The sequence below is a fragment of the Alosa sapidissima genome, chromosome 21 (genome assembly GCF_018492685.1).
Source record: "Alosa sapidissima isolate fAloSap1 chromosome 21, fAloSap1.pri, whole genome shotgun sequence".
In the NCBI taxonomy this organism is placed as follows: domain Eukaryota; kingdom Metazoa; phylum Chordata; class Actinopteri; order Clupeiformes; family Clupeidae; genus Alosa; species Alosa sapidissima.
Genome location: NC_055977.1, coordinates 10,761,815 through 10,905,993, shown reverse-complemented (window position 1 = coordinate 10,905,993; position 144,179 = coordinate 10,761,815). Strand labels below are relative to the sequence as shown.

Here is a 144,179-nt window from a genome sequence, read left to right as displayed (position 1 = left end):
AAAAGTCCCATTGGGCGGTATGATAAAGTCACAAAGAAGCCGCGAGCTGGGTCCGGTAGCTCGCTGATAAACAGAACCGGAACATCTTGGACCTAAGGGGAGACCGCAGGCTCGAATCACCAACGACCCGAAATTCGGATTTAAGCGCGCACGATCATGGCTTGGTGCGACGGGAGGTGTACCCTTATTGTGATATGCAGCTTGCAGCTGGTGAGTGTACAGTATGCAGCAGCGAAGGCATTCTTGCAACAATGACAATATACTTGAGGAGTGTTCTGTGAGCCTGTTATTTTTTATCGTTTATGTCATAGGTAAACAGAGTTTTAATTGTAGACCATGTCATCAGTAGTAGGCTATCATGTAGGCCTTACATCAGATGTGAGAATTAACAACAGTGCTCTTTTTTAGGATTCATCTTTTACACAGGCTACTAGGCTCTGACTGGCAGCAGTTTCCATGGAAACAGCTGCACCAATGCAAAGGCTGTGTACAGTGTGACATTTAATTGTGTGGTCTGTCTGTGTGTAGGTGGCTGCACTACAGAGACAGGTCATAGATTTTCTTGGCTACCAGTGGGCCCCTATCCTGGCCAACTTCCTGCACATCATGGCTGTCATACTGGGAATATTTGGCACTGTCCAGTTCCGCTCACGGTACATCATACTGGTGAGATACTGATATTGCGCGCGCGAGCACACACACACACACACACACACACACACACACACACACACACACACATACACACATACATTTACTTGGGTTCACATTCACATGTCAGATTTTTGGAGATGGAATCAATTTATTCTTTATTTTGTAGTCAGGCTACCATATATGTATAAATGCTGAACAAAACAGGCATGCACTGTTTATCCACCTCAACATGCAGACGTCTTGCAACCTGTTGTAAGCAGCAGACATACGGTGAATGTGTTACTCCGTCCAATCGTTGTGCATACCCATGAAAAAAAAACAATCTACACTATGACAGCACAGATAATGAAGTAGAAGAACCTGATCAGAATGTAATCAGACACTTTGTAAAAAAAGCCCGGAGGCAACAAAGCCTATGCAGAGAATGTGTTGGCAAACATGTTTAACTGTTTTAACAGTGAACTATTGTTAGCTTAATGGCAACCAACTAAGTGGGAGGTGTAGTTTATGTTTATGTTTCTTAACAGACACGTTTGTCCAAAGCGCCTTACGACAAAAACAATAAATATTGCATTAGCATTAAAATCAATATAAAGTAAAGTCAAATGAAATGTTAAATTAACATAATATCAATAATGACAATAATAAAAATAGCAAGTCTTCATAATATCCATAAACATAATACAAACAGTAGCCATAAACTTACAAATCATGATATTAATTAGATGCAAGGTAAACGCATGGGAAGAAAGACAGTTATTTCACCTGAGCATTGTGTAAATGCGTAGGGTTCTCCAGGGATGGTACCTGGTTCATAGTGCTGCCTCTTAGGTGTCATTGTATCGTTCAGTCATACTGCTTAACCCAGCAACATATTCCCTATCAGCCTTGTCTTTAACAGGAATTACACAAAGAGAGGATTCAGTGAATCGGTTTCCATCTAAAGACTCTGTCCCCCATGAGGAATTGATTAGTGTTTGGACTGTGCCATTGGAATCATCTGTTTAGTCCTCCTGCTCTGCTCATTAGCCCGACAGTGTAGCGAGTACTTCAGCTGAGATTAGCCGAGTGTTACAGACAGCTTTGTGTAAAAGAGGCCCAGTGCACAGAGCCATCTTGGTTTACCAGAGAATCAAGAGACCCTGGTGTACAAGCTGCATAGTGGGCAGTGCCATCTAGGGGCAACAAAGCTTCTTAGGGTAGTCGCAACCCCTTGCCCCTCAGAAGCTGAGCCGATGAAGCAGAAGGCCGGATTATCAACAAAGCAAGTGTTTGATGTGCATAGAAATAAGGATTTAGATGTGTCTGATGGAGGATTACAACATTGATAGCCTTGATCAGAATTGTGTTGCTCAAATAAGATCAAAAGTAGGATTAGCCTAACGTTACGTTATTCTGATCAGTGTGTTTCAATGAAATGCCCACATTGTAATATATTGATTGGGAATCGCACATGTAGCTCACTTTCCCTTCCTCCATCTTGTCTCTTTCCTCCTCATTGTGCTACGCTGCCAGTATGCGGTGTGGTTGGTTATCTGGGTTGGCTGGAACTCCTTCATCATCTGTTTTTACCTGGAAGTGGGACATCTCTCACAGGTGAGTGTGTTTGCGATGGACTGACTAATGGTCAAGTCGTATGTAAGTTAATGTGCCCAGTGGGGGAAGAGTCTGAGCGGCTAAGCTTTTGGATGCCTTTGCAGAGGTCTTTTGGTCATATACCTTCAGATTCAGAATCTTTAAAGAAGCTCAGGAAATGCATATAATGCTGGACAAGTAAGCATAACTATTGGAAGGGTCAGCCCCAGTAATGGAATTTAGAAGTAAGTGCTGACATAGAATTCAACAGTTTAGTTGACTATTTGCTCTCAGACAGTTTCTCACTTTGTTGTTTCAGGATAGGGAATTCCTGATGACATTCAACACCTCCTTGCATCGCTCCTGGTGGATGGAGCATGGCCCTGGGTGCCTGGTAACAGCTGTTCCTGACTCTCCATTGGCTCCTCAGGATCACCATGTGATAACTATCAGTGGCTGCCTCTTAGATTATCAGTACATAGAGGTGGTCAGTGCTTCCCTGCAGGTCTTCCTAGCTGTGAGTACACATCCCCACAACTGCTAATAACTATTTTGTTGTTATTGTCTATCAGTTTGACTGAACTTTTTTTTTTCTTCTTTTTTTTTTCTTCTTTTCTTCTCACATTCAGCTCTTTGGCTTTGTGTACGCCTGTTATGTGAGTAAAGTATTCCTGGAGGATGAAGACAATGGTGAGTGTCCATTGACAAGCTGATTGAGTGGTGTTGTTGTCTTTTGTTATATGTTAAAGCACGGAACTGAACTGTCCTCTTTCCTTCCCAGTTGATTTCATTGGTGGATTTGACTCCTATGGCTACCGTCCTCCCCAGAAGAATTCACATTTGCAGCTGCAGCCCCTCTACACGTATGAACAGCCTTTCCTTTATCAGTGAAACTAGCATCTGTGTTACCAACACTAGAGCAACCGAAGCTAGTCACTATATTGTGACAACTGTGTACGAACGTATACGTTAGACTATGTCTCTTATCTCTTCTCAGTGGTAAGATTTAAGTATGAACTCGAGTGTAGAGGTGTACGCACATCTATAACGATTCTACAGGTGCTGGATACTAGAAATACCGAGTAAAACAAAAGAAAAAATATCCACACTCTGTCTCTAAAGCTCCCAGTTTAATGGTGGGTTATACACAACGTTTAGACCACTCAGGTCTTTTTTTTAGATGTCATCTGACGAAGACCTGAGGACACCTGACGAAGACCTGAGTGGTCGAAACGTTGTGTATAACCCACCATTAAACTGGGAGCTTTAAAGACAGTGTGCGGATATCTTTTCTTTTGTTTTAAAATGTAAATATGAGCCATCTTTGGTTATCTATATATTCCTGTGACGTTCACAGCAATTATTCATTCCCCTAGACACCTCTTATTTCTTTCAGTTCCTAGCTGTTTTTATGCTAATGCTAATGTCTTTGATATCATCTGAGAGACATTACAGTTTATACCATGGTCTAGGTTGAAAAGGGTGTCGTTCAAAAAGTGATATAATACACCTATAAAATTATTATGACGTTGCTTGACAATGCCTGAGTTAGTCCACTCAGCAGTGACTTATCAACATTCCACAGCGTTGCGATAAATGGTGAAAAAACTAACGATTTTATCTCTAAAACTCATTTAGTATTAATAATTGATTTCATAGTTATTTATTTCGTAAGTTACCATGGTATAAACGGGATAATGCCCTTCGATGCGTCCATTATCAGAAATAAATGGACCGTCCGACGCTATTTTTTTTAAAGCAAGCAATCCCTGATGTCATCTCACCACTCCTTCTCATTTAAATTTCAGTTCTTTTATATACTGCTATAAAGAGTGACAATTTGCTCAAGGTGCATCCCATAGGCCAATGTTGGAGATGTGTAAAATAAAAAGATGAAGAATGTAGGACATAGGGACAAAGAGGGCAGAAGGGAGATAAACATATAGATCATATATAGATACTGTATATGAAAAGATAGATCTGGAGGAATGAAGTGAAGTGGATACATGTATTTCCAGGTGCACATAGAGCACTCTGTTAATATCTATATTAGAATACCATTTCAGGGTTAACAGTATGTACAACTGTCCATCTGCAAAGCAGTCAGCGCTTTGGGCTGTACATGTTTAAATCATAGCTGTCTTACAGTGCATTAAAATGTTGGCATTTTGACAGATGGCAAGTGAAGCATGTCAGTAGGTTGAGGAGCAAGGCAGAGATGAGGGATCGAGGGGCAGATGTACGAAGATAGCATAAATGCCAACTTTTTCTGCTCAAAGTTTTTACTTCGTCAGGTAAACAGCACTCATCACCACTCATACACTTTGTACATTATCTCCTCCTTAGTGTGGTTATCCGAAAAACAGAATCAGATTAGGAGTGAGAATGTGGATGCCATATGGAGATGTATTGTATTGGGTTTTGGTTATGGTAGATGATGATGATGATTTCATAGAGAACGTAAAGGTTCTGCTACAGAGTGGAAGTAAATGAGACAGGACAGCCAGGGTAGATAACAGAACGGAGATGCGGAGAAGTACAGGACAGGAAATGGAAGAGGAGAAAGAGAAAGAGAATGATATTAATTGTGCCCTGCAGCGAGTGAAGACTCAGGACCATATTCTACCTCTAATCAATATGTCAGTGCAGCCTGAGAATGAACAGAGTGCACTGTTGTAGACTGTAGTATCCTCTTTTAAATCCATAAATGTTTGTGTATAGTATACATGTACATGTGGTTTGTACTGTACTGTATGTATGATACCGAATGGTTTGGTTCCAAGTATGTTTTCTTTTACAGGTGACGGTTCATCAGATCCACTGACCATTGATGAGGAAAGAGAGTTGGCACAACACAACTCTTCAGATCGCTGTGAGCCCTGATGTGGGATGAATAAATTAAAATAAACTTTAGTAACTGTGTAACTGTGTTGTTCATACCATATGATACTCCTGCTACAGTACATGATTGATTATGTTGTTCACAATCACAACAGACTCAAGCTTGCCAGTCTACATGTACAGTACTCAAAAGACATTTGGTCTATTGTGCTGCAGTATGCCGTATAAAACCTGATGCCAAAAAGGTTTTCATAAGGTGCTCCTCTGGGTTTGTGAGACTAGTATGGAGAACATTAAAAACGTTTTGATGAAACTTAAAAAAAACTCAAGCAATATAAAAATGTATAAATCATGAGTTGTAATTGTTATAGCTTTCTGGTTGTCAAATGTTACATTTTGGGACAGCCAGAAAATGGACGCATCAAAATGATCCAGCATCAGTTTCACTTTGCTGACTGAGTGAATCACTGTATGTACAGTAGAGACCCATTTTACTGACCACTACTCACACAATAAAACGGGTTAATTTCATCCTAGCTGTTAATAAAAAGTTTTCTCACATATCTAGACTGCGGTCTGCACTGAGGCCTTCCATTATAGAAATCTCATTATCTTGTGTTGTAAAAAGGATTTTTATGTCACTGTTGTCACCATTACATCCATAAAAAACATTAAACCAATGCATTGGTTAACAACTGTAGATTTGTAAGTAACATAATTTATTGTTGTGACCAATGAGCATGTCACATAACACACTAAACACTGTTTTACCCAAACCCTAGTTTGTTTCTTGCCTACAGAAAACGGTCACAGGCCCTTTAGTTGAGCCTATTTTGGGACCTTGGCTTCTGAGAAGCCCAAGGCCTGCAGAGTGGGGGCTCTATGTAGTTGATTTCTATTGCCTCAGTAAAGCAGAGGGGCTTCTGTTTCCCTTATGTAGTCCTCCTTTTAGTAGTCAATTGTCTTGGAGAAAAACGGCAGAGAAGAAATAAATGATCACAAACAAAAATTGGACTTTCTATTCTGTATAAATCCACAACATTGTAACAAATTAAACAAGTTAAACAAAAAATATTCCAGCTTGTATTACAATCAACTCAGTCTGGTTCACTTTATTTGATTAATAGTACATTGTGTTACTTATTGTTTGACTAAGTATCAGTTGTGGTTCTCTTCTGACACTATATGAAGTGACAGAAAAACAGTAAAAGAGTTGGACATACTCAGACACTGAACAAGCCACAAAAGAATGTCTTTATTCACTGAAAATGATGGAAAAGGCAGGACATACAAGGGGTTGGAAACAGAGTCATTGTATCAACCAGAGATCAGACACCTTGTAAATTTAGAATGCCATGTTGGCCAAAGTGAATCTTTACGTCTCTTTAATGGTGATGTGGTAACATAACAGTAACAGCGGACTGAACAGAGGAAGTATGCCCTAGACTGATGAAATATGTCTGAATGCTCTGGCACATGTTGCCACTACATTTTCCTTTTTTTGTCCACTTTAAAGGGACACCAGGCAACGTTTTTGTGTTAATTAATCATTTTCTTAAGTCGGTATATGGTTAAATGATACATTACGGGGCGAATGAAGGCTCTCTCGCCCGCCCCTACTGCCTGTAGGAAGAATATCCCACTTGCAAGTTCGGTGTATCCTACCCGCCGACCGAAGCAGGATCAGTTTACAGCACAGAGGCAGGCTAACGAAACGCTAGAGATTGTTGCAAACGTGTGTATAATGGCAGAGCCGGCGAAGAAGCAGCGAAAACCCTTGACGGAAGATGCAAAGAAAAGGAAAAGAGCTTCAGACCGAGGGGAAGTTTCATAGAGAAAAAGCATCAGGCTTGCCTGGTGTCCCTTTAAGTTTTCATTTCTGATTAAGACAGTTAAGGTCCAAGGACTTCGGTTTCTGTAAAGGACCTTGTTTTAAAAGGCAGACATTGAATGTGCTCTTTGCCTGCCTAAGAAAAGTAATGTTGCATGACAAACCAGCTGTAGAGACATTAGAGAGATGCCAGGGCGAAAAATCTTTTTGGTTTGACAAGATCTGAGACAACTACAAGAGAGCATTCACATGTACCTCAGTTGCTTCAGACAGCTCCTGAGGGTGAAAGCGAGTCGGTGTTCCATATACTGGATAGAAATTGAAGGGAACATGTAAAATATTAATTTAAACTGACATGGCATGGTTTTTAAAGTAAACTCCTACAATAAATACTCTGGACAAACTTTGATACAAAAATACCTGACAGGAGTTTAGGCAACACAGTAAAACATGCTATGTAGGCTATTATTCTCTGAAGTAATTAATCTACATCTATAGATCACTGGGCAGGTTACAATACTGTAACACTTTACATTAAGGACCCCTTGACTAACATGAACTAAATGCAGTAGTTAACATGAATAAAGCATTAACCATAGCAAATAAAATATTACTTGATGTTCCAGGCTTGTTCCAGGAAGTAAAGTGTAATGCATTTGTTAGCAGAAACAACAATGAAATTCTGCATTTAGCATCAAATATGGTCTCTTTACATCGAGGTTAACAGTTTGCTCGTGTTAATTAATGCACTTACTAATATTAGTAATGTGAAGTGTTACCACAATACTCACATTTTGGATAGCTGGCATGTTTAGTGTGATTTGAGGCAGATATATTCTTATATTCAGTTCTGATTAGCCTGTCTAGTTCCTATTTCATATTTGGCTAAAATATCCACACCTATATCCTATACATACGAACATTTCAACTATGTTTGAGCTATATTTTATCTACTGGATTTTTCCACTCTATTGGCTTCCAAAATGTCTGTAAATTGAATATAAGTTGTCACTTTTCAGTTTTAATGTGACATCACCTGGCTGCTACATTAATTTTTTTATTTTATTTTTTTGCTTCTCACTCAAATGCTTTTTTGCATATTTACGGAGTACACTCAATGCTTGTGTATGCAACAGTCATGAACACTGTCAGCATCAAATACTACTGGAACAAGATGCAATAAAATACCTCTGCTCATTAGGTTCTGTAGTCAGTATTATAGTATTTACAATGTCTAGCATTAATTGAGCATGTTCTCCTTCACAGTTATGCATGTTCTGCCAAAGTATAGGTAGCTCTGATCATTGCCATCAGAGTTTCTTAACACTTGTGTGTATCAATTTGAAGAATATAATCCTTTCATGTGGAAATTTACACAAAATCACTGTGCCCAAAGACCACTTACAGGTTGGTAGTTGTTGAAATCTGAAATTTTGAAACTTTTACCTATTGCCACATTACCATGGCAACAACACAGAGTGTACACATACAGTACATGCACCAAACTCATCAGTTTCATTTCAGCAACGACTTTCTACATCTGGAAACCAATGGAGTTTAACCACACTGAGACACACACAAGCACACTGAAAAAATAAACATCCTTACTGTCAGAGCCACACTTAAGTAGTGCATCGTTATACACAAATACTTTTTATGATTTAAGATTAAATAAACTGTCCCTAATGTGTTCCATATTTTCCTCATCTATAATTGGAATGGCAACATCTATATAGCATCACAACTTCACAGTGGTATACAGCATTTGCCCTTAAGAGTTTACATGAGATTAATTTGCCTATTTAATTGGCTCTACCCACTTTTGAGGGTTTTTCAACCTTCTCATTTCAACCGTGTATAAAATGCATATCAGATACATTAGTATTAGTGAATTTCATAAATGCATGTATAATGTACTCCAATACAAATATATCCTTTTAAGTACATCCCCTCATGTAGTGCGTTGCACTATCATCTGATTGCACTTTCATGTGAGATAGCCACTGTGATGACGAACCCACAACTGAAGCAAACACTAATGTTGTGGTTAAAAGGAAAACGTACTACCAGAGATCACAGACAGGAAAAACAGATTGTCGTGCAATGAACCGCGTCTTGATGCGTCATGAAATCTTATGCTGCACAACACTATGAGCTGCATTTTGTATCGTTAAATATAGTTTGTTCTGCTACTCAGACCTGGAGAGTTGGACAGTGTCACAGTAAATGGAACAACTCGTGTCTTCTCTGATGCGTGAGACGTGTTGATTAAAAGCTACATTAATCTACCTGCTGCCTCCATCTTGAAATCTCCGTTTTGGGTATAAAGAAAAAAAACACCTATTAGAATGGTGAGTAAGTCATTCATTCTATGGTTTTTGTTACCTCTTTCCAGTCAGATTTCTTCATCACTGCTTGAGTCACTTGAGTTAAATGCTCAGTAACACACTCTCATAATTGCGTTGAAACTAAACCTATGCATAGCCACTGGTGTTACAGTTTTAAACACAGACTCTTTCTCCTCTCATCTACCCGTAAATTACATGCATTAAAGTAAATTAACATTGTCTAGTTGCACATCAAATCCCAATGTTGTTAAACAAATTATAACATAATGACACTGATAGCAACATCTGTCAACAAAACTGACCTACCATAGCAAGGTTTAACACTACAAAGTCAATAAGATAATATAATACAATACAAATCACACATAAAAACATTTAAAAAGAGAACAGTAAATGTTAGTATAGGGCTCATGGTTGTATCAGATAAATTCATAAGCATTGGTCGCCAATTCAGCTGTGTAATGTGGACCACTAGCAGGGCTTCAGCATTTGTGTTGAATATTATAGGTAATGGTAGTTTTTTTTTTTTTTTGGGAGGGGGGGAGGTGGGCATATATTTCTCAAACACCACACTGCTAAGGCAAGGTAGGGTGCTAGACCCAGGGCAATACACATGTGAGCTGGAGAGATTCAAAAGACTGATTTTTGGAGCACACATTCAAAAAGGCACCACGTTTTGTCCCCTGAAACCACCCTTCTCTTTATAAGTGGGGTTATACGTTTTTGAAAAGGTTACTGGAAAATGAAATGATGTGAATAGAGCCACAGCATACCAATGTGATGTTCTGTTAGGTCAATTAAATGCAGAGTGCATGAATGGAAATGGATGATTCTGAGGGGCTACGACTTAGAAACCCATGCAGCAGACAGTACTGTATGTGAGTGTAAGAAAATGCATCAACAATAATGGAAAGAAATGAGGTACCAATGAGGACACACATTCAGAAATGCACTGAACAGTACTAAACGGAGTAACTAAATGGACTTACACAGATAATTAGTGAAGATAAGAAAGTACAAATGCTCTTAAGCTACTGCCTGCATGGTGCAGAATCCATAAATTATAAAGGAATATCTGGAGCATTACCCTACACACATGTATGCGCTAAATGCACACAGACACATATTGTGCATATGCATACAAACGCACATCTCTATGTGTATGTATATGGTATATATACAATCTTTGTATATATACAATGTTTGTGTGAAGCAGAATTGTATGTAAATGGGTTTGGCTACAAGAGATTTGCCTGGCAGTGTGAGTGATCTCTTCTGTGGTTATTGTGCTGCCACACGAGTTCACTTCTGGGGGTTGCTCTTCATCATTATGGGCTTCCTGTTGACATAAGTGGCCCAGTACGCCAGGTTGAAAACAAAAAAAAGTATTGGGAAGATTATTCTGGAAATTTTGTCAACTTTGCTGACTTGGTTGTAGGATTTGATGCCCCCCTCTGGGACATATTCACCATCCATCCTGGGTAGCCGCAGTGGGGCCACTGTAGGTCCAGGGGGTGTCTGCACTACACTCTGGGCTATGGTGGTCAGACCAGGGTCCTTGGCCACGTTCATTGTGTAGGTGGTCCCCACAATGTTGAATGTGTTGTTCTTCTTAGAGAGGGAGGCTGACTCTCTTCTCTGAAAAGAAGCCATAAACAGGACACTATCAGTAAGATGTCTAAGAGGGTCATTATCCAGATCACATCCATAGGGAGGAATGTCAGAAAAAAAATGTCCATTGCCCTGGAAAAACCTGCAATGCCCTGAAAACACAGGTACTATCTTACAAGAGCCAGCTTAGTAGGGAAACGTTGCCGGGCAAAGCAGCTCGGTATAACACAGCGTTAAATGATCCAATCATATTTGTTCGTGTTTTAACTTCAAGCCTTTGAGCTATCTATTGTTCCCTTAGTTGTTGTGGCCAACCAAGCAAAACGTAACAACTTCACATCGTGTCTAAAGCTGTGATCAAGCTGCGTTTACTTGAGACAGCCTGAAGACAAGTTTCAATAGGCTTTTAAACTTTGCAAAAATAAGCGCCGATAGTTCTTTGCACAGATAAAAACATGCAGTAGCTCTATTTGTTTTGTTTACAATGTTAGTAGATTTTCCTTTTTTTGTTAAGACCATTTATCAGGCAGTTCTTTTTGAAAACTACAAACAGACTGCCTCACATTGACAGAAGATGTATGAAATGTGAATACTTTTTCCTCTTAAGTAGTATTTTGCCTACAGTTTTTTTGTCAAAACAATTGTGGCCTTTTTGGAAAAAAGCATTTTACATCTCTGGTTATGACTGACTAGTCCTAACCAGTTAGCATAATTGTACAGCACATATATACCCAACTTACTTATTAGGCTATTCAACTTTGTACAATGTCTTTCTGGTCCCCTTTCATGCTAAGTACCATCAGTGTAGCAGCAACCTTCGCTTTCACCAGAAAAGCCAACATGGCAAACCAAATTAATTAAATGATTAAATCTTTTTTCATTTGTGTTTCCCCCCCATAATAATGTAGCAAAACCAAAGCTACAAAACTACCAAAAATGTACAGTATTTACAGTTAAGCATAACATGTTAAAAACAATACAATGCAAAAAGGAAAAAACTGAAAAGAAAAACCATCAGTAAAAATCACAAAAAACACAAGGAGTGAATAGAAAATCTGTATTGTGATCACCATATCTAAGAGCACATTAGAGTAAAGGTGTGCAGAGTTGACAGATGGAGGTGGATGGCATGGGTGTAAGTGTGCCAATTGTGTCTAGCACAATTTTGAGTCTCTACAGATGTTCTCTGCGAGTTCCAAAAATAGTTTCTCCGGCTGATTGAAACTCAGAACCATCATAGGCATAGAGTGTCCTTTTAAAACAGTTTGTCTCACAACAGTCCTATGCTGGCCAGCCATCAGGAGGTACAATCCACCCTGCGGAAACTCTGCTGACAGATGGGCAAGGGGTCATTTTAGATGACCCAGAGCTGGCTGAGTCTGATAAAGCTGCAGAGAACAGACAGCGGTGGGTCGGCAGGGTGGTGAAGATCCATCAGACACACGACATGCCATGCCATGATGGGCTCTCTTTGCATTCATCACTTTCTGGTCTAGAACAAAATCCTTTGGCAAAGGCAAAGTGACAAGGCTGCACATCCCTGTGTCATTTCACAGCTAATTTCATAACAATAACATAATAAGCACTGTGTCTGTGATAGGTCACCTCTACCCATGTTGTAGATGTAGTCCTTCACTGTGGCCGGAGCATTTGGCCCAAGCTCCATTAGCAGCCTTCACACGCTTACAGAAACCTGTGACATGTGTTCTACCCTGCATGCTAAATGCAGCAGGCCTGGTAAGGTACGTGACCACCTCCCTGGCGTCTATCTACTTCACAAACAGAGGCTGTCATGGCTGAGCGTGTCCTTGCTGATTATTGCTTGATTTGAATGTAAAGGCATTCACATGCAGGGGGCCTTTAAATTCCTTCAGGTCCGCTTAAAGTGTTCGTAAAGAGTCTGTAACATATCGTCAGCAAGAATCTACATCAGTGTCATTGCAATATTATTAATTAGCCTATTTCCCAGTTGCTGAGTCAGGTTTGCCCACACAAAGAAGTTCCAATATTGACACAAATAATTTGCTACTGTAGAGTTTCCTCTCCATATAATTGGCTCTGCTCACATATAATGTTTTAGTCCAATTCTGGTTCTTTCCTTAGGTTTGATGAGGTCTTGCAGACGTGAGCCAAGTCCAAGTAACAAGGTTTGACTATGCACTGGTTGTTACAGTACCTTTTTCTCCTCACTGTCCTGCGGGTCACTAAAGTTGAGTTGTCTGAGAGTTGCACAGAAATGTTTCTGCTTCACACTACAAGGGAATGGTAGCTGGTATAGGTCAGAGCATCTCCAGAAATCTGTGAGGTTTCTGAATTTCACCAAACCAAATCGCAATATATCACCAAATTTCGGTGCCATAGATCTTTCTTCTCCTTGCTCTTCTGGGCACCATACTGGTTGGTGTTGATGACCAGAGTGTGCAGCACTGATGTAGTACATCTCTAACAGCTAGACAAGCTAAATGGGACCTGTGATCTAGTTACGCAGCACTGAGGTCCTGCTGTCACTTCAGACTGAATGAGGGCTGAGGTGGGTCAACATCTCTCATTAGCAAAGTGTTCCACTTCTCCGCATTATGTGGCACCTTTGATGTTGCACCCCATCTTGGCCTCTTGACACGCTTACTATCTATTAATAAACCACAAGCTCTACTATGGATACACAGTATGCACATGAATCAAAAGGTGGACTAATTGGACATGGCATATGTTAAAATAAAAAAAAAAACAATGCTTATTTCTGAAATGGTTATAAATGCTCAAAGGCTTGCTTCTGGTTTGTAAATAGAGTTTGGCACTCTTCACTTGTAGTCTTGTCAAAGTCAATGAACAATCCATTTGGACAAAACAAGGCTTATTTTAAGAACTGTGTCATCTATCATACGATATTCTAGCTCTCGAAACGTTTGAAATTGGAGGAACGATAGCTGTCAAGACTGAAGCCTACTGTGGCGAAGTGAATCCTATTGGTGGCGAGGCTGCTATACTATACTTTACAATCGGTGCAATTTTCCATGGACCATTATTATCATTATTAGAAATGCCATTAGTGCTGGAATACTTTAACCTTCCAGACCATAGTCTGCTGCAGCTAAATGAATAAATATGATCTGCTTTGTATGATACAATTAAAACTGTCCAGTACAATATGGTGTTAACAATGTCAGCGATTGTGTGCAAATGCAAAACAACGTAGAGTACGTACATTACTTTTGACATGGTCTGTCCCCCGCACCAGACTCTCTACCCTAGGTGGCAGGTCTTTCAGCGCCATGGCCCCTAAGCTCTGGAATTCCCTCCCTCAATCCCTCCGTGACTGTCCCTCCTGTCCTTTCTTCAAAGCTCACCTCAAGACCTTTCTCATCGCAATTTTTAAATTTATTTTTGACTGTCTGACTGTCTGTTTTTGTGTTGTCTTGCTTTGTTTGTGTTGGCTTTGTAAAGTGACCTTGAGTCTAAGAAAGGCGCTATTATATAAATAAAACATATTATTATTATTATTATTATTATGGTCTTTAATGAAAAATACAAAAGTGAAATGTTATGCAGACTTACTCGCATCTCTAAAGCCTCTTTCTTGCCATCCCAGGCCCAGCTGCGCTTGGTGAAGTAATTCACAGTGGCAAACTCGATGAGTGCAGAGAAGACAAAAGCATAACAGACTGCCATGAACCAGTCCATGGCTGTGGCATACGCTACTTTGGGCAGTGAGTTTCTGGCACTGATGCTCAGCGTGGTCATGGTCAACACCGTGGTCACACCTAGGCACAACGTTTGGGGAAAAACCTGTTAGGTTTGAAGGTCATACAAACATTGAGGTTGCTCTGTAATTATTCCTTTGAGGCCACTAGGCTAGTGCATGTGCACAAACGTGAAAAATGTTAGGTATAACCAAAGGGATAATTGCCAGTTCATTACAAATTGTCCTTTGTCAGTTCGTCATTTTTGCAAGGCATTTTTTTTCTTAAACTAGGGGCTTGTATTGTTAAAGGTGACACAGTCGACACTTTAATTAATTTCCTGAAATAACTGCAGAAAAACCCACAGGACACAACTGTCACATTGAAAGTGTCAGCACGCATCTGTGAATGTGTGTATGTGTTAAAGTTTGTATGCGTGTGTTTTGTGTATGCTGGTGTCTGTGTCAATGAAGAGATGATGAGACTCACCAAAAACAGTTCGTGCTGGAACAGACTCCCGGTTGAGCCAGAAAGAGACTTGAGAGAGAATGACCGTCATAATGCATGGGAGGTATGTCTGGATCACAAAATAACCTATTTTCCTTTTCAAATGGAAATGTGCTGTCATGACAACATACTCTCCTGGCAGAGAACAGGAAGAGGAACACTCATAAGTGCATCATATTGAAATGGTCTATAAGAGCATGCCAAATTTAAAATTCAAAATAGAATATCAAAGACCCTAACCTGTCATAATATGTTAGACCTGAAATGCCTCATGAATAAGGTATTCAATAAACATTAAAAAAATACCTGCATACTCCATAAATCACAACTTGGGTCTGTGGTCCTATGTACATTACAGTTCTTCTCACTTTAGTGCATTTCTCAGAAGACAATTGAAATTCTTAACACTACATGTTCAACCACATCATCTAGTTACTTGGACACATAATTGAATTTGTCATTATTTTGCAGCAAATACTTTTGCAAATGCTTGCAAATGACTGTGTACAACTGCCTGCTGTTTACCTTATCATTTAAATGATCAATTGCTTGTGTCATGTTGGTAAAAATGCAACACATTGCAATGCAAAAATGTATACTGGTTCTCTGTTGAACTACAATGCAAACAGTATAGTAAAAATATACTGCAAATATGAATCCTGGCCAATCTCTTACAATCTCTCACTTACAATAATGTATATATTTGCTTTTGGCACATATAAACTAAGCATTTTGAGCAAGTTACACACTTGCATGTAGTTCAGGAAATTCCGTGGAGTCACTCCATTGAGAATTCTCTACTGTATACCCGAAACAGAGGTGTTCAGGCCAATCAAATCGTTTGGGTGGGCTTTATACTAATTGTTGCTAGCAAAGAGGGATGTTTAGATTTCCCTATTGCATCTGCTGTACAAGATATTGACAGCACAATAACTTTAAAAAAATGGACTGAAAACAGGATTGTTTTGGCTGTTATCCCTACAGGATTCACATACAGTCTTACATACACATACATAATATGTCTTGTCTTCACCGTGGGATAGTGAGAAACGTAATTTCGATCTCTTTGTATGTCTTGGCATGTGAAGAAATTGACAATAAAGCAGACTTTGACTTTGATACAGTATTCCGTTGCTCTAATTGGTTAGGTCTATCCAACTGTGTGCACAGGTATTTTCCCCTCTGTATCGGTTGAAACACACCTCATAATGGACTGATGGACTGATACCAGAATAGAGTTCGAGTCTGACTAAGCCAGGTTACCGTGTGGTGCAATTTGTATAAATTGTTTTCACAATTGCACTGAATGTTGAGCAGATTTTAATGATGATGAGTAATTTATCGAAGCAACTGAAAAAAAAAACTATGACAGTTTTGCCACTGGATTGATGAGCTACCTGTGCTGGAGCTGATGATCTCATTCCCAATGACGTGTCCCAGCAGGTCATACTGATTGAGCCTTGAGCCATCTTCTGCCACGGATATGGACATGTCATGGTTCCAGATATAAATCACCTCATCGTTGGTGTAGGCATCTGAAAGCATAGTGAAACAAAGTAAGATAGTTTTGGATTCAATCTAAAAATTTAATTTTTGGGGGCTTTTTATGCCTTTAATTTGATAGGACAGTGGAGAATGACAGGAAGTGAGTGGGAGAGAGAGTCGGGGTGGGATCCAGAAAGGACCATGGGGCCGGAATCGAACCCAGGTCGCCGGCATACGGTGCAGGTGCCCCAGCCAGTTGCGCCACAGCTGGGGCAAAAATACCCTTCTGAACATTTCCCAGAACATCATCAGCTTTTATTAAATCATCGTTTAAATAAATACATATCAGATTTGACTACAAAACAATCAATTGTTTAAACTAACAACTAAAACACTTACCCTTGCAAACACCGCCAACACAACAGCTGGCACTGATCAAACCTATTCAGCATAGTCTTTTTGTAAAAGCTGTTCATACAAACACATACTGTACAAATGAGCTAATGCAAAGTGAGGTCCCTGGACAACAGTGTGTATGTTGTGCAGTAAAATGGCTTTATAGACTAAAACAATAATTCTTGCATGATGCAATGGTTTTAGCCAATCAAAAGCTGAACAGAAACACAGCAGAAACACTGCATACTTTACATGATACAAAAACAGAAACTCACAGCTCCCAAATTTTAGGGGACAGGCATGAGCATCCATGGGGAAGTCTTCCAGGTGCATGGGACACTCTGCATGAATGGTTAATCTGCATTGGAAAAGGAACATGTTATATTTCCATATGTTATAAGCACAATAGAAAGCATATGGATCATTATAACAATCACACCAACAAATACTGTAGAGGAGAATATAAAGCAGTTTGTGATAGCTAAGGCATGTTTTTGATCCCCCACCCCCCAAGCAGGGATATAGTGGTAAAATTAGAGGTAGGCAAACTATGAATTCTGTGATCTCGGTGATGTGGACAGCGCCATGCGGTCAGAAAAAAAAAAAGGCATTCAGAACATGTTTGATGATGGTGGAGGTTATTGTCCAATGTTTATAACAATACCAGTGGTATTAAATGGTTCCTAGAGAGTTGATAAGTGTACATACATATTGTGAATGTGGATAATACAGTGTGATTTTTGAATGTTAAAAGTTGCAATTGGTGAATAGACTATTTTTGAGAGGTGGATGATCTCTAATAAGAGGTAGAATAAACTCTATTTCTGAAATTTCAAAGGAGGATAAACTGTGTTTACTTGCGTTTAGTTTCCACTACATCCCTGCCCCAAAGGGAGTTCTAAACAACTTTGTGAAAAGCAAATATGATAGGCTCACCTCATGGTGTAGAGCAAGGTGCCATTGTCCACCAACCGTAACAATTTATTAGGAGTTGTCATATTGTGGGCCACTGACTTCTTTCCATTGTGGAAGAATGTGTCTGGTGTCCATATTTTACTGGCTAACAGGTTGTTCAGAGGCAGAATCTGCATGGGTCCATCAAATTTTAGTCTATCATCCCTCCAGGTCTGGCGGAAGAAAACATCAATGGTATACTCCTGGAGAAACAGAAGAAGAAAAATGAAGAAGAAGAAAAAGGTCAAGGCCGCAAACATGTCTGCAAGTACACTGTCTAATGCTGACCCTGCTCCCAGACAGCCCACAAGCCATGTTTGGCCTGAAAAGCTATTTTCACTGATGACCAGCCACACCAGCCTCAAGAGAGGTTGTGTGCAATTATAAATCATATCAAATCATATCAATCATATCTGTGCTGCTAACTAAAGAGAGTAACAGAAGCCTAATACTAAACGCCTTACTTACAGTTTTGCACTTCTTTAGTAGTCTACATTTGAAAATGTTAACACTGATCAAATGCCATAAACAGATCTACCGGTAATGTTATTTCCAACTCATAAATGATCCAAAGTGGCCTTTTACATGCTGCCTTGTGCTGTGGCCTTTCATTACATTCCTTATTGTACTCCTATTCTCTCCAACCTGTCCACTTTGCCTTGGATGCAGATTATGTCTCAGTGTGCATTTTTTCTACCCTCCCACGTCTATGGAGTCAATTATCGTTAACTTAATACACTCGCTGTCAACTTATAATGACCATACGAATGACCCGTTTTCCTTAGGCTTTTAAGTAGTCATTGCAAATGTCGTCTACACTGTACTAGGAAAGAGACCGCAAAATAGCTTTTGGATATGGTTCAGTATTACTCATATTTAATTGTCCCTGCAGCACAGAGACATCCATTTAAACTCTGGGACCACTGGGTTGGGTGGGATTGTTGAGGTGAGGGTTGTGCTGACAGCTGTCCCTCAGCTAGGTCAGGCTGACTGGGGCACTTGGTGTCTGTGTGGCTGCCAAGGTGAGCAGACAGCATTAATGACTAGCAATCAACCTCAGGGATGTTCTTGCATGACCCTGCTGTTGCCAAGGAAACGCTCCTGTCCTTGGCTCCCATAATGGGATATGTAAGAAACCCCCCCCATGCACATTTAGTTGCTGCAGCTGTTCCTTTGTTTCTCAGTGCTGAGCAGGAGTACACAACGTCTGTCAGCCACTTCAGCACATTCCAGTCATCCTCTTCACATAAACCAGGGGGACTCTATTGATCTAAATCTTCTGGGATTGCTGAACAGACCCTGCATTGATTGAAGACCGAGCAGCTCCACAGGGATGGCCATTTTTTTTGTGATGTTAACTGAGGCAGTCCCTCTGCCCTCTGTCCTGACAAATCTGAGTAATAGATTATAGGAGAATGAGCATCAGGACACAAGGGTTTACAGCAGGCATCTGCATCTAGTTATTGACCTGTGCATGCTAATTGCTATGAACCAATCAGTGAGGCCCTTAGCATCAACCACTGTCAACCATACAACTGAGTTAAAAAGGGGTCATGCCACAACAAAACGTTATTTCTTGTTGGCTTTGAAATAAGATGTTGATTTGACTAGAGGATGTACCAGGCAAATTGGACTGTTCTCTTCCCTACCTGTAATGGCCATAGAAAGGAAATGGTCAGAACACTGGCAAATTAATCACACCTACTCTCAGTGATTATGCTTCAATAAAAAAACAACCTGTGTGTGTGTTTGGCCTTTAATAATGAGTGTTATTTCTATGTTTTGTAATAGATGCACTAGTACACATTTGTATTGTAGCAAATTCAATTAGCATTGCTACTGCCTACTGGCCATGGATTGCTGGAGAATATGGGTCCAATTGGTAACATGGCACTTACCATGTCTGTGTCTGACACTGGTCCAAAACTGGTAACATAAATGTTGGTGCCCACCTCTGTGACTGTTTCTGTTTTGCCAAAAAAAAAGAATGTAAAAGTTACATCAGATTATAACAGTCTACAGTGAAAGGTCATAGTCTTCTTTGTCATTAAATCCAACATATTCAGGAAAGTGCTATGTACGTAGGCTTTCAAAGGCTCCTTATATTCACATATTCACTGGGAGGCAATTAACGTGGCATCAGTAAGTTTCACCAAAGAGCACATTAGGTATATAGGGGAGTATATAGGGGAGCTGTTCTTTGAATTCTGGTGAGTGGAATTTGTATCCACTATGAGTCTTGCATATATAACCGTTGCATGTGCACTCATATGTTTTATCCTGATTAGTGTATGTATGAATTCATCTGCTTGATTCTGATTCTCTGGTCTCTTCCTTCCCTCTTTTTCTATCGCTACACCCAGCAGACCCCAAGCCGACGGGTGCCCCCTTATGAGCGGTGTCCTGCCCAAGGTTTCGTCCCATTGAAAGGGCTTACACTAGGCGGTTCACTCTGTGTCAAAACGTCTGCCAAATGTTATTGATGATATATAAATCAATACAATATAATTTAATTGATGTGAAAAGACAAGGTTTTTAACCTCCAAGACCAGGTCGAAGTCGGTTGTCATAGCCATCCAGCAGCCTGTCTAAGATCCTGGTAAAAATTGTGATGTTGTCCTTGCTGTCATCGGGAAGGGGTTCTCTATGCCCGGGCACAACTCTGTTTGAGAAATGAGATAGTAATAATGAGTTAGAGATAAAGGATATGGAGGCCAAACAGAGACAGAAATAAGGCTTGTTTACCCTCTGGCCTTACTTAATAATTAGCTTTTTGACTTCACCCACTTTTTTTCTCAAATGCATGTTAGCTCATGCAACAATCCCTTCTGGGGGAATAGCTTCTCCCTCTCTTCCTCAGTGTTCAACGTGTCATATTTTTAGCTGTTCCCCCTCCTTTCCCTGTTAGAGGTCATGATTCTGGAGTTCATATTTTGAATCTCAAGGATTTATGCAAACAGAAAAAGCATGCTTTGCAAGGCCTCTGGCCGGGGGTCCTTCAACAGCCTCACCAGGGACTGCACAATTCGCTTTATACACAGGGATCATGCAGGGATTCTAAATACACATCCCGCACATTTCCTGAGGGAAGCCAGGAGGTAAAATTAGAGGAAGTGGGATAAGTAAGCATACCATGAACTTAAAATGGGTTCTGCATAAGCAAACCGAAATGCTACATTAATCTTAAAATACCCATATATTATTAGCCATTTCGTATAAACAGTGCATTTTCCAATATTGAACATAAACATAGTTTTGAATAATATTGAATTTGATCCAACGCCAGTGCAAGCTCTGGAGCAAAAATTATTAAAATTACTAATACATTTGAGTTCAGTGGATTCAGATGAAGTGTGAAAAATAAGGCTTGTTTTCTTCATTAAAAGTTTGTTGTCCTTTTTGCTTGCTATTTTGCCCACTTTCTCCTGGTAAGCAAACTGTTAATGGGTCTAGTGCATGGCGTACCTGGGGTCTGAGCATACCTAAGACCAATCGCTCCATCGTCTTCATCACATGTGATGTAAGAGCGACAGGTCTGTAGTCATTAAGCTCACTAGGGTGTGGCTTCTTAGGGACAGGGGTAAGACATGATGTCTTCCACAGTGTTGGAACTTGTCCAAGGTGTAGGCTCAAATTGAAGATGTGCTTCACTGGCTCCCCCAGTTCAGCAGCACAGGCCTTGAGTAGCCTTGGACACAGTCTGTCAGGCCCCGCTGCTTTATTGCTGCGCAATTTCTTTAGTTGGACTGTCACTTGATCTGTTGTAATGGTGAGGGGTGTAAGGGGAGGGGAGGGGGGAGGGGTGCATCTAAAGAATCATGTTGTCCTATTAAAGTAAATAATGATGAAATAGGCCCATTTGGTCAGTCAATAAAGCAAGCCAGGCAGCTAAGTGAAGCCTTGAGGAAGCTGACAGACAGGAGCACAGAAGCTGTCAGAATAAGAATACATTGCAATGCTAAATATCCACAGACAGCATTGCACTATGGTTCATTCGTCATAATGAGACTAAAAGGTACAAAGAATCTGTGTTGGAGGATCCAGTGAAAGCTGGCAGAAGCAAACGTACCACAACCCAAATGTCATGACATAAGACGTAAGCTGACTAAGGTACTAGATTGGTATGGGAGGTTGAGGCTTAGTCTGCATTTTTGTCACCCTCCTTATGAATTTCCATTTTTATATGCTATTAGTTATTAAGTGTCTCAGTAATTTGGATGAAAATGTAGTTATACAGGCCCCAGTAACAGTCTGTGTGGGAATGATGTTTGCTTGCTATTTTGTAAATGTTTTCATAGATTTCATTTAATGACTTTAATACATGGCATTACACCCTGATGATATGCAAAAAATAAGCCAATATAAATCAAAATGTCTTACTACCGTTGTTAGGTTGTTAACACAGAGACAGATTACATTTTCCCATTTAACTGCACCATCAATGATTGTAACATCAGGACCATAAACAATAACATGATAATGAGTTAATGAGCAAATACTTGATGTGTCATTACATACTTCAGCAAATGCCTATCCTGGCAAATCCAAATACGATGTGTATAAACTACACAAAACATTTGTCCTGATGTACTGTACGTGCAGTGTGGAAAGTGGCTACAACAACAGAAACGATTGAAAGTTGAGCAAGAGTCCAGTATTGATCAACACACTGCTGTTGAAATATGTAAGGTTTCCATCTTCCAAATCGCTTAAATATCTTTTCAAATATTTTTTGGGAAATCAACGGCCCTATGTTGAATTCGATGTGCTTGAGTAATGGGTGTGGGATGCAGCAGGGAAGTGTACCCTGTAGAGTACGCCCTGTATTAGAGAAATAACTGATTGTGATAGTAGCCTAGTGTATGGAAAGGAAACGAGGAGAGGAACAACTAACAGAAATGTGACCAATAGGGCCAAGGGCGTCGGACTGGGGGTAAAACCAGTACTGATTACTAGGGCCCCAAGGGAAGGTAGGGCCCTTGAAAAGTCTGGAATATTTAAGCAATATAGCATGAGTGAGAGTGGGATTGGTAATGGATATTCCCACAGGTGTTGTTCGGCCATTGCCACAAGGCCTGAGGGCAAGTGGTGCAGGCAACCACAGCTGTGAGAATATTCATTACCAATCCCACTCTCACTCATGCTATATTGCTTTTATTCCACCACAAACTAAATAATCTGAAAACAATGTTTATTTTGACTTTGTTTAGTTCCATTTTCAATAGACGGTGTCTTGGTTGCCACGTAACCAACATTCCTGATCCCTCTCCAATGGGTCTTTGTGGTTTTTCGTGTCTTCGTTGAAAGACATTGTGAAATAAGGACAGCCGTTTTCATCCTGTTTTAAAATGAACGAGTCGGGCTGAAGTGATTGAGCCCTGCCCGAAGTCCGGCATAGGTCCTCTTTAGTTGTTCTAATGGTGGCATAAAATTCCTACAGTTGCCTATTGCGCTGAGATCGGATTTGGCGATGGTTATCAAATTAATGTCTCTCTTCGTTTCAGATAGCCAGGTGTTAAAACAGTTAACGGGCCATGACGTTTGCTTAACAGTGTTGCTTTCGTGCCGGCTCTTTTTGATACAGTCTAGTTCATCTATGCTATAGGGGCGGTGGTAGTGTAGTGGTTAAGGAGCTGGGTTAGCGTGTAGTAGCCTGAAAGTTGTCGGTTCAATTCCCGGCTTCCACCGTTGTGCCCTTGAGCAAGGCACTTAACCCCAAGTTGCTCCGGGGACAATGTGATCCCTTGTAATATAGCTGACATATGTAAGTCACTTTGGTCAAGAAGTGTCTGCTAAATGTAATGTAATGTAATGTAATGTAATCTATGCTGATGGAGGCACACCTGGATGAAGATGCACTCTCCTCCCGCTAGACTGTCTGTTCCTCCTCGTCATCCGACATTTCATATATTAACTCAAAAGTTATTTTAGTGAAATCATTCTCCATTTTTTTCTCCAATTGCCAAGGCTACTTGCTTTTTTTAAATTATGAGAACTTTAATTTAATTTTAATTGAATTAGGCCTACTACACTGTGCAAAGTCTGAGTTGAAATGTCCAGGGCTATTCCAACTCAACAAACGTCTCTCAGCCAATCAGAAACAAATAAATAGTTCCATAGAACCCAATTGTTGTATACATTTTATTATATTTATTATGGGGGCCCATCAGGACTGCCTATGCATAGGGCCCAGGATCTTGTGCTACGCCCCTGAATAGGGCTACCATTCCAAACTGACATACAAACATAAATAAACTTGGAACCACATCATCTTTGATATATTTGAAAGCGAAATTCTGGAAAACAGTATGAGGTTTTTATATGGAGCAGTGGAGATGGATATAGAGGTTTATGGAAGGTAAATAACTCACCCAGTTTGAGTGCTTGGGTCAAGGAGCATCAGAGACAGCCAGACTCCTGGAATGAGTTTGGCGAGAAGGGTTTGCAGCCTGCAAGCCATGCCACTAGGCTTATATGTATTCTGCAAACAGACAAGGACATTTGTATTAGATTATGGATACATTGGGTGCCAGAATGCTCTTCATGTCATTAGCTCATTTAACAGTGAGCGATCATGCGACATCTCAAAAATCATTAGAACAGAAATCAAAACAATTATGTAGTAGAATCAGAATCTAATTGTACTTTGCTGAAACATTTAATTTAAATCAATTCAGCATACGTGCTGCTTGTTTGTTATGATCTGTGTGGTGGATGGATGGAGACGCAAGAGTTTCTCCATATTTAGAGTTCCAAAGTTAACCAATGTTGTATAAAATGCCTTTAAACACTTTGTGGAAATTAACTGAGAGTTCATCCATGACAAAAATACCAAAGTCTCAAGTCCCTCTTACAAAGGGACTGCTACAAAAATACCACCTGAACAATGATTCAAACAAAACATACTTTTACCAACCCTGAAAGTAAAATCAGAGTCTTATTTTTCAGAGTCAATTATGTCTATTCATGTCACTATCAAATATACTCCCTCTTTCCTCGCATCTCGCATTCCTCCCTCAGTTCTCCCCTTTGATCCTCTATTCTCATATCTTTCTGTTCTTACTGTATGTAAACCTGGAGATTTATGTTAATGAGAAAGGAGATGATTTCGAAGAACTCCAGACTGTCAACCAAAGTAATGCGTTCTTTGTGCTTAAAGAAAATAGGCTGTGAATGACAACATAAGAAAAAAATAAGCATTTGTAAAATGTGTCTACTGCAAATACATTTAATATTCAGCTCTGTCAGTTTCCCTTTATCCTTAAATAATGTGTCTAACTTGACCACCTTTGCTTCCTTCTCTAACTCTCATTCCTTTCTCTTTTCATTTTTGCTCCAGCGTGTTTGTCAGGAACTGAATACCTAACTCAGTTTTTTCTCACATATATCAATAGTTAGTTTCATCATGTAACCTCAAATCTGTCATTGGGATGTTGCTAATGATGTTTGTTCTTAACTTACAGAATCAATAAACAAACAAGGCAGGGGTAAAACAGTGAAGCATGAAAACAAACAACAGAGAAAGTCAACAGTGTTGATAATACCAAATGAATCAGAGTTTATCAAAGTAGTAGCTAAAGAAGGACAGTGCAAAGAGGTCTAATTCTTTTTATTTTAAAAGCTAATATAGAGCAGAGTTCAACACAGGATTGTATCAGAGCTCAGGAGTTTGGAGCAGCCTAAAATGAGACACAATTAGGCCAGAGCAGTTAAGAAATAGGTATGATGGAGATTGGTGACATACAAGAGGAGACTCCCGGTGGATGCCTTTGAAGGTTTAAACTTAAGACTTATTATATTGGATAAAGAGTATGAGCAGCCACTGCAATTCATGAGCCTAATCTTTTGGTGTGCAAGAACTATGTTTGAAATCTTAAAGTCCTTTTATATGATATTTTGCAATACACTTTGTTGCAGGTAAGATCTCATGTTTGAATTTACAATTATGCAAAACATACATGTTGTTATGGAGTGTAAAACCAGATTTTCATTGACATCAGTTCATAAAACAAATGTCACAATATGTTTTGGCAGTGTTGAGTGTCAGGAAATTTGTTCTCATCCAAGTGGTTAGTGAGGGAGGAAGCAGAAGAGTAGAGGAATTAACATGAATTTCCATATCATCTGCATAAACATACCGGGTAAGACCATGATGACGAATCATATGACCAAATGAGAATTAACATATGGAGGAGTGGGCCAAGAACAGAACCCTGGGGCACACCTTGGTTGAAAGGAGCAATTACGAATACTGCATGCATAGAAACGTAATGTTGTCTCACTGAAGTATAATGAGAGAGAGCAAATCCAGGCATGTCAGTAACAAGGAAGTGAGTTGTGAGTTCATCGTGGGAGAGTTGAGAGGTGTTGAAGGGAAACCACACTTTAAGTGCTAATAAAGATTGCTAGATTTTAGATTAACTGCATTTGGAATTCAAAACAACTTAAAAAAAGAAGGTAGGGTTGATGTAGATCAGCTGTATTCACTTCTGCATTCGAAGCGTTGTTTTTTTTTAATAAAAGGGCACAGTGCCAAAGGCAAGAGATCTGTTAGTCACAAGAAAAACGACAGCAGATATATCAGAGGGCGTTTTTAGAGTGTGAAGTGGAGGCCGGGTCTGCCTGGCACCATGTTGAGCATGAGTTCTTGATTGATTCTGTAATAATGGATGGAGTTGGGAGAGATAAGTCAGCAATAGAGCTAACAGAGAGCTCAGGGAGTTCAAGATTAATTTTATGGATAGAGAGATAATTTGAAAGATATGGAGCAATGAATCAGAATTTAACCGAATTAGATGCAACAGATGCGGTGGGTTAATGAGACTGTTACAGGAGAAAAGGTGCACTTGGCCTACACCAAACACAACTAGTTGTCATTATGGAAAATATATTTGAAAATTTGGTATCATTGACAGCAGACCTATATTTCCACAGAGAGAAAGTCTAGACCACATAATGGATAGTTGAGCCTGTAGGCCTGAAGGCAAAAGTCATCCTTTTTATGGGTGAGAAAGTTTCCATTGCTCAGAAATAAACCAGTTCCATGACACAGAGAAGGTAACAAGGCTAATTCTGAATTCATTTTGTGAGTATTTTGCAAGGTCTCATCTCTCCTAATATACCATGCATCCAACAAATGGGCTTTTATAACTCATAGCTTACTGTACGTGTCTTACAAATTGTCTTACAAGCTGGTGTCATTACATTGGTATAACCATGGTCATTTAAGATTGATAGAGGACTGTAGCCCCCATTTTGTGTCAAGTGCTGTGTTAACATGACATCATATGATAGCTGGATTACAGGAGCCTATGTTGTCAACTGAATTTAAGATCATGTTCAACATGGACTGTTACTGTATACAGAAAGTGAAATACAATTCAGAGGAATCCTTCCCCACCACAGGATTGTCAACTCTTTTTAACTAGGTCTCGTCGTTGTGCTGTCATCAAGGCTTTGACTAATTTTCTGTCTCAAAAGCAAATTGCTATAGTGAAAGGTGCATCTAGTGAAAGGTGGCACATCCCTTTATCAACAGAGACGTCTGATTCATACAAGGAACAATACAAGGCTTGAAATTCAGCATTGATTAATCTTTTACCACAAAGCAGCCTGTGGTATGAGCTAACTGACTGAATGTTTGGGTATTATTTATAGTATCTCAGCCTCAAAGCAGGGAGATGACTTAGATTGCTCAGAGCTGTGATTAGAGAATTAAGTCCTGTCTATTTCATTTCACTCAGCAGCAAATACAATCTGATTTCATGTTAATGTCTGATGCCTAATTCTACAAATTTCACCACATTTCAATTTTATTTCATATACTGTATTGCGGTTGGAAGGTGACTGTAAAATGTTTAATACATGTCCCCTCATGGCATTCCACCTAATATCGGTATCGTTGGCTGTACCTGTGTTGAACTCGATAACTGGTGCAAAACCAGAAATCATTTCACCGTGATAAAGCACCACTATGTGGCTTTGACCCCCAGAGAGTACAACAGCACTGTTGATCTGATAACCGATACTCCTGGAGATTTGTGCTGTGTGTCTTAGGGAATGATGCAGTCTTGTCTACTAGTCTAACAAAGGTTGCTTTTTCAAGCTGATAAAACAAACCTTGAAGATATGATTGCAGTCAGATTGATGATGATGGAAGTATACCCCAATTTGGTAAAGCAATACAGTATAGTGTCTGAAATGGCTGCCTACATGGTTATCCAATTCTTATTGCGTATTCACTTTGATGTAATCATGTTTTCAATGTAACAGTTTGGGTGGAATGCCTTTATTTGATTATGCATGAGAATCAAGTCGTCTTGGTGCATCATTGGTTTCTGCAAATGTTATCCTTCATAGTTTACTATTAAACATCTGTATTGTTCACCACCACTAGGTTGTTTCACATTGATTGGTTCAATATAAAAGAATAAACTGTGTGAGGTGCAAGTAAGCCTCTGCACAAGGAGGGCAGGCTCAAATCCCCAAATGTCTGTTCTATGTAGTGATCCTGTCTATGCATGCAAATCCTGACGGTCCTGCAAATCTGGTTAACAAATAGTAGCAGTAGTAGATGCAGATGTCATATGTTCTAACTGTGCATTTGGTTCGTGTAAAGTAACAAAAAAGAAAATAGAAAAAAAATAGGTCAGATGATCAACTCGCACATACAAATGGCAGGTGTTTATATTGGCATGGTAGTCCACATTGGTTTAACTTACTATACATAATGAGAATGCTAAGAAGCTGTGAGTTACAGTATATACGTTATATGGGTTATGCTCTATTCTATAATGACCATCCACCTGTGCTCATGTTTACCTGGACAAATGTGATCACTGTAAGAGGATTCACTTCACTTCAAACTGATGCATGATAAACAAATGATCAACCAATAACTTGCCTACTTCCACAATAACAATCTGACTCGATATTAAAACCTCTGTTTTCATTTGACAGCAGTAGGCCTACTTGACTGTCAATTGCTACTGATCAGCACAGGTTTGGTCAACCTCCCCTTCCTTTAATACTAAGAGAACATGTTTTGTTTTTTTGGTTAGTATTGGGGGTTTTGACCCACCCATAGGGGCTCTATATTGCATGCCTACTCTCTCCTTCTGCCAGGCTGTGATCACCATTGCCACATCTGACTGGCTGGATACCTGATTTAGCCTCTCAAAGGATGACAATTACACAGTATACAATGATATACAATGGTATGCTGGAGGAGAGAGTACACATGCAACACAACTGGCGGCGTGGGATTGGAGTAGACATGAGATGGGAAACCTGGAGAACATGGTGAAGGAGATCAGTGAATTTAGTCACCCAAGGATGGATAGTGTGACCCAAATTGTGCAAAATCATTATAGACCCTTTCAAGAGAGTTCCATTATCAGCATCATAGTTGGCCCCACAAGGCTTCCGTTTTTAACATTTTGATATGTTATCTTAATGCAGAGGAAGTAGATTGGGAACCAAATAGAATGTTCAAGCATTGTTTTTGTTTTTATTGTTGAAAGGGTCTATAGTAGCTCTGTGTGTGTCTGTGACCCAATAACCACTTTAAATTACCACTTCAAGTTCAAATCAAGTTTGTTTCTTGGTACTATAGTACCAAGTATTGTAGTACTGTGCAGACACTACGTGCATTTCAAGCATAACTTATTTTACATGCTGATCAATATAATTTTTTATCAATTCTGAATTTGGCCTCTCCCATAATAAGAATCTGTTTGAATATTGATATTCTAGTTATCACATCTTTTGCCTTTCTTCAAAGGTCAGTTAGGTTGCCTGCACAATTTAGCGTGGCATGGGCACACACAGGGGAAATTATCATGGTTTTCCCTTTTCCTTTTTCGATTAGGTTTTCCTTTGCCTTTTAGATTAGATTAGGATTACAAGCACACTTTGATAACACACTGATAAAAGCTAACTACTTTCAGGGTACTTCTCAATTTGGGCTAGCTAATGCCACCCCAAAACCTGTCATTTACTGTCATAGTTCAAATAGGCCTAAGCAAGCCATAGCCATACTGTCAGTGGGCTGCCTGCCCGGTACAATTTGCATGCATTGAGCCTTAATTACGCAACACCTATTAAACATATGTTATACTGTAAGTAGCCTCGATCAAGCATGCGACATTTAAATGGGATTAGATTATTGCATTATTATTTTATTATTAGAATAATTATTATTTTTAGATCAGCCTCTTAGAAGGTGGGCGACTGCAGGACTGTCTGTTTTCCAGCGTTGAATGGGCAGTGACATTACAAGCTATAAATATGAAATAAATAATAAACAATACAAAAAAACGTTTAGCTTGACCACAGTGTTGCAACCAAAGTATGCTTCCAGATAATGAATGCTGCAGTTCAGCGTTGTTCTTAATGAATGTTTCAGACACTGAGACACGATGAGCTAGAACCACGCGTTCACTAGGCTGTGTTCCAAGATGAGTCAGCTGCTATCTGCTTTATTTGGAGCAACAGATAGCTTAATAATGAAAACATCCACAATCACATACGATGAATGCTCCACTGCCTTTTTGAGGGGCAGCATTGTAATTGTTATAGGCGAGAAGCGTACCTAGGGAGCACTGGACTCACAATAGCATTACTAGAATGTAAAACTGAGCAGCCAATCAAGGTTGTAGAATTTATAATCCTTTCCATATTAAACAAATTGAGGACGTAAATATTTACTGCACTACAAGGAAACGTGTCTTAAACATGGTGATTTAAGACACAACAGCTAAACACAGACCTAATTAGATCTGGTACAAGTTGTTTTACAGCAAACGACAGCCATTGTCAAAACGTACTATTCTAGCCTATATCATGAGGGGTCAGTCGCCTGCATGCTGAATGAAAAAACTGTCGAAATAGTAATGCCCTTTCTATGCTACATTTTCATAAAGATATTGCAAAAGGACCGTTACAGAAAAAATATTCGAAAATAAGTTTTCCCCATTTTCAAGGTTATCCACCGATGTGTTGAAAAAATATTTGCTTCCCTGTGACAGTGAATGAACGCAAATTTTCTGCCAAATATAAAACATTACGTTTATTTCAAACCTATACAATACAAGTATCCTACCCAATTATACATGTCGCATTGCCAAGCACATAATATAGAGATAGCGCACTGACAGGTCGGAGACGCATTTCTTTCATTCACTTAAATTCATTCCATGCTCATGTTCGATTACATTCTCTCGGCAAGAAGAACAACGTAGGCTACATGGGGTTTTCAGTCGTTTCCTACACAAACCAATTCATATTGGCGCAGAACATGGTGCCGATTATGGCAATGACAACACTGCATTCTCCGCCAGAGCGGACTGTAAGCATCGATGCACTTTCCCCAGCTGCCATAGCCTCCTCCGAGGAAACCTGTTAAACCCCCAGTGAGCCTAAGCTACATGCGGAAAAACCACTGTAGCCGTCCTGTTGACAACATGACAACATTTTGCATAATATGTTTCAGTCTTCCTCAACACCGAATAGCCAATAATAGCCAACAATATCATTTATGGACTGCTAAATACTAAATCAATGAAATCTCACCAAATCCTTATGCTTCGGTTCTCCTTGGTTTTCCTCTTCAGACTTGAGCTACTTTCTATTTGCAGCAGTCGCCGGATTTTTGATTTAGTCTCTGCTGCTTTACTTAACCGTCTTTATTTTTGCACCGTTTTCCTCATTTTGAGAGGGTTATAGCCAGCAAATCTGAAGTAAGGAGCAGTGGAGGAACGTTGTTATAGTTGAAGCCTGCCCTCTCCAACCTCACCTTCCCTCCCCCGTTGTTCCCGTTTAGTTTGAAAATACCAAGCGTTTCAATATTTTGTGTAGAAAAGTAAGCTTTAAAGACACCGTTACGAATACTGCACGCACAATCAAGTAAACCCTTTCAATGCTTGCCTTCACAGTGGTCCACATACCCTCTCGTCGGTTTGTCTGATTGCATGCCATATGCTTTAATCAATGTTGGTTATCAAAAGGTCCATCAAAATTATTAAGGAAATAATCTAGCCTAGTATTCCCACCCAAAACAAAATGTATAGCCCAATAAATGGACCAAATAGATTGATAATAGTGGTTTGCTGTATATTTTAATGAACTACAATCTAGACAAATACAGTACTCTCTGTGTACAAACATTCTGATTGATTTGGGTGACTGATTTATTCCATGGAACTGTACCCTTTCAGTTGTTCCTGGGGCGGATTAATTGTTATGACCTTACATGTCTGTGCTGAAATGGTAAGCTGGATGCATGTCTGGTCTGAAATTGACTGCTTTTGTTAGACCAACTATAGGCTATTATATATATAGTTGAATTACAAACATGATTCCTTACCACATTATATCTATAGTGTTGTTCCGTATGGAATTCTTACAATACCTTTACTACCTAATTTTGTGAAATGTCCTTATACATTTTCCAAGTTTATTAGGCTACTTTTACATTGCATACTGGTTTTTGTTTTGCCTGGTTTCAAAATTATGTAGATATTGAGGGACAAGGAATAGACCACACAGTTTTTTAGAAACCACATTTAGAGAATTTAAGGATTGCAGAAATAATTGTTCATTCTCCATGTAAATTAGAATGTTGAGATCCAATGAAAAAGCTGTTATGATAAAACATACAGTACTTGATGTGGTGTTAGGTATTTGAGTGGAACAAAGCTTTGTTGACCCCCCTGGATATTTTTGCTTGTTTCTTTTTTAGTGTTCGGTGTCCACATGTAGATTGTAGTGCGCATTCATCAAGATCATGCAGACAGAACTTGATTTGATTGATTGATTGATCCTGCATGACTTGATGACTAAAGAAAAACATCAACAATATTTCTAACTGTTACTGTATTGATTTAAAATATTGACTAGACACTTGTGTCTTTTAAGAATCTTACTGAACTCAAACCAAATCAAAAAGGCATATGTGAGGTTTGTAGACTGCAGAGGTCTGCATGTGCTGACCTCCCTTAAACTCAGTCACCCTAACCCACACCTTGATGTTGGATCACGGGTCTGATGTAATCTGTGTTGTGAGAATCACAACAAAGCCTGGACCTGCGGTGGAGAAGTAAAAGTGAAGCTGCCAGGTGGCATTTCATTCTCCACAGGTGGCATGCTGCTCGTGGTGGGGAGAACCTGCTCGGCTGTGCGCTGTTTTAAGAGACGTGCTGCCCCACCTGGCACTGGGCCTCTTGAGAGACAGGCGGGCTTGCAGCCAAAGGTGTCAGGCGAGGGAAAAGGGCTACAATCCCGTAGTGGGTCTTGTTAGGAACTTCTAATCTGGAAGGTGGCTGGTTGCCAACTTGCCACTATCCATAGTTCCATTTAGTAATAAGTCTTCAGCAAGCGAAATTAAAACAATGTTCATGAAGTATTACCTATAAACACCTTTTTTGGCATGTTTGCACTATCATGACTGTTACTACACCTGGATGATACTTGGCAAGGACACAACAATTTCAATTTCAGCCTCATATGAAAATGTGCAAAAGTGCTGTTTATAAGAAAGCAAGCCTTTACATTTAACATTTCCCCCTTTGCAGCCTCTTATTTAGTTTGCATTCATGTTCTACAAGTGTCATTGCCATTTCTCTCTGTGGAGGAGACTGTGTGCGTTTGTGAGTTCATCTATATGTGTCTGCCACAAACCTGATCTTACATCCATACATTTCTTTTATATTTCTTTGTTTGAAATAGAATATGGGTATCTGTGCATGCCCTACCTGTACCTGTGTGCCGTTGAGCCACTGGCCTTAGTGTTTGACGGCAAGTGTTAAAATGCTTACACCATTTAAAATAACTTAGAGTGTACCTCCATGAAGAAGTGCCTAGTGACATTGGAATTGACCATGTGCACATGCAGGTTACATCACAAATCCAAATCCCTGGAGACAGCACTGTGATTTTTAACTGGATTTTTTTTCTAATGTGAGCTTTACCTTTGAGTAGAGTAAAAGATGTTCAAAGGAAATCGAAGCACCACGTAATATTGTTCTTGATTTGTATACTTCTCTTATAAAAGGAACCACACAACCTCCTTTTTTGACAGCTCTTGAAGTCCAGCAGCAGCATCACTACACAATGGTTTATTTGTATGGGATCAAGTCTTAAGGAGCAAAAGCTTGATGATGCTAATGGTAGGCCCTGGCATTTGTCCGAGATTAGTGTGAAATAAAGTACAATATATTTGTTTCCTATGTGTGCCAAGTAAACATGTTGTTTTCTATATCTAATTAAAGCACCGAGCAGGCACCCAGAACCTTGTCTGTTATTGGAATATTCAAAGTGGTTTCACTCTTGGAGCAGAGGCCCAGCAGAACTGAATAAATGCAAGATGCTCTTCCTTTTTCTGTGAATTTTTAAAAATGATTTCAGAAACAGATGTGGGGAGGATAACCTCATTATTCACAAAGATACACACAAAATGGATATCTTAGTATAAATAAGTCAAATATGAATACATAGAAGACAAAAAAAAACATGCTGTGTTGATCAGCATCATTTGATAAACTCAAAGCAGGGTCAGAGCCAAATCAAAATAGAGGTTTACATTAATTAACACACAAACTCTACATAAGTGGTCTTGTAGTAAAACTAGATAACCATAGTTAGGTGTTAGACACATTGCTTTAGAACAATATTTAGTTGTAATAATAGTATGGAATGACATTTCAATTTAAATCTTTTTATGCTGAATCAGCGATAAGGCTCACAATTTATAGTCCATGCAGAGGTGATAGATATTGATGCAGATGTTCCTTTAAGCACACTCTAGATTCTGAAGACAAAGCCCTGGTTGCTTGGCATAGGATCTTTCCAGTCAGCCAGGGGTGTGTTTCCCAAAACCATGGTTGCAATACAATTTCCCATTGCTAACCAACTAACAGGACAAGGACATCCCTCGTATGTCAGGGGAATATACTAAACTTGAGTTTAGCTGTTCCACCAGCATACATGTATCTAGACCTGTATGTATCAGTGACCTATCGTGGACTAAGAAGGAAATGAAAGAGCCAACACTGAAAATCCCTGTAGGATCACATGGAATTGAATATTGGCCCTTTGAAGTGACACTTTCTCCAGGATCCATGCCTGCCACCTTTAAAATGAACTAAAGAGTGTGGCATCCTGCAGAGTTCCAGTGAGATCAAGTGACACCAATTTATACACACCAAAAAAGGCAGGTGTGTGTTATTTGAAATTCTCTTTTTATTGTAGAAAATATGAACATTCTTTTTTTTCTTGAAGAGGTTTGGTACACCTGAACCATACTATAATAAAACATTTATATTCAGGTAGTTGAAGTAGTTATAGTGTCATCTAGTGGCTATGCTCTGTGCTCTGTATTTTTACACATGCTCCAGTGAAGAACATCTGCCTCCGACTTTAAACCTCAGCTGCATTTTGTGCCCCAGGTGTTCAATGAAATAAACCTTAATAGTCAGGGTTTCATGGAGAATTGAGCAATGACAATTCAAGGTGGTGCACTAATCTAATGCTCTCTTCGTCAGATTCAGCAAATTACTCCCCACAGTCTTTTAGCTAATGGTTCTCTGTGTGCACTTACAAAATGAGAGAATCATAGTGACAAAACCAGTCAATAAACAGGTAGTTTCATAGATCACAGAAGGATCACAGAATTATAGTGGGATCATTTCAGCTAAAATATCTTTTGACCAGTATCACAGGGTGTACAGGCCCAATGTGGTGTAGGCATGCTCAAGATTCCCCAATACAACAGTAAAAACTCAAACTGGTGGTCATGCATTAAGTCTAAGTCATGAGGTCTTGATTAATAGGTCTTGTTTTCATGGGCTCTTGAGTCTTGATGCGTTTGTAGCTTCACATTAACATTTCACAGTTACAGCACTTGACAGAATTGAATCAACTGACCTACATAATATGGCAAACCATATACAGTATACTTGCCTTGCAGTATGATTGGTGACGTAATGTCGCTGTTTTCTATTTTTGTATCAGTTAATTTCCAAGGGGAGCATAACCAGCAGTGGAATTAAACTTTAGTTAGTACATTAAACCCTCATTGAATTCTTTTTGGAAGTACTGTAGACCTCTCTCGTGTCAGCGAAGTGCTGCAGACCCACTTGGGCAAAGCTGCCAAACAGGTAATGACGTCATATCTGGGCTAATCTTCACTCAATTAGCATAAAACTTGATCTTAGCGCTTAACTGGCATCCTGTTTCCATGGCAACTGTGCCCTGCTGGACCGCTTGGCTTCCCTATCGCTGCTTGCACTTCTCTGGTACTTTTAAACCTTTAAATGAAATCCAAAAACGATGACACAAGAGAAGTAAAGGTGTTGAAGTGGTACTTGGTGAAAAGGAAGAAAACACATTAGGGCGGTGGTACTATAGTGGCTAAGGAACTGGGCTAGCATGCTGTGGCCGGAAAAGTTGTGGATTCATTGTGTGGCATGAATGAGACCTACTCTCTATTTCTGCACAGGAGGTCGTACCAAGTGAGTTGAGTACTAAACCCACATCTGTCCTGGTTAAATGACCTGGGGTGCGTTTCCCAAAACCATAGTTGCTAACTTTGTTGGATGCAATACAATTTCCCATTGCCAACCAAGTTGCTAACAGGTTAGCAACAGCAGCAGGGTGTGCTTAATATGCATATTTAGCCTCTGTATTAGGAATGTCTGTTTTTTTTTTTCATTTCTCCTGTAAGGCTTTGAGCATCAGCACTTCTACCAAGAACTAGCCAGATTTGCTAGAGATGAGGTAGCAGAGATGATGCTGGTAGCGGATATGCTGATTTGGAAACCAGTGGAACCAGTGCTCTTAGCCAGTCCATGGCCTCTGTGGTCCATGTGTGCTGTGTGCCCCATTCTCTATCCGTGGAGATTTAACCAATATCTACAACAGGATACTGCATCTGTCCACTCAGCTTACATCAGACAGGGTTACTGGCTCACTGTGGTGCACATCCACGATGCATATTTTCACATTGCAATCCACACAAGTCACAGAAAGTACCTCTGTTTTTTTCTTTCAAGGAAGCAGAAGTACACAGTTCTACCTTTTGATTTATTCCTGGTCCCAGCAGTTTTACCAAGTGCATGGTTGCAGCACTCATTCCACTCTGTCGTCAAAGAAATTGTATCCGGAGTTATTTCAATGACAGTAATATGTGACGATACAGAGGTGGTGCTGGCACATCTCCTTAAGTTAGGCCTGACACTGAATAAGGAGAAGAATTCTGACATGCCATCCACAACAGTAAAGTTGTTATAGAAGATCGGCCTAGGCTACTGCTGATCTACGAAGATGTTCGGCCCTGGAATGACCTGGTTGACGCGCTAAGCTATTGTTATCGTTAAAAAGAGTCGACAAGCGTTGTCCTTGCTTCAAAGTGTAATCCATTTAGGTAAAAACCGCATGGCAAACGCACCTCCACCGTAGAACAGTCAAAAACTTTTTGCCCTTCCGGGTTCAACACATAACCACAACAGTAGGCTTCCTACCTACAGTATATACCTGATGCACCCCCACAGAAACACAGCTCTACCCTGTGCAATAAAAGGAGATGACATGTCAACTGTAGCAACATATTTGGCTGCTACAAAAGTATTTGGGCCAGGTGATGGAGTCCTTTTAGATGAGAGCCTGTTTGACACTTCAGAGGTTGCTGGCATTGATGCACAGTTTGACCAAACCTTTGGGAAAAGCTCAAACTTTGGTAAAGTTGAATACTACTTGGCAGCTTAGGTTGTGTCACCACCTAGAACCACTGTGGTCCACATGAGAATGGAACACTGTGGTCCACATGAGAACGAAACACTGTGGTCCACATGAGAACACTCATGTTAGGGCAGCCGTGGCCTACTGGTTAGCGCTTCAGACTTGTAACCGGAGGGTTGCCGGTTCGAACCCCGACCAGTAGTCACGGCTGAAGTGCCCTTGAGCAAGGCACCTAACCCCTCACTGCTCCCCGAGCACCGCTGTTGTTGCAGGCAGCTCACTGCGCCGGGATTAGTGTGTGCTTCACCTCACTGTGTGTTCATAAGAACGGAACACTGTAGCCCGCATGAGAACAGTGGCTGCACCCGGATATGGCGCAGGCCATCTATGGACATGGACCTGTTTGTGTTCATGGAGGCAACCCGCTGCCGACTGGGATTCAATGATGGGCCCCAAAGAAACAGTGAGGGTGGATGCGCAAGCAAGCAAAAGGCCCCAGGGCCTTCTTCGTCTTCTCTTTTTTTCTTCTTTTACTAGCTGTACGGGCAATATTTATAGAGACTGTGAGCCATCATGCAGCTTGTAGCCCCAGACTGGCCACAAATTATCAATGGCAAATCTGATGACGTTGCTCGTGGGTTCTCCATGGTGTCTATCACTTATACAGGACTCGGTGGGGCAAGCTTGGGACCAGCTTTGACACCTGAAGTCAGGTCTATACAAGCTAAATGTCTGGCCCCTCGGCAGGAACAACCAGGCAGTCGCATCCAGGGTGTGTTAACAATTGCAGGCAGTTAGGTGACCTTCTACTAGGGTACTCTATGCTAGTCAGGCTTATTCACTGGTGCCATCCCAGGCGGCTGGCCCAGTTACAGTTAGGGGCCTGGTGGAGCCTATGTCCACCACAGTCCCGTATTTTTCCCTCCATAGGATCTATGGATTGTGTTAGTGGCACTAGTTGGGACTTTGAGGCCTTTGAGCCTCCAATAGATTGTCCGATATATTTGTAGCTCCTCACCCTTTAAGACCACTTTCCTCCTGGTCATTGCATTGGCAAGTAAACAAGCTTCATGTTTTGTTCAATGCCTGAGACTCAGTTTGGACAGCTCCTCCACCTCTCTCATGCCAACCCTACTTTCTTGCCAAGCGAATTTCCTGTCTTTCATATGAGAGCCATTAACCATCTATTGCTTTCAACACTCAACACTTTAACAAACCCAATCTGTGCATTGTACTGTAGTTACCCAGTCAGTACCCAGCCTTTTAGATGAAGAGACTGGGTTATGGGAGGGGTTAACAAATGGCCAGGTAGTTTCAAAGCAGTGGCTGATCCACTGTGTAGTCCAGATGATTGAGTTTGTCTATGGGGGATGGGATTCCCTTACCTCATCCATTAGGATTGTGGCCCACTCCACCCAGAGTGGCAGCCTCGTTGAGAATATTCAGAGGCACTTCATTGAAGGACACATTTTCAAAAGCAGACTGGGCTTCTACAGTAATATTTGCACATTTTATCGCCTTTGCAGCACTGATACAGGCCACCGAATTATATGTTCTATTAATTCCTAATGAGGACTGGTGACGTACTGTAGACAAGTGAATTGAGTGTGACAAGGAAAAAACTATTTGGGGCAAGTTATGCCAATCAAATTGTTGTCGGTTGTCCTTGATGATTTGACTGAAGTGACCTAATATGTTTGGTAGTTCAATCTCTTAGACCTTCTCCACATGCTACGGCATGGTCACACAGAACAAAGAGAGCATTTCACTGCATGTATCAGTACCATTAATGTGGCCTCTATTGAAGCTGTCTCTATCCTGTAGGTAGGAGGAAAGCATGATAAGACATATCCTTTGAGTTAACTTCTGTTGGTTTTGGAGCAGAGAAGATTTGGTAACACTTGACTAGACAGTATCGAAATGTATGTATGAACACATGACACTGTCATGACACATGAAACCTAACCCTAATCCTAACCTCTAACCCTAATCCTAACCCCAACCCTAACTCTAAACCTAACTCTAATCCTAACCCTAACTTGTTATGACAAAAACCGAATGTCACTTAATAACAGAAGCGTTATGTCATATGTATATTTACATAACAGCCAGATAGCATTACATCCTTGAATTAAATGCATTGTATCTATGGCCATCATGTTCATTGTTCATACATAAAGAAAATTCAATATTGTAGTCCAAAAGCAACTGCAACAAACTTTGCCAATACCGTACTTTTCTCTGTAAGCCTTTATTTGTAAAAATCAGTTGGTTTAATTATAACCTTTTGTACCACGTAATGTTAACACTTTGTATTGGTAGAAAAAAAAACATTTTGCTCAAACACATAGAAAAACTGATTGACACTCTTACATTAATTGGCACTGACAAAAATACAACCTTGTACTTTACAAATGTTTGAATTTATAAAGACAAATTAAACCGAAAACCACATTATATCAAAAAGAATATAACAAGCACAAATGAAAAAACCTGATGAAAACAAATTTCACAGTAGAAAAAAAGATAAATATTACTTTTAGGGCATGGTTTACTGTAAATATAAATATATGTCATTTTGATGGAAAAACAACAGAAGTTACAATTACTAAAATAATACAAGGAATACAGGCAACTAGAAGTGAAATAAAAACCATACTCAGTGATTGAATGTTCAGTTCTTTTTCCCTTACATGTACATTGACTTGCCTTGTTAAGTGAAAGTAAAGATCCTTTGTCTGTCTTCAATTGATCTCAACCTCACTGAGAAATAGGTTTCCTTTTGTATTACTTAGGAAAGTCAACTACTTCACTGAGACAAGTTTTCTTCTGTATTCTTTTACAATAAATCACTTTTACTTCACTTGGACCTAGGTTTCCACTTGTCCACTTCCACTTGTTCTTTCACATGAAAAGTAATCTACATCCTGACATACCAATACCAATGTAAAACATGTATATCAATGACCAACAGTTTAACCCATAGTCTTCATTAAGACTGATGTTATCTCTATGCTACACCTTGCGGAAGGGTTAGTGAACCACAATATTTCCACACGCTTGTCATTTCCATGACAAATGGGATTCATTGCTTTTCTTTTCTCATATTTTTCTCACTGTAATGCTTATTTTTTTTTTATGTCTGTCCATGATGCCTACATTGAGAAGAAACGGTTATCCATTTGTCTCATCTTCAAACTGATGTCAGGTGATACAGAGGTTCAAGATAGAAAAATATCAAAATAAACCTTTTCATGAAGGCATGCAAAACAAAACCAATATCTTAACTTTAGCCACTCGCCCTTTTTTCATAGGTTTTGTTTTCTGAAGGATTCTGGTGCTGCAAAAGCTGTTCATGCCATTATCAGTGATTCTAGCTGCTATTACAAACTGTTTTGTTTGGTTCATGCAGTAAGAAATATAAGTGAAAGATATATATTTACAGTACAATACACATGTAATTACACATATACACAAAAGGCAAGAAAATTCACATTGAAATCAATCATTCAACACATTTTTCACTTCCTACTCCCACATCATAAAACGAATGCTGTCAAGGAGAAACACAGTTAAATGTAAACAAAACCTCTTGCATCATGAAACAAGTTATGCAGGTAGTTAATTTTGCACAGTGTTGACATATGACATATGAATGTAAATTCATATGTGAGAGGACAGAGAAGAGAGATGGTTCTACTGACTGCGAGCTTGAATTCCCATTAAAAGACCACAGCTTTGCCCCTTCCCAAACAGAGCAAAAACAAACAAATAAACAACTCGGTACATATTTATCCACCTATCTTCACGTACATAAATAGAAATATTAATGATACCGACAAAATGGCCAGCTATAGTAAAATTGTTCATCAAAATTCAACCCAAAGAACCACAAAAACAAGGGATGTATGGAAATACAATATTTTTTTTTTGTAATGGCCCGTCCACTAGTGTTGCTAGTCTTTTTTGTAATGGCCTGTCCACTAGTCTGGCCTCCATCAAGACAATAAAGATGATGCTATCATGGCTTCCCTTGTCTGTTTTGGGTAGGAAATGACATGAAACAGAATTTAAACCCTTCTATTCTTGTGCTACCAAAGACTAACGTTACTGCAGATATTCCTGCTATCTAACTCCAAAGAATCCTGACAGTCCAAAAGCACATACCGGTAGTAATACTTTGTTAACCATTGGGACATCTGAGTTTCACATAGCCTCTATTTGAGTATACATGAGTTTCTGTTACAAGACTTTATCTTGTCAATGGGTCAGGGTGTACTGGATCAGAGGTCTTTATCTTTCTATTCACAACATCACAAAATTCCTGTAAACTGATTTTAACAAAGGGATGGGAGAGTGAAGTAATGGATCTAATCTACAAAGATGACATAGTTCAAGTTGTGTAGGACACAGTGGCCGTTCTTAGCATCAATAAACCAAGCCAAATGGGTTGTTGTTTATTCTAACTTTAACTAATCATCTTGGGTGGCAATGGTTGAGTGGCACACATACTGTATGCATCGCGAAGTTGGGCATTCTCTGAAACGATTTAGTTGCAGACTAATGGCCACATGAACTTGACTGACTAAAGCTAAATGGTCACAATGATTCCACCTCACTATTTCGCCACTCTGTAGCCACGATAGGCTACACTCATCAGATAACATGGATGGATAGGATTTTCATGAAAGAACCAAATGAACCTTGTGCCAGACATCATCCAGCAATCCTAATTAAGTAATTAATAAATAATTATGTAAAATATTAACTTAAAGACAGACAGAAAAAATGAGTTGACTGTCATTAGTATCCCCAGTGACTAATTATTTTGCTTATGATGACAATCAAAAGCTGAATTTGACAGGACAATGAAGAATTCCATGAATGTTGGGCTTTACAGTTAATATACAGTGAACACCCAAACAAAACTGCTCTAAATCAGTTGTTCAATAGCCAAATTTGTAAAAGCATATTTTGTGGATGTGCATCTTATCTTTATCTTCCTTTACACGTTTTATGTCTTCACAGTTATGGTCCCCAGATCTTATCTGCAAGGCTACTTTCATGTTTAGGACCATTAGGAGATGTTTTCACAACTTTGTACCAAATTACCTTCAACTCGACAAACGTACATTAATACCAATGACAACACTGAAATGTAATTTTTGTGGGTCTCATCCAGTATAAAAGTTCCTTAAGACTACAACATTCACTTCTTTATTATAACCAACTCTCTGATTTCCTTGATAAAACTTACTTGATATAAGGTGCACACCTCTAGATACACTCTGCAGTTGTTACAAGATTTTTGAAACACAGAGTGATGAGGAAAGATCGCTAGGCAAATTTTTGCTGCACAAGTGTTCCAAATGTCACAGTATGTCCGATTTCAATAAAAGCTTGTATGTCTATTAAGTCCCTACGGGTGTAATTAATTACAGGTTTAATGGTCAGCTCAATCCTTGACAGGAAGTTGTGTTAGTTGGAGGACACAACCACTTAAGTCATATGTGTGTTCAGTCTCAACTAGAGGTTGCACATCTATCCCGTTCATTATTTCAATACACAGTCATCAGTATTCTGCTACATGGATGGGTGTGGCCATGTATATATGAAGGGTATTCATTTATATGACCAAGAGAGTGGACAGCAGTCACACTTATTAACACAGTTCCATACTGGTTTATCTTCTCCAAAAGAAAGAAGCTTAAAAAGAAGCATAAGATGCTTGATAAATTATATAAAAATCTCCCACACATGGAAACATACTTTATATATTGATTTGACGAAGGTTGAATGATCAATTCCCATGAGGTCACTCATTTTGTTTCATCTTAAAGGTGCAGTACGTAGGATTTAGTGCCATCTAGCAGTAAGGTTGCAGATTGCAACCGACTAAATACCTCTCCTTTTTCAAATAGGAGAAGCGACAGTGCCATGGCTATCAGGTGCCATAAAAGCCCAACGCCCTCTCTAGTGCCAGCGTTTTAGTTTGCCTAATCTGTGCTACCGCAGAAAACATGGTGGCACAACATGGCAAACTCTGTGAAAGAAGACCTGCTCCCTATGTAGATGTGAAGTGATAATCCTTAGCTAAAGAGAAAACAATGTTTCATAGTTACATATAAGTGATAATTATAGACAAATGAAAACATAATTAGAAATATTACATTCCATTTTCAGTTAATAGATCACCCTAAATCCTACAAACGGCACCTTCAATATCTTTCTTCAATAATGTTGCAATATGAAACATAATTTTGCTGAAAATAATAACTTTTCAGTTCATGTTAGTTTTCTTTTTACAATGCTAGCAACAATAAGTAGTTCTAAAGTTGCTAATACTCTAATCCTTACTTAACTCTTGATTGTGTAAAATCCACAGCTCACAGAGACTAAAAATTAGACGGACAAAATACTGAAAAAAAGCATTAGTTAGCACATGGGTGTAGCAATGCTGGGCCCAAGAGCCCATTAACACACATGAGACTAGGGGAGTGAGACCTGAGATTCGCTTGGCACTTGGTTTGGCGTGATATAGCGGTGCTCAAGAGCTCCATACCTTGTCCTCTGAAAGTTCCTACTTACACTTTCAGTGGCTAACAATCTCATATTCTGCCCAGATATTATAAGATAGTTCTCTCATGGCACTGCTCTATGAAGCAGGCTACAAGAAATAAAAAAAAAGCCACTCAGATGGGGGCTGTCATAGATGCTGAGATTATCTCTTTCATGAAACAGCAGCAGTCAGATGAATTGAAGATAAAAGTGGTCAGGTGCCAATTACTGGTGAGTTACAAAGTACGGTTGAGGCTGAGAACAAAATACAACACAACAGGCACCACATCAAACATGTATTGTAGGCTTTTTGGTACTTAGTTCATGGCTTATATTGTATGCCTTCTTTTGCCAGGTAAAATCTAGCTTCCTGATTATTCTGCTGTCACTTTTTTGGGACACTATCCACAGAGCAGTGACATCAGGGGAATGGGTGTGTTGCTCATTCTTGTGTGTGAGAGGGTGTCAGAGGGCAAAGTTAAGTGACCTACCACTATCTCTTTCTGAACCTACTGAAAGACAAAGTAAGGACACCTCTCAGTTCCATTTCAGTTTCAGGCACATTTAACAGGGACTCTAACACCACCTAACATTCTTAAGGTATGAAAGTATGTTAAGAGTGTCACATAAAAACAGCATTTGTATTCCCTGTTTTGAACTGCAATATATTTTGATATACCTTATTCATGTTGATTTCAGAATTTCTGGCCAAAGGTCCAAGAAAATCGTTCTTCCACTGCCGTCCTAAATACCAAGTAAACTTCCCTGAACGTTCCAATCACATAAATAAAAACAGACAATACTATAATAGACGATACTGCATCAGGTCGATAGTTTCAGGCTCCAGTGCAGATCACGGCAATACTGGTGCCAATCATGATACCAAAAAGGATACTGAATTACAGAAAACTAAGCTGTGTATGGTTTTTGTAACAAATAGGTTTAAACGAATAAGACATTTAAGGTCTCATTAATGCTACTGAAGGTTTCCATGACACTATTCTTAGCACAAACATTAACGGTTCATGATAGCGTACTCAAATACAGCCAGAGGCACTGGTCCATGAAATTTTCAAAAATCAAAAACTAAATATGAAGAAAATAAATAACGGAAAAATAAAGGAAACGTTTCATCAACAGGCTTGGCGTAACCAGACTTGCTCAATGTTAGTCTATGTCACTTTTTAATTGCAAGGACATTTTGGACCAAATTATAAGTCTTTGAAAAAAAAGCTACCAACCAAACAAACGTCATAGCAAACAATACGTAAACCATATGTCGTTAGCTGTACAGAGTGGGGGAAAATAGATGTAGAGCTCCATGTCTTTTCCATAGGAAATGGGATTGGCTGAGGGCTTGAGGTCTGACTTGACTATTGAAAGGACGGGGGAAAAGATTCTGCAAAAAAACATTTTTTTCTTCTTTTTTTGATTTCATGAGCCACAGTCAGGACTGCAGATTACTGTGAACATTAATAAAAGCCAGCGATACTCTCCAATATGTCCTTTTTGTTTGTTTCAAATATTTTTCTCAAGATCTTTCTTTTCTTTTAGCAAAAATACCATGCAGTCAAAAGTTCTCAGGCTCCTGAAAGGGATTGTATCTTTTTTCAGCTTCATCCCAGAAATAAAAAAAACAAACACTCAAAATGTTTTTTTTTTTTTTTCATAATTATTCTTAAACATTCAAGTCGTTATATTAATAGTAGTTTTACACAAGTCTTTTTGACACACAAATGTGTGTAAATATATATATATAAATATATAGAAATATGCATATACATATGTATCAATGTTTTATGTGTATACACATTTTTCAAATTGTATCAAACCCAATTAAATGTGCTCTCAAAATATCACCCATGTTTCCTGGGATGCATATCAATTCACATAGTACAACCAGTAGATTAGGTTGAAGAATCCAAAGGTGATGGGAAATATTACCCGGGACCACTTATCAATCGTGCTGACATCCGCCAGGTTTGGAATTTTGAGCTTCAGCTTCGATGAGCGCCTGCGTAGTCGACAATTAGCTCGGCTCCGCATGGCTGTACGATCCAGTGAATGGTGACTGTAGCCATCCCTGGATGCCATGGGCTTGCGAAACTGCACACCAGTACTCTCGAAGGACATGACAGAGTTGCGGGAGTCGCCTACATTACTCCCTACATCTGATGGCATCACCTCGTTGTTCATATCAAGAGTGGTGAGAAGAATATTTCCATATGCGTCAACCTTTGAGGAAAGGGGCAAAAAACACTTACAATCTAAGACTAAAATTCATGTTTTGCATGATCAAACACACCAAACAAACCTAGAAATATTTTCATCTCATTAGTAATATCTTGTTCAATCATAAACCTTTACATTAATAGTACAGTAACAGTACATCTTCAAAAAGATATTTTTTTATGTGAAACGGTTAACATAAATGTGTAGCATTGAACAACAAACCATACAGTGATTTATAGCCCAGCTATAAGTCCTTCGAGTACATACCCCAACTTTTCTTTGCTCCTCAATATAGAGATTTCTCCGCTGTGCGTATGACCTGAGGGTGTTGGATTGAAATGGTGCTGAAATAGAATCCTTTGAGAAGAGACAAATTCAGGAGAACATTAAAACCATTAAAAACGAGACAGTCAAGCACATTGTCCTCACTTGTTTATAAAAATAAATCAATGTATGAACATGAAAACATATCTGACGGCCAGCAGTCTGCCAGCATATGCAACTATTAATACAATTTGCCTTTATGGATGAATACATTTATACTGCAGGAGCATATAAATGATGGCCAAATAAGCAATAGGGTATAGACTGAGTTCTGAATTTGATTGTCACAACACCGAAACTACTTCTGGACATCTGGAATCTAGGGCATGTGTGGAAACTAGGAATGCAATCCTGAACATTTTTGATTTTCCTGTGCAGTTACAGTACAAGATAGGGCTTAACTGAATGTATTGCAACTAACATTTAAAACCCCTCATCGGCTTCATCAAGGTCATATCACCCAGCACTAGTATATAAACATGTAAATGTAGAAAAATGTGTATGCAGGGATTCTGTTTCTGTTAGCCGGCATTTACCAGTGTTGCCTGAAAAAAGACTAAATGCCGGGAAAATAGCCTGGTGAGACTGCACTAAGTTATTATGTCAGACTTGCCTATAAGGATTTTGATTATGTAAACAGAATGGACGGAAGATGAAAACCGGACATAAGTAGGGTTTTTATAGACTATAGAATGGTAAGTAAACTTGGCCCCAGGCCCCCATAGCTTAGCAGGGTTACTAACTATCTGGGGGCCTTTTCACGTTTGTGCCAAGGGGCCCAGTCACTCATAATTCGTCCATCTTTAGTACTTTAGTTTCACGTCTATGTTTGTTAAGCAGGACAGTTTGAATATTTGAATACTTTTTAACTTCTCATGACAACAAGCTGCCATTTCAACAAGTCTATGTGCAGACTTAGGTAAAACCATTTTGTGCAGACAAACCATTTTTTCTCAAATAAAATCTTTTGAGATCGACTCCCTGTACTATTAATAATGGCTTGTGAACAGATTGAATTTGTGTGTTAAGTGGAGAATTCTGTCCGATAACAGTATAGTGGCGAGCGCAGCCACACAATAATTGAGATGAACACACATAGTAGTGTCTCGTAAGGATCCTGTTTATGTTGCACAGCATTTATAGTGACATTTTGAGTCTGTAGAGGCACAGTCACAGTCTGCCCCCATAGCATAGCTTTGTTGCCGCCTGATTTTTTTCTTTGTTTTGTTTTGTTTTGTAATCGGCTGGAGTTCTCCTTTAAGACATCACCAATTTATCACTGTCTCAGAATCAGACTTTATTTTGGCATCAATCCCTCGACTGTCCTCAGTTGCGCTCTCAAACAGCAAGCAATGGATCAATCAATGATGGTAAAGTTCTTTGGTTCTCTGCTAGTTGCCTTTTAGTGTCTAGTACATTTCAGCACTTCACATCACTCTTGATTTTGGGTTTGCTTTAGTAAAAAGAAAGTGTGTACACAATAAAGCCAAATATGTCCTCCACAAATGCAATATACAAATAAGAAGTTGGAAAAAAATCAACACATGCACAACATCACTGTTTCTTTTTAAAGAAAATGTTACATTTTGTCAGGCTGAATGCAGCACATTTCAAATGGATTGTTTTGCTACTGAGCTCCCCCTACAGCTGCTGAGTATTTGAAGAGTTTGGTTCCAAAAAATGCTATATCTCAATTTTTAAAAAACATTAAAAAAGTCATAAGTGGAATTTATACTGTCCAGTCCAGACATTTTCAACAGAGATAGAAAGACATTCCTGCTACTGTACATACCTGGTCTCTCATGCGCTTCTCCTCGTAGCGTGGACGCTCATTGTTGGCTTTATTGAACCGCTCATGGATCTTCTTCTGTGTCTGAGGACCCCGGCCAAAGAAGACATAATTCACAAAAGCGTACTCAAGAAGTGCCAGGAATACAAAGACAAAGCAGCCCATGAGGTAGACATCGATGGCTTTCACATATGGGATCTTTGGAAGTGTCTCCCGCAGGTGGGTGTTGATAGTTGTCATGGTGAGCACCGTAGTAACACCTACAGCAGAAAAACAAATGTTGATCCGAGTAGCTTCAAAAGTATTTGGTTTGTTATGGATTGTAAGCTGTTATTCAAAACCATTCCCAAAGGCTAATCCTTTGTTGCACACTCAAACCAGTTTATCACTGCACGCCATCATAACCTTAGAATCACTCTACAGCACTCTACATGTTAGACAAAAACAATGGCAAATGAAACAGGGAAGATACCATAGACCTAATTATAAATGGCCTGAACTCCATTCCTAACCATGTATTTCAGCTGTTCTCTTAAAATAGCTATGCAGTGCACCCTCTAACAATGAATAAGGAGCAAACTATAACAAAGAGAAGGTACTGTATCCATTAGGGTTGGGAATTGCCACAGAGGTGATGATTACAAGACTTGCAATTTGATTTTGTGAAACAGAATTTAGATTTCGTTCTCCCATATATTATGATTTGTATATCTGGTGCAGTAAACCATTCTAGGCTCTGACTTTCTTTTTCAAATTTCACTGTGAGGCAAGAGAAGACCAAAGTAATGCAATGTTGTCAAAGTAATCACATGCACGAAAGTCAAATTGGTGCAAATAAATACATGCTGAGACACCTGGCTACACTGTATCAAATTTTCTCCCACCTTAGTATAAGTATATATACTCTTTTGATCCCGTGAGGGAAATTTGGTCTCTGCATTTATCCCAATCCGTGAAACACACACAGCACACAGTGTACACACAGTGAGGTGAAGCACACACTAATCCCGGCACAGTGAGCTGCCTGCATCAACAGCGGCGCTCGGGGAGCAGTGAGGGGTTAGGTGCCTTGCTCAAGGGCACTTCAGCCGTGCCTACTGGTCGGGGTTTGAACCGGCAACCCTCCGGTTACAAGTGCTAACCAGTAGGCCACGGCTGCCCCGTACCTTAACTGTGTATTGTTCAATTGTACAGGCAAGGATATCACCACACATAAACTTAAGATTTTTAGCAGATGCTTTTGTCCAGTGAGAAGAAGTAGAGAAGGATTGTGTAAAAACAGCATAATACTGTATTTAAATGCCAATATCCTGGAGTTGGATATCCCAAACATGTTTAGTCTTAAAAGTCCTGAAAAGTCGAGTCTTTATCTTTATGAAATTGTTGATATTTGAAAAAAAAAAACATCATAAAGATGGTTTCAGTATTCATTTCGACTGTATTGCAAAATCTTTACATAGACATTTTATGAGGAACATACAAAAGGAGCCATTTTTTTTTTATTATAGATTTCTTGACTGACTCACCAATTTACCTGATTATTCAAAATAGCTCAGTTCCATAATATTTATAGAACAGGATTTGCAACAACAGAGTCAAACAACAGGAAGAATGAATGACATATTGGGATGACGTGCAAAATAAAACAACCAATGAGGAGAGTGCAAGAATTACTGTAGGCTACAATTTACATTTTAGATACAGTAGTATGCCTATCCTATGTGTGTCAGCCTAGGTAAAAACCCATCAATTGTGTGTCTTTTAAGTATATATATTTAGTATATATAGTATATATTTGGGACTTTTTGCCTTAATGCAGTTAGGACAGTTGAGAGTGAGAGGAAACAAGTGGGAGAGAGAAAGCTTAGGAAATGACCACCACCTGAAAACAAACTGGGGTCCCCATGGGCACTTGGACCTGTATCGGGATGTTAAACTGGGGTTCCCATGGGCACTTGGACCTGTATCGGGATGTTAAACTGGGGTTCCCATGGGCACTTGGACCTGTATCGGGATGTTAAACTGAGGTTCCCATGGGCACTTGGACCTGTATCGGGATGTTAAACTGGGGTTCCCATGGGCACTTGGACCTGTATCGGGATGTTAAACTGGGGTTCCCATGGGCACTTGGACCTGTATCAGGATGATACCACCTGCACCACAGCTCCCCTGATTATTCATCTTCTTGATGTGCAATCTTTATCCTAATGGCACTTTACAGTATTAGGACACAAAGGAGACTATACTCTGCAAAGGAGACTATGTTTTCAGTGCAGTAACCCTGGTAACTCCAGAGGAGTGCCAGCTTCAGTTGCATGACAGCAGAAGAAGCACTGATCATGATTTTACGATTTAGTCACTTTTCACAACATAACAGAAACTTGATTTAATCCCAATAACGCAATATATTGCCCATCCCTACTTGCATTTGAATGTTTAATTTAAACAGTTGCGTCATCTCAGTTCTGGGACTGCATGCAGAGACCTTGTGCAGGAACCAGTGATAACCCTAGATTATTTTTAATCCTCCAAAGTGAAAATCTTTAATTCCATGCTGTGGATAAAGTATAAGTGAGAACAAGGCAAGAGGTTACTATAAGACTAAATATAGTCTTGCTAATCTGAGAACCATATTGGCATATACTGTATAGACCCTTTCAACAATAAAAACAAAAATAATGCTTAAACGTTCTATTTGGTTCCCAATCTACTTCCTCTGCATTAAGATAACATATGGAATGTTAAAACGGAAGCCTTGTGGGGCCAACTATGATGCTGATAATGGAACTCTCTTGAAAGGGTCTATAAGACAAAAAAGTGGATGTTGGAAAGATCCAGTCGGTAAGTATCACTGTCTAGATCCAGGTTCCCAAAGAGCAGATCTCAAATTGAGCAAACATGCCCAATGATGGGCTGTGAAGGGGGAGTTTGTGGTAGCACTCATGCTTTATCAAGTCAGTGGGGGCTATGCACTCTCCCTTTACCTGCTCCTCACTGGTCTTGACATCATACAGAGAATTGCATTGTCTGGTAAACCACATCAACAAAGAAGACAAAACATTTATCAATAAAATATGTCTAATTCAATAAAATTCTCAAAAATGCTATTTGACACTATTAAATTCTTTGGCTTATTTTTTTTGCACAGCAGCACAATGTGCTTTAAGAGTTGCTGTTTTGTTACAAGGCAATAGCTTTACTCTAAACTTCCCCTTATATAGACATGGGCAAAGTTGTATTTACTCTACTTAGTACAATTACTATGACATTGTAAAATCACAGTGACTAAAGGAGCGGTACTAAGCACGTTACCTAGGGCCACACGAGCAGCGGACGCATCATAATTGATCCAGAAGGAGACCCAAGAAAGGATGGTAATCAGAATGGAGGGCATGTATGTCTGCAGGATGAAGTAGCCAATGTTCCTCTTGATCCTGAAACTCAGGGAGAGCCGGGGATAAGAACCTAGAAAGACAGAGAAAAGGAAGACAATTTTTAGAGGCAGAACAGGCAGATGTCCAGCCATGTAGCCGAAATCATCGGCTGAGTTGGGGAGTTGGGGTGAATAGTTTAAAGGTTTTGGTGAATAGAGAGAAAATGATAGATAAAGATGATAGGATACAGTTTTATAACACCTATAGTACTTGCAAATTTGCAACCCAAAATCATCTAACACCAGCCAGCTTGTTAGCTTGATAAGCAAGTCTTTTTCATTATCAAGCTTGTCTGTGTCAGACAGGGACATTTGTGGAGAGTCTTTGCAGGGTTGAAAAATGTCTTTCTATTTACACAAAAATTGAGGAAAAGTTTAGAAAATGGGGTTCATAATTTTACATCCTCACACAAACTGCACATTAATAAAATATTGATAACTAATAAGTTAAAATTAATAATGGCAATTTTATTGAAGTCCAAGGTCATTGGAACAAAGGGACTTTATATATACATGATGCTCATGTTATGTATAAAAAAACAACATATTTATTGTGTAAATAAAATACAGAACTGAATACAGAAAACTGTTCTAACTTGATATATGATATGAGATGACCATGGTTATAAAACTGGTTATAAAAGTACCTCCACCATTCTAGGATAAATGATTTTAAAGAATTAGGCCTACATTAAAAACTAACCATCCAAAAACTGATTATATAGACAATGACAAGAGAGTTAAGACTGAGCCATAGGTGGTGAGAGTTCTCATGAGATATTTTGATGAGATAGTGTGAGGGGGATTCAATCCAGCAGAAGATCAGGAAAAGGAGAAGGGGGAAGAGAGCAAATTAGCTAGCGGGTAATGGGTAGCGAAGGGTAATGCAGGCTAGACTCTTGCAAACAAAAAAGGAGAGTGCATTAGCAATAGAATTTGAATTACAAGGAATATATACAGCAGACAAGATGAAATTACAGCTGACGCTGCCAGGTCAAACGTCTCATGATTGACATAATTAAGAAAGAAGATGACCGTCCTTTGTTAATTATTGCCACAGCAGTGGCTCTATCAGAGAAAACAGTGATGCATTTCGGCAAGTGTCCCAAAAATCATGCTGGATGGCTTGATCTACTGTAGCGTAATGAAGTGAAAACACTTCCGAAGGAATCATTCTATTTCTCCATCTAAAGTTACAGAATATGCAGCTGACAAGTCATAAATCGACATTTCCTTTACAGAGTGCTAGCAAATGATCACACCAATAGGATTCACTTAAGAACAGGACATAAGAGGGAAGACAACTCATTCAAACAGTTAACCCTGATGCAATCCCTTTTTCAACAACTTATTCCACAACATGACATGACAACATTTTAGAGCTGAGTGCATATTCCGTGACTCATTTGTCTTAGACAGGAGAGAAAGGACACTGACCCAAAAATTCAGCATTCGGACAGTAATGACATGATTAACAAAATAGGGACCAGGATGAGAGAAGACATAGTGTATGTGTGTGAGAGAGAAAGACAGAGAGAGAGAGAGAGAGAGCGAGAGCGAGAGAGAGAGAGAGAGAGAGAAAGAGAGAGAAAGAGACATATTCGGCGGGGGTTGTTGAAGGACGGAGGGTTGAAATTTCTCTAAGGGAGGGACTTGTGGTCTATGGTGGAGTGAAAATCTCTCAGAAATGTTGCTCTGACTCATCTTTCAATAATCTGACACATCAGACAACGTTGTCATTGCCTGTAGGGATTTGATGTCCTTCCTTTAGTCACTGAAGAACTCTTACTAAAATTATTTCTAAACAATATCTCTAATGTTAAAGACCCCACAGAGGTCATTTAATTCAGATGGTGATGCATTTCAAACTAAAACTAAAAGTTTAGGTAAGAGAAGAAGAGAGAATTAAAGGAACCATATGTAAGAAATGTATTTCAATTAATCATAAAATGGCCCTGATATGTCACTAGACATTAAGAAATCATGTTAATTTCAAATACTTATATCACTGACAACAGTAGTCCGGCCAGGATATTGTCATTTAAAAAGTGAAGTTGCAGCCCTCAACTGATGTTGATGTTGTTATGTTGTGTTTTGGCCTGATGCGCCACCCTGCACCTATCTACTAATCACGAAGTAAGTAGTGTTTCGGCATCCGGGTTTCCAGCTCTGCCAGTCAGGAGGGAGGGGGAGGGGATACACTGCTCTACAGTAATTTGAAAGTGATTGCAGTACCAGTTTTAGCCACAATCTTACATACGGTTCCATACGGTTCCTGAGAAATCTGGTGACTTTTCATATCGCTACCCTTCTCGAGGTCACCGAGTACTGCTGGTACGAAAAAAAAACAAAAAGAGAGTTGCTGCACCCAACAGTTTGAGCTTCCAGGCAGCTACATTGCTACACTCTGGGGCATGTACTGTATGTGAGCCCCCCATGAACATGCCCCCAGAGTGTAGCGCTGTAGCTGCCTGGCAGCTTTAGCTGTTGCTTGATGGTCTTTTGGACCCCCACCATGGACGTCAAGGCAACGCTGCCACCGTCGACTTCAAGGCACCTAACCCTAATCCTTGCCTAACCTTAGTGCCTTCCAGGCTGCCTTGAAGTCGAAGGTGGGAGCCCAAAAGGCCATATAACCTACCGCTTGGCAGCAGCAACTCAAGCTAAGTAAAACCGATTGTTTTTTTGGGGGGGGGGGTTTCATACCGACAGTACTCAGTGACCTTGAGAAATGGAGATCTATGTGAAAAATTGCCGGATTATAAGCAGCGATTTTACTGTATACATAAAAAATATTGTCGAGAGTTATCGAGTGGCAAATTGTTGGATACTGTCTCTCTTTTATATCAAAATTAACACAAGAACATGAGGGTAGTATCATGCCACACAGTCTACAGTAATTTTCTGTGTATTAGCCGCATCGTGTATAAGCCGCAGGACAGTGTTTTATGCAAATTAAAAGAAACAAAACCATATTAATACCATATTAACTGCCCCAGTGTATTAACCTCTTAGCTGAAGAAATTTTGCAAAATCAATGTATAAGTCGCGGCTAATAGCTGGGAAATTACTGTACAGATTAGTTTTGTAGAACACTTCTACAGAACAGAAAACATATAGCCGAATGTGTTATTATGTACAGCATGTATGTATGTCTTTTGTATCATTTGTATGGTACAGTTTCTCAATATGGCTATAGGCTGCCAGACACACTGAATGTGTACCAGCAAACTGAAACTCTTTCTAAATTATATTTATTATTGAAATCAGTGTACTATTATAATTTGAAAGGTTGATGCTCAAAAGACTGAAAAGGAAAGAATTAAAAAATGTAATGGGCTCAAAATGTAATGCCAGGCATGACCAATTGGATAACTCTGCCTTCCCTTAAAAACCCTAAATTGTGATTTTTGTGACATCATTCTACTACACCCTCAGACAGCTTGTCAGACGAACATCCCCACAAAGGTTACTTCTTTAAATAGCCCTGTTAGTCGTCAACTTACAATTAATTACAGGAGATTATGACAACATTAGCATTTGTGCACTTTCAGCTCTACTCTCTCCAAGCTGGCCAAGTTCTGCAGACATTATCCACCAAGCTGTGAACTTACTGCGCTGCTAAAACCTTTTCATATAACCTAATTTAGAAACATATATCCAGTCAATTAAACCAAAGAGGCTGCATTACTGGAAGATGCTGAACAAAATCGCATCTAATGTGACCAAGATAAAAAAGATGAGGTTCTCTAAATAAAATATCTGATCATTACATGGCTATTTCGTTTAAATTAAGAGAGACACTATTAGGATTGGTTTATTAAAACAGGCAGAAATATGATGAACAAGGCTTCATTGCATATCTCACAATGTCATGAACTTGTGTGAGAAACACATTGTACTAAATGATTTGGATGCTCATTACTAAGTGGGGTCAATCAAACTATTGTGATTGTTCACCCGTGATCTATGGACAGTGTGTCTTATTGATTCAGGAAACCAGCCAGCACAACTTACCAGTGGTGAACTTCACCTCTCTGGATACCAGCCGTAATTCTATGATAGAGAACTGTGGGAGCTCTAACTTATCCACCCCTGTTACAGCGGTGTCACCTCCTTGCCAGAAGAACACAATATCATCGGTAGTGTATCCATCTGTAAAATAGCAAAAATACATAGGGAGATAAATAGCCTAGACTGATTTTTACATCTTTCCATAGGATTTTTGAAGAAATCTCCAACGGTTGCACTCTCCTTCATGTTCAGTATTTGTTTAGTAGTAGTATTCTTGTACTCATATACATATACCATTACAAATAAAAAATATTTTCTTGAGACCAAATTCCATAGGTAGCACCAACACAGTACCAACAAATAAAACCTTGGGTTCTTAATGTATTTAATGAAAGCAGAAGAAATTCATTGCAGACAGACTTTTTGCTCTGTGACGGGCTTTGCGTGTCAACGAAATTAGGGCCCTATTCGCTGCTGTGCCAATAGCTCTTTTGTAAATTATTTTTTGGACATGTTGGGCCGCAGTGCTTGTTGATCCAGGCGGACACAATCTAGACAATAATCATATTTATGTATACAGTGGACGGTTCTGAGCACTAACAGAGGAATTATTCTGGAGACTGCATGGGATGTATAACATCCACAAAAATGGTCACACCAAATGCAGCAATAAGATCTTCATATGCCGATGAACGTGAAAGCCCCCCAAAAAGATGCTGCAGTTTAATTTTTGAGTTTGTGAAATTACAATTTGAAAAATGTTAACATCCATAATGCCAATAAAATGTGATGGTATGGTATGATGTGAATGATTACATGAAATTTGAGCATTTGCTATTTTTGGCTGATGAATGTAAATGAGAAAAAATGCACAAAAAAAGAATGTTAACATTCACATCATACAAATGCCAAGGCATTTCACTGGCGTTATGGATGTGACAAAAAGTCCAATTTTCGTGGAATTGACCTGTAACATTTTATCTGTACCATTCTATTTCTAAAAACAAAATGTGAGTAGGCTATTTGGAATGTGACAAATGGGTACAAAATTAAGATTCTCCACCATACCAGTGGTGTTTTTCCTTTTATTATGATATAACTGTTTATAGGATGGGTGATTTACAGCCAACTGTGGCTTTTTTCAGAATAACATTAGTTTGAATGTTCATACGTAAATGTGTATTTCTTGCTGCTGGGTTACAAAAGGGGGTTTCAATATTTCACCAAATATAATATACCGATGTCTCAATAATATCAAAGGCCAGGATGTTTAAACGTACATTGTTTGCAGATCTATGCTCATCAGCTCAATAATCTCAGTATTATACATTCAGGACACTTTCCATGTTCTCAGCAAGCTACTTTATCTGGCACACAAATGCTCAATATATTTTTCTCTAGACTAGTACAGTATAATCAGCCTACTATATGTAAGGGATAATGGACGACATGGCGCTCAGTTCACAGAAAGTAATGCACATTTGAGGTTATTCTACTGCCCGGCATGCTAGCATAAGGGCTGTTACACCTCGTAAGAATTTTAGAATGAAAACAGTCAGAAATGGTCTTAACTGTCACAATACAAAAGTAGGCTAAACAATTGTAGTGCATCTGATACAGTTCCATGGGGTCATAATGTTATGTTTTTTGTCCTTTTAGGCCTTCATAGATGATATTTCACCCATAGATTATATGGACACTCATCACAGTTGTTAAAAGCTATAAATTCACCATTTGAGGTTGTTGGCCAACTTGAATGGCAATGAAATGTCATTGCCACCATGTTGATACAAATAAACATTTCCATCAGTCTTAGTTTCATTTCAGAATGCAAATCAGGAGTTAATCCATCCTCATATATAAACAAATATCTTATTCAACATAAAGCAACTTTTAGGCTTAAAATGTGTAAAAAAAAAACACATTTGTAGTTACTGTTCCTACTACTTGGCGAGTGCAGGGAGAAATACCCCAAGTTACATATTCGTTCATATCAGGAAAACCTGCAAAAAAGATCAAATGTGTAACCTTGTTTATTTGAAATGTTACCCTCTGTATGGGCTTCAGCATGACATTTTTCACAGATTATCGAATTCATACTGTGTAATTTATTAATTTATTCTATGTTTTATCACTAGTTTTATGAGCATTGTAACCTTTCCTGGCTTGTGTCTTACTGTCATCTTAACACCTCTAATATCCCCCCTTTTTAATTTCATTTTATTTGTCAATCTCCCTCCTTGACTTTTTTGTAAGATAGCCTTACCTGTGAAGCACTTTGGGTCAACATTGTTGTTTTAAATGTGCTATATAAATAAAGTGACTTGACTTGACTTGACTTGACTCATCAGCTGGCAATTGCACTGTAGCTTAGCCTACTCTACTGTGTCAGCCACCGTAACTGCACTGCAGTATACTAAAATGACATACCCATGTCTGGGACATTTAATCAAATAAAACCATGATCAAGAATGACTACATGGCCATAAAGGTCATGTATTATGTGTGCAGTTTAATCACTGATGTGATTGACAAAACGCACCTAATGAATTTCAATAGATTCTAATGGATGGTAATCAGGACTGAAAAGGCTGTGTCTTGAACTGAGTCATTACAGATTGGACGAAGATGAGGAGGATGAGGAGGATGAGGAGGATGGGGAGGATGGGGAAGAAGACACAGTGATGTGGAAGCTCATTGTTTTAATACCTGAGGCTACAGATGTAGGAAACTCACAAGAATAGTTAATGTCAAAGAACATCCAATTGTAGTAGTGAGCTCACAGAAAGCATCTGCCACATCTAGGACATTTGATACTAAATAACATGCTTGTGAATATATGTAAAAGCGCTGAAATAGCACTGCTATTGGAATGTCACAAATAATGTGAAACTGTGGGTTTTGTGCATATAAAGTACTCTTCTTTGCACACACCGCGCTCTCCCGTTTGTGCTCTTGTTTCTTTGCTTGTAGGTGCGTGATCCAGGGAACTCACAGAAAATCACAGAATGGTCACACTCCAAAAGAATTTTCTTTCTTGCTTTTAATCCATTTATAAATTACTCTGACATAAATACTTAATTAGTAAGATATTAAATGATACATATATTTATGCATGGACTCTCTATACACATGTGATGGACTTAGCTGCTGGTTCATACTAATTCATTGTTATTTTTAGTTATATCTTATTTGGAACAGATACATTGGCTCTGCCCTGTCAGAAGAATGTCACACCACTTGTGCCAGAGACCTCCTGCTGCTTATCAGCAATAAAAGTGTCTGCCTAAGACACAAACCGCTCCTGGATTAAGTGGTTTCAGATCAGAGTGATTAGAATGGGCTTAGATGGGACTGAATTGATTTGATAAATGCGCCATCCCACTGGGATCAGTTCAGATGAGTTTGGCATGGACAAAGAAGATGAACTTGGACAACTTCATGTTCAATCTCCGAATAAGAGACATGGGCTGTGCAACAGTGCCATAATGCTCTCCCAGATGAATCACTGTCCGGTCCTGCAAGGCCCAAGTGGACATTGCACCTCTGAAACCAGCTCCTCCCATTCTGCCAGAGCGCTGCTGACCAACAAGAATGCTAATTACACTGCCAGCACTGTCCAATATGTCTCTGACACCCACCAGGAATCTTATACTGTCCAGCTTTGCTGCCTGCAGCAAAGCCTCTCCATGCTTTTTGTTATGTCCAGGCAAGAATGTTACAATTGCCCTTTTTTTAAATCTATATATAGTATTTGATGCAAACAGTTTGTTTGGTTCTTATGCTTACCAAAATAAAAACTAAATGTGTTGCTAAATGTGTTCAAATTTCTGTCTAAATTTAAAACAAAAAAAATCTGACATGAGAAAATCTTACACAAGTTTGCTTCCAATGTATGTAAATTACTTTAGAGGCAAAGATGTTGTGTAAAGTTGTTCTAGAATCTGCAATGTATCCTAAAAGATTCTAATAATGGGGCAGATAACCTGAAAAAGTGTGCACCTTGTGATAAAAGCATAACATTTGATACACTTATATAGCCAAAGGCAGTCCAAAAAATGGATATTGAGCCATCATGAATTTTCAATATGGCGGCCATGGCAGCCATTTTTCAAAATGGCCACCAGTGACAACAGTTTTCAGATCAATTTTCATGGCATGGCATATATTATGATGTTGATGATCTAGTTAGTTAAATATATTCACCATACATAATTCTTGGCAGTGTCTACAAGAACAATTGTAGATTGTAGTTTATGTAAGTCATAAAAAATTCAAGTTGGCGGTCATGATTTGCATGAAAATTGCAATAAAGTTGCATATTAGTACGATATTGATGATCTCCGTAAGAATAACCCAGAAGCTTCCTTCATTCCAACGATTCAAGATGACCACACTTTCCTTACAGATGTCAGACACATATTCAAGTAGGGCTAGTTAAATTAGCTAGCTTAGCAACATTTAGTTTGACTAGTTTTTCCTCTCACAATTCTTTTTCCCCCCATGAAGTTTAAATACTGGACAAGTGTAATAACTTCACAAATCCCCCAGTCTGAAAAATTGTGTACACTATTTCATTAAATTCAATTGCTTCCCCATGGAACGATGTGACTTGACTATTGCAATGTGCCTTGTGGTATCCTTTTTCATATGCTTCCCTCTAGGTCGACTTACAAGTAGATAAATAAAACTTCCATCCATATCTACAGATTAAGGAAAACCCATTTTATTGTTTTTATTGATTTCCTGTTCCACATAAGTAGTTAACATACTAAGGCCGTGCTAAGGCCGACTTTGAAATTGTGCATTGATGTTGATAGAAGACGGTTCTTGGTACGACGATATAATACTACAGACAGATGTCTGCTTTCTTGGTTGGTTACTCAACTACGGAATACAGACTTCTGTAACCTTTTCAAAACATATTTTCCACATCATCCCTGTATTATAGCTATCTTCCTTTTTGAAGGGTTAGGGTTTTATTTTCTTCTTTTTTAAAAATAAAAATTAGACAAGAAGTTTCTGATAAGAAGGCACATCTTGTACTCTGTGAGCCTGAAGGAGACTGTTCCAAGATCATTTACTATTTGCCAGAGCATTACACAGAGGTTCCACCCGTAGCTAGTAATGTCATGGTGTCACAGGTCTCAGAAACAAGTATTTGCAGTACAAAATGGCAACACCTACTGTAACCTAACAGCCGGAATATTTAAAATTCACGATGGCTCAATATCTTTTTTTTTTTTTAACTGTCTTTGGCTATAAGTGTACCAAATGTCACGTTTTATCACAAAGTGCACAATGCTTGTGAATGCTCCAGCCAAGCCGCCCCACTATAAGGGCATTTTCAAACCATATACGTTGACTGCTTCGGCCCGAGGGAGGAAATAGAATTGTAGCAATGTTGCATAATGACGTACATAGGTTCAGTTATAAGTCAAAATTTGTATCAGTTGGACAATGAAGTACTCACAGCTTTCAATCTCCAAGGTGCAGTTCTGTTCATCAAGAGGGTATCTCCTTAGATCCATCATACATGCAGCAGTGGTTGTTATTCTGGAGGTAACAAGAAATATATATAATTTAATGTTCATTGTTCAACTGTGACTGTGTGATAAGAATGAAAAGCAAGAGATGTAGTCATTTCTGGTGAAGGGAGAGGCTAAATTAATGAAAGGGAGACACTAGCAAAAGCAACGACTGAAAAAAATGTCTTAATGTGGCAAATGTTCCTATTTATTTGGATATGTCACAGGGACGTGGTGTGGGACAAGACTATGTTAACGGGGAAGCAAAGCTTCCCTTGGCCTCCGAGAAAAAAAACCACTGGTTTGTTAGCTCAAATTTGTGAGTTGAAGTTCGACTGGAACATTGTTTTTTTTTTTAAATACACTGCACCTATTTCTCTTGGATTTTCAGATCCTTTGGTAATACATAACGACTCACCATTTCTCCTATTGCAACTATAATGAAACATCTCTGTTACAGCACAAAGAGCGACCATGTTTGAGTCAACACATAGTCTAGGCAAATGTTTCATCCTGATTTGAGACATTTTTACACAGGATGTTAACAACTGCTTTAGGGTTTGCTGTATATGGAAATACATCCCATGCTACACTGTGTATCTGATTACCGCAGCTTCAGTCAATCTTAAATTTCTTGGCTGTTGGAGAAACACAAACATCTGTTTCTCGCTGACACAGATGCAAGGTCAGCTGCTGTTTGAATTGACAGACCTTTAAAATCTACTTCAACCAGTCAGTTGAATGCATAAACAAGTAGGTGCAATATTCAAATCCCACTGTGGAATGATAAAATCGAGTAGCGGTTTCAGCTGATTGACACCTTGAGACAAAATGAGGATTATTTCTATGTATGATGGTGCAGAGATAAAAAAGAAAATTCTGTCCTTCCTGCACATGAAAATGCTGAAGAGGGAGAAGCTTAACACACAAGTAGATTATTGATTTCTTCAGAGAGCATGATGCATGGTGTACAGTACATGGTACTAAACACTATTCCAACCTGGCTGGCATCAGTGGTCATCACATCTCTGCACAAGGTGGGGGCAGTCATAAGCACTCCCTGAGAGCTATACGTGATGATGCCAAGAGGGCTTGGGAGTGTGCCCCTGAACAAGTTATTATACCATAAACCTATTTTGAATAATGGCAGACAGCCTGGAACCACATAGCCATCATTTAAAGGGGCATAAGTGTAACGAGCCAAGTTTGATCACATGAGACTTGAGACATTGCTGCCAGCAAGCAAGCCTGTCAGGAGTAGTACCAAGCCATAATTGACAAGTGTTCCTGGATTTGTTTCTGCCAATGCATTTGAAATAATTTAAGGTGATCTGAAGTGGCACCTGGGTTGGAAGCAACTGTTATATTTTTTTGCAAGATACATCTTGAACCCTAGTTTAAACTGTATAGATGTGTTTGAAGACCATTGTTTTGAAATAGCACTAAGGCTACATGGACCCATGCTGAGATAGAGCCATTGAATGTATAGCAACATTTGAACCTGTTAGGGGATTGGAACTGAAGGTGAAAAGCCTCACGCTGTACTGCAAGTAAGACACATAAATCAATTTCAGTAAATCCAGAACAGATCTGATGTTCTTTTCGGGATACAAGGTTTCTAAAACTGCCGAGGGTGACTCGGAAACCTTGCACACACTCATATCACGGAATGACCTCCTTGAACCAATTAACCTAAAGGTGGTCACTCCACTGAAGCAGCTATTTTGTCTGTGCCAGAAGCCTTAATGGCAGCCAGAGTTGCAGCTCGGTCCTCACTACTCATCTTGCTTGACTTATTGGCAGCTTTTGACATGGTCAACCACCACATCCTACAATCCATACTCTCAAAACATGGGCATCACAGGGAAAGCACACTGCTAGTTAAAATCCTACCTCACTGGGTGATTGTTCAATGTGTCTTTGCTAGGACAAACATTTGCATCTCACTGCATCACCACAGAGGTGCCCCAAGGCTCAGTGCTGGGGCCCCTTCTCTTTTCCATAGACACATCACTTCCCTGGGCCTGATTATCCGCTTGCACAGCCTCTTAAATCACTGCTATGCAGATGATAACTCTATCTGTCATTCCCACCTGACAACTCCATGGTCTTGGCATGGATCTCGGATTGTCTCTCTGACATAACCACATGGAGGAAGGAACATCATGTCCAATTAAACCTCAGACCGAAACCAAACAAATTATACACAACATCAACATCAAAATTGAACCCTTAAGTCTTGCTCCTACCAAGGTTGCAAGAAAGTTCGGTGTTATGATTGATGACCAGCTGACCTTTTCTGACCATGTCACCTCAGTGACCCATGGCACTTTTCAATTTAGGAAAAATATGGCCGTACCTAATCCAACATGTCACCCACCTAAGACCATGGTTATCTCTTGCCTTAACTACTCTAACACTCTCCTAACAGGCCTTCTGGTGAAACTGCTAGTTTTCAATCAACCAAAAGCGGCACCTGTTATCCCCTTTTTCATTGAGCTCCACTCACTACCCTTAGCTGCCTGCATACAATTCAAATCACTAATGCTTGCCTACAAAGTGATTGCTGGGTCTGCTCCCACTTACTTAAGTGCTCTCATAAAGCCTTATGTTACTTATGCTGTGTTCCACCAAGGAATGTCGTCTGGTACTGCCTCCCCAACACACACGGCAATCCAGACTATTTTTATTTGTTGTTTCCTGGGATCAACCTACCAAGAGCTACAGTAGGAGTGTCCCTCTCTATCTTCAAGAAGCTCTTGAAGACTCGACTCTTTCTGAGAGTACCTCCTGTCCTTACACATCTAACAACCCTAACCCTAACCCTAACCTAACAAGCACTTACCATGCATTACCCTTATCCTCTCCTTTAAAAATCTAAATCTAAAAATCGCTATCTTACACTACTTAAAAAGCATTACGCCACTGACCAAGAAAAACCTGGTCTATAGCAAAAGGCGCATATGAAGCACAGCCGAAGATGCACTGTCACGAAATGTAAGATTATATTATTAGTGCACATCACCAGCCTCAGTCCACAACTGAAAATAGACACACCATGAGACAATTAAAGTGACGAGGAAACAGATTGCAAATGCCAGCATTACAAAATGCAGAATTTAACTGCACTACAGATGCTCCCAAAGACAGCTGACAGGCTAGTAGTGGAAGTCAAAGTGAGTCTTATAGAGTCATGACACATCAGACTGACAAGGTTAAATCAGTAGGGGAACATTGGGTTTTATGTCAACGTTTTCAGATGTTTTCAGATATTTTCTAATTCGCTGTCCACATGATGAAAATGCAAAGCCAATGTTTTCAAATGAATATGATATCGACACAAATCGTTCCATTTCAGGAGCTCAAAAACACCGGAATAGTGTGGACGAGAGGCACATGAAACAAAAGTCTTTCAGATTTAGGGCCCTATCTCAGCGATCTAAAACGCATGGTCACTTGTGAATAGCTTAGGGGTTTGTCCAGTCCACATTGGGGGAGGTTTTGTTATCAAACATTGTCAAACGTCGGATGCCTGGCGCAACTGATTATGTTTCTTAATCAGTCATGGGTGTGTTTTGGGCGTAACATCCTTTAAACCAATGAAAATTATATCTGCCATTCCCTTTAACAGCAAGCAGCACAACTTCAAACAGCGCATCGGAATTTTGATAGTCAGCGGCGCATTTGAAGGAAAATAGGGTCCATAAACAAAAACATGTGGGGTGGATGTGGATGTAGCCTAAATGGGGATGTAATTATTTGCAAATTGCAAAAACGCATTGGGTACATTCAATTTAAAATTGTTAGCATAAGACTGAAATTAGAAAAAAAGAAAGAAAACAAAAAGTTAACTTGATAGACAAGGGATAAGATATGGATATGAGATAGATACAATATGGAGATAAATTGATTATTTTATTGATCCTCAAAGGGAAAAATGTGGCCCTATGAGCTACATTTGATGCCATGCAGACTTGCTAGCCTTTTAACAGGCTACATACATGTTACAGATGTTTCGTAATAGTCTACATTTTTGTGGGTAATGAGGTTTTGCTCACTTATTACCATTAAATTTGAGAGCATCATTATTTTGTATTTCATACCTAAGTATATTGCGTTGCTAAAATGTAACCAGTACATTTCAAATTTACAATTCTTTCCAGAAATCGAACCAGCAAGTAAAACATCCTAGGGGAAAAACCCCATCCCCAACTTACATGTATTGTTATGGCTAGTATAGCTAACTAAATCCTGCATCTTGTGTCAACAATTGCACATACTGTTGTCAATTACTGTAATTATACCCCAAAACACTAGGGCCACCAAATCATGAAAACAAAAATATCCATTTACAATATAATGAGGCTTTAAGGGAATTTCTCCCCTCCTTGCATAGAAAAATAAAATACAATCGTATTTCATATTTATATGTATATATTCGTAAGTATATTCATATTTCTACAATATTATTGAGGGTTAGATTAAAAGCTGCAACAATGACATGACTGCTTGTCAACATGGTAAGTTGAAAATTAGAGCAAATTTAAATGGCAGATGATTGAATAGCTTAAAACGAGCCTACTGAAAACTGTCAATATGTCTAAATTTAAAGATTTGACATCAGATGAATTGATATTTTCATGATTTCTTACCTTAGGCCATATAAAACGGTACCATCTGGATGGAGACGTATCATACGATTCTTTACGGTCACCCCATGGAGAAACGACTTCTTGTCATTGAGGAAATAGGTGTCAGGGAGCCAAAGTTGGTCTGCCACACGGTTATCCAAAGTCAAGTTAAGTTCCATCTCTGTATAGGCAAGTCGCTTATCTCGCCAACTTTGTTGAAAATACATCGTGATGGTATAATCCTGATAGGGAGAAGAAGACATTTTGATTTGACCTAAGAGTACAATTACATAATTTAGAGGCAACATCACAATCAAGCACCTATGCTTTCACAATTAATCACATGAATGATGAAAAAATGCAAGATTGCCAACGTACTTTTGATAATGCACCATCTATTGTACAGCTATATTATTCTTCCAACTACATTATTCATAATACACATACAGATGCACCGATATATCAGCCAACATCGGTATTGACCAATATCGGCCTTGTTGACTGTAAGGCATTCGGCAAATTTATATGACATTTACTGATGGCAGTGGCTGATGTTTTATCTGTTTATCTGTTATGTTGCATCAATTCTGCACTAGGTAAATGTTGCTCTATTCATATTTGAGAATTTGGTCAACTAAGGATTAGTACACAAAGTTTTGCTGCTACTGATGTTAATTGTGCTAACTTGTCAACTCTATGTACAGTGCACCTGACATGTCTTTATTATTCATCTTTCATATGACACACATATTGGCAATGTAGTTTACTTGTCTGCACCATTTTGCAGGGTTATAATGCATTTTTATTTACAAAGACTGAATTGTTGCAGCAAATTACCATAATTACTTCAGTCATAGCCTTCTCAATATATGTTTTGAAAACAAAATGTACTATTTAACATTTTGAATATGTTGTCTTGTGTTTGTTCCATGACGTACCCATTCACAGGTCCCTGATGAACACACTAAGGCATTTAACTTCCATACTTAAAAACAATAAAAAGCTTTGGAATCTGCCTACAGTTTTTTTTTAACTTCACAAGCAATTGTTGAATGTAGCACAGAGTGCAATTTATATGCAACATGGTCAACAAGAACACAATAGACTGAAATGAATGAATGTGTCACTCTAACATCTTTATTGCAATGAATAAATAAAACGCTATTACAATGGAAACATTTGTCAACATGCTTTTAAACTCACCATGTTGACTTCTGAGATTGAGTCAATACTGGCAATATTGATGCTCATTCCTACAACAACCGGAGAACCTGTGGTAAGATAAACAAAGAGATATTCAGTAAAGACACATACTGTACATTTTAAAAAAAAATCTAGTAGGCCGATTTCTGAGATCACGAGGGAAGTCTTGCTGGTGATCTTTAGGAATTAGGCTTGACAGATACTGATGAAATTAGTCCCCAGTCCAGATCCAAACCAGTTATGGAGATGAGCTACCAGACAGGGAGTGTAAAGTAAACAATAGGTAAAAAGTACACATTTTATCCAAGCTGCTAGATCTCTGTTGGAATCTCAGGGGGATTTTTTGGTACATGAATTTGTTTTTTACCTAAATGATGTGATAAAATGGAATCCTGCCCTGGCCATCTGCTCAATTTACATCTGCAGTCTGAGTAACTCTGTAAATCTACTTGGGAGGTGTGTAATCCCTATATGTGAGGCGATCTGGCAAAATGAGTCACAGTGACCCAAAATTCAAAATTGAGATTTTGGTATCAATGGACAGAGGACACAGTAAGCTTTAAAACAATATCCTGGTCAAAGTCACATTACAAATCGTTGTCAAGATATAGAATTTTTGAATTATGGCATCCCACCAACTTTTTCCAATTAAAAAACTGAGAAAATTGAATTTACAGGTTGCAGGCAGGTAGTATTTTTTGGTAGGAATTAAAAAAAAAATTAACTACACGTTTTTGTCTTGACTATAAAAATTAGGGAAATTCATTTTCATATAACACCAAAAAAGAAAAATCAATATCTTCAATCGCTTTTGAAGTAATCGGCCTGTATCTCAAAAAAATAGAATATGCGACTTGTGACTCATTTTGTTAGATTGGGTCACATATTAAATAGGAAAAAGTGAGATACATAAATCTGTGTCATCTGCAGCTATACATGTTACTTTCTATAAAATTATGAGTCAGAGTAAAATGCAGGGGACTAAGGACTGAACCATGTGGGACCCCATTTGAATTTCTAACACAAATGGGGTCTAACTGAAAAATGAAATTTAAGAAGCCAAATGCTAAATAAGCACTACAGTGGGTTACAATCAAACTCTTGGTTGGAAATACATTGCAGAGCATGACAGCTAGACTATAGAGCAAGTGTTAAGTTAATTGCTAGTGGGTGGCAAGAGGAAGGCCACTATGTGGAAAGGCAAATATACACCAGAACAGAACAAAAGCCCAAGTAGAATGTTGAATGATTACACAAGATCCCCAAAACACAGAATATCAGCAAATTAAAGTGTGTCAACAATAATGATACATTTCCTTAATAACATATCATAACTATTTTCTTCTATGATTATATCTCCATATGCCATCTTTCTAAGAGCAATGCTAGCTTGTGGTAGCTCACCACCGCTAACTAGCTCTGTCTTCCATTTCAGCCATTTCACATAGCTTCACTGCAATTTTACAAAATGGATTCAATGAATATTAGTGGCAATGACATGACAACACTTTGAAAAAAATAACTTATTTTTGGGTGTCAACTGACTGCATTTTTTGAGGAATTTCTTGCAGTTTTTTGGACATGAAAAAAGTGCAGTACAATATATATACTGTGCTTTTTTCATGTGCATTTAATGCAGTATTTTGGAGCTACCAACAAACTTTACTTTTGATGTGTTGTTTAAGAGATGCTGCTCATAGGCTGTTTGCTAGAGGAAGGAACATGTCTTTAGAGCTTTTCCTTGCAATAATGGACATGGGCAAACAGTGTTTTTAATGGTACATGGAAATATTACCATTTAGGCTAGTTATCCCTCCAGTACATACAATTTTGTTACTATTCTGGAATGCATTGTGGCGTGTGTCAAAACACTACTTGTTCATCTGACCCAGATGATTACACAATTTAGGGGTTTTACTCGTTGACAAGATTTAGCGCTAGCTGTTGGCAGTGGTTGTTCATCTTTAGATGGTTATCCATATCAGACATGTTCTTATTTTTCTAATGGAACTTAATGATGTGGGAGTCTTAGAGCTATGCTATTAAACCTTTTGAAAGAAAATCTTGTTTGAAGCGCTAATGCTAACAATATGAGAAACCAAAAAAATCAAATACCCTGACCTTCAACACACATAGAAACTACAATGCAGGAGGGCTCAAAGATGAAAGCATGATAAACCTGATATATTGTTCTGCCATTTTTATCCACCACTGCATGAAATGTTTAAGCAGTGTAGATTAGAACATGCCTCTTTTAGTCGTTTCATTAAAAGTCTTTAAAATAAAAAAACAAAAAAAATAAATAATGAAATAAATAGAAACAAACAAAAAAAAAAGACCATTCTTACATTGTGTGCTGAGCTCAACCTTCCTCTGGTAGCTATGTTAAATTGTCCTCTCAGGGACTGGTCTTCTCTTATCTCTTCTTGAGCTGTATCTAGGCTACCCTCCTGTCTCTCTCGGTTGTGTTTGCTTCATCTGTTTTCTCTGTCTTGCAGCTCTCCTTGTTGTCTTACTTGCAACTCAGTTGCTCACTTTGTCTGCCTTCTGTCCTGGTCGGATGTGACTGCATTCATTTAGATTGCACAGCAAAAAATGGCACTGTAACTCTGGGCTATATACCAGCATGTAATGTTAGTCATCAGTCTACGATGCCTCTGTTCCATCAATATATAGCCAAATGTTATATGAACATATATATGAACATACTATTCATCAGAAATAATGGGGGGAGGGGTTAAATCATTAAAATCTAAAGATATAAATGATCTACACCAGCCCATTGTTAGCAAGCAAAATGGCACATCAGGAACAATCATTTTCAAATTCATTATAAAACATAATATAATTAGGAGATTGTTGAAAGTTGAAAAAGGCAGGAAACAGTTGCTCACGATGAGTGCTTTACTTGCAAAGTCTGTAATGTTCTTTTGGCAATGTCTGGCATGCATCTTAACTCAAAGGTAAATTTTAGACAAGTAGCATCTATTTAAATTACATTTTGTTAAAACAATGTTATTGATTAACAAGCTATTTTGTTGGTAAAACACAACTGAGGTTGCTACTAAAATTTTCATGTGGGGCCAGATGTAGTGTGATTTCTAGAAGCAAGGTCTACATTTTGGAACACACACTTAGCTGTCTTTCCGTTAAAAAAGCACTAAAGTAAAAAAGCACCAAATGCTCTGAATGGTTGTCTACAATACACTACCGGTCAAAAGTTACTTACTCACTTAGAAATTTCCATTCCACTCCATTATATACTGTACAGAATATCAGCTGAGATCCGTTGCATTGTTTTTTTTTTTTAATCAGGGCAGCAGTTCTCAGATTACATGCTTACATAATTCAAAAGGGTTTTCGACTGTTGTAGAAAGAAATGGCTGATCTTTAGTGCAATATCTACATTGCCCATTATCAGCAACCATTCATCCAATGTTCCAAAGGCACATTTCTCAAGGCTAATTGAGAAAACATTGGAGAACCCTTTTAGCCTGGCGAGCCAGACCCACATTGAAATGTAGGGTCTGAGCACTCACCGTTCGCAGTGCTCAGTCCGAGGGGCGGGATAATCAGTTGTCTTTCAAATTCCCTCTGCACGCAATAGGACGCAATAGGATATTTGTTTTCAAGTAGCAGGGAATTCAAGCCAAACCGTTGCAACTCTGCCATCAATCATCATTATATTTATTATTCATTATTATTTTATATATTTTATATTCATTATTATTATAGCCCACCAAACGACTCTATACACGATTTCAATGCCTGATTAAATTTCGATTTCTGGAGCTCACAAGCCAACGGAGAGTTGCTAGACTAGCCCTGGCAGCAATTTGCTGCCGCTAGGGGCGCGTCTAGATTTCTAGGCTAGAACCCTTTTGCAATTATGTAAGCATATAATGTAATATGAAAACTGCTGCCCTGATTAAAGAAAACAATGCAACTGATCTCACCTGGTATTCTGTCTATAATGGAGTGGAATGGACATTTCTAATTGACCCCAAACTGTTGACTGGTAGTGTAGATGCAATATATGTATCTGCAAGGCATCTGGTTGACTAGGCAACTGCTGCTTGGTAAATTAACAGTGTCAGAGTAGGTTATGCTACTATAACCTAAAGTGCTGTCTGTGCACAATGAGAAGTAGGACTTCCTTATCAAAGAAGAGAAATGTTATTTCACTTCTAGCACCATTTTTTGGTTGCTGAATGTGTAGCCTATACAATCTATACAGAACTCATATAGTTACTTATTTCGTCACTGTGTACTCTATATATTTAGGGAAAACTTGAGTCTTGAACATTAGTCAAAAGGATTCAAGGATTTTACTCAAAAGGATTGTACATGCAAAGGATAGATTGTGATGATAAATGGCTTTAGTCCCTTAAAGAGCCCTATGGAATGGTTCAATTAGTTTCCATGATGTAAACGACAAACTAACTTAATATTTTCCTATCATTTATACAGTATTATAGCAGCAGTAAGGAGATTTGCAGGACACTGGCAACCTAACTACCAAAGAGACAAACAAAGTCTTATAGACCAACAACAGCACAGTTTAGCTGTAAACATTACTTTCCGACAAAGTATAGCAATGGAATGTTCTAGTAAAAGGTAACTTTTTGAAAAGAGGCTTAAAAAAAAATAAGATCTATCCTCCATCTACAATGCCCATTGACCCATGAACTTTTTGTATCATAGAAACAGGAAAGACGGATAGCACTGGGTCTATTGCTTATATAGACATAAAAAATAGATCCATATTTTCTTGGTCTTAGCTGACAACTGATATTGAAAATCTAAATTTTTGGTCTAATCAGTATATTTTCATTGTCTGTTTGAAATATACTGTACAGTGCATGAAAAGTAGGCTATTCAACTCCCCTGAAAGTCAGCAACCTTTCTCATGGCAGAAGAAGCCAAAATATTCTTAAACAGGCAGGTTTTTATTGCAGACAACATTCTCTAATATGTCCAGGACATTTCCAAAGATAAGTTATTTTTCTCCTAACATTAAAACAAACTCAAAACCTAGTATTTGCAAGTAATCACACCACTGTGCTTTGGAGCTCCAAATTCACAGATGACAGTGATGCCACTTATTTGATGACATCTTATCTTAACTTGCCACTACCCACCAGTGCTTAAAGTAGAGATGTTCTGATCATAAAAATCACTCATGGTCATTTGCAAGGTTGTGGGATAAAACAGGAAATGAAAGGGGGCATAAATGAAAGGTGCTATACAAATAAAGCTTATTATTATTATTATTATTATTATTATTATTATTATTATTATTATTATTATTATTAAATCTAACACCGTTACACCAATGCCTTGAAATAACACCATCCCTGTAGAGATATATGGCAGTGGTAACATCATGTTGAAGGGATACTTTTGATCTGTAGGAAATTCAAAACATTTCAGAATTAATGGGAGAATGAATGGAAAATGTTCTACACAATACCACAGGAGAACCTGTTGTAAAGCGTGTGCTTGGAAGATGGTTTCCCACCCATTAGGACAGTTAATCAAGGCACAAGGCCAAAGCAGCAATGGAATGCTTCAAAATTATTAAACTACATTTTCTTGAATGGCCCAGTCAAAGCCCTAATCAAAATCCTTCAAAAAATCTGTGTACTACAGTCGAGAGGTGCCATTCCACCAACCTATAATTAATATTTCTACCAAAAGGAATGAGGGGGAAAATGCTGCATATCAACATGCAAACCAGATATGGACTCAGTTCAAATGGTATTGCAATAAAACGGTAGAGTATTAATGCTTTTTGGTCATTTTTGTGTACAAATTATATATTGTAGCGTGCAAGGGGGTAGTACACTTCTTTGTGTGTGTGTGATGTAATGAGCTCCCAGAATGCAGTACAAATGTGTTGTGAGGACATAAATGTTTAATTCTCTGTAAGTGTTTTTTGAATGTATCTACCTTTTGTGTCTCATATTAGTGTGTACTTAGCCTGTAAAAATCCAACTCATTCACAAAGTGAATAGAGTCAGGTGACTCTAGATTGGGAAACACTTGCATCGGGACAGGTACTAGCTGTTGCTGCTTTTATTTATCACAATAAGTTTTGGTTTCGTCTTCCCCTCTCGTCACTGATTGGCCTGACATTTTTCTTGTCTGAGGGAAACTGTTATGAACTGTGGTGTTTCAGACTAGATCTCCCTGAAAGGAGATCTAAGTGGGTGGGGTCATGGACGGATTATGAACTTTCGGGCCCCTGGGCCCAGATGTATTAAGGGCCCCCCACTAATTGTCGCATATGTGGGAATGGGGTTTGGGGGTCCTCCCCCAGAATTTTTATTTGTTTGATGTGATTTCCTGTATTCTGGTGCATTTTGGAGATGGCCAATACTACATTCAATCAGATTCATAGCCTACATCCTGATTTGTTGATATTGAGGCAATGATTCCATGCAAAAGCTTGGGCTTCAGGGCCCCCTGACCCCTTGGGCCCCTGGGCCTGGGCCCGGTAGGCCCGTGCAGTAATCCATCCCTGGGTGGGGTCAGGCTAGTGTGTACTACCATTGTCATTCCATACGCTCACTTGTAAAGTGTGCTTTTACAACGTCAAATACCAAATACTATTGTGCAGGCCTACGATTCATGAACAGTAGGACAAACAAATCCTATGGGTGTATGATGTGACCTCTTCAGTTATGTGGTTGTAAACCTGGTGAAAATGCAAAACACTATGTTCATTTCATTTTAATATCACAAATAACAAACAACGCTTATATCTTCACAGTTAAGCATCAGCAAGTTTGAGTATTGTGCAGGTCAGCCTCTAGCACAGATTTCCTGAATTCCCAGTGGACAAAATCAGCAAACCTGTGGTGTTTTAGCTTTAGTCAGTAAAGTCCAAAGAGTCAAACATGCTGCTGATCCAAATATACTCATTCAGAGAAGTAAGCATAAAAGCAATCAATTTTATGTTGACTGATGGATTCTGAGACAAAGTTCTCAACACATTACTGGGTGACCTACCTCCAAAATCTGGTCTTAGGCGGATGTCATATCCCTTTAGCAATTTGTCCACTGTCCTCTTTGCCACAGATATTCCGGTCTTCTCATTGGGACTGGTAGGAGCAGGGAGAGACCGGTTAGTGTGGCCAAGTTAATAATATTTCAGTTTTAAGCACCTGTGAGGGTGGCAGGCTGGAAGTCAGAACACGCCCATTTGATTAAGCATGTATGCATTTGTGGGCTGTAGATTTCCAACATGTCACACAGAGGAACATAAAACACCTTTTGCACATCCATTTAAAAAATATATATTACAGGGGGGAAAAAACATCCCTAGGCAACGCCAGTTTCAGTATGGTGTGTTGGGTAGGAAAATAAGGTCATTTCGTTGATCCTACTGCAGATAGCAGTGACCAATGAGAACATTGAAGAAAATGATTTCAATATAAGCCTCTGCCTTCTAATGTCAGTTCAACAATTCGCACTGGCATGCGCAAACAACGCATGCTCACTGCTTAATATATGTTAGTTTATTAGGACTAAATTGCTTATAGCCTATTGGTTCGCTGGATTTCTCACAGGGGTCCTCACCACCCCTTTGCGATTTCGGTTGCGATCATTTGCAACTGGTTGATCACTGCAATTTAGGCCATTCATGCCTATGTAAACTGTATGTAAATCTATCTACCAGATTAAGGGAGTATTACAAACCTTTCAAATCCGTTTACCGAAGTATTCCCTTATAGGTTAAGTTAAAATGGAAGACACATGTTTTTGTAATCAATCACCAGTCAGCCATCATGATAATTGTCAGTAGGCTACAACTGTATGTTTGGTGACATGGTTTCATCCGTGATTCATGGGCTAACTCAGCTCATATTAATAATTGCCATGAGGGAAAAACAGGTTTAGACAGCCGACTAATAATAATGACCAATAATTCTCCACGTGTGTGCGCGCGCGTGAGCGCCAGTGTGCGAGCAAGCGCGCGCACCCTGTAATTTAGTGTTAACTTATCACTGATCAATCTGTGACACGTTAGACCTCGAGATTCAAATACAAATGTTATACATATGACTATTCACAACCAAACATAGTTTGTTCATACTACACGGTAATGTGTGTGGTTGTAGACATAGGCCTGAATGTGTTCACACACACAGGCTGGTCGAGCGAGAGAGAAAAGGAGAGATGGAGGGAGAGAGAGACCGATTGAGAGAGGCCTGTGTAAGAGCTGACAGAAAACGATGAGACATTTTAGCCTACATTTTTTAGGCAAATATTAGTATGTCAGACATTCCCTATTAATCAGATATGGCAAAATATTCGGGTTCCTTGATTTAGGATTCACAATTCTGATAGGAAACATAAATAGGATCACTTTAACCTCTGAGGATATCATAAATACGTTGGCAATGCCGATAGACGTGCGTATATTTCACTCTCCCTAGCGCGTGCACATCCCCCAACCACATACACACACTGACACACATACACACATAAGCGCACGCACGCGCGCACACACACAGTCTCTATCTCTCTCTCACATACACACACACACACACACACACACGCACAGCTATCCCACGGACACATGTAACTGTGGTATTTTAGATAGGGTAGCCTATCTTTCGTTAATGCTGATGACACATTTGCAAATGCCTTTCCTTCTAGTCTCTAGTCCAGGTGGCAAGACTGTCAAGCTGTTATGTATCTGTTGCTATGGCGTGATGCTTTCTATTATGGTATCTTACCTTTGTGCGAAGCAGACAAAGGACAAAGCTGCCAGAGCAGAAATAATTCCACATAATTTATCTTCTTGAAGACCCAGCATTTCCACAAATCTTTCTATTCAGTTTCTGTAATCCAACCGTGTATGGTACACGTAGAAAAAGAAAAAAGGAATGGAAATAGGGGGGTAGAGAGATGAAAAAATCAATAATTGTAATGAGGCACTGGGCAAAGAACTGATATATATATATACATAGATAGATTTGCTATCTGTCGGTATCTATAGATACATATATGCAGGATGTATTTACAAAGAGGTATGTTTAAATTAGTTGTTGTCCCCAGATGTTTCAATCCTCTTCCAGTCTAAGGATGGCCATGCAAATCCCAGATCCCATGGACTAACACCAGGAGATGAAACATTTTGATTAAAACCAACGCTGGTAATTATCTTCAGCAGGTGAAAGATAAACGCACGTCGAAAACTGAAAAAGTAGACCTAAAGAAACCAGCGCTGTCCCTTTTATGTTGGCTGTTGTAATTTCCCAGTCCAAACCTCCATAAGAATCATAACTCCAACGCTGCTCCTGCGTGGGGATTGCTGTACAATCTAAAACCTATTGTCGACACTAGACGTCGGACACTGAAAAGTCCATTTACAGAAAATGTAAAAATGAGAAATGTGCATATCCCCATTTATTCCATCTGATCGAGTAGATTGTCAGTCTCCCCTGGTGAAGCGAATTGTCTACTGGAAACATGTACATTGGGGAGAAAAATACAGCTGCGATATCTCATCCAGACGTTAGAGCAGCAAATCTTACTTGTTTCTGAGAGAGTGAAAAGAAAGAAAATAACAGAAATAAAACTTAACGAAAACGAAAAATATATTCAGACCGTCAAAAATCCAAGATGTGTGGTTCACAACAACCTAATAAATGTCCAAGATGCATATCGGGAATCCCAACCGTCTTCCAGCCTTGATCTCCCGACTGAATATGTTCCTTTGGTCTTCCTTGAAAGTAGGAGACAGTGTAGGCTACAAATGGTGACACCGTCTGATTCAATTACCAACATGAAAGAAACGTCCACATTAAGACTTAATATACAGTTTAAAACTAGGTTTTCGGTGCTTTAAAAGAATACATGACTGTTGATATCTGAAGGAAACTGGCAGTGTTCATTTCTATTTAGCTTAAAAAAAAGAGGCAAAGAAAAAAATTAAACGCCAAGATATGTGAAACTGGAACCCTTTCACGCGCTGAGGGGATGATCGAAGAGAAATGATGTCTGCAAGAGTCGATTCTCCTCGCAACCCATTAGAATGCTGTGAGAGTGTTCCCATGGATTTCCATGTATTTCTACCACATAGGCTATCTCAACACAGAAGGGTGCGCACAAACACTCAGAGACACATAGACGTAGGCTAAAACACACTGGGAGGAGGGGGTAACAGTAGAATTGTGAATTATAGAGAATTTAAGGTTATGTTTTATATGTGTTCTTCTATGAATGTGTAGCCTACAAATACGAGTAGGCTAGTCTAGTCTACTCCATCCTGCTTTCCTACATACATAGCCTAGGCTATATGAAGGTAAGGAATCACACACGCACACACACACACACACACACATACTCACACACACGCACACACACGCGCACACACACACACACACACACACACACACACACACACACACACACACACATATACATATATATATATATATATATATATATATATATATATATATATATCTGTCAAGATGCTTTGCGCAAAAGATGAGGATTTCCGTGGGGATCTATGTGCCACCTAGTTGCTAGGCAACCTTGGTGAGCAGTGATGCAGAGCAGTAGTGTTTCAAAGGCTACAAGCAAAGGCAAATTTAAAGGGGCCAAGGCATCTAATGCATTCATTGGACTTCAGGAAAACAGATGGCAATATGAGCAAGATTGAGAAGCAAGGGTATTGACTGTTGCCCTGATGGCTGCAAATCATTCTGAGGAAATGCTTAAAATGCGTAAAAGATTTTTCATGCATTTGAATATGATTCTGGTAGAAGCACAAGGAGTGTATCCAAGGACATTTTTGCAATCATGTCACTTCATCGATGTACAGATTTATCAACCAATTGATCAATGCAATACACTTGATCATTTTTAAGCGACACATATTACTCTTGTCTTGTCACTGTATAGGTTATCCATAGGTATAGGCTACAAGCTGACAGAACACATTCTGTGACATAGCTGCTTTGTAAAAGAAGACACATGTTGACTCAGTGCATCTTAAAGGAGAAATCCGGCTGATTTTTACAATACATCTTGATCACTAGACATCACCGAGCACTGTCGATAGGGAAACAACGACCAAATCAGTACTACTGACTGGAGTAGCTGTAGCTAATGGCCAGTACTCCCAGTCAGCTACAATGCTAGGTCTGGGGGCATCATCTAAAAGCGCCTTTTTTGCCTCTGAACAGACTCAAAATGACATTAAAAGGTCTGTGCTGTGCTGTGAAGAAACCATCTAAATTCAAAGTTTGTACTGTCACATTTGCACACTACTCCGTTTGCCTTTTCCTACAACAATTGAATTCCCATGATACTTCAGCGCGAGAATAGGGCTAGCTTTCAGTAACGTGCAAGCTTATAGGCATCATTTGGACCATTTCCATATAGTCATTATATGGTCTTATTATACAGCTCTTCACAATGCTAGTAGAACGCTCCATTGACTTCAATGGGATTTCCCAACGTTCTACGGTAAAATAAATTCATGTAATTACCGCTGCAAACATATAATTACCGCTGTCAATGGCAACGGGTTTTGTGCTGCTGATCATATCACTCCGCAAGTATTCCGGTCACTTCTTGCATTGGAACTTCATTCAAAAGTGAAAGCAGACGGTTGATCAGCTGTGTTCTAAAGAATGTTAGATTAAAGTTCAGCGTGTGTTGCGAACTATTTGTTTCTCAGCAAAAGCCACGACGAAACGGTAACAAATAAGTGTAAAGAGACATATCGTGGAGTTTATTTTTTCATTTTGGCAAGTAGCCGTATAATACGCGGGATAATGTATAGAACGCCGGTCATTATGGGAAAATAAGTCCCTTCAGGGCGAAACAAGAGCTCGCCCTGTCGGGACTTATTTTCCCATAATGACTGGCGTTCTATACATTATCCCTTACATAACCATTACAGTGCTCAATTACTTAGACTGGGGTGGTACTGCACTTTGCATCCATAGAGTCTCAGAGTTTTTGGTTTTTGCTAACTGGATCATGGCAACTTGATCTGCAAGACAATCTTTCTACTTTGTTGCAAAAATTCAAGATAATGCATCCAAAATTAGATTAAAGTAATGTTAGTATGGCAACTGAAATGATATATATATATGTATCTGGACTGTAAAAAATTACAGTTCACGGTGGTGCAAACCTCATATGGGGGAAGTTAGACAAATTCAATGACAACTTTTTAAATCCAAAAGATTTCCAGTCAGTAAAATGATAGCTTTGATTGACAGTAACAAAAGCAGTACTAAGATAACTAATTAGCAAGTTAAGATTACAGTACAACATGATTAAGGAGTCCATGTAAAACTAGCATGAAAAAAAGTTGAAAAAAAGTGTGACATTAACATAGGCCACAGTCTCTTGCATAATTAGATAAAGAGAAATTATTGTAATTATATGAGTATCCCCTTATACTTATGGCCCATATTGAATTTTGCACATCATCAACTTAGGAGGGCATTGCTCCTACATACATTGGCCTATAATCAAATGCCTGACCTCTTTGGAAAGCTGAGACACTGTAGTGTGATGTACTGACACAGAATTACAGAGGCTAGAATATTGTTTTCTCATTCTACCAGATAACAAGCATCTCTGAACTGACTACATTTTAGCCCTCTAGGTCACTTGATATGACTAAGAAACACAACTAAGCCATAGTATCAGGTCTTGTGAAGCTGTGTGCAAAGGTAAATCTATATAGAATGAAAACTACTTACTTTAGACTATTATTTACCGAGGTATGCTCATGCGTTTTGTAAAATGCCCTATGGAAACTCCCCATCGGACCTTTGGTTATCCAAAATGCATCAATCAAATGCTTACTGCATATGAACCCCTTTGTTTAGAATCATAATCTTGGTCTCAAATGTACGACAGAGTATTAGGGCCACACATGAAGAAAACAATATTTTTGCCATGACGAGATTAAACTCGACATGTCGACTTTAAAGTCGCCATGTCGACATTAAACTCGACATTTTGAGAATAAAGTTGAAATGTAATGTCGACTTTAATCTCGACGTGTCGACTTTAAAGTCGCCATGTCGACATTAAACTCAACATTTCGAGAATAAAGGTGAAATATCATGTCGACTTTAATCTCGACGTGTCGACATTAAACTCAACATTTTGAGACTAAAGTTAGTTTGGAGAGAGAACGACCGCTCGGGACGAATGAAAGAGAGGACGAATGAAACATTCCAGTTTTCTTCGAGTGCAACAATGATTAGACATACAAGGCCTACATCATGTGGACAAAACAACATATTAACCTCCGTTGCTCAGCCAAATACTTTCCTGTTAGGTCCTTATCACGGAGTTACAGGCGATAAATGCGATGGTCAAAAGTAGGCCTAAACGTCATTAGCGGTTTATTTATTTAGTAGGTAAGTGTAAGTGCTCTCCCCAATCCTAGACTTTCGCATTGCATGTTTGTTTGTAATGGATGCAAAACAGCCTATTGCTGAATGGAGGGACGAATGAAGCTGTCCTCCCGACCAGGCAACCCCATGTATTCTAAGTAAATGCACACATATTCTGTGTTTATAGCCTCCTATATTTATTGCAGGTGAGACATGGAAAAGCAGTTTTAGAAAAATGAGTTTTGCCATGTTAACCTATGGAGAGTAATGGCTGTGGGTCATGAAGGGCAGTTATTTGGATGTGCGGTGGCCTTACCCACATAAAAAAGAGTGAAATAACATTTTGTACTATAGAAACATCATTAGAAACATGTATTATTCTAGCTATATAAATGGCATAGTGCATGGTATTTCCATAACCGCGAGATACAGCGCATCACAATGATGGCAATGAGTAGCCTAGTTAACAGACAAGCAATCTATCTGAATATCTGCAATCTAGCAATCTATCTATTTGGAGTAGGCCTATTATTCATGTCACATATTGTGTGTTAGTGTAGGCTACATAGCTTAACTGTAGGCTATGTTTAAACTGTAGGCTATTTCGAGTTTAAAGGGACACCAGGCAACGTTTTTGTGTTAATTAATCATCTTCGTAAGTCGGTATATGGTTAAATGACTCATTACGGGGCGAATGAAGGCTCTATCGCCCGCCCCCACTGCCTGTAGGAAGAATATCCCACTTGCAAGTTCGGTGTATCCTACCCGCCGACCGAAGCAGGATCAGTTTACAGCACAGAGGCAGGCTAACGAAACGCTAGAGATTGTTGCAAACGTGTGTATAATGGCAGAGCCGGCGAAGAAGCAGCGAAAACCCTTGACGGAAGATGCAAAGAAAAGGGAAAGAGCTTCAGACCGAGTGAGGGGGAGTTTCGTAGAGAAAAAGCATCAGGCTTGCCCGGTGTTCCTTTAATGTCGGCATGTTGACTTTACAGTAAAGTCGACACGTCGAGATTAAAGTAGATATTTCAACTTTATTCTCGAAATGTCGAGTTTAATGTCGACATGGCGACTTTAAAGTTGTCACGTCGAGATTAAAGTCGACATGACATTTCAACTTTATTCTCGAAATGTCGAGTTTAATGTCGACATGTCGACTACAATGTAAAGCACTACACATATTTTACATGACAGATTGTCCAAACTTTCAAATGATGTATAATATTCTACATAACAATATGATGTATAAAAAATGATTTAGAATGTTGGGGGGAGGTGGAGGAGGGGGGTAAATGACCCGGGGCTGGAACATGTGAAGGCATAAGAGGGTATTTTAGGATTTACACCAAAAAAGAAAAAGTTTGTTTACTTTATTTTATATCTGCCTGGTTATTTTCCAATGTAATGTTCTGATTGAACACAAAGATTTACACTGTGTCAGTCAATCAAAAAACCCAAACTTTGATTGTTCCTTACATTTGGTGTATTCATTCAAATAGAAACAGGGCTATTGAACTGGTTCCAAATAAAGCAAACAAATCTGTGCAAATAAAAAGTTGTACCAGTTACGGCTTTGTCCTATGATGTGTTCTGTGTTCTCAGTGGGTGTTTTCCTTCAGGTACCTTATACTGATAAGCAGCAGACTACTACAAAGTCAGTGGAAGTAGTTGAAACCTATCCGCCAGGTCTGCCGAAACTCATAAGTCAACTACAGGGGTGACAATCTATTGCTTATATCTTTACATATTTCAGCAATAATGCGCTCGACCAATATCTTCCTCCTGTGCAACATGTTAGGTGAGTACACAAACATTAAAACATGTGGCAGTTATAAAGGTTAAGTGAAAGTTAACAGATGGACACACCCAGTCTGGCTTCTTTTTGTGTGGATTGGAAGTATTTTTCAGAGAAAACATTGAGGGGAAAAAAAACCTCATACTAATGTAATGTTTTGCTTTATAAATACAGTAACGTTAATACAGAGGGCAATAAGTCTAACTAAAATGTATAGCTAATCTCAGTAGCATTATTATTGTAAAACCAAATGTATACTTTAGTTGTGCTAGCACAGATAACAACGTTTATTTAAATTGCATAATTTATTATATATATATAAGTGTACATGTTTACAATCTAAATCCTCACTTATTAAAGAAGGGGGATCTCATCTCATGTTTCAACTTCCTTTTTCAGGCATTGTTCATTCAATTACTGTGACCATTCCAGAGCGGTCAGTCAACGTCACAGAGAGGGGGACTGTGTTTCTTGCTTGTACATTTACAACCACAGCCCCAACCAAAAATCTGATTGTCCAGTGGTTCTTCACTGAAAATCTTGGAACTGGTCAGTCTAAACAGGTGCGTTACACAGATCTACAGCGACTGAAGCCTAATATTTTTCATGTGGGGAAAGTATGCACCTACAATGTGTGAGCAGTGAGTGTTTATCTCAAAACAGTTCCCCCGATAAGCAAATAAGTAACAATAAAACAGGTTCCTTTCCATCTGTTTACAGACAAAGCATTTATATAATTTGCATATGCATGTCTTGTACATTAAAAATGGCTACTAAGTTATTTAGTTATTATCAGTAAGGTGAGGTGAGGGCTTCTCTTACATTTTAATGTTTTAGATATTAATTTTAAACACACTTCCCTTCCTACCCTAATTAACTAAACTAACACTGGAATATTGTATGTTGACATAATGAATGACTATATGTAGGGGGAAAGTATTCTCAATGCACCGGCATGGGTTGCATTTGCTACAAAGGCTTGGCGTACTGATTTGAAAGGAAATAGATTGTGAGTGTGAGTCATAGCCAATGTAACCAAAATGCCTTGTGACAAATGCTATATTCAACTGGAATAGTTTTTCACACTGGGTATGCTCTTCACGGTGGAACGTGTACTTATTCCAAGCAATTATAGCCTACAGTTGTCCTAAATCCCATTCATTGGCATCATCAAAAAATGTTGACTAAATTAATATTTATTTTTCATAGTAACATAGTGTTCACCTGCCAAAACCTCTTGGCTTTCTGTTTGTGGTTGCACTAATGCACAGAACAGAGTTATTAATGAAAACAGAACCTGACACTAAAAAATACACAACTTTATGTCCAATATTGATAACAAAGGCTTTGTTTTACATTTTAGACAATGGATGTGTGATAACAATTTGATAACTTATTGTATTGTAAAACATGCATTAAGGGTGAGTTTGGAATTTCAGAGTTTGTAATGCCAGATTGTTTTCTTATTAAATCTCACAAAATACTCAATATTATATATTGATATTAAAATATATATATATATTATATTATATATAATATATAATATAATACAGTGTATAGATCTGTTACAGTATGTTACACAGGTATTGTTGTTATTATTATTATTATTATTAGTAGTAGTAGTAGTAGTAGTAGTATTTGATTTATGAAACCATTCAGCCATCTCACCTGCAGTTTGTTAATGATAGTTTGTGTCCTCCTGCAAGCATTGTAAATGATTTGTTTGAATATGTGTATGTACAGTATGTGTGTATGTGTGTATATGTATGTATGTGTGTGTGTATGTGTGTATGTGTGTATATGTATGTATGTGTGTGTGTATGTGTGTATGTGTTTATGTATGTATGTATGTAAGTATGTGTGTATGTATGTGTGTATGCATGTATGTGTGTATGTATGTATGTATGTATGTGTGTATGTGTGTGTGTGTATGTATGTATGTGTGTGTGTATGTGTGTGTGTGTGTGCGTGTGTGTGTGTGTATCTGTGTATGTATGTATGTATGTATGTGTGTGTGTGTGTGTGTGTCTGTAATTTGAACAACTGCTTGAGTCTGAGGTGGATTGTTGTCTAGTTAATGTTAACCTGTTATCATTTTGTATAGAAACATTATTATAATTCAGATTTTCATCTAATCCTTCAGATCTTGTTCTATGAAGGTGGGACCACAGTCATTATTCCTGCGTTCCAAGGCAGGCTGAAGATGCTCTCTAATCCAGCAATAACAAAGAATGCCACAATATCTATTGACAACATGCAGCAAAACGACACAGGAATGTTTAGCTGTGAAGTGAATAATATGCCTGATATTGAGGGGAGGAATGAGATGACCGTTGTTGTCAATGTTCTGGGTAAATCAACAGATTTGTTTAAAAGCCATATATACATGATAAACACCCATTATTATTTTTTCTTTCTCTACAAAGGTGATTAATATTGGTCACAAATAGAAATATGTGTATACAAACAATACATTACAACACCTACCATCTAAAACAGAATCAGCAGATAAAAATAGCTCACAGGCTGATGTTAATAAAAAAAAAACCTTCTGATCATGTTGGCTACATTACATAGCATCATGCCACTCAACTATAGGGGTTGTCCACACTAAAGATGGACTATAAAATGTATTATATAGCTTGTTGCTTATGCACAGCAATTCCACAAATGATTTTGCTGAGGTTGGAAACATGCAGTTTGGCATGTTCATGACCTATGCGGGTAAATGGATCAATACTCAAAATGTCCTGATGGCAAATGTGCAAGTGTGAGAATTTTACGTTTCATGGGGTGGGGGGTGGGCGATGTGATCCATGGTGCTCAAGACTTTCTATTCTTTATCGGCCAAGTGGGGTTAGAAGTGCATCCAGATTTATATCAAGTGCACAGGTACAGATCCCCAAAAATTTCATAAGGGGAAAAAACAATCTCTGATGGCGGTCATAATGGAACTGTATATGGAATACATAATGGAATACATAATGGAATACATAATGTGAACTGTCAATTCAAGTTCAATATAAACTGTTAAAGGAACACGCCACCGTTTTATGAAATTGGGTTATTCACCGTCTCCCCTAGAGTTAGATAAGTGAGCAAAAACCTTTTTGTCTCCGTGCATGCATTGTCGTAGTCCGCCAGCACCCCAGCTAGGTTAGCTTAGCATAGTGAATGGAATCCTTTGTTGCCGGATAGCATGTTGTGAGTAAAAGTGAGCCAACCGAAAAAAAGAAAAAACCTAATTTCTTATTGTGGCCTGCATATTCACAACGAGTACAAATAGCAATGCAGATTAAGACTAGGCGATTTCCTAGGCAGATATTGACTTGGGACTATATTAGGGCGAATTACAGCCGAAACACTGCTACTTGGGTGCAGAGATGCTGTGGTGAGTGAAAAACTACTGATGCGTTGCGTGATATCTCATTTTTTTGTGTTTTTTTTGTAATATATCCAGTGAAGCCTTCGGCTCCTTACTGTTCCCATCATGGAGAAGTAGCAACTGGTCATCAAGTCATACTCACCTGCCATAGTAAAGAGGGAAATCCACCACCCACCTACACCTGGACACATGTGAAGGATGGCCAGATTAAGGGCATTCAAGGTCTACTCTACACCCTGATAATATAATAAATTATATATTATTTTGTATAGTCTGTTCAGTTCTTTTCATCTGTTGCATAAAGCTAGTGTCTGTGAATGATACTAGAATACTTGACAGAAATAACAAAATCTCTTTTTCTATCATTTCTTTTAACAGATATCAAGAAAGGGACCATGGCTATTCAGAACATCTCCCAGGTTCAGTTCGGAGAATACCAGTGTGTGGCATCTAATGGTGTTGGTACAGCTAGCTGCACCATAGATCTGAGTGAAGGTAAATGACTACAGAGGACCATGTTTGACAAAAGCAAAACATTTGGTCATATTTAAAGGAATTATCCGGAGTAAAATGCACTTTAGATCAATTTACAGATGATTGGGAGTACATACGTTGAGTTGACATCCAAATCATGTCATTCGGATGTGTTTTGAGAAAGTTTTTAGTCAAAACTCGTTAGCCTGGAAGTGACGCGGGCATGTCATTTCGCCGCTACAAAACGCTATTTTTATACCTCTTCTACAGTTCCAAACAACATTACACTTACGTGGTAGTGAGTAGAGGGTCCCTAAAGCCAAACCGAAGTATCCCGAGGTCTTTATGTGGTCGGATAGAGAGTCCAGAATGAATTTCATCAAGCCAGTACCTTTCCGGAAATGTTGCCATCTTTGCTGCAGTCTTCAGGGGAAAGTCCGTAGGAGTCGATTGCTGAGTGTGAAGTAACACCAAAGATTGTTAAGGCGGAGCAAGATACTTCGTCTTAGTTCATGTCTATGGGCGCGAAATGGGGATCGAATCCTGTCTGCATAAAGAGGCGTATCGATGACGTATTGGCGAGCGTACGTTGCAACCGAATGACATGATTTGGATGTCAACTCAACGTATGTACTCCCAATCATCCGTAAATTGATCTAAAGTGCATTTTACTCCGGATAATTCCTTTAACATTTCAATCACCCACATTTTCTCATAGTGGTGAACTATGCAAAAACCAGCCTAGTCGCTCTTGGTGTTTGCAGGTCATTTACCTAGACAATGGAAAAATGTCAGATCGATCACATGTTGAAAATCAGTCAATCAATGTCAGCTCTATCATTGTTTTCTCTCCTTCAACTAATCACATTAATTATGTGACATAGGTGTGTATGTGGTGTGTATGTGGTTGAGATCAATATCAAGAGCTACAATTCATTCATGAGCAAGAATATAAATGCATTTGATTCTGGGAACAACAGTGACTCAGAAGCCAGAGGAGTCATTCAGCAACTGGGGGACTGCAGGTTTGTGCCCGGTTCCTCCTGTCCTTCTCGAAGTGCCAATGAGGAAGACACTAAAACCCAAGCTGCTCCCAACGGAGATGCCTTGCATGGCAGCGTCCATCATCAGTGTAGGAGTGTGTGCGTGTGAATGTGATGCAAGAAACTGTAAAGTGCTTTGAGTCCTCTGATGTGCAGAAAACTCCTATATACAGTCAATTCATGCACATTTGTCACCTACTGTACTTTTCAATAATTAACCTGAACAGTCTGCCTGGCCATTCTATGAAGATTTACAGTATTTGTAAGTCATTTAATATTATGTGAAATGTGTGGTTCAGTTTACTTCAAACATATAACATTTGGAAAGTGGCTCATCACAAATCCTCACCTTAATATTCCACAGAGATAAACGATGGAGTCATTGCTGGGGCTATCATTGGTGCACTGTTGTTCTGTGGTGCCATTGGCCTCCTGGTCTGGGTCATCACCCACCAAATAAAGAAACAACACAAAATGAAAGTGACCAAAAGTCTTAAAGACAGTGAGATGCAGTGAGTACTCAAAAATGCCCAACATTCTAGACATTTATTCTACTGAAATAAGTGACCCTTTAACAAAGTAACACTATTATCACTTTGCCAGTAAGTATTGTCAAGATAAACAGATAGCAACTGACTTTGAAACTAATGCTACAATCACTGTTGTGGTATTACTACAACAACTTGCAACAACTTATGTTGTAGCAGTCTGATAGAGACATTATGATTGAGATGATCATTTTAAGTTCTATCTTATAGTTAAGTTGGTCGTAGCAGTGACACAGTCCAGTGTCACCTGCGGTCTGCCTTGTTTCACACAACTACTAATAAACAAGCTAAATATGATCATTGTTTTGATATTTGAGTGATTGACATTGAGATTCTCTCCTTTGTAGTCATTTGCAGTTAAATCTGTTTTTCAATTACAATTTCAGGCCTATGAAAGCAAGCAGAACAACACACCAAGTAAAGGAGGATGGAGATGAGAATCCAGCAATGTAGGAGGAGTATCCTCTCAATACCACAAATACCAACTTTACACCATAGATTCTTTATTTGTCATGAAATGTACTGCTTTTTGATGTGTACAGTGGGATGTTTGTGTCAACAAAAGTATTTTTTCACTAATAATTTCAAAACAAGGTTGAGAAATACAGCAGAGTATATCTGAAAGTTTGTAGGATGTTTTAATCATCTTGTGTGAACAGGAACATTTAAAAGTAATTAAAAAATAAAATGATAAGAAATGTAAAGAAATCAGTTCACATTTACAATATTAAGTTATGCTTAGGCTTTTCACTGAAGGATTGCAGTCAATGCTATTCATTAAAGGTGCTATGGGGAGTTCTGTACAGGCTATCGGTAATGCTTGGTCAGAGATGCAAAGTTTAAGGGTCGTCCAGTCCACATTCGCTAATTAAACCCGAATGATTTTGTGATCAGCGCATTGTTCAAAAGGGTTGTTCGTCTGTTTCTTAATCATTCAATCATGGGTGTGTTTTGGGCGTAACATCCTTTAAACCAATGAGTGACATCTGTCATTCCTTTTAACAGCAAGCAGCTCAACTTCAATCAGCACGTCGGTATTTTCACAGTTTGAACTCATAGGCAAAGTGAAACTAACTTCACCGTGGTCTCATAGACAATGACAAAACTGTTCGACTGACAAGGGGTTACAATCAAAAACGTAGCCTGAAAAAAGAAACACTTACTACAATAATATTCGAATGACTGACTATCCTGCAGAGTTGTTTGGGACTGGTTGCTAAGGGCTGCTTAAATCTTGTGACAGTGTGTCTTCAGCTGTGCTTTATATGCGCCTTTCGCTGTAGAACAGGTTTTTCTTGGTCAGTGGCGCAATGATTTTTAGAGGTTGTAAGATAGCGATTTTTGGATCATGCGCCAGACCACACCTTATGTTGTTAATTGCCACATTCCTGGGTGCAAGGTTTAATAAAAGTGGAGTGCATGGCAAAAAATTCATCACTTTATTGGGGGGTGTAAGATCAGAACAAGCTTTACGTCAAGCTTTGCACAGCATGTAGAATAGGGCCCTTAGAGTAGTCTTGAACGCAACAACAGGGCCCTCTTCTATTAACTTGCATTATATTCATTACAGCGCTACACAGTGGTACACAGTGATATTGCAGAGAGCTGGGCCCATGAGCTGGCTTGCATGCTAACTTTAGTGGACATCTGGGCAACACCTCTTCATATTCTGTAGATATTTCCAGGGCATTTTTAAATGTTTTAAACTAAAATCAACACCACATTGCACCTACAAGTGTGAATGTTGTCTTCTATATTCCTTTAAAGACAAATAAATTAATAAATGTATGTTTTTACATGAAAGTAGTGATGGGTCATTTTTATTGTGTGTGTATGGTGTAAACCAGATTTTTTTTTGGAATAGCAACCCAATCCGTACCGCCTGCCCGATCCGTTCTGCGCATAGGCACACGTGCGCAGAACGGATTGGGCTGGCGGTACGGATTGGTACTGACACGTCACAGGCCAAACAGCTTTTTCGTCCAAAAACATTTACTAGCGCAGCCAGCCATTTTTCACAGACTGCAAACCTTGTCAATCACCTTTGTTTTAGTGAGGATAAAAAAAAAATTCTTAAGTCTAACAGAGTAATTAGTGTAGCCTAGCACTGCAGCCTGATTATATAATCAAAGGTAATGTCCAGGCCTCCGCAAAAAATATGATTTTGTTAGGTTGAGGAAGCAAGTGAATAGTAGAATGACAATTTTCTTATCGGCTTATCGGATGTTTATTTTACTGTCTATGGGAAAAAAATGAGTGGCTCCAGGACCAGTTGGACCCAAAGAAAGAATCGGCACATTAGTATCACGACTTAACAACCGGATTAACAAAAAAAACTGACATAGTAAACACTGCATCATAATAGGAAGTTCATCCAAGCAGTGGTATAATAGCTTGTCCTAACAGGATGCGGGCGAGCGACTGTCTTGTATCATTAAATGCTATCTGTCGACACTGAATCTGTTAAATATGCCCTCCTATTGCGTCATATTTCCCATTCAAAATAGCAGAGAAATGCGGGCGACAGAAAGAAGACAGAAATTGGACGTCCAACAAAAGTTCTCTCAAAACTCTGCGTTGCATCATGCTGCGCAGCACTGATTCGTGTCGCGTAGGCCTACTGTTAGGACATTCCAATTGAAAACAATGTCATTGAACAGATTTTATTGCTAATGTTTGCTCACATCACATCCTGTTAGGACAAGCTGTAAGACATGATCATGTGAATTCCAATGATAATCACCGTTGACAGAGTGATGTAGTAATAATAGTCTGAACTTCACATATGCAAATAGGGCTCTCTTCGAAAACAAACTGTAGAATTCATGCCCTTTCACCTACATGTCATGCATGCCAGAAGTGCATGAAAGCAGGTGTATGACGGGGATCATAAATATCACAACAGAGTCAATCTTCATATGATGTAGGCTACACATGACCTTTGCCATAAAGCCTTTATTTTCATATGGCATCACACATACACAACATTACTTTAGAGGTTGCAATAACCAAGCATAGGTCCTACTTTAATAATGTAGACAAACCATGATAAGTCTGACAGTCTTCTCTTAGCGTTTGCAGTAATGAAATCAACGTGGATGAAAGAAATAGAACTGAGCCTCTTGTGACAGCAACTAAAACATGTCCCATAAAAGAGATGGGAATGTAGGCTATATATCTTTCAGTGAATTGGCTAGACTAGCCTAGTCATCTCTTTGCTTATTTGTATTACATATAATAGGCTACATACATCATTGCATACAATCTGTCAATGTGAAGATATCCTGTAATCACAATAAAGTCTCATTGTAACAGTGTTTTGACAACATGACATCTAATCCCCAAAGGTTTTACATGGAGGAGGTCTCTATTGACTCAATGACGGAAAACCGCTAGAGGTCGCTGGAAAAAAGAACTCGTTGATCTCGTTGACTATTAAAGGAATAGCTCTCCAAATATAATTTTGGTCAAAAGCAAATCCTGTCGTTTCTATCCTGTCGATAGCCTAGCCATATGCAGGTTTTCGTATGTGGAACAGTGTTGGTGTCATGTTGATGTTGCCAAGTTAATTTGGCTGAATAACTGATTTTGTGATGCATTGAACATTTTTATCACCACTGGAATGTAGTGTCAGTGCATTTCAGATAGCCCCTTGCAATTTATAACGTGTCTTGCTATCATCACAGCGGGCGTTGGGGTATGTGTCTGTATTTCAGGGTTGTTGTCTTCGATACATGGCTCAAACACGATGCACTGAGTATACGCGTTGAAGACTCTCCCCGCCTCTCACGGAAGGTTATTTGCTTTGTCAGCTTATGACTAACGTTACCACAAGGATCCTTGCGCGTCAGATCTACATCTCGTACTTTAACCGGTGAAGGGACGTTTTATCGCTGCCTTTTATTGCTCTTTTGCACCAACCAGACGACACTTATCCAGTGTCCTTCGGACTTTGAGCAAGGGCATCGTGGGTTCTTTGCTCCCTCCCTCTAAAAGCGTAAAAGATGACACTAAAGTCCAACAAAAATGAACCTGCCGTCATATTCGAGCAAGTAAACAGCGTTCGTACAGCTCTGTCCGATCTGTACCTAGAACAACTGCTTCAGAATAAACCGCGGACAGAAAAGGTAAGACGTTTTCAAATGTTTCTCCTGGCAGTACACTCGTGTTTAATATTTTCATTTGCATTTGGATGTTGCGCATTTGGGCATTGTTTACGAATAACAGCTGCAACCTGATGTAGCATAACACTGAGGACTTACGCTTCTGTTTCGAAACCCGAAGAAGGTCTGTGCTCTGGCCACCACTGGTATTGCCTGGATAGATCTGCCGGCCCACTGTAGGGCAGGGAAGCACGGGATGTAGCCTAACCTTAAAATAGAAATTTATGTAGTCTGTGTATTGAGCAATATCAGGTCATTTGGCGATTGTGATTTCTTATTAAGGCTATACGCCTAATCACCTAGTTGATGTCCTAAACTATTTCATAGCCATATGCATGGGAAAAGCTCAGAATATACATAGCCTGTAGGCTACTAATTTGTGAGGTTTTTTAATATCAAAATGTATACTATGAATTACAGTGGTCCTCGCCGCCAAATAATTGTTTTGTTCAATATAATTCAGCATTTGTGGTTGGCTACGTTTCGGGCATTAGGCCTACATGGTCTCGCTGGATTCTGCCGGTGAACATAGTGTATTTTATGAGTAGCCAAGTCGAGGCGAAGTACCCTACCTATCTCTCACGTGCCACAGATAATTGGCTAAGCTCTGAACAATTTCTAAACACATGGTGATGGAAAGTGTTTTACTTTTCACTGAACATTTGGTAGATTTGCTAGTTGTATGCCTTATTCTCTTTCTCTCACACACACACACACTCTCTCTCTCTCTCACACACACACACAGTTGTGTAGTAACATAATTCAAATCAGTTCAGTTATATATTTATGAGAAGACAAAAGCAATACAGATGGAAACAAAACATAACTGTACTCTGGATTCACCACTTTGGAGAACCCCCTTCTAGTGCCGTGCACTCACCATGATGTTCTGGCAAGAATGCCTGGTTTACACCATTACCGCTGATATAAGCTCAGGTATGTCTTGGAGGCATCTGTTCTTACAAAGCTATTGGATTGTAAAGACAATTTTAAGGATGCATCTTTAATGAACTTCAATTAAGCATATTTTGTTGCACTTACATGACATGAGACAGCAATGCTGCTGTAGCATCCTGGCACTCAAGTCTATATATGAAAATCCTTCTATGAATGTGTCCTCTGACTCTAACTAGTTATGTTTAGCTGATGTTGATTTGGGAAGGATTTTTTTGTGGAAATATATGGATCTAGGAAAAACCAACCCCTAACTATAGACAGAGATGATGTATAAAAATAAAAAAATAAAAGAAAACCTTGCAACAACTTCTGACCAAGTGGGATAACCCACAGTTAGGACGCACAAGGCAAATTACACAGTGGCTGGAAAAAATGAAGAGTTCAGATGCAAAACCCTCTAAATCCGTCTGACCACATTTCTTTTAAATGAGCATTTAAAATCCGGTTCCTATAGGTTTTTGCATAGAAATCGATATTTCAGACCAGGAAGAGAGTGTTATTTGGTGTGTTTTGAAGTTAAATTATTTGATTAACGTATACTCCCTCACTGGAGAACTGAGCTCAAATCGAAGTATACTTAAAACTATATGGATAAATCATCAACATAAAAAACATTGACCATGACCACACAGGGGACTACATTCATTACCAATGTGGATCCCTGGCGGGCTTTTATTTTTGAACCAAGATGCTAAAAAAGTTTAGACATTTTTTGCTTTGTATTGGATTGTATTATAGTTTGATACCTCTTGGGTCAAAGGGGCCCTGACGGCATTCTTTTATAGCCTGGCCCCGCCTACGTAGATTGAGGGAGATGCTAGTCTGGAACATGATAGTTCACTAACGTTTCACTCAGACAAAACAAAAATGTCAGGCCAGTCAGCGATGAGAGGGGATGATGAAATCGAAACGGGTTGTGATAAACAGTAGCAGCAACCCCTGCAAACATCAAAAAATGCATTTGAAAAAATGCAGAAATTTATTTACAGCAAAGGTAGGCCGACTGCCGATGCTGCTCATTGTCAGTTTGTAAAGTTTAGGCGAAGGAGGAAGTAACATTAGGAATCTCTGATCAATGTGATTGAAATCATTCGTCCAGCCTAACCAAAGTTAGCGCCCATCGCGATGCAAGTGTTGGAAAGGAATCACAATCGTGAAACACCAGACCCTATTCACTTTGTGAAAGAGTTTGGATATTCCAGGCTAATTCTTTTATGCAGTCTAGCACTAAACCTGACCTGGAGAATATGCTATTCCTTAAAAATCTGCCTAAAACATTGTTTCCCCTCAACACTTTAAAACGAGAACTGTCTGAATGTCATTATTATTTCAATATTTTTAGTTTTCTAAGCACAGCTGAACACTAAACAACAGCAGTCCAGAGAAGGCAAGTTATATGGTGAGCCATGTGTTGTATTGCTGATGCAATCCCATTGCCCCCATGGGCCTAAAAGCAAGACTGATAAATGTGTGGATGTGTTAAAACATGTACTGTACATCGTGTCTTCAATGTCATGGGACCTCTGTATTACTAACTCATTTTCTGACTCAGTAAATCTTAACTCTGTGATTTATATCCACTATGTATGTTGAGTAATGCATTTCAGCTTATCTTAACACTTTCTGCTGTCTTCCTCTTGTTTATTAACTTGAGGAAGCCAGATGGCCTTCAGCCCATTTCTGTAGCCACTTCCTTTATTCATGTGACTGACAAAGTCGCTGACTTTGGCTTTTTTGGTGAGGAATGAAAGCAGACTGGTTTAGGGATGGTATCCACACTACAAGTGTGCATTATATGTGTAAAGCTGTAAATCTAGAAAGTAAGTGTGTGTTTTTATAGAAACAACACTCAGACACATCCAATATCCAAGTAGAAAGAAAATACCCTAGGTAAATCTTTCTAGATTTACATGTTTGGCCACAAAACTCACATTTGTGCTTTGCATATGGACATTTCAGCTGGTTTTCGGGAATATCTATGGACTTTTAATGGCACTCAGATTTGGCTAATCTGAAATGAGGAATATTGGTATTTCAGACATTAAAAACACAAAAATACACCAATAATGAGCTGAATATCTGGTTTTCTAGGCTACGATGCAGACCTCCGAGGGTCAGGAGATGTGTGCTAATGGCAGCGCTGCACATCATAATGGCAAAGGAATTACACGTGAAGTGGCTTTTGAAAAGAACCCCTCTGAGCCAATGGTAAGGGCTGCATATAAAATCCATTACGGTTATGTGTCATTGACACAATTTGCATAAAAATTGAAATCATATGATTTTGTTTTAAATTGTCTCCATAGGGAGTGACTCTAAAGTTAAATGAGAAACAGAAATGTACCGTTGCAAGAATATTACATGGTGGGATGATACACAGACAAGGTAAGGTATTACTACTGTATCTATAGTTTTAATGGCAAGTGAAAAGAACTCAAATTGTTGTGACACTAGAATCTTGCTTAAATAAATGTAATTCATTTGTTAATCTCTCAGTTGATTATAATCCTTCATTTGATTTTAAACAAATTAGAGACTATAAAATTTAACATGATTTGTATTTTTGAGAATGATAAAATTCAGGACTGTGTTTAATTTTTCTTCAGGATCACTGCATGAAGGTGATGAAATAGCAGAGATAAATGGACAGAGTGTAGCCAGCCAGTCTGTGGATCAGCTGCAGAAGATTCTGGTATGCCCTCTGGCTCTGTTCAGTAGATTGGTCTCGAGTGCAGTCTTAGACCATCTGTCTTATTTCTTAAACTGAAGCACTTACCAGCTGCTATGATCTTAGTTAGTCTACATATTAAGTGACAATTGATCAAATTGTGCGAAAATTAAGTTTAGTTTCACTTCAGAATATTGACGCCTTTCACATTATTGACAGATTTAAAATCAGTGCTCAAAACCAGAATATTGGTTTCCTTGTCCTTGTGCAACCTAAACTACATATTTCTTGCTTCATTTGTTTTGCATCCCTTTTAACTTATTTGTGCTAGTTGCATCTTAGCATAGACATCTATGATGGTGTCTAAATATGAGTTGGACTGTGAGAGTGGGTATATAAGAGAAAATTAATGACCTGTAATGGAAGAGCTTGAAGTAATGGTACAGATTCAAACAGAAATCCACAAAAGTATGTGGTGCTTCAAGTTGTGAGTGGGTTAGAGGTATGAGATAAGCCATTATCACAATATGAGTTTGTTGTTCTAGTGCCATGTCTGATAATGCACAATTATGCATCTGGTATTGGTTCAACAAGCACATGATTTGATAGACAAAAGACAAATCACTACAGTGTAACAGATCTGAAGGTCAATGGAGTAGCACTTTTATTAACACTAGACTAGGCCACGAAGAACTGGTAATCTTGAAGAATTTTTACAATTGTACCCTTATGGTTACATTTTATTTGAGCACTTTGCTTTTTCTGAAAAGGTTAAAATATGGCAGTTTTATAGATTCAATGTATGAAAGGCATTATTTGTTGAACATCGACAACGTATGTTAAAACTGGTGTGAAGGACAAAAAATTGATTGTTTTTTTGGTGGGCATATTTGTAATTAACTAAGACAGATGCTATTGCTATTTTTGCAGAAAGACACAAATGGAGTTGTCAAGCTTAAGGTCATCCCGAAACAGCAGATCCGTTCTCTCCCCTGTGAGGTAAGCCAATGAAAAGACCAATCAGAATATCATTCACTCATCCTTTATTGTGTGTATTCCTATTAATATAGCTTTTCTTTTTAACCCCTGAATTGTATACCAGCAAGAAGCCAGTGTTTTTATTTTTGAAAAACAAATCAATTTATTTCCAGATGTTTAAATCATCATCATAGCCTTTTATTTTCATTGCTTATTTTATTTGTCTATTGATTGAATTGACATTGTTGTTTATTATTGCTATTCTCCTTGTTATAGTTTGCCATGCACACATAACTAAAGGACTATGAATTGACTTTTTGCACCTTCACCATGACACTCACTCCCTTGAGCACCTGCCACTACAAGCGTCTTATGCTTGATCACCCTCAAGCACATTGGACTTTTTAAATTTAATTTATATAGTGTATTTAGTATTTAGTTTTGTTAGTTTATCTTCTACTGTCTTTATTGTACAGTGGAGTTTAGTTATATGTTTATACTTATGTTTACCATTTCTGCTGTAAGTGCATGTTGTGTGTGATGTCTGTATGCTACTGAGAGCCTTGAATTTCCCCTTGGGCATCAATAAAGTATCTATCTACCTATCCATCATCTATCATTCTAATCTGTTCCCTGTTAAATTTTAAATGTTATATTTATACATTATGTTTTTTGTATTTGTATGTCGCTTTGGACAAAGGCGTCTGCCAAATCCCATAACCATAGCTTCATATCCAGTAACCTGAGCTATTCCCTCCCCAGATGTTCATGCGGGCCCAGTTTGATTATGACCCTACTCAGGACGATCTCATTCCTTGCAAAGAGGCAGGACTGAAGTTCAATACTGGCGACATCATCGAGATCATAGATAAGAAGGATCCTAACTGGTGGCAAGGCAGAGTGGACAACTCAGCTGCTGACTTCGCTGGTCTCGTCCCTTCCCCTGAGCTGCAAGAATGGTACACATACAAATGACCTGATGTAGATCTTTGTGCATTCCCAACGCTGAGATCCATAGTAGATGGTGTGTGTGTGTGTGTGTGTGTGTGTGTGTGTGTGTGTGTGTGTGTGTGTGTGTGTTTAATGGCAACATGTTCTTACTAGTTTTACTTATTTTACAACAAATTGTAAGTTTCAGTCAAGCATGCTAGATCTCACAGTTGATGAATTAAATAATTATTTAAGTTTAGATTTTTAGGTTTCAAGACAAGGTAATTTAAAACTGAAGTGGAATTAATTGTGTATCAAATCAGCCTTGCAGGGCGTTGTGATGAGTCTCATAATGTGGCTATTGACTTGTGATCAGTTACTCTGAAAATAGCACCATTCATGTTTTTGGCCAGCTACTGACCATCATCTCATAATTTGACTGCATTACAAACTGTGTATTTTCAAACTATTTTTGGCAGGCGTGTTGCCAGCAAAAGCAAGAAATCAGGAGAGGTTAGCCAAACCTGTAGCCCCTTTGGTAAGAAAGACAAGAAGAAGAAGGACAAGTACCTGGCCAAGCATAGCTCGGGTAAGACAGTGAGATACTGTAGCATAAAAATCCAGCAATTCCACTGAGGGTTTTGTTTTTATTGTCACACTGATTTTACTATGCTATTTTTAAACAGTTTTTGACCAGCTTGATGTCATCTCCTATGAAGAGGTTGTACGGCTCCCGGCCTGTAATAGAAAAACTCTTATCCTCATTGGTACGGCTTGCTTCTGAAGCCCTGTTACCGTCCTCCAAGATGTCACACATCATTTTCTCTCTTTCTATGATCTATTATACTGACTGAAGGCAACAACCTTGTTTTTGTGTTGTTCTGAAGGTGCCCCTGGTGTAGGTCGGAGTCACATCAAGAGTTCGTTGTTACTAAAATATCCAGAAAAGTTTGCATATCCAGCCCCACGTAAGTCCTTCTCATTGTTTTTCCCCCTTTCTCTAAGTATACCCCATGTATGAAAGTCTAATTCTGCCACTAGGTCCACCTTGCCCCTAATTGTCATCTTGACACATTTTGAATATCTATCTTTGACATCTGCTGCTAAGTTATCTGTAAAAACAACACAATGACAGCAGGGCTGTACGTTTAGAGGACAATACAAATTAATTACGATAAATTGAATTACGATAAATTGAATGACCATGGTCAGGCAAATTTGCAGTAAAAAAGTAATCAAAAATGTATGATATAATGATACAGCTGATTATGATGATGGTGATAAAGAGTAAGGATAGCAAATGAGTTTAGGCAGTTAAGCATACATTTAGGAATAAAGTTATTTGGCTGCAAATGTGACTTTTTGCTATTTTTTTTTTTAAAACAGATACAACTCGACCCCCAAAGAAGGATGAGGAAAACGGGAAAGAGTACTTCTTCATCTCCAGTGATGAAATGACCAAATGTATCGTGCAGAATGAGCTACTGGAATATGGGAGCTTTCAGGGAAATATGTATGGCACCAAAATTGAAACCATCCACAAGATTCATGAACAAGGAAAGATTGCACTGCTTGATGTGGAACCTCAGGTATTATAATTTTTTTATTTTTTTAATCTGGCTTGTCAATCTCAATCAGGCAAAAATGACAGAGCGGGAGAAATTTTTGTTATACCTCAGCATACTGTATTACTGTATGTTCTCAACATATAGCTGCATGCAAAAGATACAGTACACCTGTGGGAATGACAGAATGTGTTTATTTTAAAGTACAATCTGTAACATTAAAATCAGCAAAGCCCTGCGGCAAGGAAACAATGAGGCTTTCTTCAAATTTTGATGCCGTGGTAATTATAAGTTATAAATGCAAAGGTTTGGACACCCTATTATTAAGTCTGCACTTGAGAACTTTGGCAAATATCACAGCTTGCAAATCTTTGTAGACAGGAAAAGTCTCTTAATTCTCATCAACTCTTCCTTGCAGATCACCTCATTGGCTGAGATACATTTAGAGTCTTAAATGCACATCATGTTTAAGATCTATTTATTTTCAAACATGGTTAAGTTTGGAGGCTACAGGCTTTTCCAAAAGCTTTGAATCACTGTCATGTGAGAGACCTCTTCACTTCAAGAATCACCAAAATATTGATTTTTCTCAGGGTACCCAATCATTTGCACACAACTGTATACCAAACATACCCCATGGGTTCTTCCTCTTCCTTGTAAGAATTTTGAGTGCAAATGAATAAAGGCAAATCTCAGTGATTATTTTTTCATTTATATATAATTTTAAACATTCAAATCACTCTTGGAACCTTTCAAACTTTAGTGCTATTGTATGATCATCATTTGAAATAGGCGTGTGAACATAAGCTGACATGTCTACATAAATTGAAATGCATTTTCTATGTTACACAGACATTGAAACTTCTGAGAACCCCTGACTTTGCCCCTCTTACAGTATTCATCGCACCAACAGATGTAAACCAGGTATGATCAATTTCCTGTCTCGGAAGTTACTGCAAGCCCTGAAAACACGATGTGACTTGATTTGTCTGTTTTGCATTCTTTAGTCAGACGCTGTGAAAGCCATCCAAAGACAGTCCGACTCAATCCTGGCCACCTACAAACACTTTTTCGATGTTGTTCTGGTGAACAATGATGTGGACGAGAGTGTAAAGGCAGTGGAAGAAGCCATTGAATCAGCCAGCTCCTCCCCGCAGTGGGTACCAGTCTCTTGGGTGTACTGAGATGCCCCTCCTGTACCATTCTCTACAATCACTTGTGTACTGTATGAAAAGACATCTGGTCCCATGCCATAAGCCATAACAAAACACTCCTCTGCAGCAGTTTTGGTGATCAAGGAGCTTTGTTTTAGGAGGAGTATTAACCAAACATATTCTGCTCATGAGAGTTCAAAGAGATTAAATAAAAATGTTTTAAGAATTTAAAGGGAGAAATATTTAGGGATGAAATATATATATATATATTATATGATCCAGTTGTCACATTGCAGCAATAGAACTTATTTCTTTATGTTTGTTGGGAAGACGGTTTTTGTTTGTTTCTTTGGTGTGTGTGTGTATTTTTTTTTTTTTAAATGAACACATATATGGAAGTGGCATTGCCAAAAAGAGCTATATATATATATATAATTTTCTTGTAGCAACTGTCAAGTCTAAATGCCATTTTTGCAGCCATACCTCACGTCTTCCCTCCTGGTGACTACACGTGTGTGCACCCCCATGCTGGAATGGCCCTCGAAAGATTAAACATTTCCCTTGTTATCTAAAATAGGACTCTGACCTGTCTCATTCTTCTTTTAGATTCCTACTTTAACCAAATCACGTGACAAACAAATCCTGTGTACAAACTCTTCATTGAGCTTTATGGGTGGCTTAAAACCTTGCGTTATGTGTGTATGAATGTTTGTTTTGTGCTAATAGTTACTATAATGGTTATATAGTTACTGCTCCCCTTAATAGTTTATAGTTACAGCTTCCAATATTTTATCGCAACTAATAGTAATGTAAAACCAACACGATCTATTAAGCATGTCATTATTTATAAGTGTAATGTTACTGATCTTTCATTAACTTTGACTGCATCACATGTTTAATCCATCTGGGTTTACACATTTGGTAAATACTTTCATCCACAGCAATGCACATAAGGGTAGAGTCCAGCACAAGGAAACAGCCCTCGCATGTCTGACAGCTTTTTGCAGAGGAACTGCAAGAGGAAGTGCATAAAAAAAAGAGATAAGTCACAGGTTCAAAAGCATGTGCATACAAAAGGAAGGTTGTTTTTCCCAGGGATAGTCCATGACCAACAATAGTTCAGTGTTTCCTCTAACATGGGCCCACAGAGGAGGTAACCTCTTGCCACACACTGGTGACACAAGCAGACTCTAAACAATCCTATGGACCCTTTCAAGAGAGTTCCATTATCAGCATCATAGTTGGCCCCACAAGGCTTCCGTTTTAACATTCCATATGTTATCTTAATGCAGAGGAAGTAGATTGGGAACCAAATAGAACATTCAAGCATTGTTTTTGTTTTTATTGTTGAAAGGGTCTATAGTAAAAGAGCTGAAAGGTAAATCAGCATTAGGTATGTCAAGTCGATGAATCTTGTCATGCTTGCTGCTGTGAGCATCAGTACTATTTAGCTGAAATATATGTGGGGAACCAGTTAAGAGCAATGAAAAGTATGCCCTGACTGAATATTGGGTATGATTTATTCTGAGTCATTTGAGGCAGTCTGACTTGCAAGTAGGGTAGTGGAGCAGTCAAGGTGTAGAACTACATCTCCATGGCTGTACAGCAGACTGACCACATAGGGCCTAATCTTCATGATGTTAAAATAGGAGTGCGATCGGTGGAGGTTACTTGCATGACCTCTAAATATGTAGCTGAAAATAAATTAATTATTTATTGTATGGGGGTCTTTCATCCACACCGAGATATCCATAAGATTGAGAGACCAAAACAAAGACTGTGATGGCTTTCCAGATGGAATAGGTACAGACTGGGTGCTATTTGCATAAGAAAAACATGAGAATGGAAGGTTCGACCCCTGAGGAACTCAGCCAATGGCACACTGAAGAACTCGCCTGAGACAGAACGTTCAATTCAGCAAAGAGTTCTCAAGATGAAGCAACATAATAGATTCACTGTTGGAATCTCCACATCTGCTAAGGAGTCCCTCTTCAGTTGAGTGTCAATTCTTAAAATCTGATGGATGAAATTAAACAGATTCTGGAAAAAAATCCAGCATGATATTTCACAAGTGTAGGAGAAATTTGTATATTTCACAAATGTAGAAAACATTTTGGACAGAAAAGGAAGAAGTGAGACCAGTCTCTGTGCGGTGAGACCTCTGAGAGTCATTTCCTCTCGCATGACAGCGAGAGCTAGCCTGACGAGCCAGATCCAGATCAAGAAGTAGGGTCTGGAAACTCACCATTGGCAGTGCTCAATCCGAGGGGCGGGATAAACGGTTGTCTTTCAAATTCCCTCTGCACGCAACAAGATAGTCCCATGCATTTTCCCACCATCAAACTTTTACCAACTTAAAAAAAGTTTAACACAAGTCGCGCTTTTTGCCAGGAGCAGCATCCATCTTCTTTGTTTTCAAGTAGCAGGGAATTCACATGGAACCGTCGCAACTCTGTTGTCATTATTTTAAGCCCGTCCACCGACTACCCTTGCTACCCCCCCCCCCATCCCAATCTCTAGGTATGTTGAAGGGTATGTGATGATGTGGGGTTATTTTAATTCCAAAGGCCAAGGGAACTTTATCAGGATGTATAGTACCCTGGATCCATGAAATAACTGGCCTTTAAAAATAAACATCTGCCTGGTTCTATGGAAATTTAACATAAATTTTCCTAATTTTTTTAATTAAGGCATTAAGATGCATTTTCAAAAGATTTTTTTATTCCTCTTTTTAGTCAACTTTAGCATGGGCCTGAAGACTTTTTATAGGCACTGTAATTGGGCTACAGGTTTTCTACAGGAACAGCATGCTTGAACAGACACTGCACTAGTTGTTTAAATCATTTTCAACAATAATATAATAACTACTGTACCCTTTTAACCATATTAACTATAATAACTATAATATTAAACGGTGGCAAAAAGTCAACATATCTGCTTTGAAATATTAACAGTGATAAATAGGAGTTAGTTTGCAAACATGGACTTGGATGATAAAATTACAAAGTGAATAAACTGGGCTACTACTAGCAGGGAATGACATGCTTGTTTATCTGTCCTTCACATGACCATTTATCATCATCACAATGAATGAACATTGTACAATATACGTGTAACTTTCAAAGAAGCAGAATCCTGCACACTGTTGTTTTTATTTACACACAATTTAGTTGAGGTTGAATCAGTATGGGGAACCAAGCAGAGGGCGAGTATATAAACAATACTTGATTACTTAAATCACAAGCAGCACAAATCAAAATGTAAGTTGAGATTTCATTTTACCAATTTTAGTAATATTGTGAATGCTAGGTCTGTAAATGAGGAAACATACGGATAAAGTGTTGAGTGATTGATTCCTAATGTAAATAACGTGAACTGACAATAATAACTGATAGAGAATATAGCAACTTTTTCAATGACAAGTTTTTGTTTTTTTTACAAAGTGCATTGTGCCCAAAGCCATTTGATTTCATAGGGAACATTGTATGGTTGGTCTTTACACCCATCTATTGGAGTTGATTTGAGAGTTTTGAGAGGAGAGCCTAATGTCTTCATGCCTTGAGCCCCAGTGAGCGTGCCGTGTTGAGGACATCATCACGGGTCAGGTAGCATCCACACAATTGCCTCAGGCCTGTAAACGACTCTCTTCCATGCAGAACCCGCCAGTTGTCAATAAAGATGACCTTGTGGGATGAGTTCATTTTGGAAGTAAATTTAGAATAAAATTAATTAAACTGACATCAACAGTAACTTAAGTGCAGCCTCTGACAGCATGAGGTTGGTAAGGCAAGAAGTTAAAACACATCATTTTTTAAGGCAGGAGAAAATAAGAGTTACTAATGAAAAGCTACACTGAATAACATTTTTTGGAGATTTAAAAGAAAGAATGCATATTTTGTGTCTACGTCACTTAGCTAAGAATGTAATTTTGTCTTCAGAAAATCAACCCTAGTAAGTTGATTTTAAGGCCAAATTACATTAAAGTTGGTAAGACTGATAGATTGAGAGACAAATGGCTGTACATCATGAGACCAGAAAAGGAATGGAAGCAAAGATTTCTCTGAACATATCTCTCTTTAATGCAACACATCATTGCATTCACATTTGGGTGTGCTACATTCGGGTTTACACCACTGCTTGGTTGATTTTCCCATTGTCATGTGTTCTTTAGCACGTGTAACAACCATAGTTTATTTGCACACCTATGAAGTAGGTCCAGTTTTTTGGCCGCATCACACTTTCGCCAAACTCGTTTAAATTAACTGTCACGTTGCATCCACGCTGTAAAATACCGACGTTCAGAACATAGCAACATTGTAGCATATGACAGAGGTGGTTTTTAGCAAGTTACATGGCAGTAGGCCAAATAAAATAGCAATGTTTCAAAGCTAAGGTTCATCAGAATCCTGGGATATGCCCACTTGACAACGGGAGAGATGGAACTAACGACTGGCCTTTGGCCATAGCAACCTCTGCTGGCGTGTCGGGACCGACCGTTTTACTACCTTGAATGTGTTTTTCTTTCTGTGAACCATACACCGTGTCGTCCATTATCCCTTACATATGCCTTGAAAGTATTTTTAGATGTTCGGAACACAATATGGCGACAACCAACCACATCTGTCTCCTTTAACATCTATGTTTAATACAATTTTATTCACCATAATACTAGAATTCATGTGTTATGATTTTCATAGTCATACATACTGTAGTTTGTCCCTAGGTTTCTTATTTATGCTTCTTATTATGTGTCCTTATTTAGTCTGAATTATGAATGGATACAGCTTGGTTAGCTTTGTTCTGTGTTCTTCCACATCTTCAACTGTTCATTCTGTTCCTGTACCATTTCTGAGTATATCTTTATATGGCTATGTCTTCAGAGATAAGGGGGGATATTATGTTTGTGCTGTGTGTCACCGTTCTACATGGGTGCACCCCCATGGGTCAGTAATTATCTGCTCTGTGTTGCCAGGTTGGCACTACTCAGGGTCTGATTCAGTGTGGTCCACGTAAAATGGGATGACCAACAGCATCTCCGGTCAACCTGGAGGGATACTTAAACCCAGACTATTTGCTTGTTCTCTCTCCCTTGATGTGCATCATTGTATATAAAACTGTTCCTGATTTTTGTACCATTGCCTGACTGGGTCTTCATTCATCTATGGCAGGGATTCCCAAACTGTGGTATGTCTCCCACCGGTGATATTTTTTTTTTATCTTAAGCCTATCTTTGTGTTTCATAATAATGTTGTCTTCCACACTGTTTTGTTTAGTGTGATAGCTCATAGACAAGTTGCACATTTTGATTTTGTTATATGTTATCATGTAGGGCGGCTAAAAAGCATGGTGCATGGAATGTGTCAATAGAATGCGTTTTTATGGGGCGGATGGTGCGGATACGCGAGCGAAGTGTAGTCTGGGGACCACTGGTGGTCCGCGAGAGATGTGGTAAAATATAATAAAAAAAAGACAATAAGCAAGGTGGTTCAGTGAGTAGGCCTATTATGTTATTATACTGTTGAAGTAGGACTATTTTTTTAGCTAGGTGGTCCCTGTGTTTGTTTTTATAGGTTAAGAGGTCATTGGTCTGAAAAAGTTTTAGAAACGTTTATGTTAAATACAAGTTGATAGTGTTGGATATGTCTGTCCATGATCAGGTGAAAGACTGAAAGCATGGACAATACAAACAATTTTGAAAAATTATACTTAAAAACATTCACGCCAACAATAATTAATCAAGAATACTGAAGAATATTCATGTTTTAAGTTACCTTGCTTAGTCTCTTGTTGTACTGAGAGTGGGACATGACATAGTCAATTTAGGTTTTGAGACTATCTGACAACATTTTTTTGTGCTAGGCTGCTAATAAGAAGCAAATCATAAGGATTTATTCAAATTAAATACATCTTGTACTGTAAAGAAAATACATAATCAAGCATTGCCTACATACACATTGAAAGTTTAACAGAAATAGTGAAGATGCAACTGTACCTTCCCAGGCTTCAGCTTCACCCACAGCTCATTCTCTGGATTTCTTAGCTCTGAGGTCAACGCACGATGCGCCCTGTACCAACGCTGAACCACATCTTGTGAGACTGTGTTGATCACTGCACGGTCATAATTATTATAGCTGCAGGAGAAAAAAGGGGGTTAAAGTTCCACTGTAAATCTGCCACTTTATACAGGTTTTAGCCAAACTATACTGATGTGCCATTTTTAGGAAATATCTTAATTAAGTCCTATTCTTCAAGCGCCTTCATGCTCAAAAAAACGTGGAAAACTATGCTTTAACAGGATATGACGGAATATCTACATACATTTTTACAGGGGGTCATATTCGTACAGGATTAATTTTACTCGAGGTATTTTTTCCAGACCATTTTACAGAATGTAAAAGTCGCCGTAATTTCTACTGACATTTTCCGTAGTAATTACTGACATGGCGGATTCGGACGGGACTAAAACCCCTGGTGATAATTACTTTACCCCACGTCCCCATGTGAAACTAATCCTGTCCAAATAGGGTTTCAGAATGAACTACTACACTGTTAGAACAGTCTTAGGCCGAATGCCATAGTGGCAATGTATTTACTTTACCTCAATGATTATTATACTATTTACAAAATGACATGAGCAGTATGGATGTAAATTGGAATGGATGTAAAGATATGTACAAAAAGGAGAGAAGCTTCCAGTAAGCCCACTGTGATGGATAACTATGAATACTGTGTCACTGTGAACATACCGAATCATGTAGACTTCATTGTTCCACGGGTAAACGTTCAGTACTGGACCGATGCCAATCATGTGGTTGCAATGATCACTGAGATTCTCTATGTACTCATGCTTTATGGGCACCTGTGAGAGGATCGCAAAGAGCTCAGGCGACCTCTGAAGAACTTGGTCTGCCGCATGGAAGCCGTCCACAAGCAGTGTCCTGCCACCAGTGCCCTCGTGTCTAAGACAGTGGAACACTTGGATCCTGTGACAACAAACAAAACACCCAAAGGATTATCAACAACAAAGAAACTGACTATATTATTTAAACTGATTGATGTTGCAGGATCACAACAATGTGTTTTCCTGTATTTTATAAATCTGGCATGAAGAGAAATCAGAACAATGCATTGCTGGTTGATGTTGGGATATATAATTATAATCAAATAAATAATATAATTCCTTTCAAGAACACTGCATGTACTCCCTACAATAAGGACGGTTGTAATCCAAAGTGTAAAATAATAAAATATTAAATTTAAATAAAATATTCCTAATACTGTGAATTCCATAGGAAAGTCCTCATTAATAATCTACAACAGGAAGAACTTATTTTCAAAATCTAATCTAGTAATCTACCTTGTTTGTGAGTCGAATTGGGTTAGTATCTGCCCAATGTGTAACAAATGCTAGAGACAGCAGATGAATTGGATGATCAGGATGTCAAGACTGAGCCAGATAGGAGAACTTACCCACAGGGCTCCTGAAAATATGCAGTATCAGTGTGGCGGTCTAATGCCAGTTTGGTATAGGCCGTGTCTCCTCGGGAATAGTCAGAGGTAAAACTCCACATCCTTCCATACATTGTCTCCCTGGGTAGTTACAAAATAATGCACAACGAGGCCTGGTATTACAACCATCAGTTTGATCAAAATACAGAACTACAAACTATCCATTTCACTCCAACATTCATATTCCTGACATCAAACATTCAGAAGTAATCTGGAAGGGTTGAAAGAGCATTTATCTAGCAAAAGTATCCTGTTATAACCCACTGATCGCAAGAGGACAAGCTGTTTTCACCATAACAGCTGAAGCACAGCAACCCTCGGCCATGGGGAACATTTTTCTTAATTGGCCTTCCAAGCACAGGTAACAAAATGGAGATGTTTTGCTAACAATTATCAATGCAGTATTAGTTTTTTTTAGCCAGACTATTTTAGTAAAAATCCAACTGAAGTAATTTATTCATTATCACAAGTTGCCATTAGTCTCAGTAATAGCAGCCATCTATCTCACACACATATTAATTAAACAGAACTCATAAGGAGCTGTTTCCAGTCCAGCCGGACACATCATTGTGGTTACATCTAACTTCAGTAGGTGAGCAGAAAACAAAGACCTAAAAAAGGATATATATATTGGTTGAGGTCAAGACAGCATGGGAAGGTTTTATTTCTGAAAATATTCAATACCATAACAATATGAAGTGTACTCTCATTTTAAGAGGAACAATAATGCAGTCAAAAACTTGACAAGGTCGCAGAACATATGACAAAACAATAATGATTCTAGTGCTTTTTCCCCCCCATCTTAGCTATTTTTTATATAGCTATTTTTTTTTTTAATCTATGTTGTCTCATATTTCAGCATCAGAATTATTAGAGGCCAAGCAGAGAAGCTGCAAAGGCATCTATTGTATTTTTACCTTTCCTTACTATGCATCTTTCTTCTGCCATGGGAGTCTATGGCAACCCATAGCACAGGTAAAAAGTTGTAAAATTTGGCACATTTATTCAGGACAGTCCCATTATTAATTTTTACCAAGTTTCATCTCTGCACCTGCACCAACAGGAAGTGACCTTATATATTTGCCAATCTTCGGTTGCTTGACAGGAAACAGGTGTGAGCATAGGGTGTGAGTGCTATGTGTCTGATGTAATAGCATTGAGTTGCCATGGTGGGCTGGTTGGTCCCCTCATTGCTGCTTGCTGTTATATTTATCAGTATTGTCTTATTCTCCTTCCACTCTTTACTCGGTCACATTTGTTTTGTCATGACAGATGGAGGGCTATCATTTGACAACAGATGGTGAATGGGTGGGGAAGGTTGTTACTCGAGTCAAGTAAGTCCTGATTTTCCGTATGTTGTAGAGTGCGAAACGGCATGACCGGGCGACTGAGGCAACATGATCTGAGAAGTTTAGTTGGTTGTCGAGAACAACTCCTAGATTTCTTGCAGTCCTGGTCGGTGAAACAGACAGGGAGTCAGATTTGATGTTGATGTCGTGGTGTATGGTAGGTTTAGCTGGGATGACCAGCAGTTCAGTCTTTGAGAGGTTCAGCTGGAGGTGGTGTGCCTTCATCCATGTAGCTATGTCTGAAAGGCAATCCGAGATCCGTGCTGAAACCAAGGGGTCATCAGGTGGAAAGGACAGATAGAGCTGTGTGTCGTCTGCATAGCAGTGGTATGAGAAGCCGTGCGAACGGATAATCTGTCCCAAGGAGGTGGTGTAGATAGCAAAGAGGAGGGGGCCCAGCACTGAGCCCTGGGGGACCCCTGTGGTGAGATGGTGAGGTGCAGATAGCTGACCAAGCCATGATACGTTAAACGAGCGTCCTGTGAGGTAGGATTCAAACCAGGAGAGAGCAGAACCGGAGATTCCCATGTCAGCGAGTATAGAGAGAAGGATACGGTGATTAACCGTGTCAAAGGCAGCCGATAAGTCAAGCAGAATGAGTACTGATGACCGAGCGGTCGCCCTGGCTTCTTTTAAGGCTTCTGTTACAGACAGCAGAGCCGTTTCGGTAGAGTGGCCGCTTTTGAACACAGACTGATTTGGATCCAGAAGGTTGTTCTGTGAAAGGAAGTCAGAGACCTGTTTGGAGACTGCTCGTTCAATGCCTTTGGATAGGAAAGGCAGTAGTGAGACAGGGCGGTAGTTCTCGACTTGAGCAGGATTGAGAGAAGCTTTCTTAAGTAACGGTGTTACCCGGGCCATTTTGAACGCTGTTGGAAATGTGCCGGAGGTTAGCGAGGCATTGATCACATGTGTGATAGCTGGAGCGATGGTCGGGCTGATGGACTGAAGTAGGCTCTTAGGTATAGGGTCCAGCGAGCATGTGGTAGGACGGCTGCATGTCAGGAGTCTGGATACTTCACTCTCGGAGAGAGGCGTGAATGCTGAAAAGGATGTTCCAGCAGTCCCTAGAGGTTGTAGGAGTGCGGTATCTGAGTCAGATGCGTTGAGTGGGCATGTAGAGAATTGACTGCTGATTGCCGCTACTTTGTTTGTAAAAAATGCTACCCAACTTCTGGTTCAGGCAATAGTCATCTCACGACTCGACTACTGCAATGCCCTCCTGACAGGTCACCCAGCCTGTGCAGTGAAACCACTTCAGATGATCCAGAACGCGGCGGCGCGCCTGGTCTACAACCAACCCAAAAGCGCACACGTTACCCCGCTGCTCATCCAGCTACAGCTAACAGCTAACCTGTCAACTTTTCCCGGGTTTATCGCGTATTTTAACTTTTTCCTCGCTGTCTTAGGAGGAGCTGCAGGGCCGTCGCAAGGGGATGCGAGGCCCTGTGCGAACTTGACAGATGCAAGGCCCTTTTCACTTACGTGCATGAAATCATGCGATAGCTTACTTTACACATAGCCAAGGCTACCGTCGGTGTATTTTAATAGTAGCCTAGTCTAATAAGCTACATAGCTTGCCTTTAAGAGGGGAAATTCAATTGTATAGCCTATAACATTAGCTGAGTCCCATATATGGCCATATGGTGTTTATCATAGGCTACATCACGAAACCAAATAGTGTAACAAAGGCGAACACTTTAACAGGGGGAATTAATTGGGCATGAATCATTGTGCTGAACGGTATTTGTCAATGAGCAGAAACACACACGACATTAAAACTATTGATAAGATGTACTGGTCTGTATCTATAGGCTAACATTGGACAAATAAATGACACTGACTCGCCATATCCTGACTCAGGAAAAAAAACATTTTCTTGTTTTGCCGCAAACTCAGCAATGAAATCATAGGCCAGTTTGCAGGTAGCCCAACATCTTTTTCATAGAAGGGAGAGCCCAGTCTCTCCTGTGACATGGAGGTGCGCAAATAGTTTTTAATAGCCTGTTCAACTTCGAAAAGCTTCGTTCACCCGATGCCAGTCACTGATCGCAATTTCAAAGTTCGGAAAGCTTCATCTTTTTAAGTTTTAAGTGCAGTGGCCCCTATCTGCCCCCTTTGGAATTATATCTCGAGCCTATTATAAGGTCCAGTGCGTTATGTCCTGGGATTCAGATGTGCTCAAAAAGAAAAGAAAAAACACTTTTTTATAGATGGTTATGAGGAGCAATGTGAGAGAGAAATTTGATGATCATTGATCGTTGTTTTGGGACGTTAAGCCTTTTCCATAGGCGTCAGTGAAGGAGATTGAAGAATGACCATATTTTTATACGAAAATATTTCTTAACTACAAAAACTCAGTGTCTAAAAACTCAGTGTCATTCAGACTCAACCCTCTTGTTGTTTTATTATCTTTTTCGTTGTCGTTTGAACGTTGGCAAGCCGGCATGTTGCGGTTGCAATTTAAGTGAAATTTCTACAGTAGGCCTACAACATGCTGTTAGGCTGGGCTACTGTCAATGTACTTGTACAGGTAAATGTTCAACAATTGCTGGTGTACAGGTTATATAATCAATTAGCTAAATCATTTGTCCAGCTGTTTAAACATTTTTTCGTGCTACATTCAAAAGCAAAAGGTGCTTTGATATATTTTTCGTTTGAACGTCGGCAAGCAGGCATGCTTTGGTTGCAATGAATGAGGATAATTGCTTTTTTTGCATTATTTTGAATATGACTCGCTCCAGTCTCAACAGCACGTACTTTTTCCACACGCTAAGTTCTAACACACATGGGCCTATCCCCTCTCGCTTTCTCTCTCTCCATCCCTGCACACGGTGCTTTCTTAAAGGAGCTGCACCATTTTACATCAATTGCATCTACATTTTCATATTAGAATGTTTTGTCAAGTGTAAGCTTAAACTACCGTGATCAATTTAAGTTCCCGTGCCCCCGCTGCGTCATGGAAGCAGTAAGTCAGTCGCATCAAAAATAGTAGTGGCACCCAAGTGACACCTTGTGGTTGTTTGTGTCAACTGCAGTTTATGCCATTTCTGCTGAGAAAATGGGGTGCGTGATTCATGAAGGAACCCGTCCAAACTTAACGGGGACCCACTGTACACTGGCTACCTATGGCGGCCCGCATCAAATTCAAGTCTCTAACGCTTGCCTACAAAGTAGTCTCCGGTTCTGTTCCCACCTACTTGAATGCCCTCATACAGACTTACACTACCTCCAGACCGCTGCGCTCCTCTGACGAACGACGTCTAGCTCTACCACCGGTACGCTCAAGCCAATCCAAACTTTTCTCATCTGTTGTTCCTCGTTGGTGGAACACACTGCCAGTTCCTACAAGGGCAGGGACATCCTTCTCCACTTTCAAAAAACTCCTGAAGACCCAGCTCGTTAGAGAACATCTACTCTCATAGCAACACTTACAACAAGTCTTACTGATCCTAGCACTCACCAGCCATTTTAAACTGACAAGTAACTGTTAAAAACAGCACTCACCGACGCACTTATTCTTACTGTACTCTAATGTTTTTTAAACTGTCCTAAAATTGTGAGAATTGTTCTAAAACTTACTGTTTACCATGTTGTTAGTCGCTTTGGTTAAAAAAGCGTCAGCCAAATGTAATGTAATGTAATGTAATGTAATGTAAATGGCTGATATATTCAGCAAACTTGTTGAAAAACTGGGAAAACTAATAACTGTAACGTTAAATGAATATCTCCTCAAAAAGTTTTAGGTGTGATTGACAGTTTTCTTTACCGCAATGGATTTGTGAATATTGCCCAAGACTGCTTTTCACTGAAGGCCTATGACCTCACACAGCCCAGTAAAAGCCATGGACCAGTTTGGAAAATACATTTACTGAAACATTCCAAAAGGGTGTAGGGCATTGAGATCCTTTGTGATTCTATTATATTAAAGTTTCATGATAATTGCTTTGGTTTTGTTTAAATTTGCTTAAATCATTCATCTGCTATAGCATTGTCTCATAAGTTAGGAGATTAGGGATGAATATTACCATTTCATCTGTCTAAGCAGACAAGGTCAACAGAGGCTTTTGACATGTAAGGGTAACAGGCCCATTCATATGACCGGTGATGCAGAAGTCAGACAGAAATGTGTGTTTGTGATACATTAGACATACAGTGTGTGTGTGTCCTATTAGACACAGTATGGTTCTTGGGTGCTGCTTATGATCATGGACACACCTCCACCTCCCTCAATAGAGAAGGGAGGATGAGTGCATTGTTCAAGCTATGATACCACCTAGTGGCCTGTGGGGAGGACAATACAATTTCTCTGATTCAGATTTTCAAAAGGGCAACTAGTAAAACTAGCAATATAAGAAAAAGGAAATCAGTTAGATAACATATCCCAAAACAGTTCAAATAAAGCAAAAAGTGCTCTGAGATATGGCTCACCTAATGAGACTGACTCTCTGTGTCACCAGTTCTGTGGCTTCAACAGTCGCTGGCACATCCTCCACGAAGGCAATGCCATAGAGCAAGAAGTTGTTGAGAAAAAGTTTCAGCTCTTGGTCACAGCTCATGAACTTCTCCCATCTGGCAGAGCGAGCATCAGCACGTGTGTAGCTGCTGGCATTCCATAGGTTACGTGGCTGCATGGCACTATGTTTCTGACCCTCATAGCTGTTCTGTACTAGCCAATCCAGTTTATATTGTGTAATGTGACCATCTGGCCCTGAAAGGGTCATTGAAATGAAGATCTAGTAACTATAGCAACCTTTTATATTTTTACTGCCATACAGGATAGATGATCAACATTTATAAAACATAAAAATGAAAGACAACATGTTTATCAGCCACCAGAAAGATAATATATTGTCTGCTGACGCTTGGAAAGGTTAAAGGGAGTTACTGTGTAACCACGTCACCATCAATTTGGTTATGGTGTCCTTAGTTAATGCGTACACAGCATTCCCTTGTGGATTTTATGACACTCAAAGTCTTCCCTGCCTTATCTCTGTTTTAGATATTAAACATACAATAGCTTGCAAAAGTTTGGACACCCCTGGTCAAAATGTATCTTACTGTGAAAAGCTAAGCGAGTAAAAGATGACCTCTAAAAGGCACAAAGTTATAGATGACATTTATTTAAAGACCCTGTTTAGTTTGCACATCACAGAAAAAAAGTGTCATTAACAACATAAACAAATATGAATGAATAAAAACAGTAAGGAATATTAAATTAGGTTTAAAAAAAAAGAAGAAAAAAAAAGACCAGAATACGTTGCTCTAAAATGCTGTCGGTATACGTTAGACCGGCACATCCGGGAACTTTGAATTGCTACATCTTGCTACTGTACATCTTGTGCTAATCTACTGCAGAAAGACGATTTTTTACAGCGTTTGTAGTTTCCTACCCTTTACACTCTGATTTTAGTTTAAAGGGGAACTATGCCGTTTTTAATTAATAATTTACCTTAACTGAACAGCTTCGGAGTAGAAATGGTTATGACTTTTTTTTTCGGGTTGAAAAAACTTGTGCAAGTAGGCTATGGAAGATCAAATCTAGCAAATAGGAAAGTTTAAGTGGATGACGTGAAAGAGAAAGTAAGACATTCGAAAGGCCAACGAAAGTTAAGGTTGCTTTTGATATAGTACAAAGTTGTCTTTGAAAGATTCTCTTATTGACGCATTATTTGGATTAACACTTGCTTGTACAAGGCGGAAATATTTAGGCGCAGAATAGACGTGCGCTTTCACGGGCCATTTTTGTACATACCGCAAAATACATAATTAGGCGCTCTTTATGCTTCCCCTCCCATCTCTTTACGGTAAACTCCCACTTTCTCCTTGATCCTCCCATGAATACATAGGCATGACACGGAAAAGCGCAATTTGCCATTTTCAGCTCTCGCAACAGGCAGTCTGCTCTTTTACCTCAGTGCGGCCTGTTTGTACATACATCGCCATGATTCTATGCACATGTTGCGAAACAAATATGCCTGATGTGGGCGCAAAAGCGTTAGTACATTTGGCCCAGAAAGTCTCGCAGCCTTGCAATGTAACAAATTGCTTTACTGCACTGCACACATACATGCCAGGCACCAGGTAGCAATGGAGTTTCTCAGACATTTGTCATGGCAGAGCTAGCGAAAAGAAGCAGAAAGCAAGTAACTGTATAGTTTCTCTTTAAATGATATATAAAATTCTGCCATCCAAGGAAGATATATCTAATATCTGAAGGCATGGCAAACGGTCCAAACTTAAACCATCTCTGTTGTAGCCTATAGGCCTCCACACGGCACGCGCATGCTAGTGATGCACAATATTGGATTTGTGCATCACTAGCATATTGGAATATATTGGAAATCATTTAAACTCGTCAGTTAAGGCAAACCATTTGTGTTACCATTGGAACGAAATACAACTTATTATGGTCTGAGCGTTGCATATTGTGCATCCCTAGACAGGAGAGCGACACAGTCCGCTTTTGATGTTCGATTACATTAGATCCCATCATTTCCAATACAACCCCTTTCGCCTTTTTTTTCGGCACCGCTCAATAAAATCCATTGTTTACTGAATGCTTGTCAAGATACTGAGTATTTTGAGATATTAAAGTGAACTTAAATTGGACCTTGGCTGAGAAAAGAGGGCTATTTCACAGCACAGCATCTAAATCTATTCTTATCTCACCTTAGGGACCCTTTGGAGAAACCAATAAGATCTCATTAGGGCTGGCATATTCTGATTTCAGAATTCAGATTTTTGCCTTTGGGGTAGCAGGACTTTTACTTTCTAGGGAGGGGTTATGCCGAGCAAGGTACGTATCGCATCATCAATATCCTCTTTATGGAATGGCCAAAAAATTATGAAGGCCAAAAAATTATGAAGAACGCGCCCATGTTTGTTGACAGCAGACAGCTGGCAAGTCACGATTGCTTTGAAATTTCAGAAGTAGGTTTACACGGTAGCGACATCTTGTAAAATGGGCTAATTACAGTATTTCAATTTGGAGAGTGCTAAGGAGCTGATTAGAGGAGCCCACTGCTGCCAATTGTTAAGATTTGAGTTGCTATTTATCATTTCTGCATTTCATTGTCTCTGTACTTGTACTCTGTACAATGACAAAGTTGAATCTAATCTAATCTGATCTAACAAATTTTTAAATTTGCATTACTGGACCTTTCCTTACGATGAGCATAAACAAGCAATACTGTAGGTCAGCGGACTTGGTAAGCGTTATCATGTAGCATGGTGCTCATTTTCTATTTTCAATCTAAATTGTACAAAACAAAAATAATACACTGATCTTGATTTAAAATGTTGGCTTTTAAAATGTTATGCTTTTAGGGAGATCGGTTCATCTTCTCACTATTCACAGTAACAGAAATATTGACCCAGGGGCACCCAAACTTTTTCATGCCAATGTATTGGCACAAGGTCAGAGAAGTTGTTCCTAAATACTGGAGTACAATCACAGCGGAGTGTCTCTGTGACCCATACTAGACATTTCAGTGTACTTTCATTAGTGTATCTGCAGATTTTAACAGTAAGCACATGCCAAAGTGTTTTGTACTTCCAATACATTTATAGTGTAACATATCTGGACTGTCTTATGGTCACTCTAGTAAGACTTTCAGTTAAGCCAGTGCCCACTGAGGCACTTTAGACTATTCAAGAGAGACACTAATAGAGTTGAACTCACATGTCAAGAAAAGATTTTCATTATCAACCCTTGTCTGGTCTGGACGTATACTGAGGTCAATACTGGCAGTGTCCAGGCTCCGTTGATTGGTCTTGCTGTTATAACACGATGCAGAGCGGCAGTGGTCCCTCAGCCACATGTAGTCAAACTGCATGACTAGTCCACCATATTTAAGCTCTGCCAAATTGAGTTGAATTACAGTTCATAACATTAGTTAAATAGTGACACAGTCAATTTAGCACAAATTCTGACATTATTAGTACTGACTACAGGATCAATAGCCGAGTTTCCAATCAAGCTTTCATGACAATTTGGCCTAAGAGAATGTGCATCTACATGCGTTTCCATCCACCGTGTTATACAAATCAAAAATGGGCGTTATACTAATCAAGAGAAGACTTTTGATCAGCTGTGAGATCAAAACATAAGGTCATCAGGGCAACGTTTATGGAAACACGTACGTAGAAATATGTAAACACGTGGGTAGAAATGCAACAAATTCCATCATTTTTAATCACAATATACCTTCTGTGAATAGAGAGTTAGTCCACGCTCCTCTAACTAATAGTGTTTTTATGAGCATTAGAAGATTAAATGCAAATTTCAAGTATATCCAGTCAGAACACATTTTAACCATTTCTTATTCAACTGGTTAAAATGTGCATTAAAATGCATTTCAATGGAAACCCAGCTACAGAATCTGTAAACAAAATCGGGCATTATAAAGGATAACAATCATATAAGAAAACACATCTACTTCATACCTATATGAACTTAACAATGAAAGGGGGAGATTAGATTGTATATGTAGTACAAGTGTACATGTGTCCAGTTTTATTGATGCTGAAATTTCTCAACTGTCACCAGCACAACCTGTCTGATGCAACGTGATTGCTTTGAAAGTACATACGGTGTATGGAAGGCTGACAGACCGAGATCAATTGTAGGGCGTGTTATTTTGGGGGCCTGGCTGTTTTGATTTCCAACTAACAATAATATGCAACATGTCTGACCTGGGATGTACTCACTACTCAACACAAGAAATACCATTTCAGGTTAAAAAATGGCATGCTAGAGATATAGGAGATAACATCACTGTTTAAATATTTGAAAATAAAAACTAAAATGATGATGATCCACTTCTGCACAACTGCCCTCTAGTCACTCACCCATTCTTACATTTCCATAGCACAAAGTATTAAATATATTCTTGTGCTTGTGCATTTCAGGAAATTAGCTCTGCCAATCTGTAAGAAGTTCATCAGTAATATTAATATCAGCATATCATGTGTTGCTGTCAAGTTGTTTAGTTGTAAGGCAGCATACACTTATCAGTCTGTCAGCAGAGTGTGCATGACCCTCTCTGCTGACTGTAGGCTCTGGGCTATTGATTTACACTTATGATGCCATGAAGTACGGTGTTCTCCCTATGTAGCATACTTTCACAACTTTGTGTGAAGAATGTGTGTGTGTGTGTGTGTGTGTGTATGGGGGGGGGGGGGGGGGGGGGGGCTACTAAGCAGCCTACTAAACTGAGCTGATCATTAAATCCAGCAGTGTTCTTCAGCTCTTACTTCTGAGCAGTGTTGTAGTACTCGAGACCAGTCTCAAGACCATTTTATGCTTACTTGGTCTCGTTGAAAGGAAAAATAATCGCTCTTGACTCGGTCTCCACCTACATTAGAAGGAGGCGGACTCATAATTTTAGAGCGAGACCACAAGATCTTTTTCCCCCCATTTTTTTTTTTATTGTGTATATTTCATGGTATATTCTAAAATATCCACCATTACAAATATTCTTATTTTAATAAAAGTTATAATACTGACTGGCGTTAATATATCCTATGGTGCTATGCAGCTTCAAAGGTTTTGAAAGATGCAATCTTTGTCCAAACAGCATGGCAGTTATTCTTGAGGGTTTAAGGAACCTGACCTACGGTTTTTGCCTAAACGGTCTTTCCAATATGCGCTTCTGGTTGTGATAATCGACGAGATAAGTGAGCAATCCGTATTTATTAAATTTGGTTACTTGAACCACCAGACATTCATTTCTCAAAGAAGTTTAAAGAAAAAGCACAGTGCAGCGTGCAAGTTTTACCACAAGCTGATAACAGAAACGTCTGGAACCACATCAGATTTTCATGAAAATCTACTCTTTTTTTTTGGTCGGTTTCGAAGCGATCTTGGCTCCTTAAAGACTCGGCCTCGACTCGGTCTTGCCTTCTCAAAGACTCGGTGTCGGTCTTGACTCTTTAAAGACTCTGTCTCGACATAATGCAGTCTTGTCCCCATCACTACTTCTGAGGGAGATTGAAGACCAAAATCTATTTGAAGTATTTAACTTGGCCAAAACACTCTTAAGACATGACCACTTCTAGAAACATCTGAAACTTTTACTAATACCCACGTCTCCTAGAGCAGTGTTTCTCAAAGTGTGGTCCGCAAGTTATCGGGTCATTTCCACAAGGTGTTTGGGTGCTCTGAAAATGAGAACCAAAATGATTTTTCAGACTTGTAAGGTCTGCTGTTCAGACCCTGAAGGAATTCATTTTCTGTTCATTGCTTTCAGTGTTTCTACTTATCTCAGTAAGGAAAATAAATCAAGAGCCTATGTTGAGTACAAATATGTCTTCTGAAGGCCTAAACAGAGCCCAGCCAAAAGGGGGACAGCAATGACCATGCAGGATCATCCGGACCAAACGTGACGATTTTGCTACATACTATTCCTATTGATGTACCAACATGCAAAATTTGAGCCTCCTACATGGTTTAGTTCGTGCGCTGTGGGCTTGTGAATTTTGACAAAAAAAAAAAAAAAGAGGCCGACACCCCCTCCCACTGTAAAACTGGCTGCATCTTGGAAAGTATTGATCTTACATAAAAGTAATTTTACAGTGTGTCTCCTGAGTAACATAGGTACACCTGGTAATTTTTTCAGAATTTTTTGAGACCTAAGTGCGTGGGCCCTGGTTGAATTGACGTGGAATGACCCTATCCCAAGTGGTCCACGAGCAGACGTGATAAAATATAATATACTGTAGATGAGTTGTTTGCAATATTGAAACAAGATGTATGTAAATCCAAACAGTTCTGCAACACTGCTTATGTAACCTATGCCAGTTTATCATATGAATCATCTGACACAATAAGCAAGGTGCAAAGACAATAAGCCAGGTGGTTCATTGAGTAGGCCTATTGTGTAATAAATATGCAGTTGAAGTAGGTCTACTCTATTTTTTTTAGCTAGGTGGTCCATGATTTTTTTTTATTGGTTAAGTGGTCCTTGGTCTGAAAAAAAATTAAGAAACACTCTCCTAGAGTATGCAGGCCTTAAGCGATGCGAAATCCTGCAGGGTGCCTGCATTTTTTTATGCTCCATCGCTGCCCCCTAAGAATTTTGCATTTCAGGCATCAATATATATATATTTCAGTTAAATCATGCCAATAAGAATTTTATGAAACATTTCTGCTGATTGCATATAAAGACTAGAAAATTCTACTGGATAAGTTACTTTGACAAAATGGTTTGTTTGACGAATGTCAACCCATCTTCTGAGTTAACCTACAACTTTTAGAACACCAAATTTAGCTGCTGGTGAAGGTTACATTTCCCAAGGGGATCTCTTTTCCCATAGCATCTGCTGTTCTGGTACCTGGACCCCAAACTCTGGCATCAATTTCACTATTTGTTTGGATGCTCTAGCAGACCATAGGCTGTTAACTCACCTAAACAATCGTCCCTGGCCTTCCAGGAGCAAAGGCTTGGGTGAGGAGTTGTGTGCAGCCAGCGGTTGCTGTTCAGAGTTTCACATGAACGTTGCAATCGAGCAGGTATTGTCACCTGAGCCTTCAACACAGAAAACCAAGGCAGGCGAATTCGTCGCAGCAACATATTCTGAAAAACAGAAAATGCATATTTAAATGAATGCGCTTTCTAATGCTACACGCCTCCATCCTACTGTAAAATATCTAATACGTCATGGCTAAGTCTACTTTGCTTAGCAATGGATGGCGCTACTTGATAACACTCGAAATAAATCTAGCAGCTAAAGCTAAATCACCGTGGCAGAACTCTACCTGTTAGAAGCTAGCCAACAAACTTGCAAACTGAATTGGACTAGGCTACTCTAGCTAATTCAGTTGGCAAGATTTACACATTGTAAACACTTACTGTCGGGTACTATCTTGGTTAATCGCAGCAACACAGCAATACTATAGATTCTAACGAGACCGCTTTCCGCGGTCTTTTATGTCATAAACGATGCGCAAATGAATGATTGAACAAATGAATCTCTCGCCAGAGAATGTCTAATAAGCTCTCGCTGACTGAAAAAGTTGGTGGGCGGCCGGTCAGCAAACGAGTGGACAAGTTCAAAGGAGTCAAGCCAGCACATATTATTCGACCGACTATGAGTCAACAGCGACACTTGCTGGGTAGAGATAGACCCGCCGCCATATTTTCATATCAAGAGACAAATCACTGAGGGAAAATGTAGCAGCCTAAGGGAGGGTGCCGAGTGTCATGTGCAAATGGAAGTCTGTTGGGGAGGGGAGTGAGAGGCCCTGAGCTTTGTTTAGATCTCCAAGTGCAGATGGAAAGAAATTGTTTTTGTGTCATGAGGTTTTGGGCATGATGGACAGCAGCCTCCAGCCAAAGGGGAGTGTCTTGTCTATGCCCATGAGCACTGTGTGGAGTGGGAGGGGTCAGCAGCACTTCTCTAGAGGCGTACTGATCTTGGAACAAATGTTTCGCTACATTTTGTCAGAAGTCAATGCAACCTGACGTTTCACTAAATTAAACATGTTGTGATGCTACATGGGTTGTAATAATAATAATACATTTATTAATTTATAGAAGACACCAAAGTGACTTAGAAAAAAAAGAGATCAAGGAATAAGAGACACCATATTCAGACAAACTGTTTTTACACACATTTTATGCTTCACTGCCAGTTTACTCTCATTCTTATGATAAACACAACTGTCAGAAGTCATGAAGGAGAGACAAGTACATCAAATTGGTCCTGTCGGGCACACTCAAGCATAATCGTCTAAACGGCAGACATGGCATAATCTAAAAAAAATCTAATGTCTATTCACTCTGCCCCTAATCTTGGGAAAAATCTCACTCCAAGATGAGCTCATAATTTAAGAGCCCTGAGGATTGAATATTCGAAGACTGTTGAAAAATGAGAAAATGATTGCCAGTTATTTACAATAAGGGCAGCAATAGTCTCCGAGTTGGGGACCCCCCCCCCCCCCTCCCTTGTTACTAGCACCTATTGTGAATTGTAAAGAGGTAAAATACTCTGTTCATCCATTCTATGTCATCTCTAACTCCAGAGCCGAGTTCAGTAATTTGTGCCGCCTACTGCTTGTCTGTAGCGTTCATAGCCTATAGGAAGACTACTTTATTATATACTATATTTATTTTAATAATGTGTTTTCATTAATTTTTCATCTGAACATGGATGGATAATTGGCTGTTCAGACACTGTTGAAAGATGCTGCATGCAGTCAGCACCAAACATCAGGCAAAATGATTGATAAAATAAATGCCAATTGTGTATAAAGGAAACAACCATCTCTGAAATTGTCAAGTTGAACAATTGTATATTTCAGGTGTTGAATCAATGTTAAATTCAAATTTTGGGTGACCTAGACAGATTTCTTTACACTAGGCCACGCTCTGTTTAATGACATCACGTAACTGCTGTATGCTGCTGAGGTCACAAAGCCACAAATGTGACATCATACAGTACCTTACTGAAGAAGTCCATTTCAGTTAAGTTTTAGCTCATTAGGCTACATTGCAAGCTACCAGAACTGGTTAGCCTACAGCCTATGATAAAATGGGATGATATTTCAAACGAAAAGGTATGTGGAAAAACTTTCAAGAGCTAGCTTTTTAATTAAATATAATTAATGTACTTACTATGGGCTATTTAGTAACCATAACCAGACCAAAATCCATATCAGTTCAGTTAAATTAAGCAACATAGCATAAGTAAGAGTGGGGTTAGTAATGGATATACCCACGACTGTGGCTTGGCTGTAGGCACTAGTGCCGCAGGTAAAAGTCATTGGTAGGCCTATATCCACTACCAACGCCACCACCATGAGTGCCATATTGCTTTTACAACTTTTCCATTTACAGCTAATCGAGTTTGAAGACATTAAATTGGGTTTTCTATAGTTAATTTGGATTTCGTTCATCCTCCACCCCCAAAAATAGTTCCAATCTCATAGTCTTAGCATCTCCTGTTGCTAAGTAATGCAACACTTGAAGCAGAAATAGAATGAAAAAACATTCTTACCTAGACTTTGATGAATAAGGAGTTTTCAATTCATGGCCTCAAAGCTACCGTGAACCAGAAACACAGTTGTTTCCTTCTTTCATACGCAAATCTCAGACTTTGAAAAGACCACTACAAAACGGACGAATCAGAACAAAGACAGACTGTAACGTGAATACAAACTGTGACACAAACCATCCCTCTATCACCGACCCCCTCCACAAGTTAGTTAATGCTTTGAGTTGGAGATAGAGGTAGAAGTTGCAGGAGCCTATTGTGAACAGTCTTTGGCAGCAAGGTAGCCAATCAGCGTACAGCTCACTTAATTATTCATGTACGTGGATAGGCCTATATGCTAAAAGGGGCCATTTAATTCTGGGTTATTTGGCTTGTAAATTAGCATCTGGCCGTTTGACAGACCAAAGTTGCATTCCCTCTGATCTCATTAGAGGACAAGGTAAAATACTCTGTTCATCCATTCTATGCCATCTCTAACTCCAGAACCAGGTTCAGTCATATGTACAGTCTATTGCTTGTTTATAGCTTACTTAGCCTATAGGAAGTCTACTTTATTATGGAATAAGAAATAATATATATATATATATATATATATATATATTTCATCTGAACATGGATAATTAGCTATTCAGACACTGTTGAAAGTTGCTACATGCATTCAGCGCCAAACATTGGGCAAAATGATTGATAAGAAAATGAATGCCAATTGTGTACAATAAGGGCAGCAACCATCTCCGAAATTGGCAGTTGAACTATTGTTGATTCTGGAACTTGCGCCCTCTTGGTGCTCTGAGTGCAGCATTTGACACCATCGACCATAACATCCTATTAAAACGCTTGGAGGATGAAGTTGGTCTCCAGGGTTCTGTTTTGCAATGGTTCTCTTCTTATCTTAGTGATAGATCATTTTCAGTTAGTTTAGGCAATTTCTCCTCTTCCTCTGCCCCTATAAAGTGTGGTGTTCCTCAGGGGTTCCATTTTGGGCCCTCTTTTATTCTCTCTTTATATGTTACCCCTTGGCTCAATTTTTAAAAAGTATAACATTCAGTATCACTGCTAATGCAGATGACACTCAGTTTTACCTGCCTGTTAACACTAATGGCATTTGTTCTTTGGAGAATGTTTTTAACTGTCTCAGTGACGTTAAATGCTGGATGGCAAGACATTTTCTTCAACTGAATGAAAGTAAAACTGATATAATTATTTTTGGCCCTCCAAATGATGTTTCTATCTTGAAAAATGCACTAGGACCTCTCTCTGCAAACTGCCACAGTGAAGTCAAGAATCTTGGGGTTTTCTTTGACTCCTCTTTAAATTTTAATAAGCAAGTAAATAGTGTGGTCAAAGGCAGCTTTTTCCAGTTAAGAACTATTGCAAAACTGAAGCCCTTTCTGTCCTCCAATCTTGAAACTCTCACACATGCTTTCATAACATCTAGACTAGATTATTGTAATGCATTATATGCAGGCCTGACCCACTCCACTCTCAACAGACTTCAGCTAGTTCAAAATGCAGCAGCTAGATTATTAAGTGGCTCTAAGAAACGTGAGCATATAACTCCTGTGTTTGCTAAGCTGCACTGGTTACCTGTGGAGCACAGAGTTAATTTAACAATTTTACTTTTTGTCTTCAAAGCCCTCAGTGATTTGGCACCTAGTTACATAGGTGACCTACTAATTCCGTACAGCACTCCAAGTGTTCAAGATCCAAGATCACTTAGGTCTTCATCTCAGAATCTTCTCTATATCCCCAAAACACGCCTTAAAACTAAGGGTGATAGAGCCTTCTCTGTTGTTGCCCCCCAACTCTGGAATAGTCTACCTGTACATATTATGTCCTCTCCAACCATTGACTGCTTTAAGTCTAACTTAAAGACTTTCATTTTCTCCCAAGCTTTTAATCTACCTTAATACCCCCCCCCCCCCCCCCCCCCACACACACACACACACACACACACACTCTTTATTCTTCTCACTCTTTATTTTATTTTTGTCCAATTTGTTTATTATTTCAATTATTTATTTATTTTCCCCCCATGTTATGTTATTATTGTTGTTGAGCATTGTCATTGTTTTATGTTTGTTTGTTAGCACTTTGGTTCAACTCAGTTGTTTTTAAATGTGCTATAGAAATAAAGTTGACTTGACTTGACTTATATTTCAGGTGTTAAATCAATGTTAAATTCCAATCTTGGGTGACCTAGACAGATTTCCTTTACACAAGGCCACACCCTGTTTAATGACATCATGTAACGGCTGATGTCACAAAGCCACAAATGTGACATCAGTGCCTTACTGAAGAAGTCCATTTCAGTTCAGTTTCAGTTCATTAGGCTACAATGCAAGCGACCAGAGCTGGTTAGCCTACAGCCTATGATAAAATGGGATGATATTTCAAACGAAAAGGTATGTGGAACAACTTTCAGGAGCGAGCTTTTTAATTAAATACAATTAATGTACCTACTATAGGGTATTTAGTAACCATAACCAGACCAAAATCTATTCTGTTAATTTAAGCAATAAAGCATCTAGCCATGTTTTTATCAGACCACATTTGCAAACCGACCGGATTTAACTGGTCTAATTACAAACTAAACCGGTCAAACAGACTTAACCGTTGTATAATTCATACCAAAATGCGAGCAACCAGTACTGATTGGCAGTTGTGAGGTAAAACGGTATGTGGAACAACTTTCAATATCTATCTTTTCAATTGAGTTCCGACAAGTCATGGAATTTTGAAAAAGTCCATTTAGGACAAAGACAGTCAGGGGATGTGATACTGTTTTGAACTAAGTCAGGGAATTTCAGGGCATTTTGTGCATTGTTAAAAATGTTGTAATATGGATGTTTTTTTGTACATTAAAGGTCATCAAAATTCAGCTTTTTAGTTCATGAAAGTTCCCAATTTCATAATGGGTTAATTAACTATAATTTATTCTATTACTAGGTTGCTAGGCTGTTGCTGTGAAACATTATGTGGGTTGCGTTAGAGTGTTCCTACAGTTGTAGAGGGTTGCCATGGAGAGTACTAGAGTGCAGCTGTGGTTGTCAAGGCGGTCACTACCTGTGGTCATTGTGGTGGATATAGGGCAACAGCCTGGACAAAGGGCATAATATGTCCTTGACATTACCATATTAAAATTAATTTGAAGATTTAACAACAATCTATTTGCCTTTAAAAGTCGTGCATATTGCTTTGAAGGCAGTAGATGCTGCATGTTTCAAATAAGGAATCTATTGTCTTTCAGAAGATAATGGATTCTAATGAGGATGCAACTGCACCGGAGAAGAGAAGCATCACATCTAATAATGGTTAGATTTCCGAATGTGTCCCTTTCCATTATAACTTTACAATTCACCTGTTACAATAATAAAATGTGTTGATCATCTGTTATGTTATTCAGCTTCTCCATCTGCAGTTCAGCCAGCCTCCACAGAGCCCACAGCAGCAGAGGCTCACATGGGAGTCCATCAGCACTTACTTTCCACCTCCAGGATCCAGATGCAGATGATGCCATTTTATGAGTACATTATGGATCTCAGTGAGGAGTAAGTTACTCTCCTTATGTGCCCACAATACATTTCCCATTGGCATATACTGTACCATTTTAGATAGCCATAGCATTAATGCCATTATTTAATTTATTTCACATACATACTTTTTTGTATGTGACTATATCAACCCCAAGATCTTGCTCTAACAGGTGCTTTACAACCACAGTAACACAGTTAATAATCAAATTGAATGTTTTTCTCTGAAGGGAATGGGAATCATTTGCTGATGCTATGAACAACCCTGTAAGTATCATTTGTCTTAACTGTTGTGTTTTTTTCCCTGATCTGAAGTGTTGAGACAAAATGAAATGTTTTCTCCCCATTCAAAACAGGTGACAAAGGCACAGTTTCTCACAGTGTGCGTGACCGTAGCGAAACATTTTACTTTGAGTGCACTAAACATCATCATCATGCCAAGCCTTGCAAGAAGGCTAGGAGAGGACCCAGAATTGTTGAAGGCACCAGACGAGGGCCATGGCTCTGCAAACATCATCGGCACCAGTCCAAAAAACCCATCTATCATTTACATTGAGGATGATCTGGATGTCATGGAAGTTAATAAGGGGGTATTGACCAAGGTCATTCATAAAGCAGGTAGCAGGTCATCTCTAAGATCCTGTGATGAGCCACCCATGAGCTCACACAGTTCTTCTGGAAAGAGGTATGTTGTGCCAATGCCAATGGCCTGGCAGATTGACAGAGGTGATAGCCGTACCTACAATGAATTTTTGTATTTTTGCTTGTGCTTTTGGGCTGTATAGGCTGTGTAAATAAAACCTTTGAGGCTGTAGGGCATGTTATGAGCTAACTACCAACTATTGTGATCTTTTGAAGGTCCAGCACCTCCCTGCAGACTACTTTAGTACCCCAGCATGGCATCACAAAGGAACTTATCCTGCACAATGTCCAGAGGAGTCTTACTAAATTGAATGAAGCTGGCTTGACTGCAGCTTCAGAAGAATGGATTGACACCATCGTGACAGAAGTCACACATACAATAGCTTCAACCTTTACCGAGACCAGGCCAGATCTGCAAAACTCATCAAGACGTGCACTTTCACTTCAAAAGACCAAGAGCATTGAACTGATGAAAAATATTTCTTTGAAGTTGAAATCATATATGGCTCAACAACATAAGCCCTCAAAAACCCAGGCTTCTTCTCTTGTGGAAGACAATTCCATACTGGTCTCAACTACTGCAGAGGCAATGACTACCATCATACATGAAATGGAAACATGTTTGGATGGAAATGAAAAGAACCATCCTGCTAAAAAACTACTAACGACCATGAAGAGGGCTGTTAAAATTCTGGCTTGCCAAAGTGTTTCTTCGAACCATATTCCTGCTCTTGATACTGATGACCTTGGTGAGCTCAACGTTTGTGAGGGAGAAAAGCTTGGCCAGAATTCAGGCCAATGTTCAAGTATTGCATTGGAGAGGCTCTCTAGTGACCAATTCTGCACAAAGGCAAAGAAGGCTATCAGTGATGTTCTCACTGAAAAGGTCAAAGCTGTGCATTCCACGTCCTCAACTGGACCTTGCTTTTCATCTGGGTATGTTCTTGAGAGTAACATCAATATGGAAGACGAGGATCTTTTCTCTAGCCACTCTCCTCATTCAGTTTACTCTGTTGGTTCCATGATTGTCGATGCATTTGTGGAGGAGATTACATCTATAGTAGAATCCACTGAATGTGCAAGAGAATCATTTCTAAATGAGGAAACAGCAAGTGAAACCCCATCTGGCGAGCCCTCGGTGGTACCAGATGCACCCAAGAATCAGACTGTTGAAGCGGCAAAAGGGCTTTACGACAAAGTCCAACTAAAGTTAAAGGAGTTTTTCAAGAACCCACTGATTCTGTGGCGCAAAGGCATGTCAACCCCTGATATCGAAACAATAGAGGCCATGCAGGTTATGGATGTTTTTTCTGCTCAGCACTCAGGTGTGCAACCAACCAGTACTTGCAGTGAGCAGTTGCTGCCCCGTACCAGGCCACTGCTTAGAAAAGTACATAGTGATGGCACACATAGTGTGGCTTTAGGTGAGTTTTATTTGACCCAGACTCAACTTGATGAATGCACAAGAGATGCCTTGAAAGGGGTCCTTACCACCCTCTTGTCGAAGGAGGCTGAGGAACCATGTGTACCTTCCAGTGCCCCTGCTGACACATTTGTGGAAAAAGTAATTTTCCAACTGGACGATTTGATCTCTTCAAGCTCTTCAATGACCTTAGAGAGCAGCAGTGATCACTCCAGCAAGTATTCATTTGAGAATGTCACAAGGACTTACGATTCAACAGGCAGAGAGTCCTCTTCTTTGGCATGTCTTCAGAAACTGTCTTGTGAAGTTTTTCAAACAAATGCTCTTATGGCAGTAAGCGAAGCCGTACTTAAAACAGTCAGAAGCCATAATTCTAAAGGCACACTGGATCAACCTTATTTGCCAGAAAGGGTTCAGGTGAGCTCCTTCTTTTTCCTTCCAGTGGAAACAGAGACGTCTGACACTGACACAGACACACCTAATGTAGATGTAGAGTCTGCTGCATCAATCATGGTAAATCAGATTTTGACTGACCTGCAGGGATGTGTCGAGTCTATGCATTCAATGAAGGTGGAATGTGACAAGCCACATAAGGAGAATTTCTTCACTAAAGCTTCAAAATTGTATCACAATCTGCTTAACAAAATGGAAGATTTTTTTACTCAAATATCTTTCAAGGGAATAGGCTTGGTCAAACAACTAGTAAAAGAACCTACAAAAGAGCAAAATTGCAACAGTGAGTTTGAGCATCCCACTTCAGAAGAGCGCAACATCCAGCCACTGGTTGATCTCAAGGACGCCACCAAAGAAGTTCTGAGTAGGGTTTTGACATTATACAAAGACGAGATGGTGGGTGAAAATGCAGAGTGTGATACATCACATGCTGTCTCAACTGAAGACAAAAATATAATAATGCAGCTTGAAGCTTATTTTGCCCCACCTGAGTCACCTATTCAAAGACTTGGTAATGAGGATTACACTGATGAAACAGTCCCTTCACATACAAAGCTTAGCCAGAAACTCTCAGAAGATGAGTTTCAAAGTAAAGCCACCAAGCTTGTGAGCGATGTTTTACTGCTCACTATCAGGAAATCAACAGACTCTCTTGATTCACACAAAGTGGCTGGTGCTTTCATTTCCAAGGCAGACCCACAAATGGAGGTTCAGAATGCTGCTTCTGATTTAGTCACAGAAGTGACTAATGTGGTGCAGAAACTTCTGGATTCCACAGACACCCCTGATATTCCAGCAAGCCCATGCTCTTACATGAAAAAATGCATTGATAAGGATATAGAACCTTCTGAAATCATCTCTCAAACAACTGAAGATGCTGATGTGAAAATCTGGTCCAAAACTTGCAAAACATTCCAGAGCTTCAGGAGAAAACTAAAAAATGTGTTTGCCAAGTACCACCTCGCACACTCCAAAGTTGAGGACAAAGACAAAGAAGCCATTAGCAAGGTGCTTGGTTTTATTCTGGAGGAACTTGCGCAATCTGTTGATTTGGATTATTCAGAGGAACAGATAACAGACAACGTTGAAGAGGAGGATGACCAGTTAATGAAAGAGCCACAAAAGTCAAATTCTTACTCATCCACTGCTTCCAAAAGCAAATTATCAAAATTGAGGTCTGAGGTCTTATCTGGTGCAGTACTCAGCCTTAGTGAGACACCTGCTGAAGCACCTCCTCTGCGACATGTTTATAGTGACATGAATGATATGGATGAAAATGAGTCCTCTCCTATCAATCGTGATTCAATTATCAACATTGTTAACACCATCTCTGCTGAGCTGGTACAGAATGACTCTCTCTCACCCGCTCAGGATCTTACCTCAGTGGGGGAAAGGCTGGAGAGATTGCTATGTAATGATAGACTCAGCTCACTCTCCCACAATCTTTGTAATCTGATTCACCATCTTTACATCAAGGACCAAAAAGGAATGATGGCCACAAAGTCTGTCTCTGATTCTCTTCTTTTGAACTTAGGACAGAGTGGCAAATTCCCCAAAAATGATATTGTCAGACAGTTTGTTCAGATATATGCTGAGGAGACGGTGAAGCATTTTTTCCTTCCTTGCTTCAACATTCCATCACCTTGGAAAATGGATGTTGGAGGAGTTTTCCAACATGCTTCATCCTCTGCATCTTGCCTCAGTTTTCTACATTCTTTGTCTGAAATAGTACCCCAAAGTGCCTCGAGATCTCCTTCACAAATACTGCAGAGCACTTTACAAGATCTTCCTACAGTCATGGCAAGGAATGTGATTAACCTGCTAGCCCCGACTCTGCAAACAACAGGGGAATTAGAGGCCCAAACAGACCAGCAGCCATTACCTGATAATATGTGTCTTTTTAGCAGACCTTCTTCAGGTGATCCGACACAGATTTCAGCGACCAAGGATATTGGTATGGGTTTCTCTTATTCCTCTCTGAACCCAGTGGATTCCACCTCAGAGGATTACACCAACCTGGTCTCTATATTAGTCATTAGACTACTTTCTAAGTTGAAGGATCAAGAGTCACTCGCTGACGATATGTTGGACATATCTAGAGTGCTAATTGACAGGATAATCACAGAAATTGATGCTGCCTTGGGCATCGCAAAAAGTAAGGCATGTCCACATGATGTGAGAATCAGAAAAGTCTTCAAAACCATTTACAATGATCTCCTGCATGAGTTTGGCGGTAAGGAGATTCTTCTGAAGGCGATGATGTCAGAGGATCCTTGCTTTGAGACGTGTCTGGTCACCTCCCTAACACGTGAGTTCATGCAAACCACTGATATGCCAAATCCAAAGGAAGAGAAGACCAAGAAGTGGACACTTGGGTTCCTACCAAAAATCTCCAAAATCAAAACCTTTCTTGGTCTGAAGGTAAAATACCTTTAATTGACACAGCCTACTACAATTACTGTTTTGTTCAAATTTTAGACAATTACCATTATGTCACTTCATTGTATATGCTTATCTATCAGAAATCAAAGTCAGGCAATAATGGAGAGGCGCAGTCCACTAACATGGATCAGAACTTGGATCCGATCTCTGCTCATGCTGTTCCAAGTAAGACATTGGTGTCATTGTTGATAGCAATTACTAATTTTGCATACAAAATTACAAAAACTACAGGATGACTAAAATGATCATAACTTTTGTATTTCATAGCTGTCCTATGTGCAGGCTGCCTACCATGTGTTGCACCAGTTGCCTCGAGTGGCACGACTACATCTGCTTCACCAGAGAAGAAACCTCGCAGGGGCTTTTTCTCCAGAATCATTTCCAGTTTATCCAGAAAATCCCCAAAGATATGCCCAGAGACACTTCATTAAAATTCCAAAAAACATAGTTTGCATTGCATTGTATTGCTTAAATATGTATGTGGACTAATTGGTGTCACATATGCTGTTCACCACAAGCAGGGGCTCAATGTTACATCCAAGTAGTGTATAGCTCTCCAAATGTGTTTCACTGTTCAGTCCTGTTCAGACTAAGTCATGATAAGCTATTGGCGCTGCGCAGCACAAGTTGTGATATTTATCCTACTCTGTGTAACTGTAGGTAATGTCATGTATGAGAACTAGTATTGTTAGGCAATACGTGTCAAGTTCAAGACAGCTGATATGTTTCAAAAAAGTGCGGTTTCGGGCAGGGTGATACAGGATTCGTTTGGACGATCGGCCAACACTATGCAAAACATGTACGTTTAAACCAAAAAGCGTCTCCATGTGGATGGCCCTTAGTGCAGACATGCTGATAGCTTTGATTAGGCCTATCGGTTGTCGTTGAAAAAAATGTTCAGCAGCAAGGAACAATTTAAAGGCTAGAGTATCACCAGGGCTGCCAATTCACAATTGACAAATATTTAGCCTAGACCTACCTCACGCCACACAACGTTTTTCACATCAACTTTTCATGCTTCTAGTCCATGGGCCAGATGAGATGTCAGTACCACTCAAGGTGGCAAAGGTTGCTTATACTTTTTGAAAAGATACATGTCTGTAGTTTGCATTTTTGTATGATAACCCTTCTGGAGTCACAGCTAAATTAGCGTTATCAGCTGTTAAAGATACCCTCCCCCATTGAAAAAACACATTTTTGACACAGGTGCCTATCTTGCTATTGGCCTTTGTTAAAGACATATTTGCATATTTGATTTTATAATGTATGCTTGTTTGTGTGAGGCCAAAACTGGTGCATGAACATAACTTCTTGTCCATGAAGGGTTGAGACCAGACCATAATTGTGAAATTGAAATGAAATATGGACTATTGCAATCAATAATATGTTGAAATTAATAAAAAGGAATCCATTTCTATGAAAAATCTGTCAGCTATGTGTGTGTGTCAAGTTATAGCCTAGGCCTACCGTGCGCATACTGCGCAAAAGCATCACTCGCGCCTAGGTTATTTAATTGTATCGCCTTGGGATGTGCCAACTTTTTATGAGATAGAGAGACCCCCTTAAAGGGACACCAGGCAAGCTTGATGCTTTTTCTTTACGACACTCCCCCTCGCCCGGTCTGAAGCTCTTTTCCTTTTCTTTGCATCTTCCGTCAAGGGTTTTCGCTGCTTCTTCGCCGGCTCTGCCATTATACACACGTTTGCAACAATCGCTAGAGTTTCGTTAGTCTGCCTCTGTGCTGTATGCAGGATGTAAACTGATCCTGCTTCGGTCGGCGGGTAGGATACACCGAACTTGCAAGTGGGATATTCTTCTTACAGGCAGTAGGGGCGGGGGAGAAAGTCTTCATTCGCCCTGTAATGAGTCATTTAACCATATACCAACTTACTAAGATGATTAATTAACACGAAAACGTTGCCTGGTGCCCCTTAAAGACAAAAAGATCATTCGAGCCTTGCTTACCTTGCAGTAACAATGAATGTCAACATTCTTCTCACCACTGATAATGTGATTTGGACTTGAGACTGTATTTTGCCAGTGTTCCATTTTCTTTCATTTTGGACACCTTATACATTGAGTGACAGAACACCCTGATTCGTTATACTATATTTACATATTTGGTATTGTTGGATTCAGAACAACCCTACCTTTCCCATAAGCCATCATATGTCTTTCTATGATAATCCCTGGTAAAACAGCTACAAAGTAAATGAAAACATTCTGCATAGATATTCATTTTTTGCATGTCTGCTTATTTTAGGTGTATGTTCACATATCTCTATTCATTCCATACATCAAGATATTCACATCCAGTCTTTTCTAGAAGGTAAAGCAACTTCCTGACTATAAACATGCCAAGTTTCAACGTTCTCAGAGCTTGTGTGATTGATCTGCACTAATTTATATGCCTTAACTCCAATACAGACAGGCTATATTTTAGTCCTTTTTTGGTTTTGGGGTGTATAACAATATCTGTTAATTTAACAATCTTAGCAGTAAAATATTTTTAGCCAAGAATCCATTTCATATATGGGAGACCTTAGAGATTAGGAAAACATTGTTGGGTTTAGTTCTACCTCCGGTAGGGGTATCTCAAAAACTAAAGCCCTTTCTGACCATTTGTCACTAGCCTATTACTGATTATCATGCTTTGACCTGAAAGAAAATGCCTAGCTAAGACCCAACTTGCTCGCTCCATAGAATAAAACTTACCCTTAATACTTACCCTTCAAAGATGTCTTCGTTTTTTGTTAATAAAGCCATATAATGCATCCTTCTTTTGTATTTGTTTTTGGGTTTTGCAGAGAGGTTTGTTTTTTAGCCTACTTTATTTGGTCTACAGCGAGCTGTTAGGTTGGGGGGGAAACATATTGTAATAAGCCTAGAATGTGAGGTCAGACTGTTGTGACTAGAGAAATACTCTACAGAAAAAGTAGCCCAGATGTATAAACAGTAATCTTTATTTAACACAATTCATGCAGCTACCAAACATGTCAGACTGGGATTCATGAAATCTTAAAACCAAATGCGATCAACCTGGGCGAACAACACACCACTATGAAGCCTACTACACAGAAGACACTGCAATAAAGAGACCATACAAAAGAGATCACACACACAATAAATGGGTAAAAGCTATAGCCCACACCACCCCCATAGGGCACTGCACAGGTTCACACTGCACTTTAAGATTCATACCAAAGACGCCATCAGACTACAACATAAGGCTTTAGATCACCACAACCCTCCCACCCAATCATGAAACGGATACTGCCAGGTTTAAAATAAGTTACACACACACACACACACACACACAAAGTCAATAAACACTTAACTCTCCCGGGATACGAGACCCTCCCCCGGGGTCTAAGCTTTGGCGCTGGTTGGCACAGGGAGAAAGCAGACGCCAGTCCAGCGCTCGTGAGGCCTCCGAACAATAGCGGAACCGGAGCACCTCTTTCTGAGAAGCAGCAACGCCTACGCACTCCTATGCCCGGCCTTATCTACAGGTTAGCCCGCTAAACTATCTTCGCCGCCGGCAGCCCTAAATAGCATACGAACGGCACCCACCCCCAAACCTTGAGTGCAGCTCGGCGTTAGCAACCACACGCCACTTCCCAGATTCACTCACCCTTTCTGTGCTCTTCTTTTTATGACTATGCCTCTCCTTCAACTCGACGATAATCACTGCTCCAAAGTTCCTGCTCCTTCACGCTCATCAGTGGTCAGGTGCGAGCAATCAATTAACTCAACCCACTCTTCCCTCAGCTCCCTCCCCCCACATACGTCAGTCATAACGCTACATTCATCCAACGTCATTTCATTACACTCCCCCCACCCATAAAACAGACTCGTCCTCGAGTCGAATTCAAAACATTTCATAGTCCAGGGACCACACTGGTACCCTCCTTGAACGTCCTTGGCATGAGTCTTTGGATAGCGATGCACCTTGCTGGGTCTCCCCAGTCATTTCAGAATGGCTAGTCATGGGTGTTCGCATGGTCCCAGTGTGTGAAGATTCCTGACCACCTTGATTCTGTGTGGCCGGAGCCGGCCGGTGTCTTTGCCCTTGTGATCCTACTGAGGCGGCGCAGCTTCCTGGCACACTGCTTGCTCCCCTTGTAGGTGTGACTGGGGGCACCTCGGATCTGGCCGCTGGCACTACCACCTCGCTCTCTCGACCCGCTGTAGAAGCTAAGGTCTGCAGCCAGGTCTCTTTAGGTGGGACGCCAGCTGTCCGTAGGCTCTCTGCACCCTCTTGGTTGGTAACCTCTGTTACAGAAGACAGACATGGTTTAAGTCGGTTGAAGTGCACCACTATTTCTGTCCCCCCCTCAACAGGCACCAGTCTATACAGAACTTCTGTTATTCTCTCTGTGACTTTATAAGGCCCCTTAAACCTTCGTTGTAATTTTGGACAGAGCCCCCTTTTCCTAACTTTCCCCCGGACCCACACCAATTCTCCCTCAGAATAGTATTGGAAATGTGCTCTGAAGTCATATTCTTCCTTCTGCTTCCCAGAGGCTCTGAGCTGATGGCCCTTTACCGCCTCTACCACTGTAGACAAGGTCTCCAACAATCTAGCCACATACTCTGAAGCAGAAGAAAATCCTTCCCCATTAGCAAGGTTAAGCATAACATCCACGGGAAGGACTATCTCTTTTCCAAAAACAACTTTATAGGGTGTAAAACCAGTACTGGAGTGCACGCTACTTCTATAGGCCATCATCACATAAGGCAACAGGATATCCCAGTTAGCTTGGTTATCATCTACAAATAGAGACAACATGGATGCCAGTGTCCTGTTAAACCTTTCAACCATTCCATCAGATTGAGGATGATAAGGTGATGTCCTGGTCTTATGAATGTTCAGCAACTGGCACACTTCTTTAAATAACCTGGATTCAAAATTTCGGCCCTGATCAGTATGGATTATCCTGGGGGCTCCAAAGCGGCACACCCACTGTTCAACCAACAACTTGGCCACCGTCTCAGCTTCCTGATTAGGAAGAGGGAATGCCTCCGTCCATTTGGAAAAGTAATCCCCAATAACTATAATGTATTTGTTTCCTTTGGGGGTTTCGGGGAGAGGTCCCAAAATGTCCAACGCCACCCGCTCATATGGGCTTGATGCTACAACCGATTGGAGTGGAGCCCGCCATTGTTTCCCCACATCTTTTCTGGACCCACAATCCACACATTCACGACACCATCGCTTTACATCTCTAAACCAGCCCAGCCAATAGAAACGGTCTTTCACTTTTGCTTGTAGTTTCTGTATTCCCAAGTGTCCACCCGTAATATCATTATGCAACTGTCTTAAAATTTCTGACACCATTACAGTAGGAATAACTACCTGGACCTGGTTTGCGGCATCCGAGTTCGATGGAGGAAACCTCACCAACCGGGAGCCCTGCATTTGTAACTGGGACCATACCAGTGCATACTTTTGTAAATCATCCGGTGGTTGCAAACAAGTCACTCCCTCTTTTTTTAGAGCAATGATCTTTTGTAACTCGGCATCTTCCCGCTGCGCCAGAGCCAACTCATCCCCTTCCCACCCTGGAGTTACATTAAGAGGCACATTTTGCACTGCAGCTATTACAGGCGCCCCCCATGTCTGTGGGGCTGGTTCCAGGGGCACTAGAGTTGACAGGTAAGCAGGCAGCCTAGAAAGGGCGTCAGCATTGGCATGCCCTCGTCCAGGGCGATGAACAATTTTATACTGAAAGCTTGCTAGCTGCTCTACCCACCTGGCTAACTGTCCCTCCAACCCCTGGAAATTATGCAGCCACCTCAAGGAATTATGATCTGTTCGCAGGACAAATTCCTTACCCAACAGATAATGTTTAAAATGCCTGATGAACGTGACCATACTTAACAACTCCTTCTTGGTTGTGGCATATTTTCTTTCCTGCTTAGTAAGGGCTCTGCTGGCATATGCTATAACATGTTCACACCCCCCCTCTTCTTGTGACAATACAGCCCCGATACCCGCATCGCTAGCATCCGTATCTAAAATGAATGTTTTGGAGGGATCAGGGTATATAAGAACAGGTGCAGACATTAAACTCAATTTGAGCTGTTCAAAGGCTGTTTGGCATGCGTCTGTCCATTTAAAACGCCTGCCTTTCTCAGTGAGTTGGTGCAGGGGGCGAGCAATCTCAGCAAACCCCTTCACAAACCTCCGATAGTACGAGGCTAACCCCACAAAGCTCCTGACCTCTGTCTGATTTTTGGGCACCGGCCACTGACGCACCGCCTCTACTTTTGCAGGATCAGCCTTCACCCCCTTTGATGAAATTATATGTCCCAAATACTGCACCTGAGTGGCAAACAAGTTACACTTACTGGGCTTGACTTTAAGGTTAGCCTGGCGTAGTTTTGTTAAAACTTCGTCCAGGCGGCCTAAATGTTCCTGAAATGTCCGTCCAAATATTATGATATCGTCCAGGTACACCAGACAGGTGGTCCACTGAAGATCTGCCAGCACCAGATCCATCAGTCGCTGAAATGTACTAGGACTATTGCAAAGACCAAAACTGAGGACATTGAATTCAAACAGGCCTTGCCGAGTGATAAAAGCAGTTTTATGTTTATCCCTAGGATCCAGCTCCACTTGCCAGTAACCACTGGCTAAATCAAGCGTGGAGAACCAGCAAGCTTTATTCAGACTGTCAAGGGCATCATCAATGCGTGGCAACGGATACGCGTCTTTCCTGGTTACATCGTTTAACTTCCGATAATCCACACAAAAACGGAGGCCGCCGTCACGCTTACGTACCAGAACTACTGGAGCTGCCCACGGACTATGAGAAGGCTGAATTATGTTATTTGCCAACATTTGCTTTACATGGTCAGACACCTCATGTTGTAAATGAAGGGGAACACGACGGGGTGGCAACTTCACAGGCTTTGCATCCCCTGTATCGATCTGGTGCAGTGTCAGGTGAGTTCTCCCCAAATCCCCCTCCCCCTCACTAAACACAGACATATTTCTTTGTAACAGCTCACGGATATCAGTTAAATTAGATGGAGTAAAATTCTTCTGATGTAATCCAAAATGAGCAATAAGCTTGTCAACAGACCAAGGCTCCTTTGGGCCATTCTCATCCTCCCCCATGCCCAAATGTTCAGCCTTACAGCTCACCTCAATGTCAGTATGTAATGTTCCCAGCCTCATACCCTCCTTCAATGTAAGGGGATCTTTAGTAACATTAATCACTCGTATCGGCAGTCTACCCCTCTCCACTCTACAGACCACCCGAGCGATCATTACATCACATTGGTTTGATAGTGTGTCTGATGGTTCCAACATACCCTCACAGCTGGTCATGAAGGAATTATCCACCTTTCCCGCAATGATTGCCTCACTACGTGGGGGAATTACAGTGTCTTCCAAGACGATCACAGTCCGGGGTTTATCAATATCTGCCGGAATAATCAGGGGAAACATTTTACCCATTATACAGCACTCCTTTTTACCAAAGTCCACAATGACACCATATTTATTCAAGAAGTCAAAACCCAAAAGAATATCCTGGGAAGGCACATCAGCTACCAAAAACTCAGCGATTAATGCCAAAGCGTCAAACTGGCAGACTGTCTGCCATTTTCCCAAAATCCCCATCAACCCTCCATTCGCTGCAGACACGTCACCATGATGTCCAGATAGTTCTGTTCCCCCCTCAGTGATCTCAAGCCAAAGTTGTTTTGGTATGACTGATAATGCTGCCCCACTATCTACCAAGAGAAGGGAGTCTGACGCACCTATTTTGGCTCTGATGTATCCGGAGCCACCCTGGTTGCTTGCAGAGGCCGCATATGTACCAACTCGCCGGGGGGCAGGCAGTGGGCCTACGGTGCCTGCCCCCTGTAGTTTCCCTGCAAATATGGGCAGTCTCGTTTTATGTGTCTGGTACACCCACACTCCCAACAACCACCCCCCGCCCCTCTGACTCGATCTGCGGACCCTTGTGAACCACTGTTCCTGGGCTCTCGTCCAGGCTCCCTGGAAAATTGAGTGGGAGTAGGGTTTGCCATAGACTGTTGCATATTACTCACTGTTACACGGAGAGATTTTACTTCCTGCCTTAATTCCTCCACCATTCCTAGCATCATTTGCATTTGTTCATCACTTTTGGGTTTATGCTCCACCACCACCCCCCTTACTTTTGAATCAGGCATCAGATGGGTTTGCTCCATATTCCTAAGAAGCTCTAATTCAGAAGCAAGATCAATTGCATCTTCTAGGGTATCAGGTTTTGCTCTACGCAGGCTGATACGGAAGTCACCAGTTGCAAAATGTGTAAGAAACTGATCTCTTGCCAACATATCGCGAGTGCAGCTATCAGCTGTGGGGTAAGCTTTAATGGCGAGACGCCGTAGGGCATTTCCGAATTCTCTTGCGGTCTCATTATGCATACGTCGGCGAGCTGTAAATGTAGCCCTACTCCAATCACTACTATCACAGGGCTCGAAACATCTAGCCATAGCAGCTTTTAGCAGCGCATAGTTTCCTTTGGCATCACCAGACAAACCACTATAAATATCTCTTGCACGCCCAGAGAGTAGAAGAGACATAAATTTAAGTTTTAAGGGTTCATCCCAATTATTTACATCAGCAGCCAGATCAAATTGCTCTGACCAATCGGACCACTCCCGACCTACACCAGTAAACGTCTCTGGCATAAACACTGGCCGCGCAGTAGCTCTTGATGGTTCCACACCCCTTGCGCGGTCAACAGCTTGAGGACCAACATTATCCTCTCCATCTGACATTTTTGCAACAGTATCTAGGTTTTATAGGGTTCACAGAAACTAAGCAAATCCCACCGCTGCCACCAGTGTAATAAGCCTAGAATGTGAGGTCAGACTGTTGTGACTAGAGAAATACTCTACAGAAAAAGTAGCCCAGATGTATAAACAGTAATCTTTATTTAACACAATTCATGCAGCTACCAAACATGTCAGACTGGGATTCATGAAATCTTAAAACCAAATGCGATCAACCTGGGCGAACAACACACCACTATGAAGCCTACTACACAGAAGACACTGCAATAAAGAGACCATACAAAAGAGATCACACACACAATAAATGGGTAAAAGCTATAGCCCACACCACCCCCATAGGGCACTGCACAGGTTCACACTGCACTTTAAGATTCATACCAAAGACGCCATCAGACTACAACATAAGGCTTTAGATCACCACAACCCTCCCACCCAATCATGAAACGGATACTGCCAGGTTTAAAATAAGTTACACACACACACACACACACACACACACAAAGTCAATAAACACTTAACTCTCCCGGGATACGAGACCCTCCCCCGGGGTCTAAGCTTTGGCGCTGGTTGGCACAGGGAGAAAGCAGACGCCAGTCCAGCGCTCGTGAGGCCTCCGAACAATAGCGGAACCGGAGCACCTCTTTCTGAGAAGCAGCAACGCCTACGCACTCCTATGCCCGGCCTTATCTACAGGTTAGCCCGCTAAACTATCTTCGCCGCCGGCAGCCCTAAATAGCATACGAACGGCACCCACCCCCAAACCTTGAGTGCAGCTCGGCGTTAGCAACCACACGCCACTTCCCAGATTCACTCACCCTTTCTGTGCTCTTCTTTTTATGACTATGCCTCTCCTTCAACTCGACGATAATCACTGCTCCAAAGTTCCTGCTCCTTCACGCTCATCAGTGGTCAGGTGCGAGCAATCAATTAACTCAACCCACTCTTCCCTCAGCTCCCTCCCCCCACATACGTCAGTCATAACGCTACATTCATCCAACGTCATTTCATTACAATATCGACAACGCAACAAACAATTATAGCGCTGTCTATGGTCCTGAAATAACAGCACTTATATTTGTCGTCGTTATTTGTGCCGTGGTGAACTAAAAATGAAAATGTAGATTTGATATAGTTTCATCTAATCATCTGTTTTCATCTAGGCTTAATCATCATTTGGTTTCATCTAATGGTAGAGGCTAATCAGCAATCAGCATATTTGTTTTAAAAGGAAAATTATCGAAATTAGCCATTTATTTCCACTGAGTAGACTAAGCTAAGTAGGCTCAGAGCCCGTTTACCCTTATTAGACATTCTCTGATAGGCTACATGTTGGTGAGAACAAGGAAAGCAATGCGTAATTGAGTGATTATGCCAGATGTAGCCTACTGGCCCCTGCAGGTAACACCCGAATTTGTTAAACATCAGTTGTTTCTGTATTCAGTCAGGGATGCTAGTATAGAGTTTTGAGAAAGTACTGTGGTCCCATTATAGGCCCAATTTCATTCCATAATGTACCCAATTAGACAGGTCTGGATTGCAGACAGGCCATTTTAGCATCTGGACTCTTCCTCTTTGTAGAAATACTGTTTCAATATGTCAATAATTCAATTTGGCATTGTATTCCTGAAATATGCAAAGTCTATAGAAAGAAAATATATAGTCTGGATGACAGTATATGTTGCTTAAAACCTGTGTACATCATTCAGAATTGATTCTGCCTTGCCAGATGTGCAAAATGCCCATGCAGGCACTAATGCACCTCCACACCATCATGGATGCTGGGTTTTGAACTGAGTATTATAAACAAGTTGGATAGTTGAATAGTCCTTCCCCTCTTTAGCCCAAAGGAGTCCATGATTTCCAAAAATAATTGGAAATTTTGATCGGTCCAACCATAGGACCCTTTTCCACTTTACCTTAGTCCATTTAAAATGAGCTCAGGCTCAGATAAGATGGTAGCATTTCTGTATCATGTCTAAATAAAATGTATTCTTTGCATGGTAGAGTTTACACTAGCATTTGTGAATGGAGCATTAAACTGTGCACATAGACAATGGTTATCAGAAGTTTTCCTGAGCCCATAGTATGATTTTCTTTACAGATAAAGATCTGGTTTTAATGCAGTGCCATCTGAGGTCCGAAAGACCATGGCGATCCAATTTTTTTCAGCCCTGTTGTTTTGAAGGTTCCTCTGGATTCTCTGAATATTTTAGTGATGTTATGTACTGTAGATGACGGAATCCTCAAATCCTTCACAATTTATAACATTATTACAACATTATACTTATCCATTCATGGTTCGAGTTCACCTAATTAGTTGTGAAATGTTCCACCTTTTATCATTACACAAATTTTCCAGCCTTTTGTTGCCCCCATCCCAACATTTTTGAGACGTGTTGCTGACATCAAATTCAAAATGTGTTTATATTTTCCTTGAAATAGTCAAATGTTGTCTTCGAACTATTCTCAATTACATAGGGTTGAAATGATTTATAAATCATAGCATTATTCTTTTATTCACATTTTACAAAGCGTCCAAACGTTTTCGGAATTTGGGTTGTATTATCTTGTAGCCTAAACAAAATACTATCTCAATTATTTAATGAGACTGGCTTCTCAGTACAGCCAATCTGCATTCACAACTCAGTAAATAGAATTCCCATGTAGCAAGGTTTCCTTGGTTAAATCTTTGCCAGTGAATAGTAACAAAGCGCAGGTCAGACAACATTAACTTGATGGGATACAGGCCCATCAGCTGTAGCAGCCTTGTTAAATGTGCTGTATTTTTACAGCCGCCTCCTATACAGGAGACAGTTTAAGTCTGCCACGAGGGACCTGAGTACATGTATAAATAATTCAATAAATAAACACATTTATATAAATAAATAATGATGCACAAGTTCGAAGTGTCGTGTGACACACCAAGGAGGGAAAAGTAGAGGGGAGGCCATCATGGAGATTGTTCCCACAGTTCAAAGACTAGTCAGAATGTGATGGCAGAATAAAAGGGAAAATATGGTTGGGTAGGCTTCAATTGACTTTCAAAAAATGGCCAATTAAACAACCTGCTCACATTAAACATCACCCATGGATGTTCTTGAGATTACCACAGGCACAACACACCAGGGCTGCTAAGGAGTGAGTTTCACATCTATGGCAAGCAATAAAAAAGGCCACACCATCATATACAGTGTTTTTTTTTTAAGGTAGATGAGCTAGTGGGGTCAGATTTTATAAACGCACACCCACAACAGTGATTTGCTGAACAACATATGATGGTCACTTCAATAGACATGTACAAATGGCAAAACATAAGAATAAATTAACAGAAATCTGTACACAAAACAACTGTACCAAATTTATCTTTGGGCAAACATAAACAATGACTTTTAAAAGCAAGTGATTTGAAAATAAATGTAATGAATAAATCATATGGAATAAATCTAAATTAATAAATAAATAATCCCCAGGGCTCTCTTAAAAATAAAACAAATACTTTTAGTTTTAGTATGATGAAAATATTTGTGTTTACATTATTCATTCATTTACTAAGACAAAAAGGTAGGTCACGTAAGATCATCAACTTCACAACTTTTATACTTCGAAATTGTGAAAAATGTCCAAGGCAATTAAACATCTTAAATAATGCCAGTTT

General features: G+C 39.5%; 8 protein-coding genes across 19 annotated transcripts in view; 4 read left to right on the top strand and 4 right to left on the bottom strand.

Moving 5' to 3' along the window:
* The window catches only part of nkain1 (sodium/potassium transporting ATPase interacting 1), a 5,921-nt gene extending 770 nt beyond the window's left edge, over positions 1-5,151 (top strand). For 2 of the 3 annotated variants that reach the window (XM_042077222.1, XM_042077221.1), the window contains 9 exons: positions 1-210; positions 529-666; positions 2,170-2,250; positions 2,549-2,746; positions 2,859-2,919; positions 3,011-3,092; positions 4,405-4,476; positions 4,509-4,523; positions 5,030-5,151. The exon at positions 1-210 is cut by the window's left edge and continues 84 nt beyond it. In XM_042077222.1, coding sequence (XP_041933156.1) covers positions 157-210; positions 529-666; positions 2,170-2,250; positions 2,549-2,746; positions 2,859-2,919; positions 3,011-3,092; positions 4,405-4,476; positions 4,509-4,523; positions 5,030-5,033 — 705 coding nt within the window. In that variant the 5' untranslated portion in view covers positions 1-156 and the 3' untranslated portion in view covers positions 5,034-5,151. The remainder of the gene's footprint in view (positions 211-528; positions 667-2,169; positions 2,251-2,548; positions 2,747-2,858; positions 2,920-3,010; positions 3,093-4,404; positions 4,477-4,508; positions 4,524-5,029) is intronic. The other variant, XM_042077223.1, reaches the window with a different exon arrangement.
* Positions 5,152-6,873: 1,722 nt separating this feature from the next.
* LOC121695939 (gamma-aminobutyric acid receptor subunit alpha-3-like) lies at positions 6,874-31,730 on the bottom strand. The gene is made up of 10 exons (XM_042077185.1): positions 31,455-31,730; positions 24,254-24,363; positions 20,423-20,544; positions 19,781-19,848; positions 17,865-18,085; positions 17,204-17,286; positions 16,445-16,582; positions 15,030-15,182; positions 14,416-14,621; positions 6,874-10,887 (listed from the first exon to the last, which is right to left on the bottom strand). The coding sequence occupies exons 2-10, from the start codon at positions 24,340-24,342 to the stop codon at positions 10,552-10,554; spliced, it is 1,416 nt and encodes a 471-aa protein (XP_041933119.1). The 5' UTR covers positions 24,343-24,363; positions 31,455-31,730; the 3' UTR covers positions 6,874-10,551.
* Positions 31,731-40,755: 9,025 nt separating this feature from the next.
* gabrb4 (gamma-aminobutyric acid type A receptor subunit beta4) lies at positions 40,756-92,282 on the bottom strand. Of its 6 annotated transcripts, XM_042077184.1 has the most exons (12): positions 92,224-92,282; positions 87,763-87,850; positions 86,039-86,077; positions 74,343-74,434; positions 67,329-67,396; positions 66,147-66,367; positions 61,440-61,522; positions 55,970-56,107; positions 51,832-51,984; positions 48,523-48,779; positions 46,674-46,763; positions 40,756-46,409 (listed from the first exon to the last, which is right to left on the bottom strand). In XM_042077184.1, exons 5-12 carry the CDS (start codon positions 67,374-67,376, stop codon positions 46,056-46,058), a joined length of 1,344 nt encoding a protein of 447 aa, XP_041933118.1. In that variant the 5' UTR covers positions 67,377-67,396; positions 74,343-74,434; positions 86,039-86,077; positions 87,763-87,850; positions 92,224-92,282; the 3' UTR covers positions 40,756-46,055. The 6 variants fall into 6 exon arrangements, with proteins under 6 accessions (XP_041933118.1, XP_041933114.1, XP_041933115.1 ...); XM_042077180.1 differs by lacking the exons at positions 86,039-86,077; positions 87,763-87,850; positions 92,224-92,282 and adding exons at positions 76,076-76,180; positions 76,364-77,408; XM_042077181.1 differs by lacking the exons at positions 86,039-86,077; positions 87,763-87,850; positions 92,224-92,282 and adding exons at positions 76,076-76,882; positions 76,984-77,408.
* LOC121695951 (V-set and immunoglobulin domain-containing protein 1-like) lies at positions 77,549-88,880 on the top strand. 2 transcript variants are annotated; one of them, XM_042077204.1, is made up of 8 exons: positions 77,549-77,646; positions 82,319-82,514; positions 82,911-83,074; positions 84,655-84,862; positions 85,972-86,118; positions 86,275-86,391; positions 87,778-87,925; positions 88,348-88,880. In XM_042077204.1, exons 2-8 carry the CDS (start codon positions 82,475-82,477, stop codon positions 88,412-88,414), a joined length of 891 nt encoding a protein of 296 aa, XP_041933138.1. In that variant the 5' UTR covers positions 77,549-77,646; positions 82,319-82,474; the 3' UTR covers positions 88,415-88,880. The 2 variants fall into 2 exon arrangements, with proteins under 2 accessions (XP_041933138.1, XP_041933139.1); XM_042077205.1 differs by having other exon boundaries at positions 77,565-77,646; positions 82,336-82,514.
* On the top strand, positions 91,695-100,950 carry mpp1 (membrane palmitoylated protein 1). Its single transcript, XM_042077187.1, has 12 exons — positions 91,695-92,088; positions 95,173-95,289; positions 95,388-95,466; positions 95,688-95,773; positions 96,680-96,748; positions 97,490-97,686; positions 98,137-98,246; positions 98,344-98,424; positions 98,545-98,625; positions 99,044-99,246; positions 100,075-100,146; positions 100,230-100,950. The coding sequence occupies exons 1-12, from the start codon at positions 91,966-91,968 to the stop codon at positions 100,404-100,406; spliced, it is 1,395 nt and encodes a 464-aa protein (XP_041933121.1). The 5' UTR covers positions 91,695-91,965; the 3' UTR covers positions 100,407-100,950.
* Positions 100,951-103,489: 2,539 nt separating this feature from the next.
* Positions 103,490-121,337, bottom strand: tmlhe (trimethyllysine hydroxylase, epsilon). Its single transcript, XM_042077189.1, has 8 exons — positions 121,090-121,337; positions 120,645-120,813; positions 116,919-117,095; positions 113,666-113,945; positions 107,847-107,966; positions 107,123-107,359; positions 106,369-106,507; positions 103,490-104,059 (listed from the first exon to the last, which is right to left on the bottom strand). The coding sequence occupies exons 2-8, from the start codon at positions 120,808-120,810 to the stop codon at positions 103,928-103,930; spliced, it is 1,251 nt and encodes a 416-aa protein (XP_041933123.1). The 5' UTR covers positions 120,811-120,813; positions 121,090-121,337; the 3' UTR covers positions 103,490-103,927.
* A 1,392-nt stretch (positions 121,338-122,729) lies between these two features.
* Positions 122,730-132,172, top strand: LOC121695919. 4 transcript variants are annotated; one of them, XM_042077107.1, is made up of 9 exons: positions 122,746-122,795; positions 125,396-125,637; positions 126,486-126,546; positions 126,639-126,783; positions 126,996-127,032; positions 127,122-127,450; positions 127,624-131,704; positions 131,806-131,890; positions 131,993-132,172. In XM_042077107.1, the coding sequence occupies exons 2-9, from the start codon at positions 125,491-125,493 to the stop codon at positions 132,154-132,156; spliced, it is 5,049 nt and encodes a 1,682-aa protein (XP_041933041.1). In that variant the 5' UTR covers positions 122,746-122,795; positions 125,396-125,490; the 3' UTR covers positions 132,157-132,172. The 4 variants fall into 4 exon arrangements, with proteins under 4 accessions (XP_041933042.1, XP_041933044.1, XP_041933041.1 ...); XM_042077106.1 differs by having other exon boundaries at positions 126,483-126,546; XM_042077108.1 differs by lacking the exon at positions 125,396-125,637 and having other exon boundaries at positions 122,730-122,795; positions 126,483-126,546.
* An 11,823-nt stretch (positions 132,173-143,995) lies between these two features.
* Positions 143,996-144,179, bottom strand: part of dlb (deltaB) — a 4,532-nt gene continuing 4,348 nt past the window's right edge. Inside the window, exon 7 of the mRNA XM_042077160.1 lies at positions 143,996-144,179. This exon is cut by the window's right edge and continues 1,000 nt beyond it. The gene's annotated coding sequence lies outside the window, so the exon portion shown is untranslated.

Coding starts and splice junctions, on each gene's coding strand:
- LOC121695919 (XM_042077106.1), top strand. CDS start 125,491: ATGTCACAAAGCCACAAATGTGACATCAGTGCCTTACTGAAGAAGTCC. Junction 126,547..126,638: donor AAGCATCACATCTAATAATG/GTTAGATTTCCG, acceptor TATGTTATTCAG/CTTCTCCATCTGCAGTTCAG. Junction 127,033..127,121: donor CTGATGCTATGAACAACCCT/GTAAGTATCATT, acceptor CATTCAAAACAG/GTGACAAAGGCACAGTTTCT.
- tmlhe (XM_042077189.1), bottom strand. CDS start 120,810: ATGTTGCTGCGACGAATTCGCCTGCCTTGGTTTTCTGTGTTGAAGGCT. Junction 117,096..120,644: donor GGCCAGGGACGATTGTTTAG/GTGAGTTAACAG, acceptor TCAATTTGGCAG/AGCTTAAATATGGTGGACTA. Junction 107,967..113,665: donor CAGAGAGTCAGTCTCATTAG/GTGAGCCATATC, acceptor GTAACTACCCAG/GGAGACAATGTATGGAAGGA.
- LOC121695939 (XM_042077185.1), bottom strand. CDS start 24,342: ATGGCTTGCAGGCTGCAAACCCTTCTCGCCAAACTCATTCCAGGAGTC. Junction 15,183..16,444: donor GATCATCAGCTCCAGCACAG/GTAGCTCATCAA, acceptor GTTCTCTGCCAG/GAGAGTATGTTGTCATGACA. Junction 10,888..14,415: donor AAGAGGCTTTAGAGATGCGA/GTAAGTCTGCAT, acceptor GCTTCTTTTCAG/AGAAGAGAGTCAGCCTCCCT.
- LOC121695951 (XM_042077204.1), top strand. CDS start 82,475: ATGCGCTCGACCAATATCTTCCTCCTGTGCAACATGTTAG. Junction 84,863..85,971: donor CGTTGTTGTCAATGTTCTGG/GTAAATCAACAG, acceptor TAATATATCCAG/TGAAGCCTTCGGCTCCTTAC. Junction 86,392..87,777: donor CACCATAGATCTGAGTGAAG/GTAAATGACTAC, acceptor AATATTCCACAG/AGATAAACGATGGAGTCATT.
- gabrb4 (XM_042077179.1), bottom strand. CDS start 76,155: ATGCTGGGTCTTCAAGAAGATAAATTATGTGGAATTATTTCTGCTCTG. Junction 61,523..66,146: donor ACCGTTTTATATGGCCTAAG/GTAAGAAATCAT, acceptor TGTTACCTCCAG/AATAACAACCACTGCTGCAT. Junction 48,780..51,831: donor CGCTGCTCGTGTGGCCCTAG/GTAACGTGCTTA, acceptor TTTCTGCTGTAG/GTGTTACTACGGTGCTCACC.
- mpp1 (XM_042077187.1), top strand. CDS start 91,966: ATGACACTAAAGTCCAACAAAAATGAACCTGCCGTCATATTCGAGCAA. Junction 95,467..95,687: donor TGGGATGATACACAGACAAG/GTAAGGTATTAC, acceptor ATTTTTCTTCAG/GATCACTGCATGAAGGTGAT. Junction 96,749..97,489: donor TCCGTTCTCTCCCCTGTGAG/GTAAGCCAATGA, acceptor TTCCCTCCCCAG/ATGTTCATGCGGGCCCAGTT.